The sequence below is a fragment of the Bubalus kerabau genome, chromosome 5 (assembly GCF_029407905.1).
Source record: "Bubalus kerabau isolate K-KA32 ecotype Philippines breed swamp buffalo chromosome 5, PCC_UOA_SB_1v2, whole genome shotgun sequence".
NCBI classification, from domain to species: domain Eukaryota; kingdom Metazoa; phylum Chordata; class Mammalia; order Artiodactyla; family Bovidae; genus Bubalus; species Bubalus kerabau.
The window spans coordinates 99049301-99171877 of NC_073628.1; the positions used below are offsets into that span (position 1 = coordinate 99049301).

General features: G+C 47.4%; 2 protein-coding genes and 1 non-coding gene across 8 annotated transcripts; all 3 read left to right on the top strand.

Annotated features, from left to right (window-relative positions):
* Window positions 1-7281: 7281 nt before the first annotated feature.
* Window positions 7282-7444, top strand: LOC129654417 (U1 spliceosomal RNA). The gene has a single exon (XR_008715489.1). It is a non-coding gene; the product is annotated as a U1 spliceosomal RNA (small nuclear RNA).
* Window positions 7445-15099: 7655 nt separating this feature from the next.
* Window positions 15100-41483, top strand: GPR157 (G protein-coupled receptor 157). Its single transcript, XM_055582390.1, has 4 exons — window positions 15100-15605; window positions 32887-33100; window positions 36692-36886; window positions 37327-41483. The coding sequence occupies exons 1-4, from the start codon at window positions 15223-15225 to the stop codon at window positions 37543-37545; spliced, it is 1011 nt and encodes a 336-aa protein (XP_055438365.1). The 5' UTR covers window positions 15100-15222; the 3' UTR covers window positions 37546-41483.
* Window positions 41484-46935: 5452 nt separating this feature from the next.
* Window positions 46936-92310, top strand: LOC129653088 (solute carrier family 2, facilitated glucose transporter member 5). Of its 6 annotated transcripts, XM_055582393.1 has the most exons (15): window positions 46939-47332; window positions 49911-50034; window positions 57545-57687; window positions 64581-64671; window positions 73081-73179; window positions 73813-73973; window positions 81296-81420; window positions 85820-85972; window positions 89112-89237; window positions 89350-89537; window positions 89654-89764; window positions 90402-90503; window positions 90790-90865; window positions 91326-91453; window positions 91545-92310. In XM_055582393.1, the coding sequence occupies exons 3-15, from the start codon at window positions 57599-57601 to the stop codon at window positions 91746-91748; spliced, it is 1653 nt and encodes a 550-aa protein (XP_055438368.1). In that variant the 5' UTR covers window positions 46939-47332; window positions 49911-50034; window positions 57545-57598; the 3' UTR covers window positions 91749-92310. The 6 variants fall into 6 exon arrangements, with proteins under 6 accessions (XP_055438371.1, XP_055438367.1, XP_055438368.1 ...); XM_055582391.1 differs by lacking the exon at window positions 64581-64671; XM_055582396.1 differs by lacking the exons at window positions 49911-50034; window positions 57545-57687; window positions 64581-64671 and adding an exon at window positions 72030-72574 and having other exon boundaries at window positions 46936-47332.
* Window positions 92311-122577: the final 30267 nt, after the last annotated feature.

Genomic DNA, 122577 nt, shown 5'->3' on the forward strand with positions numbered 1-122577 from the left:
TGTGATTTCTGTTGTTGGCACTGCTCAAACAAACAAAACACCGAACTCCTGGGCCTTGTCTTCCACGTTGGTAAGTAAAGGATTTGCTCAATTTCTGTGGGAAGTTGATGAAAACAGACTCACCTGGTCCCCTTCCAGGTTACTGCCCAGAGGTAAGATCCTTGCCCCTTGCCAAGGGGCCCCTGTGTGTCCCTTGCGACTCCAGCAACTGTCATCTGGCTGCTCCTTTGTCCCACAGACATTGACTGAGGACCTGTTGTGTGACAGACACCACGCACAAGGCCAGCCAGGTCCCTCTTTAAATGTGTGTTCTGTGGAGAAACAGGTGTTGAGCAAGACATAGCATAGCTTGTACGTGCTCCACATTTAGGTCCCATGTTCCTATTGAGTATATGTGTAATATATTTCCTGTCTAATTGAGATTTAATGCGTATGGATAATTTTCTTTTAATCCCATTTGTTTTAAAGCTGTTTTCAATCAGTTTAGCCCATAGTCCTCTTTTATAGAGCCAAATAAAACCCCTGGAAGACTGTGAAGAGCTTCTGGGAAGGAGACATGCTCATAGCTTTTATTTCCTCCCCAAGCCCACATTAAGAGTCACTGCTTATTCACAGCAGCATTATTCACAGTAGCCAAGGGGCAGAAACAACCCAGGTGTTCATCAACAAGTGAATGGATAAGCATCATGCATCCAATGGGATACTACTTGGCATAAAAGGAAATAAAGTGCCATTATGTGATACAACATGAGTAAACCTTGAAGACATTATAGTAAATGAAAGAAGCATATAGAAATGACCACATGTTGTCTGAGCCCATTGATGTGAAAGGTCCAGAAATGGGAACTCCTTAGAGACAGAAAGTAGATATTGCCAGGGCTGGAGGGAAGAGACAATGGGGAGTTATTACTTAAGGGGTACAAAGTTTCTGTTTGGGGTGATGAAAAAGTTTTGGAAATAGTGGTGATGGTTACAGAGTCCTGTGAAGGTCATCAATGCCACTGAATCACATACTTCAACATAGTGAAAATGATAATTTTTATGACATATCAAAAAAATTTTAATTTTGCCACAATAAAACAATCACTGCTGAAAGACATCTTTCTGGTTCCACTGACTCATCCTCCCACTTCTAGTTTGTAGTGCCCAGAGCTCCCTCTGCAGATGTTGGTCTCATGGCTTAAACACCGTCTTTATGCTGACCGCCTCCAGATTTCTGTCTCCAAGTAAGACCTTCCCCAAGTAGGGCTGCTTGGCTTGTCCAGTAGGAATCAAAGGCATCCAGAACTGAGCTCCTTCTGTTGCCTCCCCATACCTGCCCCTCTAGGCAAGAGCAACTCTGCCCTTTCATCTTGGAACTCTAGAATCTTCCTTGACTCCTCATTTGCTCACACTCACACCCGACCCCTCCACATATCCTATCATCTCTGCATCTGGAACTACACATCCTTGATTTCTGCCTCCATCACCCCTCACCTCAATGACACAGTAGCCCCTAAGCCAGGCTTTACTCTGTACATGGAGTTCAGAGCACCCCACTGCTCAGCTCTCCAATTGCTCCTCCTGTTCTTAGTCTAGACTTAGTCTTTCCCAGCATCAGGATCTTTTCCAATGAGTTGCTTCTTTTCATCAGGTGGCCAAAGTATTGCAGCTTCAGCATCAGTCCTTCCAGGGAATATTCAAGGTTGATTTCCTTTATGATTGAGTGGTTTGATCTCCTTGCAGTCCAAGGGACTCTCAGTATGCAAAAGCTGAATTCCTCATGTTGACTGTGGGGCCCTCATGATCTATCTGCCCTCTGATCCCCTCTCCAAAGGCTCCTTGCTGTTCCCTGAACACATAGGCTGTGCTCCTCCTCAGGGCATTTGCATGGACTGTTTCCCCTGCCTAGAATGTTCTTCCCCTGGGTGTCCCAGGACACTCCCTCACTACCGGGTCTTGTTCATGTGCTGTGGCATCAGGGAGATCTTCTCTGGATACCTGTATAACACATTCCCATCACCCTCACTGGCATGCCTCCACCCTTTTATTTACTCTTCTCTCCCATACTAATCACCATTGAACATTATGTATTTGTTGGTTGTTTATCACTTCCCTCCTGCCTAGCAGGAAAACTCCTTGAAAGTGGGTATTTTGTTTTGTTCAGTGTTTTATCTTCAGGCAATTAATAGGGACTCAGTAGATAATCTGTGGAATGAATAAATCACCACAATCTCTTGATTCACTGAACTTCTAGAATATTCTTGAAGTAATACTTATTGAGGAGGATTAAAAAATCACTTGATATTTTAATAATTGCTCCATTTTACAAAACAAAATCCTAGGTGAAAGGGAGGCTCTGGGCTAATTAATGCTTACATGACATCCCTGATTCTTCTTTGCCATCCTTGGACCTGTTTTCCCTATACTAGTTGCTTGAATTAGTCAAGGCCGAGACCAGGCTGCTGTAACAAGAGCACCCCGCCCCGCCCGCCCCCCCCCCCCCCAATAGCCAAGGGCTCCAAGGAAACATGTTTATTTCTCTCTCACATGCCAAGCCAGTGGGTGACTCGGCAACCCCCTCAGTCAGGGACCTGGGTTCATACCATCTTTCTTCTCCACCATCTTGGAAGTCATGTTCTTTGTCTGCTTGTTGAAGCTGTGTGGCTGGCACCTCAGTGTTCCAGTCATAGGAGGGGGCAGGAGCTGGAGGGCATGTGCCATGTTTTAAAGTCCACCCTAGAAGCAGCCCACATGCCTCATTCTCATTTCATTGGTGAGGCCTTGGGCAGGTGACCATACCTCTTTTGCAAGCGATTCTGGGAAATGTAGTCTTTGGCTGGGTGGCCGTGAGCCCAACTGCCACTCAGTTATTAAGAAAATAGCTGCCATTGGCTGCATTTTAGAAGTGTGGAAACTGGAACTAGAAGAAGTTAAATAACTTGCTAAAAGTGACACAACTTGTGACTTTTGGCCTTCTGCCCCCAAGCTCAGGGATCTGTCTACAAGCCCCAGTGTCCCTTATTCACAACCCTTTGGATTTTCTGTCCTTATTTTCTGAATGAGACATGGGGACTTAGAAAGATTAAGTAGCCCCTTTGGGTCATGTGGAATATTTGTTTTCTCTTTCTTTGTAACAGATTACACTAAATTTGTTGCTGTTGTTCAGTCCCTAAGTTGTGTTCCGGACTCTTTGCAACCCCAAGGACTGCAGCCAGGAGGCTCCTCTGTCCTCCACTATTGCCCAGAGTTTGCTCAAAGTCATGTCCATTGAGTTGGTAATGCTATTTAACCATCTCATCCTCTGTCCACCCCCTTCTCCTCCTGCCCTCAATCCTTCCCAGCATCAGGGCCTTCTCCAATGAATCAGCTCTTTGCATCAGGTGGCCAAAGTATTGGAGCTGCAGCTTCAGCATCAGTCCTTCCAGTGAACATTCAAGGTTGATTTCCTTTATGATTGAGTGATTTGATCTCCTTGCAGTCCAAGAGACTCTCAGAGTCTTCTCCAGCATCAATTTGGTGGCTTATAAAACAGCCAGTTATTATCTCATAGACCTTTCAGGTCAGAAGTCTGTCATGGCTCAACTGGGTCTTCCATTCAGGGTCCTACAGTCCAGCGTTAATGACTGTGTTCTCAGCTTGTTCAAGGATTGGCTGAGTTCAGGTCTCTTTCATCCCTAGTAGCATTTCACAGGCCCTCTCATAAGAGAAGACTCTTGAGAGTCCCTTGGACAGCAAGGAGATTCAACCAGTCAATCCTAAAGGAAATCAACCCTGAATATGCATTGGAAGGACTGATGCTTAAGCTCCAATACTTTGGCCACCTGATGGGAAGAGCTGACTCATTGGAAAAGACTGTGATGCTGGGAAAGATTGAAGGCAGGAGGAGAAGGGGGTGACAGAGAATGAGATGGTTGAATGGCATTATCCACTCAATGGACATGAGTTTGAGCAAGCACTGGGAGATAGTGAAGGACAGAGCCTGGCGTGCTGCAGTCCATGGGGTCACAAAGAGTTGGACACGACTGAGGGACTGAATGACAACTCACACCATCACTGCTGGCAGCTGGGTCCTCACGCCAAATCTCCCTCTGATGGAATCTCCCTCACTCTTCAATGCTCTCTGACTTCCTCCTCTACTCCTGGCCAAAGAAAACTTTCTGCTTGTAAAGGGTTCAGGCCAACCTGGATCATCTTTGTATCTTAAGAGGCCACCTGACTTAGCTCGGGCAGCTGTAACAAGATAACTGCAGACTGAGTGGCTTAAACAGTAGACATTTGTTTTTCAGGGTTCTAGAGGCTAGGAGTCCAAGATCAAGCTGCCGACAGATTTGGTTCCTGGGGAAAACCTGCTTCTTGGCTTGTAGACAGCTGCCTTCTTGCTATATCCCCACACAGCGGACAGAGGAAGCTCTGGTGTTTCTTCCTCTTCTTCCAGAGACACCAGTCCCATCATAGGGGCTCCATCCTCACGTTACATCTAAAACTAATCACCTCCCAAAGGCCCCACCTTCTAATATCACAGTCAGGGTTAGGGTTTCAGTATATGAATTTGGTGAGGCGTGGTAGTGCAAGGGAGTGTAAACACTCAGATCATAACAAACCTTTAATTCCATCTTCAAAATCCCCTCAGAGGAATACCTAGATCGGTGTTTTATGAGATGACCAGGGCTCAGGAATCAAGTGGGAGCATTTTTAGAATTCTGCCCACCAACATGGCCAGGACGAGCAGCAGGACTAGAACCTGGGTGTTCCACTAGGAGAGAGAGACCTCACTCCTGGTGCCAGCAATGTACTTTCAGCCACTCCCACCTGCAAAGTGAGTCCCCAGGCAGAGGTATAAAGGAAAGTGGGCTTTCCCTTTAGTGATTTCTCTATTTTTTTAAGGTTTTTTTTTTTTTTTTGTAGACCATTTTAAAAGTCTTAACTGAATTTATTACACTATTGTTTCTGCTTTATGTTCTGGCTTTTTGACTGCAAGGCATGTGGGATCTTAGCTTCCCGACCAGGGATTGAACCTGCAGCCCCTGCAATGGAAGGCGAAGTCTTAACCACTGGGCCGCCAGAGAAGTGCCCCCACTATTCTTTAATTTGGCCCAGGCAGCTGGGAACCACAGTAGTGGTCACCCTGGGAGCTGCTGCGGTATACGAGCTTGGCAGAGGCAGGGTCTTCAGGGCTTCCACAGGCAGGAGGGCCTGGTGCACGGCAAGCTGGCAGCAACAGCTTTTAGACTTTGGGGTAAGGAGAGGAAGGTTCAAGGTAATGGGGATGGAGGGGTGAGGGTTTACACACATCTTCCTGAACCCTGAGGGTCTCTCTGGTAGGAAAATACACCCACCAGCCATGCTCCTTGAAGAAGAGGCCCCTGACTGTGAGACAGGCTGGGACCTGGGAGCCTTTGCTGCAGTGTTTTCACCTGGACAAACTTTTCCTCCAACAACAAAATACAAAGAAACTATAAGGGACTAAAAATAACTATGCATCCAGTTATAAACAAGAAGATATAAAAACTCAACTGCCAAGTCTGAAGAGCCAGGGAGCAAAAGCAGGCTGGTGTACATGCCCCCTGCATGTAACACCACCAAAGGGGTGGGCAAACCACCTAAGCCACCTCTTTGGCCTCCATCACCCCATATAAGGAATACACCTTCCCCTCACCCCATATAAGGAACCCTCCCTTCACCTCATATAAGGAACCAGCTTGCCTCTTCTCCTGTACCCCGCACAGAGAGTGAGCAAGCAAGGGAAACTGTTGTTTGTTATCCATCCCTCCTGCTACACCAGACACTCCAATAAAGTTTTGCCTGAATTTCTTGTCTGGCCTCTTAACAACTTCTATTGATCAAGGAGGCCAAGAACCCTGGTCAGTTACAACTGCACAACTGTGGCTGGTCAGCTTGCCCTGGTTTTCCATCTGTGTGGTTCAATGCTCATGTGAGCATGTCAGGGTTTGCACCACCTCCTTTGAGGATGCTGGGAGGGGAGAGTAGGGAGAGGGACCCACGTGAACCAGGTTCCTCTTCCACAACTGTTGCTCACCATGATACCTACATAGAAAAGGGCAAAATGAGCCATATTCACCTTCAAAGAGGGAAATGAGAAAGCTAGCCAGCCCACATTTCTACCAACAGCATGAGGAAAAGTCCCTCTTCTGTTCTAGTGTTAAAAATCAAATACATAGATTACTGCTTAGGTTGAAGCTGAGCTCAGAAAATCATTTAGGGTTCCTTCGTTTGAGAGACTTCAGATTGCCATCCCCTTTGCGGTTGACAGGGGAGAAGAACCTTGTGCCATTTCTGGGGTGGGAGGACAAGGGAGAAGCAAACCCAAGCCAATCTGTTCCTGGGCTGCTGGCCATGACTGTGGGGCCTCTTGGGGTCTGGGCCCCTAGTTCTGTAGCCAGACAACTGCAGGGCAAGGAGGGCTGTCATGATGTGCCAGGACCTTTAGACATGACCCCTTTGGACAAGGGCGCAGCAGACGACTGCCAGCTGGCTTGGCGGAGATGCTAGAGAGATGACGCAGGGTCACATGAAGATTCCATCTGGATTTTTACCAATTCCTCTAAGGAGGGAGAGGGAGGGGAGGACTGAGAGGACAGGCCTCTTAAAACATGGCTGATGGGACCCTGCATTCCATGTGGGTAGGAACTGTCAGTGGAAGCTTGGAGCCAGGAGTTTCTCTGGGTTTGCTGTCTGGGTCACGCCTCCTTGGAGGACCACCATTTCCTGGGATGGAGATGGGAGAAGCAGAACCCAGCACCTGTGTTGAGAGGCAAGGTGTCCAGAGTCCTTGGCTCCTTTTCGCAGAGACCACATTAGGCAGCTTAAGATCACCCACCAACTTGGGAGTCATGATTCCCACACTTCTGCTTAGTCCCCAGACCCATCTGGGCAATATCAGTGCCATCAGACTGGAAAATTGGCCTCAAGCTTAAATCTAAGTGATTTGAAGCTATTTCATTACATGTCTTTCCCATTTTTTTCCCCCTGTAATGAGAAGTATGAATGTTGTTTGAATGTTTTCCAGTGCAGAGAATGCCAAGGGTTCTCTTGCTCAAAATTGCATGTAAAATAACCAACCGCTATACTTACCTGAAGGGCTTCCCAGGTGGCGCAGTGGTAAAGAATCCGCCTGCAATACAGGAGACACAGGAGACCTGGGTTCCATCTGGCCTGGGAAGATCCCGTGGAAAAGGGGATGGCAACCCACTCCAGTCTTCTTGCCTGGAAAATCCATGGACAGAGAAACCTGGCAGGCTATAGTCCATGGTGTTGCAAAGACTTGGACAGACTGAGCACATGCTTACCTGGCTGGAGAAATACCATGATCTCAAAAATGGTTTTCCCAGGACAAGGTTTATCCATTGCACTTCAGATGTGCTGACCCCTGCAATTTCCCCAAATGTAGGAAACTTTATTGCAAATTGTGGTAGTGGGGGAGGGGCACTTGTGCTTTTCCCTAAAAACATGAAGTATAATAAAAGCCTGGGGAGGTGGGTGAAGGGTTTTCATGTCAATAAATAGGGAAAGATCTAGTCGACTTGATCTGTGACAGAGATGCTCGCCAGAAGATGTCTTCTGTCCTTCTGTCCTCCCTTGTCCTTCAAAGACCTTCTGAAGGATTAAATGACTATGATCCAGGGAGAGTCCATTCCAGGCTCTTGCGTGGCCATGTGCCAAAGCCAAGGCTGGTTGCACAATCCAAGCTTAGAACTATTCACACCAGTAAAAAGCCGAGCAGCTTCATTGACAGCCCAGGGTTGTTCATGATCTTGGGTCCTCTCAGGAGGAGGTCAAGGGCTTCCTAAGTGACTCAGAAGGAAAGCAGCTGCTCTTTGACCTCTGCAGAGCAAAGTTCATGAATATGCTGTTCCAGCTGCTGAGAATTGTTCTTAGTAACTTTTTTCCTGATTAAAAAAAGAATGTATGCTTATTCCAGCATTGTTTATCCAACAATCCAACATGTCCCAAAACAGTAGATGGGATAGATATTTTATTTATACGATGGAATACTGTATGGCAGGCAATGAAATTGAAAGAATTGCAGCTTCACTGAGAACATAGATGAATCTCACAGGAATAAATTGAGCAAAAAAAAAACAAGAGACAAAATGACACAAATGAACTTATTTACAAAACAGAAATAGACTCACAGACATAGAAAACAAATTTATGGTTACCAAAGGGGATTGGGGTGGGAGGGATAAGATAAGTATTTGGGATTAAAATATATACACTCCTATATATAAAATAATCATGATGGTGTGATCACTGACCTAGAGCCAGACATCCTGGAATGTGAAGTCAAGTGGGCCTTAGAAAGCATCACTACGAACAAAGTTAGTGGAGGTGATGGAATTCCAGTTGAGCTATTTCAAATCCTGAAAGATGATGCTGTGAAAGTGCTACACTCAATATGCCAGCAAATTTGGAAAACTCAGCAGTGGCCACAGGACTGGAAAAGGTCAGTTTTCATTCCAATCCAAAAGAAAGGCAATGTCAAAGAATGCTCAAACTACCGCACAATTACACCCACCTCACATGCTAGTAAAGTAATGCTCAAAATTCTCCAAGCCAGGCTTCAGCAATACATGAACCGCGAACTTCCAGATGGTCAAGCTGGTTTTAGAAAAGGCAGAGGAACCAGAGATCACATTGCCAACATCTGCTGGATCATGGGAAAAGCAAGAGAGTTCCAGAAAAAACATCTATTTCTGCTTTATTGACTATGCCAAAGCCTTTGGCTATGTGGATCACAATCAACTGGAAAATTCTTCAAGAGATGGGAATACCAGACCACCTGCCCTGCCTCTTGAGAAACCTATATGCAGGTCAGGAAGCAACAGTTAGAAATGGACATGGAACAACAGACTGGTTCCAAATAGGAAAAGGAGTACGTCAAGGCTGTATATTGTTACCCTACGTATTTAACTTATATGCAGAGTACATCATGAGAAACGCTGGGCTGGAAGAAGCACAAGCTGGAATCAAGATTGCTGGGAGAAATATAAAAAACCTCAGCTATGCAGATGACACCACCCTTATGGCAGAAAGTGAAGAGGAACTAAAAAGCCTCTTGATGAAAGTGAAAGAGGAGAGTGAAAAAGTTGGCTTAAAGCTCAACATTCAGAAAACTAAGATCATGGCATCTGGTCCCATCACTTCATGGGAAATAGATGGGGAAACAGTGGAAACAGTGGCTGACTTTATTTTGGGGGGCTCCAAAATCACTGCAGATGGTGATTGCAGCCATGAAATTAAAAGACGCTTACTTCTTGGAAGGAAAGTTATGACTAACCTAGATAGCATATTCAAAAGCAGAGACATTACTTTGCCAACAAATGTCCATCTAGTCAAAGCTATGGTTTTTCCAGTGGTTATGTATGGATGTGAGAGTTGGACTGTGAGGAAAGCTGAGCACCAAAGAATTGATGCTTTTGAACTGTGGTGTTGGAGAAGCCTCTTGAGAGTCCCTTGGACTGCAAGGAGATCCAACCAGTCCATCCTAAAGAAGATCAGTCCTGGGTGTTCAATGGAAGGGCTGATGCTGAAGCTGAAACTCCAGTACTTTGGTCACCTCATGTGAAGAGTTGACTCATTGGAAAACCCTGATGCTGGGAGGGATTGGGGGCAGGAGGAGAAGGGGACGACAGAGGATGAGATGGCTGGATGGCATCACTGACTTGATGGACATGAGTTTGAGTGAACTCCGGGAGTTGGTGATGGACAGGGAGGCCTGGTGTGCTGTGATTCATGGGGTCACAAAGAGTCGGACACGACTGAGCGATTGAACTGAACTGAACTGATATATAAAATAGATAACTAACAAGGACCTACTGTATAGCACAGAAAGTGAAAGTGAAAGTCATAGTCGCTCAGTCATGTCCGACACTGCGACCTCATGGACTGCAGCCCACCAGGCTCCTCTGTCCATGGGATTTTCCAGGCAAGAATATTGGAGTGGGTTGCCCTTCCCTTCTCCAGGGGATCTTCCTGACCCAGGGATCAAACCTGAGTCTCCTGTACTGCAGGCAGATTCTTTACCAGCTGAGCCTATTCTCGATATCTTAACAATAAACTGTAATGGAAGAGAATGTAAATAAAGAATATATATGTGTATGTGAATCACTTTGCAGTACACCTTAAACTAACACAGCATTGTAAATCAACTCTATTTCAATTAAAATTTTAAAAACACGTTAAAAAATAGAAGACACAAAAAGGATCATAGGGTGTGATTCCACTTACATAAAGTTCAGGGAGGTCCCTGAAGGTCCAACACTTTCACTGCTGAGGGCCTGTGTTCAACCCCTGGACAGAGAACTGAGATTCCACAAGCCACATGGTGTGGCCAAAACAAAAAAAATTAGATGACAGGCAAACTATACTACTATGTTTAGGGATGTATACGTGAACAGTTTTTAAAAAGCAAGAAAATGACCAAGGAGGAAGAAATAGGCCTGGGAGGAAGTTTCTGGTGTGCTGATAATGTATTTCTTGGTGGGTATTTGCTTTATAATTATTTATCAGATTGTATATCTGTGTTGTAACTACTTGTCAGTATGCATAGTTCATAACACAATGTTTTTAAAAGTTAGATGCAAAAAAGATAATCTATCCAGATGATAATCTCCTTTTATGAGTTACTTGCAAAATCAAATCTAATGTAAACTGAAAACTATAAAACATCATTGACTGAAATTAAAGATGACCTAAATAAAAGGAAAGACATCCCCTGGTCATAGATAAGAACATTTAATATTATTAAGACGGCATTATTCCCCCCAAATTTCCATACAGATTCAATGCAATCCCTATTTTTTTTTCAGAAATGGAAAAGCTAATTCTCAAATTGATACTGAATTGCAAGGGACACCAAACAGCTAAAATAATAGTGAAAAGGAAAACACTGTGGCAGGACTCACACTTCCTCATTTCAAAGCTTACTGCAAAGCTACAGTAACCAATGCTGTGTTACACTGGGAAGAAGAGAGCATAGGTGTAAATCTTTCTGAACTTGGATTAGGCACTGGCTTCTTAAATATGACACCAAAGATGGTAAACCAAAAGCATAACAGCCAGAGGGAGAAAAAAGAGGTAAACTGGACATTGTCAAAATAAAAACTTTTGTACTTCCTTGTATACTATCAAGAGATTGAAAAGACAACCCACAGAATGGGAGAAAATTTTTGTAAATCATGTATCTGATAGGTCTAATATCCAGAATATATATAGAACTCTTACCACTCAATAACAAAAATACAACTTATTTAAAAAATAGGCAAGGGATTTGAACAGATATTTCCCCAAAGAGGAAATGCAGGTGGTCAATAAGCATAGGAAAAGATGCTCCATATAATCATTAATTAGAGAAATGTAAATCAAAACTCCGGGAGATGGTGAGGGACAGGAAGGCCTGGCGTGCTGCAGTCCATGTTGAACACTGAGCAACAACAAATCAAAACCACAATGAAACACCAGCCATTCTAGGATGGCTAGAATCAAAGAGTTAGGAGATTGTGGAGAAATTAGAGCCTTCATACATTGCTACTTCTGCTGCTAAGTCACTTCAGTCGTATCCAACTCTGTGCGACCCCATAGATGGAAGCCCACCAGGCTCCCCCATCCCTGGGATTCTCCAGGCAAGAACACTGGAGTGGGTTGCCATTTCCTTCTCCAATGCATGAAAGTGAAAAGTGATAGTGAAGTCGCTCAGTCGTGTCCGACTCTTCGAGACCCCATGGACTGCAGCCTACCAGGCTCCTCTGTCCATGGGATTTTTCCAGGCAGGAGTACTGGCGTGGGGTGCCATTGCCTTCTCTTCATACATTGCTGCAGGAATATAAAATGGTGCCACTTTGGGGAAAAGTCTAACAATTCCTCAAAAAGTTAAAAATATAGTAACCATATGACCGAGAGAAGACAGAGGAACCAGAGATCAAATTGTCAACATCTGTTGGATCATAGAAAAAGCAAAAGAATTCCAGAAAAATATCTACTTTTGCTTCATTGACTACACTGAAGCCTTTGACTATGTGGATCACAGCAAACTGTGCAAAATTCTTCAAGAGATGAGACTTTACCTTAGGAAATACCAGCTTACCTGCCTCCTGAGAAATCTGTATGCAGGTCAAGAAGCAACAGTTAGAACCGGACATGGAACAACAGACTGGTTTCAAATTGGGAGAGGAGTATGTCAAGGCTGTATATTGTCACCCTGCTTATTTAACTTATATGCAGAGTACATCATATGAAATGCCAGACTGGATGAAGCACAAGCTGGAATCAAGATTGCAGGGAGAAATATCAATAACCTCAGATATGCAGATGACACCACCCTTATGGCAGAAAGCGAAGAGGAACTGAAGAGCCTCTTGATGAAAGTGAAATAGGAGAGTAAAAAAGCTGGCTTAAAACTTAGCATTCAAAAAACAAAGATCATGGCATCTGGTCCCATCACTTCATGGCAAATAGATGGAGAAACAATGGAAACAATGAGAGACTTATTGTCTTGGGCTCCAAAATCACTGCAGATGGTGACTGCAGCCATGAAATTAAAATACGCTTGCTCCTGGGAAGAAAAGCTATGACCAACCTAGGCAGCATATTAAAAAGAAGAGGCATTACTGTGCCAACAAAGGTCTATCTAGTCAAAGCTATGGTTTTTCCAGTAGTCATGTATGAATGGAAGAGTTGGACTAGGATGCTTTTGAACTGTGGTGTTGGACTCTTGAAATTTCCTTGGACTGCAAGGAGATCAAATCAGTCAATCCTAAAGGAAATCAACCCTGAATATGCATTGGAAGGACTGATGCTGAAGCTGAAGCTCCAATACCTTGGCCACCTGATTCAAAGAACTGACTCATTGGAAAAGACCCTGATGCTGGGAAAGATTGAAGGCAGGAGAAGGGGATGACAGAGGATGAGACGGTTGGATGGCATCACCGACTCGATGGACATAAGTTTGAGCAAGCTCCGGGAGTTGGTGATGGACAGGGAAGCCTGGCGTGCTGAAGTCCATGGGGTCACAAAGAGTCGGATGCAACTGATCTGCACTGAATTGAACTGAAATGACCCAGGAATTCCACTCCTGGGTATATACCCAAAAGAACTGAAAATAAACGTTCACACACAAACTTGTATACAAATGTTGACAGCAGCATTGTTTATAATAGCCGATTGATAAAATGGAAAAACAAATATGGGACATCCATACAATGGAATATTATTCAGCCATAAATGAAGTACTGATGTATGACAATGTGGATGAACCTTGAAAATAAGCTAAGTGAAAGAAGCCAGTCACAAAAACCACCTATTATTTGATTCCATCTCTGTGAAATGTCCAGAAGAGGCAAACCCATAGACACAGAAGGTGGATTAATAGTTGCCAGGAGCTGGGGAGAGCAAGAAAATGGGGAGCGACTACTGTTATAAAACACAGTTCCATTGAGTAAGTGGTAAAGATCTTCCTGGCTTTATTCACTCATCATGAATCATGCAGCAGCCCATCTAGCAAACAGAAAGCAGCTCTGAAGAACCGGACAAAATAGAAGACTTTTACAGGCAGAAAGAGGTGGGACAAGGAAATTAGTCAGCAAAGAGCTGATTATGTCAGCTGAGGTGGCCTTCCTTTGGGGGATTGCAGGGGTCTATCAATGAATTACTTCACTACTGCAGAGCAGGAAATTCCAGACTGACTGATTAAGACTGCATTCCTAAAAGAGGTTGAAACCACAGTTAGGTTAGGTATGAAGTCCTGGTTTTGTCCCTTGAGCTTAGCATGTGATCCCATTTGGGACTTCTTACTTCTCTTTTGACCCTGTGGGATATGCTCAGTCGTGTCTGACTCTCTGCAGCCCTATGGACTGCAGCCGGCCAGGCTCCCCGTCCATCAAATTTCTCAGGCAGGAGTACTGGAGTGGGTTGCCATTTCCTTCTCCAGGGATCTTCCCTACCCAGGGATCAAACCTGCATCTCCTGTATCTCCCGCACTGCAGGCGGATTCTTTACCTGCTGAACCATCGGTGTTTCTTTTTGAGGTGATGAAAATGTTGTGGAATTTGACAGGGAGGATGCTTGCACAAACTTGTGTATACACTATAAATCACTGTACATGTGTTTAGTTGTCAAGTTGTGTCCGACTCCTTCCGGACCGCGTGGACTATAGTCCGCCAGGCTGCTCTGTCCATGGTATTCTCCAGGCAAGAATACTGGAGTGGTTGCCATTTCCTTCTCCAGGGGCTTCTTCCAGCCCACGGATTGAACCTGCCTCTCCTGCATTGGCAAGTGGGTACTTTTAACACTGAGCTACCAGGCAAGCCAACTGCACGCGTACAAGGGCCAATTTTATGGTACACGAATGGTACCCCAATTTTTTAATGGAATTTTCAGGGGAAAAAAACCTAATAAATTAGAAATCGTTTCCTTTCTGTAAGATTTCACCCACTAAACTTAATTTTAAAAAAGAAAAAACCAAATCAGTCATCGTGCTCATTGTAAGAAAAATTGGAAGCATCCCCCTCGGGAACCACCACCCCCTTCCAAACTCCCACCTCTGTTATCATTGCTTAAAGAACGAATCACTTTGAGTGTTGCTTTTGTTACCAGTGGAAAGAATGCCTCCACCCCTCCCTCCAGCATACCACTGCCCCCTCACCAGCCCCCCTCCCCCGTACACAGGCTGGCAGTAAAAAAAGGAAGGAAATATTAGCCCTAAAAAAATTGCCGATACATCCCTTCCCAGGACGTCCCGCAGACCTGCGGCCTGCAGGACGGATCATGCAAGGTACCATGGGTGTGGTGTGAGCAGAGCGGCGGGGACTTGGGGAGCGTGCCGCGGAGCTGTTGGGCAGCCTTAGGGGCACGCGCGCCGGGGCCAGGGTGGGGCTCGTGGGACAGTCTAGGGGCCGACGCGGGTCCGCAGTCCGGACTTGGGGGCCATGGGGCGGGGCTTGAGGACGAAGGGGTGTGGCGTCAGGACGGGGGCGGGGCGCACCCGCTGTCTGGACGTGGGGGCTAAGGGGCGGAGCGTGGAGGGCGCGGGGGCGTGGTGGGGGCGTGGCCTGGGGCAGGGGCGGGGCGTGGGCCGCGGGCCCCGAGGGCTCTGGAGGGCTGGACGCGGGCGGGGCGGGTGCTGGGACGCTAGCAGCTCGCGGGTCGGTGCCCAGACAGCTGCGGCGGCGGCGGCGGCGGCGGCCACACGCGGATCCCCGATCCCAACCCTCTCCGCGCTGGGCCATGCCACTTCCCGTGCCGCCCACCGAGCTGGTGCCGTCGGAGCGCGCCGTGGTGCTTCTGTCGTGCGTGCTTTCCGCGCTGGGTTCGGGCCTGCTGATGGCCACGCACGCCCTGTGGCCAGACCTGCGCAGCCAGGCGCGGCGCCTGCTGCTCTTCCTGTCTCTGGCCGACCTGCTCTCGGCCGCCTCTTACTTCTACGGGGTCCTACAGGACTTCAAGGACTCCTCGTGGGACTGCGTGCTGCAGGGCGCGCTCTCCACTTTCGCCAACACCAGCTCCTTCTTCTGGACGGTGGCCATCGCCCTCTACCTGTATCTCAGCATCGTGCGCACGGCGCACGGGTCCGAGACTGGCCGCCTGCTCTGGGCTTTCCATGTCATCAGGTGGGTGACGGCGACGCCGCTTTCCTTCAGGTTGGTTCCCTGATCCCTGCCCGGATCCTGTGTGCTGTCCCTGTGGCCCTCGCCACTCTCAGGGCCACGCGTCTTGGTCGGACCTCTGGCCGGTCACTCAGCCGGCAGTGTCTGCTCATGTCCCGGGATAGCCCTGGGCCAGCGGAATGATGGTCTTGATGAATTAGTTCTGTATATTGCCGCAGGGGTCGTCCCTTTGAGGTGGCCCCAGCTCGAGCCTCCCAGGGAGGTGGGCACCTCAGCGAAGGCCCTGGAGCGTGGGGGACTAGAGCTAACCCTCAGAGCCAGACCCTAGTAACTTGGAAGCACCTGGAGAACTGGTGAGGCCACTCTGGACCTTTGGCCACCTGTTTCACTGCCTTCTGGCCATTCTGCTGCCCCTGGGCATGGGGACAGGCACCTGAGAGATGAGTTAGGTGCCCCAGGATGGAAAAGTACATGTAATTCATCTGGCCACTCTCAGGCTGCCCTTCACCCAACCCTCTGCCTCAGTGCTAAAATTTAGGAAGGACAGTCTTCTTTACTTTATCTTTACTCATCTCTAAACCTCAGGCACCAATCTCTTGTTATCTATGTTCTAAATAATCTTTCTTTCCAAAGTTCAGCAGCTCTGAAATTGAGGTCAGAGGCAGAGGCTGGTCTGGAAGACAGCTGCCAGCTGCCTGGAGTCTCTGGGTAGCGAGAATCAAGGCCTTGTCCTGCCCTGGCATTGTAGAGTCTCATCCAGGTAACTCACCTGTGAACCAAGGTTGGCCCCTTCCCAGTGTAATCTCAGGATGCAAACATCTGGTGAGGTCCTGTGCTGAACCCAAGGCAGGAATTTTACAGAGCTTCTTTCCTCTTCTCTCTCCTCCAAATAAGAGCACCAAATGCTGCCCTAATTATAGGTCCTCTCTGTTAAATACTTGAGTTCTTTCCAAGGGACAGAGGATGGTCAGCACTTTTGTAGAGACAAGTCACCTGGGTGTCACAACAGTGAGGTCACAAGCCTGCAAGAGTCACTTGACCTCCAGGTCTCACAGCTGTTGGAGGGAGGCCAGCTGGTCCCTGGGAAATTAAATGGTCCACTTCTCAGCTGTTCAAGTCAAAATGTTTGCAGTGAGCCATTCAGACAGGGTCAGGTGCTACAGAGACCCACAGAGAAGGGGCAGCCTTTCCTTTCTCTCTGTCCCACCGGATCTCTGCATCCATTTCTGGGACCCTGTTCTTGGGAGCCTGGTTGGGTGTGGGCAGCATAAAGCTCATGTGTACCTGGGAAGGAGCCCAAGACTTCCTTTGCAAGGTTCTCTTCTCTTTTCCCCCCTCTTTTGAAAAAGTACTGAATGCAATGTATTTTTTAAGTGATAAAGAGAACCTGTGCAGCTTCTATAGAAAAGACACATTCCCTAAGAACCTTTCTTTTCACTTCTAGGGACGTTTTCTGTGATGCTTAGGGAAAGCCTCCTAAGAAAGCCCGTGTGTCCTTCTCTGGCTGTAAGGAACCAGATTGTTCCTCTTGTCTGTTGTATGTGATCCACCTACTTTATATATATATGGCTACATTGGGTCTAAAGTTGCAGCACACAGGCTCAATAGTTGTGGTAGCTTAGTTACCTCACCAGGGTTTGAACCCAAGTCTCCTGCATTGGAAGACAGATTCTTAACTACTGGACCACCAGAGATGTCCCTATCCACTTGCTTCTTAAAAGAAAAAAGACATTTTTCCTGTCAAAGGGACTTTGACAATTTTTTCTCTTCCAGAAATTAGCACTCCCTTTGCTAGTCTAAAACTTGGTAAAAACCTGTCCAGCAGGTTCATATATTGACCTGGATCCTCCCAGACGATATTGCTAAGGATTCTTCATTGTCTTTCTTTGAAGGATTAGTTTATGGCTGCTGAATGACCTCTTCAGTTCAGTTCAGTTCAGTCACTCAGTCATGTCCGACTCTTTGCAACCTATGGACTGCAGCATGCCAGGCTTCTTTGTCCATCACCAACTCCCGGAGCTCACTCAAACTCATGTCCATTGAGTCAGTGATGCCATCCAACCATCTCATCCTCTGTCGTCCCCTCTCCTCCTGCCTTCAATCTTTCCCAGCATCAGGGTATTTTCCAGTGAGTTAGTTCTTAGCCTCAGGTGGCCAAAGTATTGTAATTTCAGCTTCAGCATCAGTCCTTCCAGTGAATATTCAGGACTGATTTCCTTTAGGATGGACTGGTTTGATCTCCTTGCTGTCCAAGGGACTCTTTAGAGTCTTCTCCAGTACCACACTTCAAAAGCATCAATTCTTTGGCTCTCAGCTTTCTTTATAGTCCAACTCTCCCATCCAAACATGACTACTTGAAAAACCATATCTTTGATTATATGGACCTTTGTAGGCAAAGTAATGTCTCTGCTTTTTAATATGCTGCCTAGGTTAGTCATAGCTTTTTTTCCCAGGAGCAAATGTCTTTTAATTTTATGGCTGCAGTCACCATCTGCCGTGATTTTGGAACCCAATAAAATAAAGTCTGTCACTGTTTCCATTGTTTCTCCATCTATTTGCCATGAAGTGATGGGACCGGATGCCATGATCTTTGTTTTTTGAATGCTGAGTTTTAAGCCAGCTTTTTTACTCTCCTATTTCACTTTCATCAAGAGGCTCTTCAGTTCCTCTTCGCTTTCTGCCATAAGGGTGGTGTCATCTGCATATCTGAGGTTATTGATATTTCTCCCTGCAATCTTGATTCCAGCTTGTGCTTCATCCAGTCTGGCATTTCGTATGATGTACTCTGCATATAAGTTAAATAAGCAGGGTGACAATATACAGCCTTGACATACTCCTCTCCCAATTTGAAACCAGTCTGTTGTTCCATGTCCGGTTCTAACTGTTGCTTCTTGACCTGCACACAGATTTCTCAGGAGGCAGGTAAGGTGGTCTGGTATTCCCATCTCTTGAAGAATTTTGCACAGTTTGTTGTGATCCACATAGTCAAAGGCTTCAGTGTAGTCAGTGAAGCAGAAGTAGATATTTTTCTGGAATTCTCTTGCTTTTACGATGATCCAGTGTATGTTGGCAATTTGATTTCTGGTTCTTCTGTGTTTTCTAAATCCAGCTTGAACATCTGGAAGTTCTTGGTTCACATACTGTTGAAGCCTTGCTTGGAGAATTTTGAGCATTACTTTGCTAGTGTGTGAGATGAGTACAATTGTGTGGTAGTTTAAAGAGTCTTTGGCGTTGCCTTTCTTTGGGATTGGAATGAACACTGACCTTTTCCAGTTCTGTTGCCACTGCTGAGTTTTCCAAATTTGCTGGCATATTGAGTGCAGCACTTTCACAGCATCATCTTTAGGATTTGAAATAGCTCAACAGGAATTCCATTACCTCCACTAGCAAGGACCTCTTGGCAGTGGGAAGTCTCATCTTCAGACTCAGGCTACACAGTGACCCAGTCATTAACCATGTCAAATGACTGGAAATTAGTACTCTTCTTCAGACCTTCCAGTCTCCAAAAATATTTTAAAATATGAATACACAAAAGGTCAATCTCTATTCTCTAAAGAGTTCTTATGAGTTGATTTTTTTTTAAAGAAAACTGACAAATATCTTCAGAAATGGACAGAGGACATTCTGACAAAGAAGTAAAAGCATGAATACTCAATACAAGCAATAGCAAAGAAGTACCATTTTCTCCTTAAATTAGAAGGAAAAAAGTAGTAAGGCAGGATATTAATGTGATATGCAGATGAAACTGGTGTTTTCCTAATTATTTTTGGCCATGTAAATTGGAATAATCCATGTAGAAAGTATTTGGTTCATACCCCTTGATCCCAGAAATCCTATTATAGGGATCTAGTCTAAGGAGATCAACCAAATGACATGCAAAGCTGGATGTACAAAGGAGTTTGCATGGCACTGTTAGCCAGTGATGACAATTTGAATGTCCAAAAAATAGGGGATCAGTAAGTTATAGACTATAACCTACCTGGAAGTGTTATGCTGCCATTAAATACTGGCCATGAAGTCTACAAGTAATATATATTTTTTAAGTGGTAGGACATGATAAGTAGGAAAAGCCATCTATAGAGCTGAATGCAGCCATACACCGCAGGAGGCTGGAGAGACTAGTACCCATGAAGTCCCTGCATGCCCCCTGGGGCTCTATCATAATGCCTGACATAGTTTCCTTTACTGAAAGACTTAAAAAAAAATCTCATTGGGGAAGGAGGGCAGCTTAGACTTTATCCTCAGAGGTCAGGCTCCTGAGGTCTTGCAAAGTGCTGTCTTGATTCCTTAGCGTCTTGATCCTCCGTAACCCAGGGGACTCACCCAGGGTTGATCACCCTCCAGCCACAGCTGATGAGACTTGCCTGAGCCACAGAGCTGTGAGCGAGAGACTCCGAGTTAGAACTTCAAGGTCAGTGCCCCTTTAGGATTCCGTCTCGTCTCTTGGCCTTGACAATAATTTTTTAAACTGAGAGGTAATTCGGCAGTCATTTATTTTTAGCATTCTGGATTTCCCCCACTATTAATGTGTAATTAAATACATTAGCTTTATTTATCTTTTCCATTAATTTTTTCCTGGAATCATTTAAGAATAAGTTGCAGACCTGATGCCCCCTACTCCTAATCCTTCAGGGTGTATTTCCAAAAGGCAAGGGCAGTCTCTTGCATGACCATGTTGTTAGTGTTGTTCAGTTGCTAAGTCATGTCCGACTCTTTGCAACCCCATGGACTGTAGCCCACCAGGCTCCTCTGTCCATGGAGTTTCCCAAGCAAGAATAATGGAGCGGGATGCCATTTCCTTCTCCAGGGAACCTTCCCAACCCAGGGATTGAATCCACATCTCCTGCATTGGCAGGCAGATTCTTTACCACTGAGACACCTGGGAATAGTACAGGCACCCTATTTTGTAGGATATCTCTCTCATCCAGGTTACCTGATGCTTCCTTGTGAGTGGAATTGTTGCAGAAAGGGGGACCCCCTTTAGGGGCCAAGAGTGGATGCTTGTCTAACATCTGGAAATGAATTGTCCAAAGAGGCACACGTGCTGACAAAGCAAGAGACTTTGTTGGGAAGGGGTGTCCACAGGGAAAGCAGTAGGTAAAGGAACCCAGGAGGACTGCTCTGCCACGTGGCTCGCAGCCTTGGGTTTTATGATGAGGTAATTCATTTCCAGGTAGTCTCTGGCCAATTGCTGTGACTCAAGGCCCTTCCTGGTGGTGTGAGTATCGCTCGGCCAAGATGGATTCCAGTGAGGAGGATTCTGGGAGGACATATGGACTGGAGTCTCCTGTCTCCTTTTGACCTTTCCCAAATTCTTTTGGTTGGTGGTGGCTTGTTAGTTCTGTGTCCCTTACCAGAATCGCCGGGTGAAAAATGACTCATGCAGATGGTTACCGGGGTGGGCGGGTTCAGTCAGTGTGGCCCCGAACAGATTCAGAATCGGCACTTTGGGCTGAAATCTCACAGAAACCGGTTCTCGCTTGCTACCTGGGGGTGGCTGGCAACTGTGACTTGTACGTTTCCTGGTGATGTTCACTTTGATCACTTGGTCGAGGTGTTATCTACCAGTCTCCACTGCAGTTACTCTTTTTCCTTTTGTACTTAATAAGGATTTTGTCTAGATAAACCTCCTGGAAGTCTCAAGCTCTCCCTCAAGGGTTTCATATCCATTGATTCCTATAGCATTCCAAGGTGAATCTTCTGGTTGTTACTTCATTTTTAAGTGAAGTGAAAGTGAAAGTTGTTCAGTTGTGTCCAACTCTTTGCGACCCCATGGACTGTACAGTCCATGGAATTCTCTAGGCCAGAATACTGAAGTGGGTAACCTATCCCTTCTCTGGTGGATCTTCCCAACCCAGGAATCGAACTGGGGTCTCCTGCATTGCAGGTGGATTCTTTACCAACTGAACTATCAGGGAAGCCAAGGTGTGAGAATGTTCCACGTTCAAGGGCAAGTCCTGCATCAGGTCCCTTTGTACTGTGTCTTAGCAGTGTCGGCGGCATGATACCGACACCACATGACTGATCGATTGATTGAAACATAGTTGACTGACAATGTTGTGTTAGTTTCAGATTCAGTTATATATTTATATTCTTTTCTAGGTTCATTTTCCTTATAGATTATTAGAAAATACTGAGTAGAGTTTCCTGTACTTTGTAGGAGGTCCTTGTTGTTTATCTATTTTATATATAATTGTGTGTATATGTTAATCCCAAACACGTAGGATCTTAAATTATCCACCCCCTCTCTCCCTTTGGTAACCATTAAGTTTGTTTGTGGTCATGTTGTACATGCATGTGGATAAGCATCTGTGACCATCTGTTTGCAGTTCTTACCTATGAAAGTGCTGGGCAGCTCAGTGGCCACGGGTGGGGTCATTTCCCTTTTGATAACATAAGCCTGAAACCATCTCTCTCACCCTGCAGAAAGCAATTTGCCTTTCAAAACAGCCCCTCTTCCCCTCCAAGGTGGTGGGCTCCTTCTGAACCAAGATGGTAGGGTCCTTAACTGTCTCCAACCTGTGTAGCCCAGGGCCACCTGTTCCAGGCATCCACTGGTGTGTCCTGTGATTGTGGGGGGAGGTTGGGCCAGGGGTGCCACATCTCACCACGGGCCCGGGCCAAGCTGGCCACCTGCAGCAGCCTTAGGATTTCTTTGGGCTCCACTGAAGTGGGAATAGATGTGGGCATGACCCCTGGCCCACGTGCCCACCCACCCTCTGGCAGTGGCTGGGAGTTCTGGAGGAAGAGAGAAATCTAGGGCACGGCAGGGTCACCATAAAACCCCCTGCTGTGGGGAGGGAGAAGTTCCCGTGCAGAGAAAAGGTGAACCGTGGGCCCTGAAGGGGAGAGCCTGTGAGCTCTCTAAGCAGACACTGGCTCGCTCACTGAGGGCCCAGTGACAAGGCCCCAGGCGGCCGTGCCTGAATGGGGATAGATGCAATGGCCGCGTGAACAGCACCCCACGCCAGGTGGTGCTCCCCAAAATGACAAGAGCTGAACTGACTTTGTTTTCTGAGAGCCCTGCTACAGTGAGGTCTCTGCACTGCGTTTGCATGTTCGTGGGGGCACCAGGGGCTGCCCCTCGACCCTGCTGGGGCACATGCTGATGCCGCAGGCCTTACCTGGGCCCAGGTGGGCAGAAAAGCATCCCTGTGTGCTACAGAGTGCTCCTTGACCCCCCAGAACCAGGATTGCAGAGCCCGGCTCTGGCAGGGAGTGTTTCGCCTCTGCAGCCAGGGCCACAGAGCGACCTCGTGGTGGCCTGGCCAGTGGCTGACGCCCTGAACTCCCACGTCCTGCCTCTCTGCCCAGCGCTTCACACTAAGAGCCCATTGTCCGGGCAGAAACCTCCAGGCCTCCTCAGGCCTGGATTCCTTTCCCCAGGCCCTGCTCCCTGCAGCTGCCTCCCTCTGGGCCGGCTCTGTCTTTCCCCCAAGATCTTTCTAAATCGGCACATTGTTGCCTGGTGGTTTCGTCCTCAGAGCGTCTCAGGGTCACGTCCACAGTCACGGCTTTCCGTTGGGCACAGGCACAGGGACCAGGCTCTGCTGTTTGGGGAGAAGACCCTCCTGTGGCCTCCCAGCAAGGGCCACCCATGTAGCAGAGATCTGTAGGAAGGGTAAGGTCTGGTGAGGGGCGAGTGCAGGAATCCACAGTGGACTGAGGAGATCTGGAGCCCATGGGGCAGTGGGGGAAGGGTCTTCCCAACCCTGAGTCACCCCAGGAATTCCCCACCCTGACTGGTGGGACAGGTTTTAAAAGATCCCCAACTGGGCAAACTGGAGACTCTGAGGGAAACCCAGAGCATTGCTCTTGTGGGCACCAGCTGCCTCTCGTGGGATTCTGACAAATGCCAGGGAATTCAGGTGTGGGGTGTAGCCTGCTCACTGCCCAGCTGATCCTGCATTGGTTCAGCTTCTCATTGGGCAACCGAAGAACAAAGTGAATGCCGAGTTCCACAAGCCAAGCTCGTGTCCAGTCTGCAGGACTTTTGTCAGTTTACACCTCCCCTAAGCTTACTGAGGGCCCCCAGCTCTGCTGGTCTGGGTGTGATGAGAGGGGAGGTCCCCAGGGCTGGGCTGCGGTCCCCTGCCCCTGCATGTCTCTCCCCTAGAGTTGGTAAGACAGCCTCTGCCTTAGTCTGCTCCAGCTGCCCTAACAAAGCCCGCAGACTGGGTGGGGCACTTAAACCACAGACATCCTTCCCTCCAGGTTCCAGAGGCTAGAAGTCTGTGATCCAAGTGTGGGCAGGGACTCCCCTCCTGGCTTGCAGAGAGCCGTCTGCACCCAGTGTGCTCACATGGTCGTCCCTCAGTGAGTGTTTGCATCCAGATCTCTTCTTACAAGGCCATTCCTTGTTCAGTCTCTTAGTAGTGTCTGACTCTTTGTGACCCCCAGGAGTGCAGCATATCAGGCTTCCCTGTCCATCACCATCTCCCGGAACTTCCTCAAACTCATGTCCATTGTGTCGGGGATGCCCTCATCTCCTCCTGTCTTCAATCTTGCCCACCGTCAGGGTCTTTTCCAGTGAGTTGGCTCTTCCCATCAGGTGGCCAAAGTATTGGAGCTTCAGCCCCCATCTCCTTCTGCCCTCAATCTTGCCCTGCATCAGGGTCTTTTCAGTGAGAGGGCTCTTCATATCAGGTGGCCAAAGTATTGGAGCTTCAACATCAGTCCTTCCAAAGAATATTCAGGGTTGATTTCCTTTAGGATTGACTGGTTTGATCTCCTTGCAGTCCAAGGGACTCTCGAGTCTTCTTGCATGGACACCTGTCCTATTGGATTAGGACCCACCCAATGACTTCATTTTGACCTCATCACCTCTTTAAAGACCTTAACCCCAGATACAGTCCTATCCCAAGGTTCTAGGGGTTCAGACTTAAACACAGGAATCTGGGGGAGATGGGGAGACATACTCACCCCATAACTGCCTCTGAAGGGGGAGGTAGCCAGCTTGGAGTCTGGCCTTGGTTTCCAGGCAAACACAGGTGAGAGCTGGGGCTGGATGCCTATGGGAGAAGCCCTTGGTGCCCTTCCAAGTAGGGGATTCTGCTCACAGATGGGCTTCTGTTGTTGTTCAGTTGCTCAGTCCTGTCTTTGCAACCCCATGGACTGCAGCATACCAGGTTTCCCTGTCCTTCACCATCTCCTGGAGTTTGCTCAAACTCATATCCATTGAGTCAGTGATGCCATCCAACCATCTCATCCTCTGCCGTCCCTTTTTTTGGTGTGGTCTTCAGGCGCCTTCCATCTAAGTGACCCCAGCCCTGCTTCTCCTCGGCCTATATCACAGGTTTGGAGAGAGGGGGTCACCTGCGCTAACCATGTTTCTCCTCAGGCCTTTCACAGCATCCCCTGCATGTGGTCACATGACTTCCTTCCCTTGGTGGGAGCAGGGAGGGGAGAAAGCTGCCAGTTTAGCCCCCTGCTTTGGGACTTGAGCAGCATGCCTGCCTTTTCTTTCCTCTGTCCGCCTGATGGCTATTGCACTCACCAGACCTCCTCAGAAGTCTTTCAGCACTCAAGGCCCAGTACCTCCTCACATGCCCGCTCTGGTGCCAGCATCACAGGCTCAAGTTTAGAATATGGATCCCAGGTGTCCACATGGAGGCAGGACAGTTTGCTGGCCGCTCTCCATCACCCACATCTGAGCATCAGGGAGACCTCTCCGACCACGCGACCTTCTGGGCCACGGTCAACTGCAACCCTTGGTCTGTTCCACGTGTGCTGTTGTTAAGCCATATCTTACTTCTTCTGGTTTTGTTTACTTTTTGATTGATGGTGGTTTTTTTTTACAGGGATAAAAAAGAAGCCTGTTACGTGGTATTGGGTAGGCCAAAGACTTCATTTGCATTTTTCTGTACCGTCTTACAGAAAAACCCAACTGAACTTTTTGGCCAGCCCTATGCTTGTCAGAAATTAGCAGTAGACATTTCTGGAAAGTGGCAATTAGGTCACACATGTCTTTACAGAGTCCCTTCCAGGGTCACATACCACCAACAGCTCAGGGTGATCGCTTGGCCAGAGAGCAACTTGGCTTATCTGAGGTTGCCAGCCTTTCACCTCACTCTGTAGGTGAGAACCCAGGGCAGTTTCAGCCCCCGATCCCTTTCTTCCCTTGTCTAGTGGTGACCTGGAGCCAGTTTGTGGGACCCAACTGTTAAATTTCAGGGTATTTTTTGGGCTGGTTGTTAGCTAGAACTATCATTAAAAATTAAACTATTTAAATGTACAATTAAATAAATTATATGAAAAACAAGAGTACTACTCAGAACCCCTTTGGTCCTAATTATAGTTTTGTTGATTTGTAAGCAGATGTCAGCAAACTTTTCCTGTAGAGGACCGGATAGTGATTATTTTCAGCTCTGCAGGCCATGTGACGTCCCATGCAATTGCTCAGCTCAGCTCTGGTAACTTGCAAGCAGCCATAGGTGACATGTAACCAGTGAGTGTGGCTGTCTGCCAATAAAACTTTATTTTAAAGAACATACAACAAATTGGGAGATTGGGACTGACATATATACCACTATATATAAATATATATATTTATATATATATTTTAGTTGCTAAGTCGTGTCTCACTCTTGCAACCCCATGGACTGTAGCCCACCAGGCTCCTCTGTCCATGGGATTTCCCAGGCAAGAATATTGGAGTGGGTTGCTACTTCCTCCTCCAGGCGATCTTCCTGACCCAGGGATCAAACCCAGGTCTCCTGCACTGCAGGCAGATTCTTTACCGACTGAGCCACCAGGGAGGAGATTGCTAATAAGGACCTACTGTGTAGCACAGGGAACTCTACTCAATGCTCTGTAGTGACCTACATGGGAAAAGAATCTAAAAAAAGAGTGGAAAATACTGTATATTAACACATATATGGAATCTAGAAAGATGGTACTGACGAACCTATTTACAGGGCAGCAGTGGAGATGCAGAAATAAACAGACTTGTGGACACAGTGGGGGAGAGAGAAGGTGGATGATTTGAGATAGTGGCACTGAAACATACACATTACCATGTGTAAAGCAGGTAACCAGTGGGAATTTGCTGTGTGATGCAGGGAACACAAAGCCGGTGCTCTGTGACAGCCTAGAGGGGTGGGCTGGGGAGAGAAGTAGGGGGAGGTTTAAGAGAGAGGGACATATTTATACCTATGGCTGATTCATGTTGCTATATGGCAGAAACCATCACAATATCGTAAATTACCTATTCTCCAATCAAAAGACTATAAGAATAAAAAGAGTGGCTATATGTATATGTATAACTGATTCACTTTGCTGTACAGCAGGAATGAACACATTTTAAATCAACTATACTCCAATTTAAAATAAATAAAATGGAAAAATAAATTTAAAAATCAGACTTTGGGCTGGATTTGGCCTGAGAGCCCTAGTATGTTGGACCCCTGATCTAAAGTTAAGAAAGTGATTAGGAAATGTCATGTCCAACTCTTTAAGATCCTATGGATTGTAGCCCGCCAGGCTCCTCTGTCCTCGGGATTCTCCAGGCAAGAATATTGGAGTGGGTTTCCAGGCCCTCTTCCCGGGGATCTTCCCGACCCAGGGATAAAACGCATATCCTTATGTCTCCAGCAATGACAGGTGGATTCTTTACCACTAGTGCCACCTGGGAAGCCCAGGAAATGTTAGTAGTAAAGATAAAATGTAAAAGTGTTTCTTGTCTCTGAACCTAAGTCCAGGTAGCCGCTACATCAGGGCAGGTGGGAAGCTGGACATTCAGAGGGAGGTGATGAGAATGGGCCAGGTCCCAGAGCAGGAAAAAAGAAGAAATATCTTCTGGTGTTGGAAAAGTGTTACCTGAGTCACAGAGAGGTTGGTCATGTCAAACGTCATATCAACTTCATATCAAGCCAGTAAAGTTCCCAGCACTCGTCTGGTGACCCAGATCTTCCTCATTTCACTTCCATCTTACTCGTTAAGGAAAATGAAAATAGCATCCACCTTCACGTCAGGGAACTACTCTCATTGGCTAACTGCAACCACAGGTTGGCTGCGGATACCAGAGTTTGGAAAAAGTCAACAAGAGCATCCTGTGAGAATCGATTGGCTGTATGGAGTGCACAATGAGTATTGTGTATTTTATTATTATTTACAGATTGTGTGCCTCGCCTCACATCGTTTTGTTTTTTTTTTTAAATAGTGACGTATGGTTGCTTTACTGCAAGAAATAAAGAACTTTATTAAAGTGGTCCATTTTCAAGAATAGCTAGTTTTGAGTGACAGCTTGCTGATGCAATAGTTACAAAACTAGAAAGTCCAGGCAAACAGAGAGAGGGCGGGATGCCTAGGATTTTCATGCTGGCTCATTCCATTGGTGAATTCAAAACATAAGAACGGAAATAGGTGCGCAGGAAAGGAGGAAACAAGATGTCAGTGAGGGGCCAGCCCATAAAGAGAGAGGAAGTAAACCGAAGTGACACCCAGGAAGATTGTTTGCTCCACAGTGTTCAGCCAGTGAGGAACTGGAGGAGGGGCTTGCCTGCTAGGGATAGCTTGAGGATAACGTGATCCATGTAGCGACCCTGGGTGAGCCTGCCCACCAGACACCCGATCTTGCAAGACCATCATTAAAGCCCCGCTTCCCGCTGCACCTTGTTTCTCCAAGACCATTCGTTTGAGTTTGGGCTGCTGAGCGTGTTTCTCACATTACAATTGATGTGTTAGTTTCTGCTGTACAGCAACATGAATCAGCTCTAAATATACATGTATTCCTTCTTTTTTGGATTTTCTTCCCATAGGTCATCCCAGAGCACTGAGTAGAGTTCCCTGAGCTATGCAGTAGGCTCTCCTTAGTTATCTATTTAATGTGTTGTTGTTTATTTACTAAGTCCTGTCTGACTCTTGCAACCCCATGGACTGTATGTTAGCCTGCCAGGCTCCTCTGTCCACGGGATTTCCCAAGCAAGACTACAGGAGCAGGTTGCCATTTTGCTCCAGGGGTTCAACCCAGGGATCAAACCCCTGTCTCTGGTGTCTCTTGCATTGGTAGGTGGATCCTTTACTGACTGGGCCACCTGGGAAACCTATCTATTTTATACATAGCATCAATTGTGTATATATGTAAATCCCAATCTCTCAATTCATTCCACTCTCCCTTGCCCCCCTAGGTTTCCATACGTTTTACTTTATATTAGTAAAACTCATAATCAGTTTGTGTGTGTGTGTGTGTGTCTGTATGTAGACGTCTTTCTGATGTTAAAACATCACCAACATGCCAGTGTCTTTATCTATAAATTACGCATCTGTTGGAGCCTGCTTGGTGGGGTTATTAGACCATCCCGCCCATTCTGTTCCCACGCTCCCTGAGGTTACTCCTCTTCCCACCTCCACTCAGGTACCTCCCAGGCAGCTTCTGGCTCCAGTAAAGCTGCTGTCTGTGCTCAAGTTCAAACAGCGACTCTGACTGATCAACCCACAGTCTCAGCCCTTTCAAAACCTTTTGTCTATTTGGTCTTCCCTCTGGCTGTTTTCCAGCACAGACTCAGCTCCAGGCACACCCATCACACAGAGGAGAGACATCGCGTTGTAGCTTTTGTCCATCAGACCAAAAGTTGTAAAACCTGGACCACGGTTGTCACCCTGTGGTCCCTGGGTTTCCTTTGGGGGCCCTGGGGATGCTGAGGAGGGAAGGAGGCAGCTTCCTCCTGCCAAGCCTGGGCTCTGCCTTCCCCCCAGGATGGGAATCCCTGGCTCCCATCTTGCCAGCTGATGGTCTCTACTCACTGCTCTCCAACTCTAACTTCAGGATTTCTGGTTCAGCCCTTTAACAGGGGTCCCCAACCTCTGGTTCTAATGCTTAATGATCTGAGGTGGAGCTGCTGTAACCATAATAGAAATAAAGGTGCACATTGCATCTAATGTGTTTTGTTGTTCAGTCGCTAAGTTGTGTCTTGACTCTTTGCGACCTCCCATGAGCTGCAGCACTCCAGGCTTCTCCATCTTTCACTGTCTTCTGGAGCTTGCTCAAACTCATGTCCATTGAGTCAGTGTTGCCATCCCACCATCTCATCCTCTGTCATCCCCTTCTCCTCCTGCCTTCAATCTTTCCCAGCATCAGGGTCCTTTCCGGTGAGTCAGTTCTTCGCATCAGGTGGCCAAAGTATTGGAGCTTCAGCATCAGTCCTTCCAATGCATATTCAGGGTTGACTCCCTGTAGGATTGACTGGTTTAATCTCCGTGCTGTCCAAGGGACTCTCAACAGTCTTATCCAACACCACATCCCCAAACCATCCTCCCCCACCCCTCATTCTGTGGAAAAATTGTCTTCCATGAAACCAGTGCCTGGTGCCAAAAAGGTTGGAGACTGCTGCTTTAAAAGCCTTTCACCTCCTTTCAGGAATGTCCTTGGAGAAGGCAACAGCACCCCACTCCAGTACTCTTGCCTGGAAAATCCCATGGACGGAGGAGCCTGGAGGGCTGCAGTCCATGAGGTCGCTAGGAGTCGGACACGACCAAGCGACTTCACTTTCACTTTTCCCTTTCATGCATTGGAGAAGGAAATGGCAACCCACTCCAGTGTTCTTGCCTGGAGAATCCCAGGGACGGGGGAGCCTGGTGGGCTGCCGTCTATGGGGTCGCACAGAGTTGGACACGACTGAAGCAACTTGGCAGCAGCAGCAGGAATGTCCTTGCAGTGAACATTTAATTGGGAAAAGCTGTCTTGGCCGCTGGGCTCATGCTTCATTCATTCAGTAGGTCCTAGTTTTGCCCCGCCACACGCCAGGCACTGATGTGGATGCTGAGGTGAGCAGTGAGCCCACATGGCCATCGCCTTCTGGAACTCATAGTAGACACATGTTGTCCTTTACTAGGATGGTGTGCGGTTGTTTTTTAAAATTGGAGGATAATTGCTTTACAATGTTGTGTTGGTTTCTGCCATACACCAGCATTCATTGCAGCACCATTTACAATGGCTTGAGTTTTAAAGGGGGAAACTTTTATAAAGACAAAATAGTTTGACAATAATATATATTAACTTAATAGATCAATAAGTCTTCACAGGACAAGCATTTGGCTTCCCTGGTGGTCCAGTGATTAAGAATCCTCCTGCCAATGCAGGAGACACGGTTTGATCCCTGGTCCAGGAAGATCCCACATGCCACGGAGCAACTAAGCCCGTGCGCCACAACCACTGAGTCTGCACTCTGGAGTCTGCACTCTGGAGTCTGTACTCTGGAGCCCTTCTCCACAACAAGAGAAGCCACTGCAATGAGAAGCCTGTGCACCACAACTAGAGAGTAGCCCCCGCTAATCACAACTGAGAAATACCTCTCCCGGCAACCAAGACCCAGTGCAGCCACAAATAAAGTTGAAAAAAAATAGCACACTCCATTGTAAGTGTAACATAATAATCCCATAGTCCTTTGATTTGGGTGGAGTTTTGGCCCCTCCTGTGCCTCTGTGCCTTCAAGGGGGACGTGTCGTTTCGGCCTCCGGACAGCCAGAGCTGCAGGGCTGTGGGGCCCTCCTGCAGCGGTCAGTGGAGGATGGACACCAAGCCTTCCCCAGGCCCAGGGAGCTGACTTTCTCCTTTGCATCACCATCCCTACCCTGCCTCCTCCCCCATCCTGCAGTCTTTGGAGACCCTGATAGAAACACCGCTCTTCTAGCCTCCTTTTGGTAACAGACCAAGTGCAACTGGGATCACATGTTCTATGACTTTCAGAAAGAGCTGGCATCCCTTACACAGAGCCTTTGAGGTAGAACCGCTTTCTGCACTAAGTGTTTTCCTAATGACACTGTCCTGGTCACTTACTACTTGTTCTCTGGGCAGCTGACCTGGGACATAGGCTCGTGTGTCCTCCTGGGGTCACAGGCCTCACACCTCCCTGGAGCCTGCACCGCAGGCCTGGATCCTGGATCCTGGGACCTAGGGATGAGCCTGCCTGACATAAACACGGACACACCCTGTCCTGTGTGCGAACCTCACACTGATCAGTTCATTCTGGTAATGACTGACTGCAGTGCTCTGCTCCAGGCATCGTGATCATCCCCATTTTGTGCAGAAAAACACTGATGTGTTGCAGCCACGCGGGGCAGGCCCGAGACTTGGACCCAGCCTGTTGCATCGCCATCCAAGCTCTTAACCACCCTGAGGGCCTCCACATTAGCTTGTTTGTGTCCCTCTCACCGACTTGAAAGGTTTTGGGGGGAGACTGGTGTGGGGACTACCAGGGAGGGGCCCTGGGGCTCGGCCCTAATCTTGGCTGTGTTGCCATTGTGCTAAACTCTAGAAAAGTCCATCCAGCACTGCCTTGAGAGGGGGCTCTGCCCCGGCTCTATGCTTTAAAGTGTCTCCTTGGGTTCTCTGGTGGCTTAGATGGTAAAGAATCTGCTTGCAATGCAGGAGACTTGGGTTCAACCCCCAGGTTAGGAAGATTCCCTGGAGAAGGGAATGGCTACCCACTCCAGTATTCTTACCTGGAGAATTCCATGGACAAAGTAGCATGGGGTCGCAAAGAGTCAGACAGGACTGAGCGACTAACACATTTGGATCCTTGCCAGGGCCCAAGAAGACATGTCTGCCTAGAGCCTATCCCCTCTTCTAGTTCCTGCTGCAGCTGCACGGGACCCTGACAGCTGCCAGTGTATGTATGCACTCCCGGACCCAGGCTGGTCACGGGGGCCTGTCTGCTAGTGGGGTGTCTGGATGATGTTTGGCCATGTGGGCCGATGTTTGCAGGTTGGTGCCCAGGCCTCCCGATGCAGGAAGGAGTTGGCTGTTCCGGTGCTATGGTGTGTGATTTTAGTCACTCAGTCGTGTCTGACTCTTTGAGACCCCATGGACTGTAGACTACCAGGCTCCTCCATCCACGGGATTCTCCAGGCAAGAGTACAAGAATGGGTTACCATTCCCTTCTCCAAAGGATCTTCCCAACCCAGGGATCGAACCCGGGTCTCCCACATTGTAGGCAGATGCTTTACGTCTGAGCCACCAGGGAAGTGAGAATGCTATGGCATCCTAGTCTCCGAGGAGCCTGGCAATTCTGAGTTAGAACCTAGCCTCTGAGCGCTTGGGAGGATGTGTGTGTCCAGGTGGGAGGCCAGGACAGCCCCTGTGTCCCCTTTCCTGGGCTTAGGCAGAGCAGAGCTGGGTTGGGGGCTTTGAGGACTCCAGCCCCCCTGTTCTCCAGGGACACTGTCTGCTGTGGGCTTGGGAGAGCACTGACCTTGTCTGCACAGCATCCCGGTCGCTTCGCCCTTGCTGGCTTCGCTGGGAGCTGGGTCTGTCCTCACCGCGGCCTGTTTGCTCCTTACTCCTCAGCTGGGGGGTTCCGCTGGCCATCACCGTGGCGGCTGTGGCTCTGAAGAAGATCGGCTACGACGCCTCGGACGTGTCGGTGGGCTGGTGCTGGATCAACCTGGAGGCGGAGGACCGGGTGCTGTGGATGCTGCTGACCGGGAAGCTGTGGGAGCTGCTGGCCTACGTCACTCTGCCCGTGCTCTACCTCCTCATCCGGAAGCACATCCACCGGGCGGTAGGTGTCCCCGGCGCCCGCCCAGAGCTCTGTGTGCCCAGTGTGTCCCCGCGACAGGGTCGGCCATCTCAGGGGAAGGACGAGCGACCGGCGAGAGTGAGGGATGCCTTGCTCTGCGTCACTCACCATGATGCATGCCGAATTTTATAAGCTCTGTGGGTTGTCTGGTTTGATAATTACACAGCCCCGTCGGGGCGGGTCCTTTTATTCTTTCGTTTGTGGATGAGGAAACAAGGCTCACCAAGGTTAAGGGGCTCCGCAGACTCCCAGTGAGTGGAATCAAGGAGGCTTACGAGCTCAGCCTGCGGTCTGGGCCACAGCTCTCTACTGCCCCCTCCTGGACAGATCCATGCAGTTGTTTAACCTTGAAAGTAACCTGGATGAAAGATGCTTACGTGCCGATCAGCACTAGCCAAATAAGAATTGACCTGGCAGCCCCACCCCCGCCCCCCCGAGTGGGGGAGGGGAGGCCACAGACTTGCCTAATCAGTGGTACAAATAATTCACTTCTTATTTTGGTGATTAAAATATCCTAAGTGGTAGGTTTTTCGGGCTGTCAGGAATTCAATAGACTGGGCTGATCAGAAGTCTGCTAGACTTCTGGCCAGAAATTCTCAGAAAGAATGCTTTTCCTCTGATAATCTGACCGAATTGTTCCTTGTGCTGGACTACCGGTTCGTTTCTGCAGATGTAAATTACAGGCTTTCTCCTAGCCATGTACAAGTCGTTGTTGTGATTGTTTAGTCACTAAGTTGTGTCTGACTCTTTGGCAACTGTAGCCCGCCAGGCTCCTCTGTCCATGGGATTTCCCAGGCAAGAATCTTGGAGTGGGTTGCCATTCCTTTCTCCAGGGGATCTCCCCAACCCAGGGATCAAAACCACATCTGCATTGGCAGATGGATTCTTTATTGTTGACCCATCAAGGAAGCCAGCCATGTGCAAAAGGCTACCCCAGAAATGCTCAGATTAGCCCATCCATTGATCTGCTCAAGCATTCGTTCAGTGCATTTTTATTGAGCATCTACTATACATGAAAGTTCTGAGTGGCAGTGGGAGTTTCTAATGAGAATTCAAGCATGGTTCCTGCACTCCTAGGAGGAGGCAGAGGTGCAATTCCGATGGAAGGTAAAATATGGCACCTGGCTGGAGTGGTAACAAAGTGAAAGCTCTGGGGACAGGCTTCCTAGCTTATCCTGCTGATGTGGTGCGTGTCCTTCTGCTCTGCGTTTTCAAGGCTGAAATTGTAGGAGAGAATGCCCCCATCTTTCGAGTGTGCTGCAGGCTCAGCAGCCACTTCCAAGTGTGTAAAGTGCTCCTCGCAGCTGTCTGAGACCTGATCCCCACCCTGTACTCCTGTCTGTCTTCTGAAACACACACTTCGGGTTTTCTTTTTACTTGGAAGTCTACCTGATTCTCACTCCTCCCTGCCGCCCTCTTGTGGCTTAACTTTGAGTCACTGACGGAGATGCTGGCAGGAGTACCAATGGGTCTGAGATCCTCTCTGTCTTTGAAGGGCTTTTTAGTTGGTCTTCTGTCTGGGCTGGGGGTGCCCTTCTCACCTCCTCTTTCCTCCTGCCCTAGGAAGATTCCAGGGCTCCCAGATGGAAGTTCCCAAGGGCCCCACCAGGCTCTGCCCAGGACTACCCCTGTCCCCCCGCCCCGCCGCCCAGCTGCAGCTCTTGCCTGTGTCTTTTATTTATTTATTTATTTATTTTTGGCTGTTTGTCCGCCTGATGCAAAGAGCTGACTCATTTGAAAAGACTGATGTTGGGAAAGATTGAAGGCAGGAGGAGAAGGGGACAACAGAGGATGAGATGGTTAGATAGCATCACCGACTCAATGGACATGAGTCTGGGTAAACTCCAGGAGTTGGTGATGGACAGGGAGGCCTGGTGTGCTGTGGTTTATGGGATCACAAAGAGTCGGACCTGACTGAGCGACTGAACTGAATTGAACTGATGGGGCATGTATGCAGGAGGGAGCTTGTGCAGAGACCCGGGCGTGGGGTGTGCCTGGCATGTTTGGAGGATTAGGAGGTCTGTGTGGCTGGAGCAGAATAAGCATGAGGAATGTGGCAGGAATGAAGTCAGAGAGAGCTAGAGTTGGGGACTTTTTAAGGAACGGATGAAACGAGGAGTCACCAAGAGCTTGGAGTGGAAGACTGGCTTGATCTGACTTAGGTTTGTTGTTCTTGTTGTTTTAATTTTTACAATGTTGTGTTGGTTTCTGCCATACAACAATGTGAGTTGGACATAATTGTACATACATCCCCTCCCTCCATGGCCTCCATCCCTGCCCTCCCGTCCCCCTCCCACCCACCCCCACCCTCTGCCCATCCCTCCAGGTCATCACAGAGCACCACACTGGGCTCCCTGTGATACAGCAACTGCTCAGCAGCCATCCGTCTTATGGAGGTTTCCCTGGAGGCTCAAATGGTAAAGAATCTGCCTGCCATGCAGGAGACCTGGATCCCTGGGTCAGGAAGATCCCCTGGAGAAGAGAATGGCTACCCACTCCAGTATTTTTGCCTTAGGAAATCCCATGGACAGAGGAGCCTGGTGGACTACAGTCCATGGGGTCCCAAAGAGTCAGATATGACTAGCGCTTTTATCTGTCTTATGCGTGATAGTGTATATATGCTGATGCTACTTTCTCCATTTGTCCCACTTTCTCCTTCCCTCACTGTGACCACAAGCCTGTTCTCTGTATCTTCGTCTCCATTGCTGCCCTGCAAATAGGCTCATCAGTACCATTTTTCTAGATTCCATATATATGTGTTAATATATGATATTTGTTTTTCTCTTTCTGACTTACTTCAGTCATATAACAGGCTATAGGTTCATCCACCTCAGTAGAACTGACTCAGATGTTTTTTATGGCTGAGTAATATTCCACTGTGTATATGTACCACGTCTTCTTTATCCATTCGTCTTTCAGTGGACATTTAGGTTGCTTCCGTGTCCTGGCTGTTGTAAATAGTGCTGTAACGAACATTGGTTTTCAAGGAACCATACTGCATTTGTGTTGAGAGTGACATTGCAGTGGAGTGGGGGTTGGGGTGGTCAGGGCGATGGAGGGAGACCAGTGAAGAGGCGGTGGCAACCATCCAGCAAAGTGCTGGTGGTGCTTGGACCTGGCTGGTGGCAGTGACTGTGGACAGAACTTCCAGATCTGGGTCCATTTTGAAGGCAGAACCTGCGGAGCTTGCCTATGGGGCAGATATGAGCTGTCGCACGGAGACAGGAACCAAAGACCACTCCCAAGCTTGGGGCCCGGGCAGCTGGAAGGACAGGGCTGAGATGGGGAAGCAGGCAGTAGGCTTGGGGGTGAAGTCAGGCATTTGTTTTGAACATGAAAAGCTTCTGACATGCTTTAGACATCCACATGAGGATGTGGAATGGCTAGTGGATGGATAAGACGGGCCAGAGATGGAATCTGGGCTGCCTGCACGCCTCACATCCTCCCACTCCAGCCAGTCTATCCCCAGGAGGAGTGGGGAGACAGCAGCCCAAGGGCAAGGGAGGGAGTGGGGAGGAGGGCCCCCATCTCATGTCGCTCATCTTACGTCTGCTCTCTGCCTTCCCCGCACAGCACGAGGAGCTCTCGGAGTACCGGCCCATCCTCTCCGAGGCACACCAGCTCCGGCGCCGCACCTCCGTGGCCGATAAGAAGCTGGTCCTCATCCCGCTCATCTTCATCTGCCTGCGGGTCTGGAGCACTGTGCGCTTCGTCCTGACCCTCTGTGGCTCCCCGGCGGTGCGGATGCCAGTGCTGGTGGTTCTGCACGTAGGTCTGCCCTCCCCTGCCTGGCCGGCTGCAGGGTCAGTGGGGCGGGCAGGCCCCAATGCTCCGGCCAGCGTGGGCATGTGGGGGACCTGCTCCCCTGCGCCCTCCTCCATGCCCTGCCTGACAGGGAGCCTTGAGGAGAAAAGGTTGAAAGTCAGCGTGGCTCCAGGGCAGCCCGTGGGTGTTGAGTTGCTGTCCCATGGCCTAGGAGTAACCCCAGGAAAGTGGACCGACCCTTAGCCCTTCCCAACCCAGAAGACTCGAGGCATGCCTTCAAGTTCAGGCCTGCCCGGTGCTGTCAGGGGTCCTGGTGGCCAGGGTCCCCACGGACCAGCCCCCAGGGGTGGAGGAAAAGGTCCTGGGTCCCCCGCTCTTCCCTGCATGTGTTGTTCAGGCCCACTCAGCCCTGGCACTCACGCCTCTTCCTTTCTCCCCACCAGGGCATCGGGAACACCTTCCAGGGAGGTGCCAACGGCATCATGTTCGTCTTCTGCACACGCGCGGTCAGGACCCGGCTCCTCTCCCTCTGCTGCTGCTGCTGCTCCCCTCAGCCTCCCGAGGCCGAGAGCCCAGCTGGCCCCCCCAAGGCCCCTGCGCCCTCCAAGAGGGGCGAGTCTCAGAGGCCCAGGCGGACCCCAAACGAACTTCCCAGCACCTGAGCTGCTCCCCTCCGGTTCCAGGCGTGGTGCGGCCGACCTGGGGCAGGCGGCTCTGAGTCCTCAGCGGGGATGCCAGGTGCCCTGTCAGCCTCCTGCCGTTGCAGCTCCTGACCCCCGTGGGGAGCAGCGCAAACTCAGCTTGTCTACCTCCTTGACCCTCAGGCACATCCCCCTCACGCCGTGTCCTTCTGCACTGGGGGGGATTCTGTCAGCACGAGGGCTGCACTGAGATTCAGGGAAACCAGTGGTTCATGAGCACTGCCAGGTCACCTTGGGGTCCAGGAGTCTGGGGCTCCTGACCACACAGCACTGTTTACAGTCAGAGGGACCCACGTGGGTGGGCAAGGCACCAAGAGATACATGTACAACCGTGCACCCATCCTCAATAAACTGCCGGGGTGCCAAAGATGGGGCCCCCACCAAGATACACACAACAGATTCCTGGTTTGTCAGGGTGTCGGGATTCCCCTGAGAGCCTGGCTTTTCCTAGATGGCTTTGCTGGCCAATGCAAGGGTCAGTTACCTTGAACCAGGAGGTTCCCTAGTGACCAGCATGGGCACAGCTGCACACAGCTGCTCAGGATGGCTGGTCTCCAGGGACCTCCTGAATTGTGTCTATGGGCTCCCTGCCCTTGATGGAGATGGTGTGGCCAGGATCCAGACTCCTGCCTCTATGAGACACTTAACGTTGGGAAAGGATTGGGCTTCCCTGGTGGCTCAGATGATAAAGAATCTGCCTGCTTTTATGCAGGAGATCCAGGGATGGAGCCCTGGAGAATGGAATGGCTACCCACTCCAGTAATCCTTGCCTGGAGATTGCTGATTTATTCACTTCCTAGGTTAATTTTTTACAGGAAAGGCAACCAAAGAGTTAGGAAATCACCCAAATATTGATTCCTCCCTGAAAGGGAAAGTTAGGGGGATTGATTGGGAGGCATGACACTTGCATCCTGGGGTGATATGAAAGAAAAAGGATTTAAGAGAAGCATCCATATCTCTATCGTCTATGACTCTTCCACCAACCCTTTCCTCTATAGGTCAGAAAACAGTTTCTCTGTTAAGTCACAGAAGCCACTGGCTAAGAAGGGAGGTGTACCTGTCACTGGGATGGGGGGGTCTTGAGGAGGAGGAGTCGAACTCAACAGGTGCTGCCCCTCATGTGGGTCCCACGAGCACTCTGTAACTGCAGTGATGTTCTGAACCCGTAAAATGGTTCTGGATTAAAACCAAAGCCACAGCTACTGTTGATCCCTCTTTTACTCTCAAAAGCAAAATCTGTAACAGGAAGAGACTGAAAGGAAGAGTCCTCTACAGAACTAGGTCGAAAACGCTCTTGTTGGGTTTCCTTTTTAAAAAAGATTTTATGAAAATCAGCAAGGGGATGAACATCCCTTTAGGAGTCAGAGAAAGTTCTGGGCTGCTTGGCAGGAGGGCAGTCTGCCCTCCTAGGACAGAAATGGCCTATGTCGGGGGAGTTGGGGTTCCCTGAAGTATGTTACAGCACACCTTGGGCGCACAGATGGTAACGAGCCTCACATTAGCTTCTAGAATGGAGCAGAAATTCAGGAAGTTGCTGCTGCAAAGGAGAAAATCAGTCACGGCTGAGTATGGGCCCCAGGGAGAATGATGCTAGACTACATCTGTTCTCAAGGGGGCCCCAGAGGCCTTGGATCAGATGGTGCAACACTGCTGCCTGACCTGGGTTTCCCCAGACCAGATGCAGCCGGGAAACACCTGCAGAGGGAGTCAGGGCACAGAGAAGAGCACCTCTGCTGTGCTGTCTGCTCTTCTGAAAACCACCCCAAAGATGCACCTATTTCCATTCTCTCCCTCTGCTCCCCACCCCATCTCTGTAGATGGGTGAAAATGTTCCTGTGAGTGGGGAACAGGTGTGGGCAGGGGAGGGACTCATCCTTGTACTGGCAAACAGCAGCATCTCCTCTTTCTCACTCAGGTCAGTCTAGCTGGGCGGGTGGAGTTCAGAGCAGTAGAACGAGTGGAATAAAGCCCCTTTCTGAACTCTAGGAGGGGTTCCTGCCTCATATCAAAGCAAGACAGAAGTGGTTCCTCCTGTGGGTTCTCTCTGTGTGTCAGGGTACTCAAAGATTATCCACCCTCATTCCCTGGGCACTGCTGTATGACCTCAGCCTGCACAGGGGCTATGGGCTCAGCCCCGACCCCCTCTCTTCTCAGGCACTTTTTGAACCTTGGTCTTTTTCTCAGGTTTACTAAGCACTTTCTGCCTCTCTGTACTTCCGAGCTTCTGAATTGTGTCTGTTTTTGTTTTGTGTGTGTGTGTATGTGTTTGTTTTTTAATAAAGATTATGACTTTAGTCTCGGTTGAGGGTGCAGACAGAGCTCTGCATGCATCCATGACAAGAGAAAGAACATTTTTGCAGACTTCCTGTAGTGGAATAATGACATTGAGAGAGGTTTTTTGGCATGTGCAAAGTTGTCATGAAAACCCTGACTGGGTCAAGGCCAAAGTGGCTATTTTAAATAAAATATTTTTCTTTTGTGTGTTTGGTAAACTGATTGTCGTTGATGTGGGTGGAGCTGGGCAGGGTGGATCAGACTGATCTGTGCTGTGGGGGCATGTTCAGCACCTTCCACACTGTTGGGCCCTGGAAACAGCGTCTGGGTCCTGCTATGGGCAAAAGCAGTCAAGTGGGAGGCCACTCGGTTGGCACAGCCAGCTGCTCCTGAGTTTGCCTGATAGAGACACTGGTGTCGGTGGTGGTTGGGGGACAGGGGTAGTGGTGTTTAGAATACAGATTCCCAGGCCCCATCCCATCTGAGGGTCAACAGATCCAAGTTTCAAGGGCTCACAGCTTGAGGCTAAACTCTCCTGAGTGAGACACTGCAGACACTGAGCCACCAACCCTGTCTCCCTGCATGATTTTATCATGACGCCCAGTGACCCACTGCGGTGGCTGCTAAGGTTCCCTGGGGGCTGGGGACTGCTGGAGCACAAGGGCTCTCAGCCTTCCAAAAGCAACCATCAGAGCCCACTGTCTTGCTCTGTGCAGACCCTCACAGCCCATGCAGCCCTGCCTTCAAGTCTCTTTTTTTTTAACTGCTGTATCTTGGGGAATTTTGCTTCCCAAAGTGCTGCTTGTCTATTTGTTCAATTTTCTGGATTTTGTCAGGCTAAAAATACATTAACTATCAAGAGGATGAAAAGACAAGCCGCAGACTTAAAGAAAATGTATGCAAAAGACACGATGGATGTTAGCTTATTGAGATCATTTCACAATACTGGTGAATCACCATCACACTATACACTTTGATACAACTTAGGGATATGTGTCAACTATTTCTCAGTGAAACTGGGAGGAGGGGGAGTCATGTCTGTACCTTACCAACATGCACAGTGGGCTGTCTAACACTCAGGAAGAAGAAAACAACCTGATTAAGAAATGGGCCAAAGACCTTAACAGGTGCCGGCCAAATATCAATAAGATACATGGGTGGCAAATATGCACTTGAAAAGATGCTCCACATCTAGTGTCACCAGGTAACACACATTAGAACAAGGAGACACTACTACACGCCTAGGAGAATGGCCAAGATCCGGAACACCGACACCACCAAATGCTGGCAAGTACGTGGAGCAGCAGGAGCTCTCATTCACTGCTTGTGGGAATGCAGCATGGTGCAGCCACGTTGGGAGAGAGTTGTGTGGTTTCTTAATGAAACTAAACATGCTGTTACCATACAATCCAGCCATTGTGCTCCTTGCTATTTACCCAAGCAATTGGGAAACTTATTTCCTCACAAAAACCTACATATGAATGTTTGTAGCAGCTTTATCCATAACTCCCCCAAACTTGGAAGCAATCAAGATACCCTTCAGTAGGTGAATGGATAAATAAACTGTGTGGCACCCACAGTGGGGCTTCCCTGGTGGCTCAGTGGTAAAGAATCTGAATGCCAATGCAGGAGATGAAGGTTCGATCCCTGGGTCAGGAAGATTCCCTTGAGCAGGAAATGGCAACCCACTTCAGTGTTCTTGCCTGGGAAATCCCATGGACAGAGGAACCTGGCAGGCTACAGTCCATGGGGTCACAAAAGTGTCAGACACGACATAGCAACTAAACAACAATCCAGACAGTGGAACATTACTCAGCACTAAATGGAAAAGAGCTATCAAGTCATAAAAAGACATAGGAAACGTAAATGCATTCCTAAGTGAAAGAAGCCAGTCTGCAAATGCTATATCCTGTATGGTTCCAACATAAGACATCCTGGAAAAGGCAAGAACTATGGAAACAGTAAAGACTAGTGGTTGCCAGGGGCTGAGGAAGAGAGGTGGAACACAGGGAGTTTTTAGGGCAGTGAAACCACTCTGTATGACCCTGGTTCAGGAAGATCCCCCGGAGGAGGAGGGCACAGCAACCCACTCCAGTATTCTTACCTGGAGCATCCCATGGACAGAGGAGCCTAGTGGACTATAGCCTATAAGGGTTGCAAAGAGTCAGACACAACTGAAGCGACTTGCCACAACATGGACCCTATGATGATGGATACTTGTCAACCCAGATTTATCTAAACACACAGAATGTCCAACACCAAGAGTAAGCCCTGATGTAAACTGTGGACTCTGGGTGATAATGACATGTTCGTGCATTTTCATCCCAAGTAACAAGTGAACCATTGGTGGGAGGTGTTGATGATGGACAGGGTTGTGCAAGAGTGGGAGCAAGGGTCACATTGAAAATCTGTATCTTTCCTTCGATTTTGCTATAAACCTAAAACTGCTCTAAAAATAAAGTCTTAATATAATTATATAATTGAAAAATACATAGACTAGCCCCTAGAAATGGCTTGCATCTTTTTTATATTAGTTTTGCTATTAAGATGCAACATAGAGGGAAGGATAGATTGGGAGTTTGGGAAGATAACAAGGACCTATGGTATAGCACAGGGACTCTGGTGAATATTCTGTTAATAACCTAAAATGGGAAAGAATTTGAAAAAGAATAGATCCATGTATATGTATTACTGAATCACTTTACCGTAGACTTGAAACTAACAACATTGTTAATCAGCTATGCTCCAATATAAAATAAAAAAATTTTTAATTAAAAAAAATAAAATTGTTAGGGGAAGCACACTGATTGAAACCACCCACCCTGACCAGGCACCATAGTAACCATTTGCATGAGCTGTTTTATGACAGGAGATCCTGATAAGGAATACGGAACTAATAAGCCACCACCAACCCGAAGAGTTCGGGAAAGGAGACACCACGTGTCCGTCCACTTCCCAGAATCCCTCTCGCTAGCATCTATCGTGGCTGAGTGATGCCTGCACCACCAGGGAAGACTCTGAATTAGAATGCTTGGACAAAGACCACCCGGAAACTAATCCCATCACCATAAAACCCGAGACTGTGAGCCATGTGGCAGAGCAGTTCTCCTGGGTTCTCTTACCCTACTGCTCTCCACCCGGGTGCCCTTTCCCAATAAAATCTCTTGCTTTGTCAGCAGATGTGTCTCCTCGGACAATTCATTTCCGAGTGTTAGACAAGAGCCCAGTTTCGGGCCCTGGAAGGGGTCCCCCTTCCTGCAACAAAATTATCAAAAACAGATGCAACACACACAAACTTCAACAATACAAAATTAGCAATGTCCTGCTTCTTCCAGGCAACCACTTGGGAGAGTTTTTTAGCTACTCTCTCTTGCCTTGGTCCCCACATCTTGAACCAGACACTATGCGCTTACCTGCGAGAAAATGGAAAAGCCTTTCCCAACTGGTGCTGAGAAACCTTTCAGAGACCCTCTGCTCCTTATTAAGTGCTGTGTGCCTCTCTCTGTCCATCCCGCCTCCTCTTGATGACCCTTCATTGCCCTTCTCTGATCTTCCCACCAGCCCCCTCATCTGGCTCAGGGAGGCTCTGAGCACCACCTGAGGCACAGTCTGGCCAGGCAGCCCGGCCCGAAGCACTCCAGTGGCTGGGAACAGTCCAAACTCTCAGGCCTCCTCCAAGCTGCACCTGTCGCCTCTTCAGGTTTCCCTCCATTCTTCTCACCCCAGCGACAGCACACCCTTTCATGCTAGTGATGCGTGCAGTTTTTCCCAACTCCAACAAGCAATTCTCTGACCCTAGCTGTAGGACCAGCTGGGTGTTCCACCATTCAGCTCTACCTGGAGAGCATCACATCCACAGGTGAAGGGCTCAGTCCCAAAGATTGCCTCCCTGCTTCAGACACCAGCTCAAAGTCCAGGTTATCAGCTATGCTTCTGATCAACCATCTGTAGATGGGAGGTTCCAAGACCCCTTCTTTGGGTCTGATTGATTTGCTCGATTAACTCACAAAAGTCAGAGAAACATTTTACTTATTAGATCACTGCTTATTACCAAGGATACAATTCAGGAACAGCCCGAAGGCAGGTGTGCACAAGGCCAGGTGTGAAAGGACACAGGTCTTTCTTGCCTCTAGTCCTACTTTCCCCAAACCTCTGTGTTCTCCTGTCCTTTGTGTTTTAAATGGAGGCATCATGCGTGATTGATTAAATCATTGCCTACTGGTGGTCGATTCAACCTCCCGCCCCTTCCTCCTCCAGGAGATTGAGGAGGTGGGCCTGAAAGTTCCAACCCCCTAATCAGGGAGCTGGTTCCCTTGGCAACCAGCCCCATACTTTGTTTACACAGTGTTTTTTCAAAAGTCACCTCATTGACATAACAAAGACACCCTCAATGCTGAGGAAATTCCAAGTATCTTAGCATCTCCAGGAACAGATGAAGGTGAAATACAGATTTCTGATTATAAATCATGATATCATAATGCTGTTCCCTCTCCCTGGAAAGCCCTCCTTTTCCCTCTTGACTCCCTACTTCTGGCAAGTATTCTTGCCCTCAAGCAGCAGACACCCTGAAGAGCACCTCTCTCTGCTCCATAGCCTCTAAGCAGACCTCTGAGATGCCATGGTGTCCGTAGAGACCAGAAGTTCCATGGACCACTTTGTTGGGCCTGTTCCCCCAAAACCAGTGGGGTTCTGGGCACAGAGTGAGACCCTGGCACCAGCCCAGCATGTACATGGGGCCTAAAGCTTTCACATCTGAAAAGTTAGAAGTTTGGGGGGAAGAGACGAATGACTTTCTGAATGAAGTATGTGGGTTCCCCCACCCCTGCCCCACACACACAAAAAAAACAACAAAACCCCTCAAACTCAGAATCACTTATTAGAACGGAATCCAGGTTCCATGAAGAAAAAGTTTTCCTGGTGTTATGGGGTCAGGACATTGATAGGAGTTAATAGCTAGTGTTCAGTGAAAGTGAAGTGAAGTCGCTCAGTCGTGTCTGACTCTTTGCGACCCCATGGACTGTAGCCTACCAGGCTGCCATTTCCTTCTCCAGGGTATCTTCCCGACTCAGGGATCGAACCCGGGTCTCCCGCATCCCAGGCAGATACTTTAACCTCTGAGCCACCAGGGAAGCTAGTGTTTACTGAGATCTTATTACAATAGGGCCAAATGAGGTTGCCCTTCTCACAGAGTCGCTAGTGACTGCATGGGTTGCAGGTCTGCCATTCAGCCAGCCCTGCCTATTGATAAGACAAAGCCATGCATTGCTGGCAGGATAAGGAAAAGCATTCTCAACAGGGCCTTAGTAGGTCTCAGCTGGTAAAGAATCCGCCTGCAATGCGGGAGACTTGGCCTCGATCCCTGGGTTGGGAAGATCCCTGGAGAAGGGAACGGCTACCCACTCAAGTATTATGGCCTGGAAAATTCCATGGACTGTATAGTCCATGGGGTCGCCAAGGGTTGGACATAACTGAGTGACTTTCACCTCACTTTACAGAGTGGGAGGGACATTTAGTGGAATATTTAGGGACATTTTTGTTTTTGGCTGCACAGCCCAGCTTATGAGATCTTAGTTCCCTCACCAGGAATCAAACCTATGCCCCCTGACCTGGAAGCATGGAACCTTAACCACTGGACAACCAGTGGCATTTTTAAAAAATTCTGGTTGGATGCAGGGGCATTTGAGACCTTAGTTCCCTGACCAGGAATCAAACCCACCATCCCTGCATTGAAAGGCGGAGTCTTAACCTCTGGACTGTCTTAACCTCTGGAAGTTGCACATATTTGAAGTGTGATTTGAAGCGGGTCTTTTAATATGCTTGGGATTGGGCAAGGATTATGATATCACAGTTTGGGATTAGAGGGTATAGTGAGGTAAGGCTCTGAAGGTAGAGAATTCTCTGGGTGTAAACTGTCACGATGCTTTCTGTTAAAGAATGTTTAGTGTTTCTTGAAAGTTCTTGGAGGGAACTAGATGTTACTTGTGGAAATGAAAAAATGTTGCCCTTTCTTCCAGTTCTACAAGTCATTAGCCCCTGACTGACAGCACACCCTGAAAGGAATTCAGGATGAAGCATCCTGTGTTCTGGGTACATGGGCCTCTAGACAGCTAAGATGCATATCTAAGGAAGAATTTCGATGACTCCAGATTCTCTGCACTTCCCATGTAGAACAAAGCACTAAAATCATTAACTGGAGATATCTGGTTTTTGTGATTGGCAGTCATGTTTTACCAAGACGTAGGCTTCCCTGGTGGCTCAGTGCTAAAAGAATTTTCCTGCCAATATGGGAGATGTGGGTTCAGTCCCTGGGTTGGGAAGATCCCCTGGAGAAGGAAATAGCCACCCACTCAACTATTCTTGCCTGGGGAATCCCATGGACACAGGAGCCTGGCAGGCTACAGTTCAAGGGGTTGCAAAAGAGTCAGGCCTGATTTAGCAACTAAACAACAACAGCAAGGCTTGACTACGTGTATTTCCCAGTCAAAAAATTTCATATACATTCTCCTCCAACCCCCAACTCTGGTAGTTTCTCAGAGCTAGCTGAGAGACTGTCTCCCAGGCTATAGTCCTCAGTATGATAACTGAGTAAAATTCAACTTACAGCTCTTATGTTGAGCTTTTTTTTCCCCCTGTTGACTCTTGCAACTTATGTCTTTCTGGGCCAGTCTCCTGGGCGTAGTAAAGCAATACTGATGAGGTCAGTCAAGTCTTCACCCAGCCACATCTTGGCAGGCAAGCCTTGGTCCAAGGAAAGTGGTCAGGAGAGAGACAGGTGTGAAAAATGAAGAACCGAAAGGAGAGAAACTGTGTCAAACAAGACTCTGCCATTCCTAATCATGTGACTCTAGGCAAATAATCATTACCTCTCTGCATCTCAGTTAATAAAAAAGGAGAGAATCATGAAATTAACGTGAGACCCAGTGCTTAGTACAATGACTGAGCCCAAGGAATGCTCTGCAAGCCCCCTCCCTCCCATCACTGTGATCAGTTAGCTTGTCTGTGCTCCTTAAGTCCCTAAGTGCCACAGAAGATCCTACTATTTCCTGCCCCACCCCCACAGCTGGATCCTCCCCTCCTTCCAGTGCCTCAGGCCCAGCTAGCTCCAGATGCAACAATCTCACACTCACTCCTGCTGAACAGTCCCTATTTAACAAGTGGGGAATTTCTCATGACCATTATGTGGGAGATGAGAGCAGACTCTCCCTTCTAATCTTTCTGCAGCTTTTCTTCTCCCTGGAACACAGCAAATCCCTGGATTTGCCTGGACCTGTTGCACCCGGGAGAGCTCCTTAAATACCAGCGGGCAGCCTTTGTCTTGTCCCTGTCTTCAGCCCCACCACCCCGGCAGGAAAAGCAGGCTGAAAGCATCGTGGAGAGTCGGAGGGCAGGTGCCATCTGAAGTGAACCAACCATCACTGAGATGAGAGACATGAGTGACGACGAGAGCACTGGGGATACTGTGTCAGCCCTGGGGGTAAGCCTGCCCTGGCCGGGCACAGAGCCTGGAGAACTCGGGGCTGGGTGTCTGGGGAGAGTTGCTGATGCCACATTTGCTTTCAGGCAAAGCACGGAGGGGTGCTTCTGACTTTCCTGAGAGCCAGGACCACCTGGGCTTCTGGTTTAAAATGCAGGTTCTGATTTGAGCAGGTCTGGGAACTTCTCACAAGCTCTCAGGTGAGATGGCTGCTGCCAGTCCACAGACCTGGGAGACCTAGAGGAACTCTGGTTGCAGGGTCTTCAAGAGAATGGTCAGATGCTTGCAGAGTTTGGCTTCCAGAGGGACTTAAGTGGCTAGGCAGCACCTATTGGGCTGCTGGCTTCCATAATATTCTCAAGATCCTAGTTGTGTTGCTGGACAAAATCTTGGCTTTCTCTGCCCCCTGAAGCCGAATAAAAAACATGGAGACAGAGTCTGGAGGAAATAGAAAGGTGGCTTTAATTCTCAGCCAGCAGAGAGCAGAACACAGTAGGTTCATGCCTCAAAAACTGTGCCCCCTGCTTGAGAAGTCTAGAGGTTTATATAAGATGAGGGCTTGCAGTCAGGAGTCTGTGATGAGGAACAAAGGTGTTAGGATCTTGATTTCTTTCTCTTGCATTGTTTCCAAGACAGTCGTAGGCTGGCGCCAGTAACCCAGTAATTGAGTCTGGCAGTTTGGTGGCTCTGCGGCCTTCTTTTTGATGTGTAACTACCAGGGGAAGGGTGTTTTAAGGGTAAACATCAGGATTTAAGGATAAATACAGGATGTATTTAGCATAGAGTAAAAGGATAATAGGTGCGAAATGTAACTCCTGCAGAGTTAGGGAGCAGAAAAGCAAACTTAGTTACAGACATGCAGAGTTAAGAGCAGTTAAAGTAAAAAAACTAGGAATGTTCAGGCCTGCTTACCATTGTCTTGACCTTCTTTGTTCTCAGGAATGGGAAAGAAAAAAACTCATTCCTCTTTTTTTCTTTTCACTGCAACAGTTAGAAATGTAAAATGTGTTATCTTGTCCTGGGACATCAGGTGGCACCAGATTCTGGGGGATGCAGTAACTGCCCAGCCACAGACCAACTGGAGGCGAGGGTGGCACTGGTTTAGAGACTTTGCTGATGTCGAGTAAAAACTACACCCACAGCCTGAAAGTAGAGTTATTTTATTTGGTGAAAACGTTTAGGACTCCGAGCCTGGGAGACAGCATCTCAGTAGCTCTGAGAAAACTGCTCCAAGGAGGCAGGAGGGGAAGTCAGGCTACAAACAAGTTTGTAACGAAGGGAGCAGACAATCTGAACATCGAAGATCAGATATTAAGTTAAGGAGTTTAGCGTTCTATACATGGGAAGCTGCAAGCCTCTGGACTCACTGAATTCATTCCTTTCGTATGCACCTCAGCTATCTGGGGCCAAATCCTATTTCCTTGTTCACCTTAAGGAGTGAGGATGTGGCAGATGGCTGCTTCTTGCATTCCCCCAGCTCCTCAGCAATCACCGTGGGGGGTGCGGGGCAGCATCCATGGAGCCCTCATTCACGTTTGGAGGCCAGAAATCGCTGATGGCTGGGACATTTCTTGTTTATTGATATGGCAGGAGATATCTTCACTTCACACTGTTATCTGTGATGCTCCCACCAAGGATGATTTCAAACAACTGTAGGAAAAACCACGTGCTTCAGTGTAAAGTCGTGCGTTGCTCAGAGTGTACTTCCTGTTGGCACAAGGCTCTACCCCTGTACTACCTTTGAGCTTACAGTTCTGCGAGTTGTAGGTACCTGATGCTGGAACTCACACAATTCAACATCAAAAAAAAAAAAAAATTCCAATACCAAATTTTCAAATGGGCAGAGGATCTGAATAGACATTTTATTTCCAAGACATACAGATGGCCAACAGACACATGAAAAGATACTCAAGGTTGCTAATCATCAAGGAAATCCAAGTCAAAGCCACCATGAGATACCACCTTATACCTCTCAGAGCAGCTATTAGCAAAAAGACAACAAAGCAGTGTTGATGTGCATGTAGGGAGATGGGAACACTTGCACTGTTGGTGGGAATGTAAATTGGTACAACAGTTATTGTTGCTGGCTGAAATCTTGGCTTTCTCTGCTGATTGAAGCTGAATAAAAAAAATACAGAGTGTGGGGGAAATAAAAAGGTGATTTTCATTCTCAGCTGGCAGAGAGGGGAACACAGTGCGCTCATGCCTCAAGAACTGTGCCCCCCACCATGAGGCACCTAGGGGCTTATATCAGATGAGGGCTCACAGTCAGGGGTCGGTGATGAAGAACAAAGGTTTTAAGATCTTGTCTCCTTCCTCTTCCATTGTTTAAAAAGCAGTCTTACGCTGTCAGTAACCCAGTAATTAAGTCTGGCAGTTTGGTGGCTCTGGAGCCTTCTTTATGGTATGTAGAAAAGAACTACAAAGGGAGGAGATAATAGCTGTGAAATGTAGCTCCTACAGAGGGGGCAGAAAAAGCAAACTCAGTTACAGACATGCAGAGCTTGGAGCAGTTAAAGTAAAAAAACTAGGAATGTTCAGGCCTGCTCACTGTTCTCTTTATCTTCTTTGTTCTCAGGGAAGGGAAAGAAAAAACTCATCCCTCTTTTTCCTTTTCACGGCAACGTTATGGAAAACAGTATGGAGGTTCCTTGAAAAATTAAAAACAGCACTACTGTATGATCCAGCAGTTCTACTCCTGGGTATTTATCCAACAAAAATGAAAACACTAATTTGAAAAGATGTATGAATCTTTTCATATGTGTATATGTGTATATATGTGTTCATTGTGGGATTTCCTGGTGGCTTGGTGGTAAGGAATCTGCCTGCCAATACAGGAGACGGGAGTTCAATCTCTGGTCCAGGAAGATCCCCTGGAGATGGAAATGGCCACCCACTCCAGTACTCTTGCCTTGGGAAATCGCATGGACAGAGAGGAGCCTAGCAGGCTACGGTACATGGGGTCACAAAAGAGTCAGACACAACTTAGCAACTAAACAGCAACAACATGTTCACTGCAGCATTATTTACAATAGCCAATATACGGAAGCAACCCAAGTGTCCACTGATAAATGAATAGATGAAGAAGCGGTAGGAATTCGCTGGTGTTGCAGTGGTTAAGACTCCGCACTTTTACTGCCAAGGGTTTGGGTTCAATTCTTGACCAGGAAACTAAGATCCTGCAAGCCTTACAGCATGGCCAAAAAGAAGAATTGGTATACACACACACACACACACACACAATGGAATACTTCTTAGCCATAAAAAAGAATGGAATCTTGGAACTAGACAATAATACTGTAAAATTAAATTTCACTTAATGCTAGGTGAAACAAGTCAGACAGAGAAAGACAAATCCTCTTATGATTTCACTTACATGTGGAATCTAAAAGGTGAAACAAATGAAGAAACATAAGAAAAGAGAATCAGAGTCATAGATACAGAGAACAAACAGGCGGTTGCCAGAGGAGGTAAAAGGTGGGAGGAAGAGAGGAACAGGTGAGGGAGAGTAAGAGTTAAAAAATGAATGACTCACTGGCATGGAAGGTACAATGTGGAGAGCAGAGTCTATAACTATGTAATTTCTTTGTAGGGTGACATACTGTAAGTAGATCATTTTGAAAAGTATAGAAATAGTCCCTGGGTTGTGTACCAGGAACAAACACAATGCCGTAGTTCAATTATGCTTCAAAAACAAACAAACTCGTGGGGAAAGAGATGAGATGAGTGGCTGCCAGAGGCTGGAGAAAGAGGAATTGGATGAAAGTGACCAAAAGGTACAAACTTCCAGTTTCAAGAGAAATAAGTGCTAGGGGTGTAAAGTACAGCAAGGTAAATAAAATTAGCAACACTGTATGTTACACATGAGGGTTGTTAACTGAGTAAATCCTAAGCGTTCTTATCATAAGGAAAATATTTTTTTCTTTTTCTTTCATTTTGCATCTGTATGAGATGATGGATGCTCACTAAACTTATTGTGATAATTGTTTCATGATGTATGTAAGCCAACTCGTTACGCTGTACACCTTAAGCAGTGCTGTCTGTATGTCAACTCCATCTCAATAAAACTGGAAGGAAAAAAGTCATAATTTTCACTTTTTTTGAAAAGTTTATTTATTTATTTTTTTGGCTGCACAGCATGCAGGATCTTTGTTCCCCACCGAGGAATCAAACCCTTGCCCCCTGCAGTGAAAGCACAGAATCTTAACCACTGTACTGCCAGGGAAGTCCCTGAAAATTATCCTTTAACACTATTAATATGAGGTCAAAACCACAGAGTCAGAGATGGGCAGTGGCATACCAAGGAATTTCAGCATTTACTCCCTTGCTTTTCATTTTATTTTTAAATTTTGTATATTTACTCACTTTTGTCTGTGCTGGGTCTTTGTCACTTCGAGGGCTTTTCTCTAGTTGTGGTGAGCAGGGGTTACTCTCCAGCTGTGACGTGCAGGATTCTCCTTGTGGTGGTTTCTCTTGTTGCAGAGCATGGGCTGTAGGGTGTCCGGGCTTCAGTAGCTGTGGCTTCTGGGCTCTAGAGCACAGGCTCAATAGTTGTGGCACGTGGGCTCAGTTGCCCCGAAGCATGTGGGATCTTCTCGGATCAGGGAAAGAACCCTTGTCTCCTGCACTGGCAAGTGGATTCTTTACCACTGAACCACCAGGGAAGTCCTATTCCCTTTTTTTTTTTTTTTTTTAAGGAGAAATTCACATAAAATTAACCTTTTTAAAGTGTACAATTTAGTTGCGTTTAGTACCTTCACAATGTTGTATAATCACCACTCTATCTGGTCCCAAAGCATTTTCATCACCCTCAAAGGAAAATTCACACCCATTAAGCAGTCATTCCCCCTTCTTCTCTTCCCTCAGCCCCTGGCAACCACCCATCTGCTCTCTGTCTCTACGGATTTACCTTTTCTGAATTTCCAGTATAAGTAGAATCCTACAACATGTGACATTTTTGTGCCTGGCTTCTTTCACGTAGCATAATGTTTTCAAGGCTAATGTGGCTTGTGTCAGTACTTCATTTCTTTTTATAGCTGCATAATCCATTGTGTGTATATATCACAATCTGTTTATTCATTCATCCATTGTTGGAAGTGTGGGCTGTTTCCACCTTCTGGTTATAGTAAATAGGGTTATTATGAATATGCATATTCATATCTCTGCTTGAATGCCAGTTTTTTTTATTCTTTTGGAATTAAAATATATTTAGGAGTCGAATTCCTGAGTCATAAGGTAATTCTATTTTTAACTTCTTCAGAAACCACCAAACTGTTTTCCAACAGCAGTTGCCCCATTTTACATTCCCGCGGGCAGCCTACAATGGTTCCAATTTCTCTGCATCCTTGCCCACACGCAGATGAACCTTGAAGACATTATGCTAAGTGAAATAAGACAGTCCAAAAGACAAATCCTCCAAGATTCCACTTATATGAAACAACTAAAGCAGTCAGGTTCACAGAAACAAAAAGTAGAATGGAGGTTGCCAGAGCTGGGGAATGTTAGTGTTTGTTGGATGTAGAGCTTTAGCTTGCAAGATGAGAAAGTGCTGGAAGTTGGTTGTACAACAGTGAATATACTTAGCACTACTGAACCATACACCTAAAAATGGTCAATTTTATTATATGTTTGCTGTTTTGTTTTTATTTTTAACACGATGCGGGAAAAAAAGAGTTGTTTACCCAGGGTAATGTGTAACCAACAGAAGCCACTCATGTCCCTGAGAAGCCTCGTGATCCCCTGGCTTTCATGCATCTTCTCCTTGATTCCCAAGGGTCACACCCTTTAGAGCATGGGCACCCTAATAGGTGAGGTCAAATTCTGTTCTTGGAAAGAAAACTTAGGAATCTTGTAATGTCTCTGAAGCTTACTCACCAGGTGAGTCAGCATGACTGGCAGCCTTTCTGCCTTGCAGGCATCTGATAAAATCTTGGGCCTGATTCAATGAGGGCAGAATCTGGCCTGCGGAGTGAGAAAGCTTGGAGTGAGAGAAAGCTTGGATTGGGCATGTTCTCTCCCTCCTCCTTCCACCCACGTTGCAGAGTTGGGTTCCAGTGGCCAGAACCCAGCAGGCCTGGGCAAGGTATAGTTGACCCCACTGCGCACCAGGCTTGGGAAGTCTTGTGTCAACCTCTCAGACCCCTGCACCAGGAGTGCTGCCTGTGTGGAGGGCTGGGTGCAAGCTGGGACCTGTTAATTACTCCTTCCTTATCTAATCCTGGAATGGGGATGACCCAGAGCTGTCTCCTGCCTTCCTGCCCCTCCTTCCAATCAAACAGTGCACACACCCCTTGGTAGCAGCCTCGCTTTGTGTCCTCTGAGACATGTGCAGGTACTCTAATGCGATACACATGTTCCTAAGGAAACCCACCTTCTATAACATAGCATATAAATAAAGTACGGAGCTTAAGAGGAAAACAGGGTTGAGGCGGACCACCAGGCAATTTTAACATCTGAACACAAAAGCAAATGCAGTCTAAAAGACAACGGCCTGAGTAAATCTCCACTGTTGTTTGTACCCAGCAGGCCACAGGGTTCTTGCTCGCTCCTTTAAAATGAGGGTCCTTAGGTGGTTTGCTTCTAGTAGAGAGCTGTTTCATCACAATTTAAAATCTGATTGAGAATCCACGGTGGTCCAGTGGTTAGGACTCGATGCTTTCACTACCTGGGGCCTGTGTTCAACCCCCTAGTTGGAGAACTAAAATCCCACAAGCTGCACAGCTCAGTCAAAAAATCAAACAAACCTGATTTTGACTGTAATCAATTAAAGCAAACAAATATATCAGTTCAGTTCAGTCACTCAGTCGTGTCTGACTCTGTAACCCCATGGACTCCAGCAAGCCAGGCTTCCCTGTCCATCACCAACTCCCGGAGCTTGCTCAAACTCATGTCCATCAAATTGGTGATGCCATCCAACCATCTCATCCTCTGTCATCCCCTTCTCCTCCTGCCTTCTATCTTTCCCAGCATTAGGGTCTTTTCCAGTGAGTCAGTCCTTCATATCAGGTGGCCAAAGTATTGGAGTTTCAGCTTTAGCATCAGTTCTTCCAATGAATGTTTAGGACTGATTTCCTTTAAGATTGACTGGTTTGATCTCCTTGCAGTCCCAGGGACTCTCAAGAGTCTTCTCCAACACCACAGTTCAAAAGCATCAATTCTTTGGCACTCAGCTTTCTTTATAGTCCAACTCACATCCATACATGACAATTGGAAAAATGATAGCTTTGACTATATGGACCTTTGTTGGCAGAGTAATGTCTCTGCTTTTTAATACGCTGTCTAGGTTGGTCATAGCTTTTCTTCCAAGGAGTAAGCGTCTTTTAGGTTCATGGCTGCAGTCACCATCTGCAGGGATTTTGGAGCCCCCCAAAATAAAGTCTCTCACTGTTTCCATTGTTTCCTCATCTATTTGCCATGAAGTGATGGGACTGGATGCCATGATTTTCATTTTTGAATGTTGAGTTTTAAACCAGCTTTTTCACTCTCCTCTTTCACTTTCATCAGGAGTCTTTTTAGTTCCTCTTCACTTTCTGCCATAAGGGTGCTGTCATCTGCATATCTGAAGTTATTGATATTTCTCCCAGCCATCTTGATTCCAGCCTGTGTTTCATCCAGCCAGTACATCCATTTTGCATGATGTACTCTGCATATAAGTTAAATAAGCAGGGTGACAATATATAGCCTTGATGTACTTTTTTCCCAATTTGGAACCAGTCTGTTGTTTGGAACCATGTTTGGAACTATGTCCAATTCTAATTGTTCCTTTTTGACCTGCATACAGATTTCTCAGGAGGCAGGTCAGGTGGTCTGGTATTCCCATCTCTTGAAGAATTTTCCAGTTTGTTGTGATCCACACAGTCAAAGGCTTTGGTGTAGTCATTGAAGAAGAAGTAGATGCTTTTCTGGAAATTGTTTATGTTTTCTTTTTCTATGATCCAATGGATGTTGGCAGTTTGATCTCTGGTTTCTCTGCCTGTTCTAAATCCAGCATGAACATCTGGAAGTTCATGGTTCATTTACTGTTGAAGCCTGGCTTGGAGAATTTTGAGCATTACTTTGCTAGTGTGTTAGATGAGTGCAATTGTGCAGTAGTTTGAACATTCTTTGGTATTGCCTTTCTTTGGGATTGGAATGAACACTGACCTTTTCCAGTCCTATTGCCACTGCTGAGTTTTCCAAATTTGCTGGCATATTGAGTGCAACACTTTAACAGCATCATCCTTTAGGGTTTGCAATAGCTCAACTGGAATTCCATCACCTCCTCTAGCTTTGTATGTAGTGATGCTTCCTAAGACCCACTTGACTTCAGGATATCTGGCTCTAGGTCATTGATCACACACCATAGTGGTTATCTGGGTCATGAAGATATTTTTTCTATAGTTCTTCTGTGTATTTTTGCCACCTCTTCTTAATATCTTCTGCTGCTGTTAGGTCTATACCATTTCTGTCCTTTATTGTGCCCATCTTTGCATGAAATGTTCCCTTGGTATCTATAATTTTCTTGAAGAGATCTCTAGTCTTTCCCATTCTACTGTTTTCCTCTATTTCTTTGCATTGATCACTAAGGAAGGCTTTCTTATCTCTCCTTGCTATTCTTTGGAACTCTGCATTCAAATGGGTATATCTCCTTTTCTCCTTTGCCTTTAGCTTCTCTTCTTTCTCAGCTATTTTTAAGGCCTCTGCAGACAACCATTTTACCTTTTTGCATTTCTTTTTCTTGGGGATGGTCTTGATCACTGCCTCCTGTACAATGTCACAAACCTCTGTCCATAGTTCTTCAGACACTCTATCAGATCTAATCCTTTGAATATATTTGTCACTTCCACTGTATAATCGTGAGGGATTTGATTTAGGTCATACCTGAATGGTCTAGTAGTTTTCCCTAGTTTCTTCAATTTAAGTCTGAATTTTGCAATAAGGGGTTCATGATCTGAGCCACAGTCTGCTCCCAGTCTTATTTTTGCTGACTGTATAGAGCTTCTCCATCTTTAGCTGCAAAGAATATATTCAATCTGATTTTGGTGTTAACCAACTGGTGATGTCCATGTGTAGATTAGTCTCTTGTGTTGTTGGAAAAGAATGTTTGCTATGACCAATGAGTTCTCTTTGCAAAACTCTGTTAGCCTTTGCCCTGCTTCATTTTGTACTCCAAGGCCAAACTTGCCTGTTACTCCAGGTGTCTCTTGACTTCCTACTTTTGCATTCCAGTCCCCTTATAATGAAAAGGACATCTTTTTGGGTGTTAGTTCTAGAAGGTCTTGTAGGTCTGCATAGAACTGTTCAGCTTCTTCAGCATTACTAGTTGGGGCATAGACTTGGATTACTGTGATATTGGGTGGTTTGCCTTGGAAAAAACAGAGATCATTCTGTCGTTTTTGAGATTGCACCCAAGTACTGCACTTCAGACTCTTTTGTTGACTATGAGGGCTACTCCATTTCTTCTAAGGGATTCTTGCCCACAGTATATTCAGATATAATGAATAATTATAATTCAGATATAATGGTTATCTGAATCAAATTCACCCTTTCCAGTCCATTTTAGTTCACTGATTCCTAAAATGTCGATGTTTACTCTTGCCATTTCCTGTTTGACCACTTCCAATTTGCCTTGATTCATGAACATAACATTCCAGGTTCCTATGCAATATTGTTCTTTATAGCATCGGACTTTATTTCCATCACCAGTCACATACACAACCGAGAGTTGTTTATGCTTTGGCTCTGTTTCTTCATTCTTTCTGGAGTTATTTCTTCACTCTTCTCCAGTAACATATTGGGCACCTACCGACCTGAGAAGTTCATCTTTCAGTGCATATCTTTTGCCTTTTCATACTGTTCATAGGGGTTCTCAAGGCAAGAATACTAAAGTGGTTTTCCATTCCCTTCTCCAGTCGACCAAGTTTTGTCAGAACTCTCCACCTTGACCCATCAGTCTTGGGTGGGCCTACGAGGCATGGCTCATAGTTTCAATGAGTTAGACAAGGTTGTGATCCATGTGATCGGTTTGATTAGTTTTCTGTTATTGTGGTTTACATTCTCTCTGCCCTCTGACAGATAAGGATAAGAGGCTTATGGAAGCTTCCTGATAGGAGAGACTTGACTGTGGGGGAAACTGGGTTTTGTTCTGATGGGCGAGGCTGTGCTCAGTAAATCTTTAATTCAACTTTCTGTTGGTGGATGGGGCTGTGTTCCCTCCCTGTTGTTTGATCTGAGACCAAACTATGGTGGAGATGATGAAGATAACGGTGACCTCAGTCAAAAGGTCCCATGCACGCACTGCTACACTCAGAGCCCCTGATCCTGCAGCAGGCCACCGCCAACCCATGGCTTTGTCGAAGACTCCTGGACACTCACAGGCAAGTCTGGGTTGGTCTTTTGTGGGATCACTGCTCCTTTCTCCTGGGTCCTGGTGTGCACGAGACACAAGAGTCTGTTTCCCTGCTGCTGCTAAGTCACGTCAGTTATGTCCAACTCTGTGCGACCCCACAGACGGCAGCCCACCAGGCTCCTCTGTCCGTCCCTGGGATTCTCCAGGCAAGAACACTGGAGTGGGTTGCCATTTCCTTCTCCAGGACTTTCACAGGACTGTTTCCTTAGTCCTGTGTAAGTTCGTCTGCTCAGCGGCTCTATGGTGGGGTTAATGGCAACCTCCTCCAAGAGGACTTATGCCACACTGAGCTCTGCTGCACCCAGAGCCCCTGCCCCTGTGGCAGGCCACTGCAGACCCATACTTCCACAGGAGACCCTCAAACACTCAAAGGCAGGTCTGGCTCAGTCCCGGTGGGGTCTCTGGGTCCTGGTGCACACAAGGTTTTGTTTGAGCCCTCCTAGCATCTGAGCTTCCCTCATAGCTCAGTTGGTAAAGAATCCACCTGCAATGCAGGAGACATCGTTTCGATTTCTGGGTTGGGAAGATCCACTGGAGAAGGGATAGGCTACCCACTCCAGTATTCTTGAGCTTCCCTGGTGGCTCAGCTGGTAATGAATCTGCCTGCAACGTGGGAGACCTGGGTTCGATTCCAGAGTTGGAATCCCCTGGAGAAGGGAAAGGCTACCCACTCCAGTATTCTGACCTGGAGCATTCCATGGACCATATAGACCATGGGGTCGCAAAGAGTCAGACACGAATGAACAACTTTCACTTTCAGAGTATCTCTGGGGGGTATGGAATTTGATTCTAAATGTGATTTCACCCCTCCTACTGTCTTGCTGGGGCTTCTCCTTTGCCTTGGACATGGGGTATCTTTTTGGTGGGATCCAACATTCTCCTGTTGATGATTGTTCAGTAGCAAGTTGTAGTTTTGGAGTTCTCACAGGAGAAGATGAGTGTATGTCCTTCTACTTTGCCATCTTGAAAGCAAAACCCCTTTGTTTATACACACACACACATATATATACATGCTGCTGCTGCTAAGTCGCTTCAGTTGTGTCCGACTCTGTGCGACCCCATAGACAGCAGCCCACAAGGCTCCTCTGTCCCTGTGCGACCCCATAGACAGCAGCCCACAAGGCTCCTCTGTCCCTGGGATTCTCCAGGCAAGAATACTGGAGTAGGTTGCCATTTCCTTCTCCAATGCATGAAAGTGAAGAGTGAAAGTGAAATTGCTCAGTCGTGCCCGACTCTTAGCGACCCCATGGACTGGAGCCTACCAGGCTCCTCTGTCCATGGGATTTTCTAAGCAAGAGTACTGGAGTGGGGTGCCATTGCCTTCTCTGATATATATACATAGGCTTATATATATATATATGTATACATAGGCATATATATATATATACACACACACAGATATATATATATATATGGGCTTATATATGTGGCAACCCACTACAGTACTCTTGCCTGGAGAATCCCTTGGACAGAGGAGCCTGGTGGGCTACAGTCCATAGGGTTGCAGTCAGTCACGACTGAGCAATTGACACATACCCACACACACATATATAGGCTTCCCAGGTGGCACTAGTAGTAAAGAATCCACTTGCCAATGCAGGAAACCTAAGAGACACAGGCTCGATTTCTGGATCGGGAAGATCCCTTGGAGGAAGGTGTTGCAACCTACTCAAATATTCTTGCCTGAAGAATCCTATGGACAGAGGAGCCTGTCAGGCTACAGTCCATACCTCGCAAAGAGTCAGACACGACTGAGTGTTCTCTTTTCACTAGGGCACCTACAGCAGTCTCTGCAATAAAGGCCCACAACAAAACTTTAAACATTCCAGAACATTCCTAGTAGAGATGACATCAGCACTGTTCTGAAGCCCTGGTATCATTGTCTGATCTCAGAATGATGCCTAAAACTCGGCCTCTGCACTAGTGCTGAATCTCAGAGACAGAGTTTTGAGTCAAGTAGAAAACAATAGCTTTATTGCTTTGCCAGGCAAAGAGGGACAGAGAGGACTCGTGCCCTTCACAAACTGTGTCCCAACCCAGGAGCATTAGATGATGAGTTTTACAGCAATAGTTCAAGGAGGGGATTGCTGATAAGATTAGAGTGTGTGCCTAAACTCCTTTAAACTAGTCTCTGGTAATCTGATGGGTTTCTGTGGTTCCTTTAATCTAGAGAGTTTCTCTGGAATGAAGAATGCTGACATTTGTTGTGGAGTTTTGGTTCTACAAAGAGTTTAAAGATATTATTATGTGTATCCCTTGAGGCAGAACCAGGACCCTACCCCAAGGCTGCATTGTTATTTGTTGGCTGTTTCTTAAGGACTTTCTTTAAATCCCTCGTGGCTCAGAGGTTAAAGCGTCTGCCTGCAATGTGGGAGACCTGGGTTTGATCCTTGGGTCAGGAAGATCCCCGGAGAAGAAAATGGCAACCCACTCCAGTATTCTTGCCTGGAGAATCCCATGGATGGAGGAGTCTAGTGGGCTACAGTCCATGGGGTTGCAAAGAGTCAGACACAACTGAGCGACTTAACTTTCACTAACTAACTTTCTCTTGTCTCTACTTTCCCTCCCTTCCCAGATTAGTAACAACCCAATTCTACCCTTTGGGACTCAGGGAAAGTCATGGAGGTTGGAGTCTGTTCCCTACAAACAAGAAATGGGGTACACAGAAAGGCTTTTGTGCCTAGGAGCTGCACAGGGTCCTGTTCAGTTTCAAGAACAGCCCAGGGATTTGCCACTCTGCTGCATGATGCTAATTCAACATCTCACATCTTGGTTACATTTTCCCATATAAACTTTTTCTTTTCAATTTCTGAAAATCTTCATTTTCAGAAAGACCATTTTTATTTTTTGTTTGTATTACAACAGTAATACAAAGATCCTCTTAATTCCCTTTGGTGTCAATCATCAAGTTTTGTCAATTTCCATCCTAAATATCTCTCAAATGCATGTATTTCTCTAACCTCTGCCACCATACAGTTCAAGCAACTGGCATCTTTGCCTGTGTCTGTGCTCAGTCACTTCAGTCATGTCTGACTCTTTGCAGATCTATGGACTGTAGCCTGCCAGACTTCTCTGTCCATGGAATTCTCCAGGCAAGAACACCAGAATGGGTTGCCATTTCCTCCTCCAGGGGATCTTCCTGACCTAGGGATTGAAGCTGAGTCTCTTGTGTCTCCTGCATTGGCAGGTGGATTCTTGATCACTGGTGCCACCCAGGAAGCCCATCTTTTGCCTGTTCAACAGCAAAAAATGAATCTCTCTTCTCTTCCCCAAATCCACTGGTCTCTTGTCTCCGCATCACTTCTCTTCTAGGCGGCCAGAGTGAACTTTTTTTTTTTTTTCCCCACAGTGAACTTTTAAAAACACAGCTCTGGTCACCCTCCATCCTCTAATGCCTTGTCTCTTCTCCTAGAACAAAAATCAAGCTCTCTCACCCGGGCTATAAGTCTGGCCCTACCCACTTCCCCAGCCTCCTTCTTCATTTACTCTTCCTGTCTGGTGCTCTTCAGCTATACTGACCTTGCAATTTCTCTTCTGCCACAGGCCTTGGCATTTACTGTTCCTTATCTGGAAGGATCTCTCCACCACCCCATCGCCATCTCATCCCCCTTTGCTTTGCTGTCGTTCAGCCGCTAAGTTGTGTCCGACTCTTTGTGACCTCATGGACTGCAGCACACCAGGCTTTCCTGTCCTCCATTATTTCCCAGAGCCTGCTCAAACTCACATCCATTGAGTCGGTGATGCCATCCAACCATCTCATCCTCTGTCACCCCTTCTTTTCCTGCTCTCAATCTTTCCCAGCATCAGGCTCTTTTCCAATGTGTCAGCTCTTCACATCAGGTGGCCAAATATTGGTGCTTCAGCTTCAGCACTGGTCTATTCATCTTTCTTTCCCATTTCAGCTCAAGGTCACTTTTTTAGGGAAGACTTCCCTGACCAGCTCCCCAACCCTTCTTTAGAGTTCTTTTATAGTTACAAATTCATCAAGTGTTTTACCAGATGAAATTCTGCCTTCCCCGCTAGATTCTTAGCCACATGATATAGTTACACTTTATATTAATGACGCTTAATAATAATAATATGTGGTAATGATTTGGGAATGAGATCTGGGACCCAAATTCTCTTGTCAGAATTCTTGGCAAACAAGTATTCTTAGCAAACACTTTCTCCATTGTGAGAGATTAGAGAGTACCTAATCTAGAGAAAAGGACTAATTTTGGGGTCCTTTTCTGGATAAAATCCTAATATAATTTCCCTGTAATGAATCAAACTGTATGGAAGGTGGAGAAGAGAAAATCAGGAAAGTCCTGGCAGAACCTGAGTCTGGCCACTTTTCCCTTTTACTTTATTTATTTTTTTAAATTAATTTTTTTGGAGTGTGATTGATTTACAATGTTGTCTTAGTTTCTGCTGAAAAGCAAAGTGAATCACTTATACATATACATATATCCATCTTTTTTAGATTCTTTTCCCATATAGGTCATTACAGAGTGCTGCAAGTTTCCTGTGCTATACGATGGGTTCTTTTAGTTATCTCCTCTTTGCTTTAAAAATGATTCTTTGGCTCTCATCAGAGGTAGTTTCAAGCACAGGTCAGTTTCTTGGAAACGTTAGTACGCGTTCCCAGGACACGCCTTGGTCTGCTATGTGCTATTGGGCAAAATGTCCTTGGGTTAATCAGTGGTGTTTATTATTGTCATTTTAAACCCCAAGACAAAATCGGATTTCAATCGGTAGTTTCCCTCCCTAGTTCAGAAGGAGAGGAGAGCAGGGCGGGAGAGCAAGGGCCAGAGATGTAAAGAAGACACTCCCCTCCTCCCAGCTCCCCGGCACCCACACTCTCCCCCACCCCCCTACCCTGCGCCTCCATCTCCTCCTCCCAATCCCCGTTTTCAGCTCTCGCGGGTAATAAATAAACATGGAAAGTTCAGTAAACCACAGACACTTGTAGAGGGCCATCCCAGGCCACACAGCAGGGACAGTCCCCGCTTCGGACCAGGGGGCCAGTCCGCGTTCTGATTCCCCATTATCCGTGGACGCCCAAAAGACCGCTCTCCTCCCACGGGCCTAAAAGGTCCCGAGGACCCCAGGCTGCTGGGCCCGGGGCGGGGGGTGGGAAGGACCAGACAGGGGACAGACACAGACGACCTGAGCGGGGACAATTCTGTTCCAGGCCCTCCGGGGTCCTCAGGTGCCCTCGAGGGTCCTGGGCTGAAGAGGCTTCAGACAGGGGTGGGGGAATCCCTGGGCAAGGGTAAGGAGGCGTTCTGCGCGCAGCATACCCTCGGCCTCCCCTCCGCGGCCTCCCAGCGCGTTCTCCCTGCTCGCGCTGCGCTCCCGCCGCTGAGGCGTTGGTGACGCCGCGGCGGTGCCTGCCTGAGGCCTACGGAGCAGGTACTACCGCACCCCCAACCCCACCCCATCCTGGGCCTGTACTGCCGTCTCCTTCCCCACCCCCACTCCAGGTGGGAGGTGAAGGCTGCAGGAAGAGGAGAGGTCTGTGTCCCCCTCTCTCAGTTGTCAGCTCCCCGCGGGCCCGCAGGGGGCCAAGTGGAAGCTTTGGGCCAAGAAGTGGTTCTCTTGATTTCCTCTGGGCCTGGCAATGACCCATGATGGCAGACTTCTGACACTGCTTTTGTTTTCCCCAACCTGTCCCCTTTCTTCACTCTCCCCTCCCCCTCCCCCCCAACTAAAGTGCATTTTCTTTGGAGAATTTTTCAAAACTCTTGAAATAATTGGAAACCTCTGGTCTTGCCAAACCTTAGTTGGAAATCATTGTATTAGGGCTGTGACCCAGAAGGGAAAAAACAATAAGTGAGATTAGAGAGAGAAAATGGTCAATGCCCACCTCCCCACTGCCCCCCAGTACACCCCAGACACATGTTAATGGGGAAGCAGGGACCACATACACACACACACACACACACACACACACACACACACGGTCACCTTCCTCTGCAACCTCCCACACAGAGGCATCTGAGCACAATTCCCCAGCTTGCCACTGATGCCAAGAACAGTGCCTGACACACAGTGGGCCCCCAATTAACTGTTACTTGAAAGTAAACCAGGTCATGTGCCTATATTAACTGTGGGGTTTGTGCCACAGCAAATAAAACAGGGACTATGCCCTGTAAGGGTGAAAACCTTGTGAGGCTTTGCTCTGGATTTTGGCTGCTTGACCTGGTGTGCCCCCATGACGGCTGAACACGTGCTGAGCGCAGGGGGCCAGCAATGGCCTGGCCATGAGTGAGGACCCAGACGAGCAGCTGTGACTCACTTTCCCTGCCCTGCAGATAAAGGGATTTGAAATATTTACTGCTTTTGCAATAGTGATGATTACCCAGAAAATCGCATCCCTTGGCCACTCTGAGTTCCTTAAAAAGAAAAATAAGAAACTTTCCGAGAAAAGTGTTGCATGGTAATTTGGGCAAAAGCCGAGTCTCCAGCAGAGAGACTTGGCTGCAGGATTTCTGCCAGGGATCTCTTCTGAGAAGCCACTAATGACCCCATCTCTTGCCCCTCTGTTACCTGGAGTATTATAGGGTCAGAGGCACCTGTTGCTTTCCATGTGTTTGTGACAGAAATAACCCTTCCAGTCACCCATCATGAGTCTGACTTTCGCAGTAAGAAAATACCGCAGACTGTCCCAATCAGGAAGGCACGGTGCCTACAGTCCCTGGGGGGTGCCCACTTGCTGAGCTAGACCCCAGACAGCTCCTTTCAAAAGAAGAAGTGAAAACAAGGGAAACGTCTGGGTTCCCGAAAGGGTTATTCTGCCTTAGACTGCCCATAAAAATGCTATTGGCTGTTACCTGGCTCGGCCAAAGTACATCCAGAATGTCTTCTCTCGCCATTCAGTGCATTTGGTATTTTGGCTGAAAGGAAACAAGCAGAACTCTGCACTTCCAGAGCAAAGATGGAGCCGCAGGATCCAGACAAGAGGGAAGGGGTAAGTGTACTGTCAGGGAGGCAGTGAGGAGCAGCCCCGTCACAGGACCTGTTCAGCATTGCTAGGGGATGCTCTTCAAAGCCGTGTGCACTGGGGGCCTCCCCCCTCAGAGTTCACCCGGCAGCTGGACTTTACAAGGACTAGAGAGAGGAGAGATTTAGAGACTTTTAGGTTTAAAGGTTCTTTGGGAAGCATTCTTCTGGAACAGCTTTTCAAAGTAGTTAGAACAGAATTGATGGGACTCAAAAGGATTGACTTATCACAACTTCCTTAAGAACTTTAGGTGAAGGGCTTCTGAAATCAGCAACAATATCCTTACCCATGGCCCTTGAGAGATATTTTTGATTTTATTTGATTTTGGCTTCTGGACATTTTCATTAACCTTTTCAGCAGGTAAATCAGCTAAGCCAGTAGGCAAAGAAGATAGAAAGGATGTTGCAGGATTTGAATGTAACTCAGCTTGGTAGGAGAGATTTCCTACCTTTTAGATAATGAGACTCCTTTTTTTTTAGAGACAAAAGATTTTTCTTGACTTCTCTCGAAGTGTGCTGCTGTATAATTGCTATTGTTAATTTTGATTGTCTCTTGCTGTACTTTTGATTATCTTTTGATTGAGGAAAATGCATAGGGACAGAAAGGTAACATAAAATTACTGGCACTTTTAAGAAGTTTGCATTTTATTCATTGCAACAGCATCTGCTTATATTGATGGGAGTAGATACATATCTGTGCAAATTACTATTTATTCATAGATATGAGACCCTTGCCATGAGCAGGTTGGACACATGTTCTGGAGTTAATAGATTAAAGTGGGTTTGGAAGGTAGAAATGCCTGGGATTCATTTCTGCTCCAGCCTATTCTAGCTGTGGGAACTTGCGCAAGTTATTTAACTACTCTGTGCCTCCGTTTTCTCATCTATAAAATGGGAATGATAGCCTTGCCATTCACAGAGGGCTGCTGGAACAACTAAATGAGATAATGCATGTAAATTACCTAGCACAGAGTAGATCCGCCATACATATTATTCTTTAAATTAATTTATTTTTGGCTGTACTGGGTCTTCATTGAGGTGCACGGGCTTCTCCTTGAAGCGGCTTCTCTTGTGAAGCACGGGTTCTAGGCACACAGGCTTTAGGAACTGTGGTCCGTGGGCTCAGTAGTTGCATCACATAGGCTTAGCTGCTCCTCTGGCATGGGGCATCTTCCCAGACCAGGGATTGAATCCGTGTCCTCTGCATTGACAGGCCGTTTCCCACCCACTGTCCCACCAGGGAGGTCCCCATATTATTATTTTTTGATCATCCTTTAGATCAGGGCGCTACTGACATTCGGAGCTGTGGGGCCAGGGAGGGGGATGGTGGTGGCTGGCCTGGCTGCTGTAGGTTGTTTGGCATCATCTCTGGTGTCTGCTCACCAGATGCCAGTCTCACCCTCGCCCATGAGATTTCCTGCTTTGGAATCAGTGTGTCATGCCACAGGGCTTGTCTTGTGGACCTCATGGTAACAAGACCGTGCTAGGTCAAATGTTATCTCTCTATTTTACAGAGAAGAGACTGTGAGATAACAAGAGCTTGGGGATTAGGGGATCAGGGGAAGCCCTGGTCCTTTCTGTGCCGCCTCTTCAGAGAGTAATGCGCAGCCCAACTGTGTCCCCAAGTGCGGCTGCAAAATAACAGAAATGCCCCATGTGGTGGTCCCTGAAAATGACCGATGCATTTTGAAAGGAGGTGATTAAATGGTTATATACAAAACATAATCATAGTCACTTGCTTCTGTGATCCCCCCAGGAGGGAGGCTAATCATAGTCACCTGCTCCTGTGATCCCCACAGGAAAGAGGCCTCCTCCAGGGATCCATCCCTGCAGGGGATGCATGCTGCCCCTCTTCCAGGCTCCTGAGGGCAGACCTAGTCCTTTGGTAAATACGTGCTGGGGGAAATCAAAACAGAACTATGCCAGTGGTGGCTGTGAAAAAGAACCTGCAAGTCACACAGCAAAGCTGAGGGGGCATTTAGGAGCTGAGGAGAAGTGGGGGGCAGTGAGTGAGGCCATAGAGTCTGGGCTACCACCGGGGGTGGGGTGGGGGCGCTGCTCAGGCTGGTGGGAAGGGCCCAGCTCTCTTTCTCCCTGGTGACTGTGTGTGGGACCGCAACCTCACTGGCCTTTGGGTTCCTCATCTGTAAAGAGAAAAGACACAAATTTGGTGTGCCTCAAGACTTCCCACGGGGAAAAAAAAGATTCTTGGGCTGAAAGACAAAATAAAATGGATTATAAAAAGAAAATGCCAGAATGCTTTGGAAGATGAAAGCAGAGTTTTTTTTGTGGCATGCCGCCACCAACTAGTTGAGTGTCATTGAGCAAGTAACTTCCCTCTGATTTGCATTGTTAATAATTAATATTGATAACAAACCTCTGATGTAATGTGTAACGCTTGTAGTGTGTACCACAAGTCAGCTGCGGGTCTGAGCGTTTCACATGTATGAACTCATTTATTCCCCACATCCATCCTGTGAGGAAAGCAGTATCACCATCCCCATTTTACAGATGAAGGAACAGAGAAGTTTAGGAGCTGGCCCAAGGCCATACAGCCAGCAGCAAGAAAGGCAGCTGTGGACTCCCACAGAGACAGGGCACTTCCAGTTTGTCTGTCTTTCCTCCCCTCAGCACTCAGACCTCAAGAACGTTTGTGAAACTTTGGGTTCATTCCATAGTGTGATAAAGTGACTTACTGTGTTAATAATTCATAGGAACTCTTATTTTCCCGGGATATTTTTGTTCTGACTGGAGATGCCTGACAGGCAAAAGTCTTAGGCTGAGAGTGTCTCTCTGATGGTAGAAAAGAAATTGGAGCCAAATTCCTGAGAGATGGTTTGGGTGGGGCCTTCTTCCCAGAGACCTGGAATCACACCCTGTCAGAAATGTTCTCACCGTCTTGAAAAACAGGAAGCCAGTTTACTGTGGGCATGAGGGAAGTGACCCCTAGCTTGTCTCCAAAGCACAAATCACAGCTTTCTCTGGCTTCAGACAACAGCCCTGTCTTGCATCTCGAGGCCGCTGAGCCACTTGTCATTTTTTTTTGGCTGTGCTGGGTCTTCACGGCTGTGTGGAGCTTTTCTTTAGTTGCAGCGAGTGAGGCTGCTCTTTGCTGCAATGCACAGGCTTCTCTTTGTAGGGGCTTCTCGTTGCAGAGCACAGTCTCTAGGGCACACGGGCTCAGTAGTTGCAGCTCCCAGGCTCTAGAGCACAGGCTTAATAGTTGCGGTGCATGGGCTTAGTTGCTTCGTAGCATGTGGGATATTCCTGACCAAGGATCGAACCCGTGTCTCCTGTACTGGCAGGCAGATTCTTTACCTCTGAGCCACCAAGGAAGCCCCTCTTGTCATTTTTAACAAGCTTGTGGGAGACCTGCACATCCTGTCTGGCCCCTTCCTCTCTCTCTCATGCCCTAATCCAACCCAGTACCAAATTCTTCCTTTTGTCCTCCTCACAAGTATTAAAAAAAAGAGGAGAAGAGAGACAAAAAGGAAAGCTTAAACTCTGAATTTCTCTTACACCCCTCTTTTATATAGTGTAATAACTTTATTGGGAATATAACTCCCAGACCATTTCACCCCTTTAAATTTATACAATTCAATATATATTCACAGAATTGAATAACTATCACCATAATCAGTTAAAATTTTTTAAATATATTTTTTGAATTTATTTTTGGCTGCACTGGGTTTCTGTTGCTGTGCATAGGCTTTCTCTAGGTGTAGTGAGCCAGAACTGCTCTAGTTGCGGGACACAGGGCTTCTCACATGCGGTGGCTTTTCTTGTTGCAGAGCATGAGCTCTAGGGCACACAGGCTTGAGCAGCTGTGGCACATGGGTTCAGTTGCTCTAGGGCACGCAGCCTTCAGCAGTTGTGGCACATGGGTTCAGTTGCCCTGCAGCATGTGAAATCTTCCTGGACCAGGGATTGAACCTGCATCCCCTGCATTGACAGGCAGATTCTTAACCACTGGACAACCAGGGAAGTCCACCACAATCAATTTTACAAGATTTTCATCACCTTTAAAAGAAACTCTGTACCTATGGACAGTCACTCTGCATTTCTCCCATCTCCTCCTCTTCTCCCCCAACCCTGGGCAGTTACTGATTGATCTCTGTCTCCGTGGATCTGTCTATTCTGGACATTTCACACAGATGGGACCAGGTGATCTGTGACTGGCTTCTTTCATGGAGCCCGTTTTCAAGGCAGTAACAGTGCTCCATTGTAGGAGCTTTTTAGGCAGTAACGGTGCTCCATTCTTTTTCATGGCCATGTAATATTTCACCGAATGACTGTTCCACGTTTTGCTTATCACTTTATCAGTTCATGAACATTTGGGTTGTTTCCACTTTTGAGTATGGTAAAAATGCTGCTATGAACATTTGTGATCAAGTTTGTGTAAACTCAAGTTTATGTTTTCATTCTCTTGGGTATAAACCTAGGAGTGGATTTGCTGGGTCGTATACTTACTCTACATTTAACTTTTTGAAGAACTGTTGGACTGTTTTCCAAAGTGGCTGCACGATTTTACATTCCCCCAGCAATGGGAGAGGGTTCTCAACGTCCTTATCAACACGTATTATGTTTTGTTGGCTTTAATCATCCTAATGAGTGAGCAGTAGTATCACATTGTGGTTTTGATTTTCATTTTTCTGACAGAGTACCAGTTCCTTTGATTTTGCTTCCTAAAATAATCCTCAAAGCTGGCACCTCTTGCCCCTGCCTTAGTCACTCTGCTACCCAAGCCCCCACCCTCTCTCAGTCACTTTCCTGACTTCCCTTTTTAACCACTTTTGTGGATTTTCTTCATAAAACTTGCTACAGTTCTAGTTTAATTATTAAATACTTTAAAAAAAAATGTCTTCCCCATTGGACCACAGTCTTCTTGGGGGCAGGCATTTTGCTCAACAGACTGTAGGGTGGTACCTGGCTCATAGGTGGCTGTCAGTAGATATTTGCTTAATGCATTGTCCATGAAAAATTAACCAACATTTAATCTAAGAAAGACATGGAAATTTTTATTCATGCCAGCTTGAGGATTATAACCTGGGAAACAGCCTTTCAGAGAGCTCTGGGGACTGTTCTTCCTGTTAGAAGTCAAAGCACAATTATGTAATTTCTGAGACAGAGGGTTATATACATCAAGGTAACATATTGATGGTTTACATAGTCTAGCAAAGCAAGTAGAGAGCTATTGTGACCTCTTATAGGATTGAAGAAGGAATGTTGTCTCCTGAGGTTTTATCTTGCTGGGGCCAGTAGGAAATTGCTTTTTTTTATTATTTATTTATCTGTTTAGGAGAGGCATTCCTGTGTTTTCTAAGGGGACCTAGTTAATGTGTAACACAGATGCACGATGCACCCTAAAGGGGAGGAGATAATGCTCCAAGCAGCGAAGAAAATTTTACCTTAAATTTTTCTTTTCCTGCCTTAAGAATAATTCTGTTTCATCCAAAGGAAGGAATTTGGACAAGCAAGGTCAGTGAGGACTTACCAAAATGTCCTTGCTTTTTCCACAAAGGGTGAGCTCTGATTCCCAAGGGTCCCTAGAATGTGCCTGTGGCTTGAATTCAAGGAAGAAGCCAGGGACTAGAAGTTGAATCATTTGCTCTAGGCTTAAAGAATTGACAGCCTGAGATCCTTCTGATAAGTTTTGCTAGGATCCTGTAAAAGCAGTCAGGGAGCTGTCTAGTCATGTGCCTGGCAAGATCCTCCCAGTTTAAGGTATGAGCTCAGGGCATCACTCAGCTCCCTGGCTGACCTTTGCTAAGGACTTTAAATCCTAGGACTCATCAAAGCAGAATGCCGGAGTTGCCCCTGAGGAATGAATGAAACTGGGTGCATTTATAGTTTATCACTTACAAGAGGAGAATTGGAAGAGGAGACATTTTAATCATTTTTTCTTCCTTCATTTCTTCCTTCCTTCCTTCCTTCCTCCCTTCCATCAAGTCAGGCAATAGGACAGCTATGAAGTGAAGTGAAATTCACTCAGTTGTGTCCAACTCTTTGTGACCCCATGGACTATACAGTCCGTGGAATTCTCCAGGCCAGAATACTGGAGTGGGTAGCCTTTCCCTTCTCCAGGGGATCTTCCCAACCCAGGGATCAAACCCAGGTCTCCCACATTGCAGGCAGATTCTTTACCAGCTGAGCCACCAGGGAAGCCCAAGAATACTGGAGTGGGTAGCCTATCCCTTCTCCAGCTACAGGGGAGGGATCTTTGCTTTGTTCTCTACTATCTCCCTATAACATAGGACCAGAACCATGCCTGACTCACAGTGGGTGCTCAATCTGTTGAATGAATGAATGAGTGGATGATTACCCGGAGCACTTTGAGAGATGAGCTCAGTTGGCCCTACGCTACCTACTGGGTGGGGTTTTGGGGGTGGTGGTAGGTGTGCTTACCTGTGTACCCCCATCTTTAGAAAATACCATGCAGCAACTGCCCTGGAACCCTTCTTCTCTCCTGGGCTCCATTGCCTGCTCCCCGACTTCCATTACCCACTGCCTCTACTGGCCCCAGGGAGTGGTGGGGCCTGAGCCCACTGCTCCTTGTCGGTGGCTCTTCTCATCCTCACCAGAAACTTCCTGTGAACAAAGTGTTTGTTAATTCATTTGGTGGAGGGAGGGTTCGGCTCTTAACCAGGGCCCTTGCGGGTCCTACACTTGCTCTGTGGGGTGGGGGAGGGGTGTCACTAGCTTGCATGTCCCCTTCCGGGCACAAGGCAAGGCCCGGGTGACCACTGTTTCTCAGCCTGTCCTGTTCCTACTTGCCTCTCTCAAAAGGTCCTCCTTAGATCAGCAGGGATGTTGTTCAAGGAGATGTGAGGACCTCAGCTCTGCACAGGAGGTACTGAGTCCCATGTGCCAGGGACCTCAGTAGGAACACCGGATGAAGTGCATCAACAGTGGGTTCTGAGAGCCATACCCAGACTCACCCCCAGTCAGTGGATTCACCTTCAGGACTAGACGCTTCCATAAAATTAATCCTCGCAATAACTCCAAGGGTTGTCATTATCCTAATGCTAAAGATGAGGAAATTGAAGATCAAAGAAATTAAGCCAGAAAGTGGCAATGAGCAAATTCAAACTGAGATCCATAGAGTCTAACAGCAAAGCTCCTTCCAGTTAATGAGTGTTCAAAGTTTCCCAAGGGTCAAAGGGGATATCACGGAATGTGTGTGTTTAAAGAGTCCCCCGAAATCTATATTTAAATTTTTTTCACTGTGCCTTCTGCTTCTTACAGCAAAGTCTAGAGGTTAAAGGAAATGAATCAGTGACCCTAAATAATTAAAAATTTTCACATTTCTTCTCTTTGATTTTTAAGGGAGTTTGTGTCGGAGGCAACCCTTTGAACTACAGCCCACCAGGCTCCTCTGTCCTTGGGATTTTTCAGACAAGAATACTGGAGCAGGTTGTCATTTCCTCCTCCAGGGGATCTTCCTGAACCAAGGATCAAACCCGCATCTCGTGCATCTCTTGCATTGCAGGAGAATTCTTAACTTGCTGAGCCATCAGGGAAGCCCTGGTGGCATAGTGGTAAAGAAACCACCTGCCAATGCAGGAGACATAAGAGATGTGGGTTCAGTCCCGGAGTCAGGAAGATCTCTTAGAAGAGGAAATGGCAACCCCTTCCAGTATTCTTGCTTGGAGAATCTCATGGACAGAGGAGCCTGACAGGCTACAGTCCTTGGGATGGCAAAGAGTCGGACACGACTGAGCGACTAAACACACAAACACACGACTGAGCGACTAAACACACAAGCGCTGCTGGAGGCGGTGCTTGAGTGCATTTGCTGCAGTAGGCCAAGGCAGCTCCACAGCAGAAATGTCATAGAAGCAACTCAGACATTGGATGGAGTGCTGGAACAGGTGACCCTTCAGTTTTGTTCTGACCCAGTGATTCTCAACCAGGGGCGAGTCCCCACCTGCTCTGGGGACATTTAGCTATGTCTGGAGACATTTAGGTTGTCACAGATGGGGGGAGGGCTGTCCCTACCGTGCACATAGGACAGCCCAGGACAACACAGGATTGTCCAAGCCTAAGCGCTACTGTTTTGGAGAAGGAAATGGCAACCTACTCCAGTGTTCTTGCCTGGAGAATCCCAGGGACAGGGGAGCCTGGTGGGCTGCCGTCTATGGGATCACACAGAGTTGGACATGACTGAAGTGACTTAGCAACAGCAAGCGCTACTGTTAAGGAAACCTGCTCCACACAGGTGAGTGGAGGGTAGGTTGCCAGACACGGAGTGGTTGAAAGACCGTGGGTTTTCAGGTCCCATTACGTCCATCTTTCTACAAGACTCTGAGTAAATCCTGAGTTCCCTGGAAGCCCGGGGCTGCGTCCTGACCTGCAGCTGTGATCTCGTCTCCCGCAGAGGCTGACACCTGTGATTGTCCTGGCGACACTGATAGCTGCCTTTGGGTCGTCCTTCCAGTATGGGTACAACGTGGCTGCTATAAACTCCCCTTCAGAGGTAGGTTGCTGTGGTGGGCAAGGCGCAGCCCCCCAGGGAACAGGGAGGTGGGTTTGGAGCAGCTGATGTCTGGGTGGCTGCTAGGGTGGACCACATACGTGTTGGGGGCACACGGTGGGGCCTCGAGTGAAGGGAGGGGTCACACCCAGGAGACAACAGCACAGACTCAAGGAACCTGCAGGCACAGGGCCGTGGGGCTGCACCAGGTGCCGGGGCCTCAGATCTTGTGGAGAGCCAGGCCTGGCTGGACACAAGGTGGGCTGGCCTCAGGGGTGGTCAGGGGGAGGTTTGAGAGGGCTCTGATCTTCTACAGACAGGTAATCCACGGCAGGGTCTGGATGGGGAAGGGATCATCCGACATTGATTCTGTGATTGGAAGGGTGGAGTCATTCCTTTCTGGGGTTAGAAACATCCTGAGTGGTTTGCCTATCAGAGGCCTCGCAGCCCCCTACCTCCTGCCCCCGGCCTGTGGGTGCCCCCTGCTGGTTGCTTTTAATCCTCACTCCCTCTCCTGCACGTCATCATGTTGATGTCCACATGCCCAGCTCATCCCATCGGGTGGCCCGACAGCTTCCATTCTTTCTGCAAACCAGCTCGAATGACTCTGGTGTTCTGCTTTGCTCTGCTCTCCAGTTCATGAAAGACTTCTACAACTATACCTACTACGACAGAGTCGGTGAATACATGAACGAGTTCTACTTGACCTTGCTGTGGTCGGTTACCGTGTCCATGTTTCCCTTCGGAGGCTTCCTCGGCTCTCTCATGGTTGGCCCCTTGGTAAATAACTTAGGCAGGTAAGAGACAGCGAAACTCATAGACTCCATCACAGTTTAAAACCCAGACCAAAAAAAAAAAGTCTCACAGATGAATAAACTTATGGTTTCCAGCGGGGAAGGATCCGGGCAAGGGATAGTTAGGGAGTCTGGGATGGATATGTACACACTGCTGTATTTAAAAGGGACGCACGGTGTAGCACAGTGAGCTTTGCTCAGAGCTTTGCTCTGCCACATAGCATGGCAGCCTGGATAGGCGGGGAGTTTGGGAGAGAATGGATACATGGATATGTATGGCTCAGTCTCTTTGCTGTCCACCTGAAACTGTCATAGCATTGTTAATCGGCTATACTCCAATATAAAAGAAAAAGTTTCAGAAAAAGAAAAAAAAAATTTTTAAAGCCAAGCTTAAAGCAGAAATCATTATTGTAAAACTAGGTAATGACCACTGTGATGATTTTTGTTTCTTAATGGAGTTAAGAAGAAGACGAAACCTTGACTAAGTGTCTGGGGACTTAGGCAATGAAGGTCTCAAGGGTGGAGGTGGGTGGGGGTGATGGTTCTCGGGCTCTGGGGTGGGCTTGGACAGAACACAGAGTGCTTCAGAGATCAGGACTCACTCCCACTCTTGCCCTCTCTTGTCTTGAAATCTTACCACAACTTCTTTCTGGCCTTTGGAAGAGTCAAGGGTAGGACAGCATGGCCAAGACATGGGGCACAGTGTAGACTGTAGCCTAATGCTCCTACACTCTGCCTCCTAAGTGAACGTAAGCTAACCTGCTCTGTTCTTTTACACTGGGGTCCAGTAATATGCAAAGTGTAGCCCAAGTTAAATTCCTGCAAAACTCTGAAATGGCTAAGATCAGTGTCGAGCCCTTCCGGGTGAAACCATGATCCCAGGGCGACCTTCATTGTGAGGGTCATGAACGCCAAGAGCAGAGCTTAAATCTTGCCTCTAACTCCAGACACATGAGAGGTTCTGTATTTGATTCTCCCACTCCCCGGGTAAAAATCCACAGGCATGAGATAGCAGCCTTGTTATGAACAACATTTAAGAGTTCCTCCCCTCCAACCTCCTCCCTTTGAGGATGGGCACACAGAGGCAGGTTGAGGTCAGGGCTCCGTTCTCGGCCACAGATCTAGTGAGCTCAAGACTCAAGGCCCGACTTTACAACTTGATTCCTTCCCCAGTCTTTTTCAAAAAGAATCTAAGGACTTCGCTGGTGGCTCAGAGGTAAAGAATCTGCCTGCCACTTCAGGAGACACAGGCTCAACCCCTGATCTGAGAAGATCTCATAGGCTGAGGAACAACTCAGCCCATGTGACACAGCTATTGAGCCTGTGCTCCCCAACAAAAGAAGCCTCTGCAATGAGAAGCCACAACCGCAGAGTAGTCCCCTCGCTGCAACTACAGAAAAAGGCTCGCAGCAATGAAGACTCAGCACAGCCAAAACTAAACAAATAAGCCAAATTAGATATATATATATATTAAAAACACACACACACACATAGAATCTGAGAATAGACACATACAAGCTGTGAATCGGGATCTAAGATCCTGAAGTCTGATAGTCTGGTGTTGGATGCACAGTTCTCCTTGTGGACCACCAGGGGGCAGGACATCAATCAAGTCACAGGTCTGCAGGGTGCTTCTCGAGTGAAGGACTAGCCGTCTGGTCTGCAGATGGAGCTGACAGTTACAAGTCCAACTGAAGAGTTGATAAATACTGTTCAGTTGTTTGTGGTTTTCTTAAAGATTTGTCAGCATTCCTTAAATGTCAGTAGCAAGCTAACAATTTATTGATTTGTTCGTCTGTGCCAGGCTCTATCCCAAGTGCTTTTAGGGGATATTCAGTTCACTTCAGTTCAGTCGCTCAGTCGTATCCGACTCTGCAATCCCATGGGGTGCTGCATGCCAGGCTTCCCTGTCCATAACCAACCCTGAGACTTTACTCAAACTCATGTCCATAGAGTCGGTGATGCCGTCCAATCATCTCATCCTCTGTCTTCCCCTTCTCCTGCCTTCCCAGCAACAAGGTCTTTTACAGTGAGTCAGTTCTTCACATCAGTTGGTCAAAGTATTGGAGTTTCAGCTTCAGCATCAGTCCTTCCAATAAAAATTCAGGGCTGATTTCCTTTAGGATTGATTGGTTTGATCTCCTTGCAGTCCAAGGGACTCTCAAAGAGTCTTCTCCAAATACCACAGTTCAAGAGTATCAGTTCTTTGGCTTAGGGGATATTAACTCCACCAATTCTTACAAAAGCCCCTTCCTCTTTTCACACTTGGGAAAAACAGGCAAAGAGGTGTGCTGTAACTTACCCAGAATTACACAGCTGGGAGGAAATTGCATCTCTAAGCATGTGCAAGTAATATCCACACTGGACTCTGTTATTTCAGCCACAGATATCTTCTCAATTTGTTGCTTTATTTTTAATTGTACATATAGTATTTTTAAAGCCTACTTTTGTTATGTATTTAATGAATTAATTTATTCATTTGCCTGTTCTGGGTCTTAGTTGCAGCTTGGGGGATCTTCAGTCTCTGTTGTGGCATGCAGGATCTTTAGTTGTAGCATATGGGATCTAGTTCCCTGACTAGGGATCGAACCTGGGCCCCTGAATTGGGAGCTTGGAGCCTTAGCCACTGGACCACCAGGGAAGTCCCCATATATAGTAAAAATTCAAAATCTTTAAATGTGCAAGTGGTCACATTTAACTCACTCATGATTTTTGCTTTTTGTGTCTTAAATAGTCTTTCTTACCAGATGTCTAGGAGGGCATGGCAACTCCCATGGACAGAGGAGCCTGGTGGGCTACCGTCCATAGGGTTGGAAAGGGTTGGACACACTGAAGCAACTTAGCACGCATGCACGCAACAGATGTCATACGGATGGTCTTCTATAATTTAAAAAATAATTTTATAACTTTGTCTTTCCCATATAGATCTGGAATTTTGTTTTGTATTTAATGGATGAGTAGTGAGGGAATCCCATGGACAGAGGAGCCTAGTAGGCTGCAGTCCATGGGGTTGTGAAGAGTCGGACACGACTGAGCGACTTCACTTTCACTTTTCACTTTCATGCATTGGAGAAGGAAATGGCAACCCACTCCAGTGTTCTTGCCTGGAGAATCCCAGGGACAGGGGAGCCTGCTGGGCTGCAGTCTATGGGGTCGCACAGAGTCGGACACGACTGAAGCGACTTAGCAGCAGCAGCAGTGAGGGAAAGCGGGTTTTATTTTTTTCATGTAAAAAAATCAATTGCTTTAAAAAATATGTTAATTATTCATATTCCTTTACTCTTCTGTGTTAATTTTAAAATCAGTTGATCGAAATCCCTGAAAAAGGATTCTACTTGGAATTACCTTGGATTTATCATTTAATTGGAGGAAAACTGATATCCTTACACTATTGAATCTTCTCTTTCACGAGCAATCTATGGCTCATTTATTTATCCCAGAAGTTGCTCCAGTTGCTTGTCTGAGGTTTCATGTCTTCTGTTCTGGAATGTTTTCAGCCGTCATTTCTGTGAATATTTTTTCTCCTCCATTTTCTATATTCTTTCTTTGGGAAACTCCTCAGTGTCTTTGTTGTTGTTGTTGCCTTTTTGACTTCTTTAAAAAATTATTTTAAAAAAGTTACAGTAGGAATTCTCGGTGGTTCAGTGGTTAGGACTGGGCGTTTTCACTGCTAGGGTCTGGGTTTGATCCTTGGTCAGGAAACTAAGATCCTGCAGGAAAAAAAAAAAGTGGTAAAATGTATGTATAACATTTTAATCAAATTTTAATTGTGTAGGTTATCAGCATTAAGTGCATTCACATTGTTGTGTAACCATGGCCACCATCCATCGCTATAACTTCTCATCTTGCAAAAATGGACACCGTGTGCCCATTAAACAATAACTCCCTTTTCCCCTCTTCCCCTGAGTCACCAATGGACTTTCTATCTTTGTGCATTTGACTGCTCTAGGGACCTCATATGAATGGAGTCATGTAAGATTTGTCCTTGTGTGACTGGGTCATCTCACTTTAGCCTAATGCCCTCAAAAGTACAATATTATTGTAGCACATGTTGGGATTTCTTTCATTTTAAGGCTGAATAATACTCTGTTGTATGAACATACCACATTTAGTTTATTCTTTCATTCACTGATGGATCTCTGGGTTGCTTCCACGCTCTGGCTACTGTGACTAATGATATTATGAAAGTGAAAGTGTTAGTCGCTCAGTCATGTCCAACTCTTTATGACCCCACGGACTGTAGCCTGCCAGACTCCTCTGTCTGTGGAATTCTCCAGGCAAGAATACTGGAGTGGATAGCCATTCCTTTCTGCAGGGGATCTTCTGGACCCATGGATTGAACCTAGGTCTCCTGCATTGCAGGTGAATTCTTTACTGTTTGAGCCACCAGGGAAGCCCAATGATATTATAATTCTCCCTACCTTAATCTGTCATACTTCTCTCCTCTTCCTCCTGCTCCTTCTCTCTCTCTCTTTCTTGCTTTCTATGTAACTTCCCCAGATTTGCCTTTCTATTCATTAATTCTCTCCTCCGCTGCAGTTATCCTCTGCGTTTTTGTTTCAATGACTATATTTTTCATTTCTATAATTTTTATTCATTTGTGTTTAAAATCTATCTTTTTTTTTTTGCTATTATTTTGGATAGTTTTTTTTCATTATGACTGAGTTTTATTTTTTATTTTTTATTATTTTTTTATTTTTTAACTTTACAATATTGTATTAGTGATAGTTTTGTTTTACATACTTTCTTGTTCTTTGTATACTACGCTTTGACTCCTTATTTTTTTCAATTAATTTATGTTTAATTGAAGGATAATTGCTTTATAGAATCTTGTTGTTTTCTGTCAAACCTCAACATGAATCAGCCAAAGGTGTACATGTATGCCCTATGACACAACTCATTTAATACATATTTTGTAACTTTTATCTAATCCTGTTGTCTGAAGATGTCCTGTCTATGTGTGATGTGGTGGATCATTCTGTGTGTCCAGTAACGGCACTGCTCCTTCCTGGGGGTAATGGGAGTGGTGGCTGGGGGACTCCTGGGAGCCTGATGCGAGGAGACGCCCAAGAGAAGCTTTCACTTTGCTGTTGGCTCTCCAGGGCCCAAGTCCATGTCCAGTCTTGACTTAAATGGGAATGCTTTGTAAGTTTCACTAAGTTGGGTTTGTTTTTTTCTTATAGGTTTTTAAGGGATGGGCTTCCCTCATAGCTCAGTTGGTAAAGAATCTGCCTGACATGCAGGAGACCCCGGTTCGATTCCTGGGTTGGGAAGATCCGCTGGAGAAGGGATAGGCTACCCACTCCAATATTCTGGCCTGGAGATTCCATGGACTGTAAGGTCCATGGGGTCAAAAAGAGTCGGACACGAGAGAGCAACTTTCACTCACTCACTCACTCTTTTAGGGGATACCCTTTATCAGTGCACATAAGTTCCTTCATTTTTATGTAGGTGAAAGTATTAATCACTCAGTCGTGTCCAACTCTATAAGACCCCATGGACTGTAGCCTACCAGGCTCTTCTGTCCATGGTTTTCTCCAGGCAAGAATACTGGAGTGGGGTGCCATTGCCTTCTCCAGAGGATCTTCCCCACCCAGGGATCTAACCCAGGTCTCCTGCATTACAAGCAGATTCTTTACCATCTGAACCATCAGGGAACCCCAGCCCTTATTTTTATGCAAGGCTTTTAAAAAAATCATAATGGGTATCAAATTTTGTTGACTTCTTTTACTACTTCACTTGATAATCCTTTATTTTCCCCAGTATAATGTTTAAAATGGTGTTTTTAACCTTGGAAAGGGAAAATGAAAGTCACTCTGTCATGTATGACTTTTTGCGACCCCATGGACTATACAGTCCATGGAATTCTCCAGGCCAGAATACTGGAGTGGGTAGCCATTCCCTTCTCCAGGGGATCTTCCCAACCCAGGGATCAAACCCAGGCCTCCTGCATTGCAGGCAGATTCTTTACCAGCTGAGCCACAAGGGAAAATATTCCTTTTATTTATTTATTTTTGGTCACACTGGATCTTTGTTGTTTTTGCCTAGGCTTTCTCTAGTTGCAGTGAGCAGGCACTGTTCTTCATTGTGGTGCGAGGGTTTCTCATTGCGGTGGTTTCTCTGTTGCAGAGCATGGGCTCTGGGCACTTGGGCTTCAGTAGCTGCAGCATGCAGGCTCAGCAGTTGTGGCACATGGGCTTAGTTGCGCCTCAGCATTGGAATGTGTCTGGACCAAGGATCAAGTCCCTTGCACTGGCAGGCAGGCTCTTATCCATTGCGCCAAGGAAGTCTTGAAAGATTCTTAACTGTACTGTTGAATTCGATCAGCTAATAATTCACTTAGGATTTTCACATCTATGTTGGTAAGTGAGGTTGGCCTAAACTTTTCCTCTAAGGTCCTTATCCAGTTTGGATTTCAAGATTACTCTAAAAGCACAGTAGTTTATGGTTTCAAAACGCTTTGTTGTTGTTCAGTCACCCAGTCGTGTCCGACTCTTTGTGACCCCATGGACTGCAGCACACCAGGCCTCCCTGTCCCTTACCATCTCCCAGAGTTTGCCCAAGTTCATGTTCATTGCATCAGTGATGCTGTCCAGCCATCTCATCCTCTGAGGCCCTCTTTTCCTTCTGCCCTCAATCTTGAGCAGCATCAGTGACTTTTCCAATGAGTCAGCTATTTGCATCAGATGACAAAGATACTGGACCTTCAGCTTCAGCATCAGTCCTTCCAACAAGTATTTGGGGTTGATTTCTCTTAAGATTGACTGGTTTGCTCTCCTTGCTGTCCAAGGGGCTTTCAGGAATCTTCTCCAGCACCACAGTTTGAAGGCATCAATTCTTTGGTATTCTGCCTTCTTTATGGTCCAGCTCTCACAACCAAACATGACTGCTGAGAAGACCATAGCCTTGGCTATATGGACCTTTGTCAGCAGAGTAACGTCTGTTTTTCAACACACGGTCTAGGTTTGTCATAGCTTTCCTGCCGAGAAGCAATCGTCTTCTGATTTCATGGCTGCAGTCACCATCTGCAGTGGTTTTAGAGCCCAAGAAGAGGAAACTTGTCAGTACTTCCACCTTTTCCCCTTTATGTATTGTAATATTCAAGTCTTTGCCTTTGTGCCCCACTGATGTCCTCCCCCTAGGAGTCATTTACATTTCCTCCCACTGAGAAGCAGGCCATCCACTTGACCTGCATCTGTCTTAGGTCAACAACAAAGTGTATAACACAACAGCAACTGCTGTAATGGAGTAGAGGCCCAGCAAACACTTGTCAAAGGAGTGAGCGAAACCTTAAACCAAACTAACTGGTATTTTGTCCTCTGCAGAAAAGGAACCTTGCTGTTCAACAACATCTTCTCCATCGTGCCTGCGCTCTTAATGGGATTCAGTGAGCTCGCCAAGTCATTTGAGATGATAATTGTGGCCAGGGTTTTGGTGGGAATATGTGCAGGTAAACCTTTCTGTGACTTGGGATAGTCAAGGGGAGGGAGAACAGACCTCTGGGACCTGAACCTATCTGGGGTCTCCAAAGCATGTAGGTTCAAGCTGTTCCTACATCTCTGCTGTGGCTAGACATATAAGCCCCTGTGTTATGGGGATGTGTGTTACATGCAGGAAAGGTAAGGACTGTCTTTTGAAACTTTGTTTCAATTCTTTATATATATGTGAGAACCAAGTTGGACGTAACATGTATTTCTATATTGTGCACTATGGGTTATGGTCAAAAAACTTGAGAAACAATCTAATGTAGAATCCCTCTATCAGAAAAGAGTCGATGACTGTAAATGCTTCAAGGTCATTCTGCGCAGGCCAGGCTGCCCTGGTTACAGGAAAGTCCCTCATCCATGATGCCTCAGACTGAAGACACATGGTTTTGGCCATGCCATGGCCCCCCTTCACATTGGCATCTTCTGTAGGCAGAAGGGTCAGGGTCATCAAAAAGAGAGAGGTGCCCACTCTCAGAGCCATACACTGCAAAGTGGGAACCCAAGGGTGGTGATTGTTGTTCAGTCGCTAAGTCATGGGCAACTCTTTGCGACCCCATGGACTGCACCACTCCAGGCTTCCCTGTCCATCACCAACTCCGGGATCTTGCTCAAACTCATGTCCATTGAGTCAGTGATACCATCCAATCATCTCATCCTGTATCCCCCACCTTCTCCTGCCCTCAATCTTTCCCAGCATCATGGTCTTTTCCAATGAGTTGGCTCTTCACATCAGGTGGCCAAAGTATTGGAGCTTCAGTTTCAGTCCTTCCAATGAATATTCAGGGTTGATTTCCTTTTCTGATCTCCTTGCTGTCCAAAGGACTCTCAGCAGGTGGGCACCCCTGGAAATGCTGCACTCTGGGCACTCACCGCTGCCCTCTCCCCACCACCCCAGGTTCTGGCATCATCAAGTGACTCATTCTCCTTCCAAACACGGGGATTGGGATGAAGGGATAAATTGCCCAGACATTAGCAAACCCGTTCCCTGGAGTTTACTGACAGTAGAGGACATGAGGAGGAGCTTAGTATTGAAGGAAGTGGCAAGGGATTGCAGACCTGGGGGAATAAAGAGGAAAACAAGGTTCCCAAAAAGAGAACAAGTCACTTCAAAGAGGGGATAATGGGTCCCCTGGCAAACTGCCCTCATTCTGTCTATGCCTGAGAGTGCCTGGACATTTATCTGCCATCTGGGCTGGAGCCTCAAGACACCCAGCCCCGCTCCTGTGGGTTTTTCCTGCAGCCGGGCTCAGCTTTATGAAACACAGACGATTCCTAGAAGTCGTTGGCAGTGGGTAGGTGCTGTTAACATTACTATTGACAGCCAACAATTCAGAGTTAATTAAAAAAAAAAAATTAGGCTCTACAAATCACAGTTTGATATTTCAACCTTTGCTTTTATTTTTGGCTGCCACTGCATGACATATGAGAGCTAGTTTCCCAAACCAGCGATTGAACCCTGGCCCTTGGTGGTGAAAGCCCAGAGTCCTAGCCACTGGACCTCCAGGGAATTCCCAACCAACCTTTGCTTTTAAATGAGTATGACTTCAAGTTGGCAGTTCTGAAACTTTTTGGCCTCAGTATCTCTCTACACTCATAAAATTATTGAGGGTTCTAAGGAGTTTTTGCTGACATGTGTTATTTTGATCAATATTTACCACATTAGAAATTGCAACTAAGAATTTACATTAATTCATTTTAAAATAGCAATAATTAAGGCCATTACATGTCTTTATGAAAATAATTCTATTTTCTAAGGCCAAAAAAATTTAGTGGTATTGCTTTACATTTTTACAAATCTCTTCAATGTCTGGCTAAATAGAAGATAGCCAGTCTCTCAAACCTACTTCTGTGTTCTCTTGGTGTGATGTCAGCAGGTGTGTGATTGCTGAAAAACTTATCAGAGAAGGAGAGTGAAAAGGACATATAATATCTTAGGATGGTTCTGAAGATAGTTTTGATCTCACAGAACCCCAGGTGTCAGGAACTCCCTGTGTCCTTAGGTCATACTTGGAGAACTCTAGTGGAAGCCTAATCCATTTGCCATTCATTTCTTCACGTTTTTCCTGAAAAGTCCAGAAAGGGTGTTATCAAACTCTGTGGTACTTTGACACCCCTAAAAATGAAGTAAGTACAGGGTTAGTGCAGCTCAGACTCCCAGATGCTCAGTTAGCTGGTTTGCTGTTAGTCAAGGTCTTTGGTAAAAACACTGCAGACTTTCACTAATGGAATTTAAACTTTAAAAGTCACTTCTCTATCGACATTCGGGGAACCCGATCTCTTCACAGCCTCCAGTGTCTGTCTGTCCAGTGTTGTCTTAATTAAGTTCCGAAGCGCTTGGCCTTCAGATGCAGTCACTAGGGCCTGAATGATGAGCGGGCATTTCCAGGGCCTCACTTCCTCCACAGCCCTTTGAGCACTGGGCCTGCAGAGTCCCTCCCCACCCACCCACAAGACATCTAAGAGCTGCTCTAAAGACTGTCCCTCTTTGCTCTGAAAATCAGAAAGAATTGGTATTAATTAATGAAAGATGATGTCCTTTTAAAATACTGAGCAGAGATATCCTTGGGCAGAATGCAAAGCTTGAAACTTGGCCATCAGTGTCCTATCTCAGGGCTCTCAGACACCCTCCTGTCACCAGCAGCTCCAGCCTCCCCTCGCCCCACATGGTTTCCCTTGGTCTCCCTGTGGTCAGAGCCTCCCTCCCAGACCCCAGGTCTTGCTGAGCATCAGCTTGTCTCTGGCTCTGTGTGCGGTACTTGGAACAGTGACAACCCATCAAGGAGATCAAACCAGTCAATCCTAAAGGAAATCAACCTTGAATTATCATTGGAAGGACTGATGCTCAAGCTGAAGCTCCAATACTTTGACCACCTGATGTGAAGAGCTGACTCTTTGGAAAAGACCCAGGTACTGGGAAAGATTGAGGGCAGGAGGAGAAGAGGGCAACAGAGGATGAGATGGTTGGATGGCATCACCAACTCAATGGACATGAGCTTGAGTAGACTCTGGGAGATAGGGAAGGACCAGGAAGCCTGGACTGCTGCAGGACTCAGACATGACTTAGTGACTGAACAACAACAACCCATCTGATCTTCCCAGATCCTCAACCTCTCACCGGGCTTCTCAGAATTAAATGAGATAATACATGTGAAAATACTCTGGAGTCTATAGAATTAAATTCCACCTATTCATAAGGGGATCAGACTGTAGTAAGACAGGAAAACTGACAAGTTCATATACTGAGGATTCAAAAACAGTTCAGACCTTACACAAATCCCAGAATACAGTTGGTATTGGGTATTAGTCACTCTCAGGTCCAGCTCTTTGCAACCTCATGGACTGTAGCCCACCAGGCTCCTCCGTCCATGGGATTTTCCAGGCAAGAATACTGGAGTGAGTTGCCATTGCCTTCTCCAGGGGATCTTCCCCACCCAGGGATCAAACTCGGGTCTCCTGCATTGCAGGCAGATTCTTTACGTTGAACCACCAAGAAAGCCACAATAAATACTGGTCCACAATAAATATTGAAGTTTTTTTTTTTTTTTAATGCTTAATGGAATATTATGCTCAAGTCATGTCTGACTCTTTGTGACCCCATGGAGTGGTTTGCTATTCCCTTCTCCAGGGATCTTCCCAACCCAGGGATCAAACCTAGGTCTCCTGCATTGACAGGAAGATTCTTTACCACTATCACCCCTTATTGAAAAATAAAGCTTGTGCTTCAATGTCTATGCATCAGCTTATTGTATAAATAAGAAAGCAAAGCTGGTGGGCAGGCCTTTTATTAACAGGTTTTCCCCCACAAGGAGCAAGAGAGAAGAGAGTGCCCAGAACACACCTGGGCTTTTCCTCTCTGAAACCACACCAGTAGGGAGGGAATTCCTGAGGTCCTGCTGGCCTGTATCCCCAGGTGACACCAGTCTGGAAGCAACAACACTGAACTTCTTCTATCAGGCCATTTTCTCCTAATGTCTAAAGGACTAAGAATTGCGAAAGGTGATGTTTGCTTACTTTTGTAGTTTTGAGAAAGTTGCAGCCCAACTAATATGATTGCTAAGGGCTTCCCAGTGGCACAGTGGTAAAGAATCCACCTGCAATGTAGGAGACATGGGTTTGATCCCTGGGTGGGGAAGGTCCCCTGGAAGAGGAAATGGCAACCCACTCCAGTATTCTTGAAAATCCCATGGACAGAGATGCTTGGCCAGCTACAGTCCATGGGGTTGCAAAGAGTCGGATGTGACTTAGCGACTGAGCACAACAACAATGTGATTGCTAAGGAAAATAAATGTATTTGAAGACACAGCTTGTCCCTGCCAGACTACTGTTTCCAGATTGTGTCTTTACTTCCACCCCCTCTCCCAGGTCTGTCTTCCAATGTCGTCCCCATGTACTTAGGGGAGCTGGCCCCTAAGAACTGGAGGGGGGCCCTGGGGGTGGTGCCCCAGCTCTTCATCACCATCGGGATCCTTGTGGCCCAGATCTTTGGTCTTCGGGGTCTCCTGGCAAATGAAGAAGGTGAGTTCCGGATGCCTCCAGACCATTAGCCCGCTCCTATGAGCTGGTCTTTTCTGCAGAGCCCTGACCCCACAGTGCGGAGGTGGTGGTTGTACTGAGCAGGCCTGAACACGTTGGTGGGGACGCATAGACCGATGTTCTCTAGTCCCTCTTTGGACACGTAGGAGGGGGCTTCGAGGGAGCAGGATAAACTGCTGTCTGAGTGGCTGCTAGACCCGGGGCTAGGTAGTGAAAGCAGCCAGGGGGCCAGACTCTATGTTTAAGGCTTCCAGCACCCCTGCACTGGGGCCTCCCAGCAACTCAGCTGCCCAGGGACTTGTGGTCATCCCACTGCAGACCAGGAAAGAGGGTCACAAGACCCAGCCCCCGTGGAGGTGGTGGTGAGTCTCAGGGCCAGCATCCACCCCAGACCTGGACTCCAGAGCCACACCCCCTGCCCCACGAGCCTGGCGCCTGGCACATAGTAGGTGCACAGTAACTCATAACTGTCAGTGTTTGCATGACTTCCCCTTTCTTTGTCTTAGGTCTCAAAACTCTGAAGGGAAATCACCACTAATAAAGCACCAGTCAAAACATATGAAGTACTCGTCATGGGCCAGACACAAAGCCTTTTATATTAATTCATTTAATCTTCCAAACAACCTATGAGCATGTACTGTTTACTGTACCCATTTTACAGTTGTAGACCCTGAGGTCGGGAGAGGTTGTATTACATGTCCAAGGTGTCGTTAGGACACAAATGCAGATAGTGCAGGCCTGGGCCGGAGTTTTAAGTATCCTCTTTCCCACCTTACAATCACCCTTGTAAGCATCTGGGACCAGGAGTGAAGCAGCTAGGTTCCTGTCTCCCAGTGATGGCACATAACCAGCCAGCAGGACCCAGAAAACCCCTGGCACCTTTCAAGTACTCTGTGGTATGTGGGGAAAGAGCCATAGGTCCACCCAGGGAGAGGGGCTCAGAGAGGGCCTGGGCTGGGAGAAGCAGGACCAGCATTCCAGTGTGAGCAGAGAGGCCAGGAGTGTGAAGCTCTTTGTGAGACCAGGGAGCTGCAGACATCCTACTGACCTCGCACTTTGTCCCTCCATCCTTCACGGTGACTGTTCAGCCACTGGCACCTCCCCTAGGCAGAGGTGGAGGGCAGAGCCTGGCCTGACTCATCTTAGAATCTCCAGCACAATTCATGGCACATAATAGGTGCTCAGTGAAGAAGGAAGGAAGGAGGGAAGGCCAGAAGAGAAGAGTGTCAGAGTTTATGGAAGCGAGGGGCATAGGAGGTGAGCAGCCATAGCACAAAGGCTGCAAAGAAGTCCAGGGCAGGTCAAGAACCAGGTGTCTGGATGTGGCAGGGACACTGAGACCTTGTGAGAAGACTTTCACATAGTGGGTGGGAGGGGGGCCAGAGGGCAGACAGCAGCAGCCCAAATGGCAGGCGCTTCCACGCTTGCTGTAGTCTATGCAAGGGTGATGGAAGCAGAACTCAGATCATCTAGGCCCTGGATTCGGAGCCAAGAGGTGGGAGGAGCTTGGGAGGATGGTGATTCAGGTTTCAACGTGCCTGAGTTCCTATCTCAGCTTTTCTCCCAAATAACTGACCTCGGGGTGAGGGAGCTGCACCCTCCACAGTGTCAGCAGGTGTAAAATGGGGTTGACTCTGGTACCTGCCTCCTGACGTCGCTGTGACAGGGAGTGGGCTACAGGTGAAAAGCCATCAGAATAGTGCCTGGCACACAGATGTCCAAGGTTACACCTTCTGCAAATCCTAGGAGAAGAGGGAGTGAGTCAGGCATTCATAGCTCCTAGAAGGAGCCTGAACCACTCATTCACTTACTTTAAACAGTTTTATTTATATATTTATTTTTAGCTGTGCTGGGTCTTCATTGCAGCCCGGGCTTTTCTCTAGTTGCAGTGAGCAGAGATTCCTCTCTTGTTGCGAGGTACTGGCTTCTCATTGCGGTGGCTTCTGTTGTTGCGGAGCACGGGCTATAGGGTGCGTGGGCTTCGGTAGTTGCAGCTCCTGGGCTCTAGAGCACAGGCTCAGCGGTTGTGACCCATGGGCTTAGTTGCTGCACAGCATGTGGAATCCTCCCACCCAGGGAGGAAACCCGTGTCTTCTGCATTGTCAGGCAGACTCTCCACCACTAAGCCACCAGGGAAGCCCTGAGAGTGAAGTCGCTCAGTCATGTCTGACTCTTTACGACCCCATGGACTGTAGCCCACCAGGCTCCTCAGTCCATGGAATTTTCCAGGCAAGAATACTGGAGTGGTTTGCCGTTTCCTTCTCCAGGGGATCTTCCTGACCCAGGGATCGAACCCATGTCTCCCGCGTTGCAGGCAGACGCTTTACCATCTTGAGCCACCAGGGATGCCCTATTTAACCATTTTTATTGTGAGATATAATATATATGTGGATCCAGAACTACAGTGGAACCACATGGTGTGGAACCATGCTGCACCAAACACCGTGTTGGTGTGACAGGCTCCTGTCCTGACCTGCTTCATTTTCAGCACCGTATAAAATTCCACCTGATGAGGAACCATCGTTTATGGATGAAGGTTTGCCTCGTTTCTGGGTTTCCCTTCTATAATCAGTGCTGCTTGGCCCATTCTCCTTCCACCCCAGGCACACTCCTGAGCACGACTGCTGGGTTAGAGCCTGTGTGGTGTCCAGCATCACTAGCTCCTTTTAGACCATTTCCTAAAGATGCCACATGTCCACACAGCATGTGGAGACTTCCCATCTGCCCACATTCTCACCAGCACTTGGTATCATCTGAATTTTTCACTTTGTTCAGCTGGTAGGTGTGCTCTGTGCTCATTTGCTCAGGTCGTGTCTGACTCTTTGCAGCCCCAGGGTAGATGGGCAGTAGTTATTCATCATTATCCATTCTCTAAGTGTTTAGAGTGCCCACTCGTCATTAGGTACCAAGGGTTGGCAGACACAGGGATGAAAAGACAAAGATCTTGTCCCCATCCCCACCCCCACTGCCCCCTGTGTTCCAGACCCAAAGATAACCAATCAGGATAAAAGGCCAGAGCGGCCAATAGGGCTCCACCTGGCTGGAGGCAGAGGCAAGCTGGAACCAAGGCTGAGTCTGGGGCACTGGGATCAGCTCTCTGGTCACACTGGTTTCCTTGCAGGCTGGCCCATCCTCCTCGGATTGACTGGGATCCCCGCTGTGCTGCAGCTCCTCTTCCTGCCCTTCTTCCCTGAGAGTCCCAGGTACCTGCTGATTCAGAAGAAAGATGAAGCAGCTGCCAAAAGCGGTGAGGCTTTCCCTTGAGACGAAAAGAAGGGATTGAGATTCCGGCATCTTTTCAGGAGTGGGGGGGTGCACTGTGGTCCAGCCCGCAACTCGCCCTCTGCTCGCTCCCCCAGCTCTGAGGAGGCTGCGTGGCTGGCATGATGTGGATGCGGAGATAGAGGAGATCCTGGAGGAGGACAGGGCTGAGAAGGCTGCGGGCTTCATCTCCGTGCTGAAACTGTTCAAGATGAGGTCCCTGCGGTGGCAGGTCATCTCCATCATCGTCCTCATGGCGGGCCAGCAGCTCTCCGGAGTGAATGCGGTAGGGAGCAGGTGTTGGGGGTGGGCGTGGAGCTCGGCCTGGACAACGGTGGGTGCAGGGACACCCCGAGAGGTCCAGGTGGTGGCCTGGCAGGCCTCACCTTGGTTTCCTTCTAGATCTACTACTACGCAGACCAGATTTACCTGAGCGCTGGAGTGAATGAGGACGATGTCCAATATGTGACGGCGGGCACAGGTGCTGTCAATGTGCTGATAACTGTCTGTGCCGTGAGTATCCTGGGAGCCAAGTCCCCGTCTGACACCAGGGATGGAGGGCACCTTGGAGGGGCAGGTGGTCTCAGCCCAGGAAGGAGCTGAGATCTAGGTGGCAATGTGCCCCTTGGTCCCTTCATCTCTAACTTCTGGGCTATCCCCAGATGACAGCCTGTCTCTCCTGATGGGCAGCCTATGACTCCCAAAGATGGAGACCCCACCCACTACTTTGGAAGCTGCCACCATGAGAGATGGCTCTTCTCCAATCTTATACATTGGGGGTCACAACCTGTGCCAGGGCTGCTGTGTGATAAACAGGGCCCCTGGACTGGCCATTCAAGGACACACACACACACACACACACACACATACTTGAGAAGGTGGGTGCATAGCTCACCCAGCTCTCATTGTGCTGTGCTCGCTCATTCAGTCATGTCTGGCTCTTCATGACCCCATGAACTGTAGCCCACCAGGCTCTTCTGTCCATGGGATTCTCCAGGCAAGAATACTGGAGTGTAGCTGCCCCTTTAGAAAGGTGTTGTGTGGAACATGGAAGTGGGGCTGCCCAGGAAGGCGGATCTGGGCAGGGATGTGGCGGGGGGTGGGGCACGGCCTGCTGAGCCTCCCACTCTTCCTTGCCCTTTCCCTCCAGATTTTCGTGGTGGAACTAATGGGAAGGAGATTCCTGCTCCTCCTGGGCTTCTCTGTCTGTTTCACTGCCTGCTGCGTGCTGACGGGTGCCTTGGCTCTGCAGGTGAGGAAGGCGGAGCCTGGGGTGCAGCCATCCACCTGGGCCCTCCTGTGCATGCTTATCATCATGATGAGTCAGCTGCTTGGGTCAGCCCTCCACCTGCCCCAGCAACCCACTGTTCATTTACAGTGGATATTCCAGGGGTAGGCAGGTGGTGCTGCCTGTTGAAAAAGGCCCTCCTTCCCAACTCAGGCAGAGCAACTGGCCCTCTGGGAGACAAGAGTCCTGATGGTCCCAACCCAGGTTGTCTCTGCTTTGGGTGTGATTCAACTCTGTTTCCTTTCCACAGGACATGATATCCTGGATGCCCTACGTCAGCATCGCCTGTGTCATCTCCTACGTCATAGGGCATGCCCTTGGGCCCAGTATGTACCCCAGAGCTGACTCAATGGTTTCACTGCCCCTCTTCTTCCAGCCTAGAAAATTCTGGTCTGAGCTCCTTAGAGAGGCTCCAGGGAGGGCTAGATTCAGCCCTGAATGGCTTCTGTGCTACGCTCTTTTGGCTGAGGTGTTTGGGCAGAGCATGACAAGAGGGAGGACAGTAAAGCAGCCTGTGTAGGCTGGACACAGTGCCCATGTGGTGGGCAGAGATCTTTATAGATGGTCATGGACCCCTTTTGGGGACATCACAGGATGTCACCTGTTGTGCCTGACTTTTGGTAGATGCCTTCTCACGCTGCTTCTCCACACAATCAGGAGGTCCTGGAGACATACTTGCTCTGCCTTGAGCCAGATGCCTCTGGAACCTTACATGCGCAGGGCTCCAGGACCTGTGGTGGGCTTGTTTGGCCAACAGAGAAGTCAGCTATCCCTGTTCCTCCCCAGGTCCCATCCCCGCACTGCTCGTCACCGAGATCTTCCTGCAGTCCTCCCGGCCAGCTGCCTACATGGTGGCGGGTACTGTTCACTGGCTCTCCAACTTCACTGTGGGCTTGGTCTTCCCATTCATCCAAGTAAGTGTGACCCAGGGCCCCAGAGGTACAAGCTACTCAAGCAGTAAATTGAGAACCTTTTCAAAAATGTGGACCCTCTCCCCTCCCACAGGTGGGCCTCGGAGCTTACAGCTTTGTCATTTTTGCCGTGATATGTCTTCTCACCACCGTCTACATCTTCCTGATCATCCCTGAAACCAAGTCCAAGACCTTCATAGAAATCAATCGGATCTTCATCAAGATGAACAAAGTGCCAGGGGTGCACCCAGAAAAGGAGGAGCTAAAGGAGTTTCCACCGTCAACTGCAAGGCAGTAACTTGAGAGGAGGAGCCCATCAATAGGATCTGTGTAGAACTTCTCTCCTACGCTATGAATCCAGAATAAGGACAAGTTCGGCGTGGAATGCAGGCACAGCTGGGACTATCCAGAGGGCTTCTGTGCAGTTCTTAAAGCCAGGCTGTCTCTTTCCAGATTGACCTACCACCAACCTTGAAGCATGGTGGGCAGCTGTCTCTCAACCGTGCTGGTTCAGCCATTGTGTGGCTCCTGGTAAGACCAGCTCCTATCACAAAAATCATTACCATGATGTCAAGACAGAAGGAATCAAATGTGGCCAAAAAAGCTATCTCTCCTCCAATCCCATTGTCTTCTGGGAGCCACAGGCATGTGTTCAGAGTGGAATCCGTCCTCTCGTCAGATCCATCTCCAGAAACACTAGTCTTGGAAAGTGTGATGTCACAAATAATGTCTAGGAATCTGGGAAGCAGGTCCCCATGGAGACTTTGACCAAGTCAGAGATTACTGATCCCAAATTATATTATTACAGGACCATGGCATTGCTTCTGTATACTCAATAAAACAAATATAATCACTTTTCACCAAGATGTTCTGTGTTTCTGTGAGCAGGTAGAAGGTGGGGGCATTCCCTGCTCCTCCAAGTAGCTTGGTTGCACTGGAATGTCAGCCCCTTGAGGGCAGGGGTTTGACCAGTTTTGTTTATCCTGGAATCCCCACTGCCTTGAAGAGCCTGGCATGGAAGAGGCCCTCGAACCATACTTGCTGAAAGAAGGGGAGAAGTGAGAGATGAGGTGGTTACAAAGTTGTGATTTTTAAAATTTAAGATTGAGGAAACTTCTGCATGTCTTCAGGTGCATAGCGAGCACTGAGAGGTCCTGAAGATGAGATGAGAAGAGTGTAGGGAGAAGGAGGAAGTGCCCCCAAACACACGGCAGAGCTGAAGGCTTTTCTTAGAGGTGCGCGTGTGTGAAGAGGGTGTGTACAAAAAGGTGGATAAAACCAAGGCATAGGAAAGGAAAGTGGAGGGGCCACCTATTGAAAGGCCTCTGGCAGGATGTGAAATCTCCTGGGAGTTGGGAGGTAGAGACCAGGGGTAGGGTGGGACAGAGGTGGAGTTGAGAGCAACCTTCTTGGGGGTGAAATGGGGATTCCCCAGGTGGTGCATTCCATGACTTACAAAAGTAGTGAGGGCCCAAATAAATTAAAAAGCACAATGCTGTGATTGAACCATCCTTCCCTTCTGCTGCAGGGACCTACAGTGTGAGGGGGCACAGAAAACAACCGTAGATAGCGGTTCTCAACACTGAGGAGCAGTAAGGCTGGAATGTCAGAAGCTAAGGAGCTATGACATTATTAACTCAGCTCATGCTACCTGGAGGACTCCTAACCCAGGAGAGGCTCTGGAGTTCATGATTCTGTGGATCTATTCTCTGGAGTCAACCTTGGTTCTGCCATTTAGTAATCGTGCATATTGGGCGACCACCTTGGATTTTCTGTACCTCGATTTTCTCTTCTGTTGCATGCTAAGTCACTTCAGTCGTGTCCAACACTCTGTGACCCTATGGATTGTAGTCTGCCAGTCTCCTCTGTCCATGAGATGCTCTAGGCAAGAATACTGGAGTGGGTTGCCATTTCCTTCTCCAGGGAGCTTCCCAACCCAGGGATTGAACCGGAGTCTCTTGTGTCTCCTGCACTGGCAGGTGGGTTCATTACCAATAGTGCCACCTGGGAAATCCTGGTGGCTCAGACGGTAAGGAATCTGTCTAATGCAGGAAACCTGGGTTTGATCCCTGGGTCTGGAAGATCCACTGGAGAAGGAAATGGTTACCTATTCCAGTATTCTTTCTGGAGAATCCCGTGGACAGAGGAGCCTGGTGAGCTACAATCCATGGGGTCTCAAAGAGTGAGACACGACTGAGCAACTAACACTTTCTTCTGTTGAGCTAATCATAAAAGTCTCATATGGTTGGTTGTGAGAAGTAAATAATATGCTTGTAGTGTTTAAATCAGTTGTAGTTTAGTCACTAAATCATGTCCAACTCTTTTGCAACCTCCTGGATCATAGCCCACCAGGCTCCTCTTCCATGGGATTTTCCAGGCAAGAGTACTGGAGTGTGTTGCCCTTTCCTTTTCCAGGGGATCTTCCCAACTCAGGGATTGAATACATGTCTCCTACCTTGCAGACATATTCTTTACTGCTGAGCCACTAGGGAAACCAGTGCCTGACTTATGCTAAGCATTTAGCTATTTTTCAGTGCTTGGGAATAAGCATTGATATGGAAGACAAATAAATCCATAGACAAAATACAGTGAGAGATCACTATACACATAAATGGATTTAACAAGTAAGTGGATGGCAGGTGCTGGGAACTATCTCACTGTTGCAGTGGGAAATGACAGATAAGCCAAGAGAGAGGGTTTAGGATGATCCACATGGTAATAGACTAGAGTTGGAGATGTGGTTTAGCTGAATATAGACACAGATGGCTACACATAGGAATATTTAGAGATCCATGGATTTCTATGGGTTAGTAAAATACAACAGAAGAAAGGTATGGGCCTGATGCTATGGCTGCACAGAAGGAAGATGGGGACTTAAAGACAAAAAGGATTTCTCCAGGTGGAGAAGATGCCATAGGAGAGAGGATGGTTGTGCCAGGTGAGGAAAGGCACAAAGAGATGCGGAGGGGTTGAAGGGAAGGCTGGATCACTTAGTGTGAAGGTGAAGGTAGAGAGCCTGAATGAGATTCTGTGGGTCCCAGTGAGCCACACTGAGTCTGAACCTTGTCCTCAAGATAAATCTGGCTTTAGATGACCACTGAGTTTCAGGGAGGTCCACGGCAGTAACAAGACTGGGTGGGACTTGGGGAGGGAGGCTTACTGGAGAAAAATAATGAGGGCTTTGCAAAGCCAGCAGAGCAGGGGGGTGGGGGTGGGGCAGACGTGAGTAAGAACTCAGCGGACTTGGTGGGATTCGCCACCGTAGGTCTGATGTCCTTGCCAGGTTTCTAACTGGGGACTATAGGGAGTGGCTTGGGGAACTGAGTGGCAGCCTTGGGGAGAAGACAGTTAACATTCTTGGACCTGTTGAGATGGGGAGCTCATCTCACACAAAAGATGCCTAGAAGGAAGACCTCCCTTCTCCTGATATTTTCAATGTAATGACTCTTTAAATTGCAAATTAGCCCTGGACAGTCTGACTCAAGTCAGCCAATGACTTCCAGTTAAGTTCAGAATAAAATCCCCAGTCCTCTCAGCCTGCTCAGTATCTATGTGCCTGCTACCTCCTTCCTCTCCCTTTCTGCTCCAACTCCACCAACCTCTCGTCACTCCCCAAACCATGGCCAGCCCTCTCTCACTTCAGGATGTTTGCATCAGGCTGGTGCTTGTGCAGGCTCATGGCTGGCCACCTCCATCAATCAAGGAGTCCTTCTACCTCCCCGGATGTGCACACACATCCCCACCCAAGATGTGAGGTGTACAGGTACTCCTCAGCCAAGATGTATCTTAAACTGAAGGCTTCTGGGAGGAGCAAGACTCATCATGGCCTGGCATTATCAGCTGACTTTTTGACCCCTAAGGAGCCTTTCTGCACATGTGTAGTGTCCCCAGAAAGTAGGGGGTGGGGGAGTGGGAGCGAGGGAGTGAAGATCACTTAATCCTTTACCCAAACAGGATTTTTCCCCTCTTTGTTCCTGCCATGGCTGTTATCTTAAGGTGTTTACAAGAGATAAAGCCTGGCTGCTTACCCTGTTTCTATTTCAGAAGGCAAACAGGAGGCTGATTGTAAATGCCTTACCTGGAGCCCACCCATCTCCTGTCTCAGGTAATGCAAACAGGAGGCTAATTGTTAAGTAACCACCCTGAAGCCCACTTCTTCCTACACCATGAAATGCAACAGGAGGCCAGTTGTGAATGCCTAATCTGGAACCCATCTATCTCCTGCCTTAAGCTGAGCCTCCAAGAATGGGTGAGATTTTTCCTAGATTCCACATGTGTGTGTTAATATAAAATATATATATTTTTTCTCTTTCTGACTTCTTTTTCTCTGTATAACAGGTTCTGGTTTCACTCACCTCAGTTCAGCCTGACTCAAATTCATTCCTTTTTATGGCTGAGAAATACTGCATTGTATAAATGTACCATGGGGGGAGAAAGGGTGGGGCAAATTGAGAGAGCAGCATTGACTTATGTACACCGCCATGTGTGAAATAGATAGCTAGTGGGAAGCTGCTGCATAACACAGGGTGCTCAGCCTGGTTCTCTGTGATGATCTAGAGGGGTGGAATGGGGGGTGGGGGTGGGAGGGAGGCTCAAGAGGGAAGGGATATACATATAGTTATGGCTGATTCACATTGCTGTATGGCAGAAACTAACACAAAACTATAAAGCAACTATCCTCCAATTAGAAATAAAAAAAAAAATGCTTGATTGATACAGCCGTTATTGAGAATGCTTTGGAGATTCCTTTAAAAACTAGGAATAAAGCTACCATATGACCCAACAATCCCACTACTGGGTATATACCCTGAAGAAACCAAAATGGAAAAAGACACATGTACCCCGATGTTCGTCACAGCACTGTTTACAATAGCTAGGACATGGAGGCAACCTAGATGTCCATCAATGGATGAATGGAGAAAGAAGTTGTAGTACATATACACATTGGAATATTACTCAGCTATAAAAAGGAGCACATTTGACTCAGTTCTAATGAGGTGGATAAATCTAGAGTCTATTAGACAGAGTGAAGTAAGTCAGAAAGAGAAAGACAAATATCATATACTAACACACGTATAGGGAATCTAGAGGGCTTCCCAGGTGGTGCTAGTAGCAAAGAGCATGCCTGCCAATGCAGGAGATGCAAGAGACACAGGTCCAGTGCCTAAGCTGGGAAGATGCCCTGGAGGAGGGCATGGCAACCCACTCCAGTATTCTTGCCTGGAGAATCCCATGGACAAAAGAGCCTGGCGGGCTACACACAGTATATGGGATCACACAAAGTCAGATATGACTGAAGCAACTTAGCACACACGCATGGACTCTAGAAAGATGGTACTAGGCTTGGCCCAAGAGTTAACACTCTGTTAGGGAGGCCTGAGAACAGATGAAGGGCACAGCAGACAAAACATTTAGATTTAATAGCACTTGGGAGAATACCTCAACTGTCACGAGGAGACATTTAAGAGAAATAAGGACCCCACATTCCCCTCTCCTATGGCCATCACGCTACTGTCCACGTGCCAACATGTTCTTACCCAGGCATACGAGTGTATTTTGCTTTAGTCACCTAACATGACTTTCATAACATGTCTCCATGTCCCTACGTAATTTTCAAATTATCCCTTGAAACGGCAGCCTGGCATTCCAATCAGCCTATTTGTCATAAGTTATTCAGTTATTCCCTAATTATTTTGCTAATAGAGATATTTCTGAATTGAGCAACTTTGTTCAATATTTTAGTGACTTATTTAGTACTAATAAGTATGCATGCTAAGTCGCTTCTGTCCTGTCCAACTCTTTGCAACCATAGGGACTATAGTCCTCCAGGCTCTTCTGTCCATGGGATTCTCCAGGCAAGAATACTAGAGTGGGTTGCCATGCCCTCCTCCAGGGGATCTTCCTGACCCAGGGATTGAACTTGAGTCTCTTACATCTCCTGCATTGGTAGGCAGGTTCTTTACCACTAGTGCCACCTGGGAAGCCCCATCTGGGAAGCCCTAATACGTTTACGTAGAAATAATTAAATTGTATCTCTTTAAAAATATTTAGCGTCCTCCTTCCCCAAAATGAACAATTAGTCCAAATTCCTGAGAGAAAGCACATATGGAGAGATAACACAAGAGACACATAAAAGATCCAGACAATCGGGCCTGACTTGGTTTCCAAGATGCCTCATCTCATTTTAAGGGACTCAGGGCAGGTGGTGTTTTTCTTCTCCTTGTTGCAAGGGAGAGTTTCTAATTTGAGGCTTGGTGGAGGCAAAGACAAAATTCACACTGTGACCCTTTATCTTATCAACAAGTCCAAGGAAAATGTTCTCCTGGGGAAAGTCAGCAGAGTTCAGAGACCAAAGGAGTAATAAAACCTCACAGGCCCCAGGCGGTCAGCACAGAGCAGGACCCAGGTGTCGCTAAGGAGGCAGAGTGCACCTGTTTTTCTGCTGAACAAGCATGCAGAAAAAAAGAGGCAGGGTCTCCTCTGCCCACCCCACCCAGGGAAGGGGTTCGTGCCAAGTCTAGGAAACTGTCACTCGCTGTCCCTTTGCCACCAGGCGAGGGGACTGTGGAGGGAAGATGGGGACAGCACTGGCCGTGTCTTTCCTGGGGAGCCATCAGCCCTGGGGGAGCAGTGGGGAGACGCAGCTTCCTGACTCAGAAACAAGATGACGTGGGGTGGAGGGTGAGTCCAGCTGTTGGGAAGTGTGTCCTGATCCTGTCCCCCCAGCTTCTGAAGTTGCCCGAATTCTGTTTGCGGGCTGCCAGGGTTGAGGACTGTGGCAGTCAGGCAGCTGATGGTGGGGGTGAAGGGTCAGAGGCAACAGGCAAGCAGCAGCATGGGGGGATGGTCTGGGGAGGTGACTCGCGCCAGCTGGCTGCTCGGAGCCCTGGGCAGTGCTGATTCAGGGAGCCACAGACCCTGCCCCGTCTCTGCCACCTGCTGAGACTTTGGCCCTGGGGCCAGGTCCCAAAAGCTGCCCTGGGTGTTGGGGAAGCCATGGAAATGTGACTGCCTTGGCTTTCCCGACAAGCCATGTGCCTCCTTTAGGGGCTCTGTTTGCTGAATACCCTTTCCCCAGATGCTCACAGGCCCGTATCATTCATTCAGGTCTCAGTTCAATGGCACCTTCTCAGAGAGCTGTCCCTCTCCCCCCAGCCCTGTCCCCTGTTTTATTGTCTTCACAGCATTATGGTTATTTGGAAGTCTCCTATTTGTTTGTGGTTTGAGGGCCGGGGGGAGGGGGGGTTGGGGTGAAGGTTAGTCTTTTGTGTTTTTTTTGCGCCCCCCTCTCCGGGCCCCCCCTCTCGAATGTAAGCTCCACATGGGCAGAGCACGGTGAACCTTTTTTCTGAAGCTTCCCCCTGTCCACTTCCAGAAGTTCCCAGGACTAACCCCAGAGTCCCTGACCATAAACCTCCTCTCTGGCAGCGCTGCAACCCATGCTGGTGCTGGACACACTGGAAGCAGGCTTTGGTTCTGCCTTGCGGTACAGCTACAACGTTGAGTGGTCAACAAGCCACACAAGGTGGGCAGGAGAAAACGGCCATCTTGTTCTGTGGAAGCTGCCATCTTCCTTCCAGAAATCACCCTCTTCTTTCCAGAAGCTGCTGTCTTCCTCCGATACTCCCTGGAGGCTGGCCTCTGAAGACCAGGGGATGATTAGAGTTGTCCCACTCAACCCACATCCACTTTGCCCTCTGACCCCCCACCACAGGAATGTCATCCTTTACAGACACATTAGGAAGGGGGTGGGAGGGGATGGGCATGGATTCCCCGCCCAGTCGCTTTGGGCCTTAGTCCCCCTGCTCTTCCTCCTGGGAAGGCCACTTGCAGATGACAAAGAGAATGGAGTAAAAGACTAAACCCTTAGGGGTTGGGATTGTGGTGAGAAGCAGAGAAAAGTGTCTCCAAGGCCTGGTAAAGCATGTGAGTCAGGAGAGAGGGACGGGGGCCTGATAAGCCGTCAAGGTAAGGACCAAGAGTTGACCACTGGCTTTGACCTCATGGAGGGCATGGCTGACTTTGACAAGAGCAGCTAAGGGGAGACCTGGAGACAAAAGCTTGACTGGAGTGGATTCAGGAAGAATGAGCGGGGTGAAGGATACACAGCTTTTTGAAAGTGTTTTGCTGTACAAGGGAGCAAAAAATGAAGCTTAGTGAAGAGAGGAGTGGGTTATGTTGGCTTTGTATAGGGCAAGAGTCATGTATGTATTGTGATATGTGTGTGTGTGTGTGTGCGCACGCTCAGTTGCTAAGTCATGGCCAACTCTTTGGACTGTAGACCTCCAGGCTCCTCTGTCCTTGGAATTTTCCAGGCCAGAATCCTGGATTGGGTTGCCATTTCCTCCTCCAGGGGAGCTTCTCAATCCAGGGATCACAGACACATTTCCTGAGTGTCTTGCATTGGCAGGCAGCTTCTTTACCACTGAGTCACCTGGGACGCCCTTATTGTGATGAGGAGGATGCAGTAAAGATGGACCAGTGATGCAGGACAGACAGGGAACATGTCCCTGAAAGGGCAAGAACAGGAACCAGTGTCTGTTCCCATTCATTTGGGTATGTGAGTCCTGCAGTACTTTAAACATCACTGTCATTACAGGAACTCCTTGGTGGTCCAGTGGTTAGGACCCTGTCCTTCCACTGCAGGAGGCATGAGTTCTATCCCTTGTTGGGGAACTAGGATCTCATAAGCCACTCATATGGCAAAAAAAAAAAAAAAAAAAAAATTCACTGTTATTCATTTTTAGCTACACTTTATTCTGCTTTATAGGAGCTACTGCAATCGTTGCTCATGGATTATATATATTATATTACTATAATTATTACCATTGAAGGAACACTTTTTCTCAGTCAAGCAATGTACCACCACTGTATATATCACAGTGATTGCTCACAAATTCTATATTAAATACATATTATTTCTATAATTGATGAGGAAACTAAGGCTTATAAAGATAGAGCTCACACAGTCATACTATTAGTAACAATATTTCTTATGTTGCCCCTTGTACAGTAAAGCTCTATGAAGTGAAGTTAAACAGTAAATTTGTTTAAAAAAAAACTCTACACCGAGACATATCATTGTATTTTTTTTTTATGACCATACTGTACAGCTTGCAGGATCTTAGTTCCCCAAGCAGGGATTGAATCCAGGTCCCCTGCAGTGGAAGAGTGGAGTCCTAACCACTGGACCACCAGGGAAGTTGCAATAGTGAATTTTTAACAGCATTTTGTGCAGTCTGGTTCCTCATCTCACTCCATTGTACAGTTCAGTTCAGTCACTCAGTCGTGTCCGACTCTTTGCGACCCCATGAATCGCAGCACGCCAGGCCTCCTGTCCATCACCAACTCCCGGAGTTCACCCAGATTCACGTCCATTGAGTCAGTGATGCCATCCAGCCATCTCATCCCCTGTTGTCCCTTCTCCTCCTGCCCCCAATCCCTCCCAGCATCAGAGTCTTTTCCAATGAGTCAACACTTTGCATGAGGTGGCCAAAGTACTAGAGTTTCAGCTTTAGCATCATTCCTTCCAAAGAAACCCCAGGGCTGATCTCCTTCAGAATGGACTGGTTGGATCTCCTTGCAGTCCAAGGGACTCTCAAAAGTCTTCTCCAACACCACAGTTCAAAAGCATCAATTCTTTGGCACTCAGCTTTCTTCACAGTCCAACTCTCACATCCATACATGACCACTGGAAAAACCATAGCCTTGACTAGACGGACCTTTGTTGGTAAACTAATGTCTCTGCTTTTGAATATGCTATCTAGGTTGGTCATAACTTTCCTTCCAAGGAGTAAGCGTCTTTTAATTTCAGGGTATTTTAATCTCCAGCAAACAACAGAGAATCAACTGTGTCCTAAAAGTACTGGCAGAAACATTCTTTAGTACAATGACTGGAGGCAATTAAGAATATTACCTCTTGGTCTCTCATGAGTTGCCCAGTATTCTTGGCTGTGGATGGGGCAATGTTTCCAGGTCTTCAAGTCCTTTTATAATGAAACCTAGTTCAAGCAACATGGAGCCTCCATGGACAGGAAAGTCATGCCACTGGAGGGCTTCTGCACCGTGTCTGTTTTCTCTGGGAGGCTTGGTGGGGTCAGCACTAGTTTTTGGCCTGCTGGTTGACAAATGTGGTAGGTTGCAGGGGAGGGGCTGCTCTCACTCAAAATTCACATCAGTAAACCGTGATGTTCTGGTGATCCTGCATGTGGTGGGGAGCTGTGTGACCTTGAAAATCAGGAAGCCTGAAGTCCAGCCCCTACTTTGCCATAGATATCATAACCTTAAGGGAAGTCCTTGAATTTCTTGGGATTTCTCCCCCTTGTCAGCTGCACAGGAACAGCAGCCCCTCTGTCGTCCACCTCGTGGAGGTGGTTCAGCCTTTAAGAGCAAAGTCTGGATGGTACTCAGCGGAGGAGCCTCATCAGCGCTTCTAGCAGGTGTTCAATAAATGCTTGTTGATTGGGTTTAATTCGAGGTCAGCTGACCCATGGCTCCAAATTGTAATAGCTGCAGCTCTCCCTGTGCAGCCTCAATCATGCTGTTCTCTGAGGTGTGGGGTTCAGATTGGGTCACTCTGCATGCCCCTGACTCATGTCTTGTTTGAGGATGAAGCCTAGTTCTTATACTTGGCTTGGTTTACAGGGACTCACTGATCTTTACGCCTAAGCCCAGTTGCTGCAAAGACGTGACTCTGCAGATAAGGAGGGATGCCTGGGTCAAGGTTCCCAGGAAGGAAGTGAGCCAAGGTCTCAGGGTTAGGTCCCAATGGTCCCCTGGTCCATTTGACCAGGTCTCACTCTTTGGAATTCACAGTTACACTTGGAGTTGACATGTTGGCATTTTGAAGGGAAGGGCGGGAAGTCCTCTAAAGAAAACTAGATTTTAAAGAACCATACCAATTCAGTTTTCATGCGTGAAAGAAAATATTGGGCAATTCCCTCGCAGTCCAGTGGTTAGGACTCCTTCCTCTCACTGCCGGGTGACCAGGGTTCAATCCCTGGTTGGGGAACTAAGATCCCACAAGTGACAAGGCGTGGCCAAAAACAAAAAAGAGAAATTACTAGCAATTGAAAGTCATTTATTGAAACAGGACTCATATCACCTCTTCTTATAGTTACTTGATTAACAATTAATTTTCAGGACTTCCCTAATGGTCCAGTGGTTAAGACTCCTCACTTCCATTGCAGGGGGGATGGGTTCAATCCCTGGAAGGGGAATGAAGATCCCACATGCCACGTGATACAGCCAAAACAACAAACAAAATGGCAAAAAACCAAAATAAAACCTGACCAATTTGCCATTTGTTGTATACTGGAATGCAGGAAACATTCACTGTATTGCAATTATGCCATAATCCAGACTTTTTGGAATTCAGAATGTGCTGTTCTCAGCTATACCAGGAGTGACTGGATTGTTCTAGAAGCTTGGCCCCCTCCTCCTTGTCTGAACCCAGTGTCACAGAACTTGGGACTTCAGAGATGGCTTTATCATTGCCCTCGTTCTGCAAATGACAACCCTGAGACCAGCCGGTGTGATGGAGCTGGCCTTGTCCTAGCAGGGTGTGGACAAGCCCCGAGCTAAGCTAAGCCTTCCTGTCATCAGGAAGGGGCTCAAGTGGGCTCTTTTTTTTCTCTCTGGGCCCCAAGTCTCTGGGCCAGCTGATCCTCTGCTCTGAATTAGAGCTCAAGTGGCAGCTGTCTCAGGGGTACAGCCGCCCCAAGATGAGAAAAGTGGCCTGAGAAAACCAGTCTGTGTATCTGATGAATCATCAGTGTTGCCTGGTAGGGGACTTTGGTAGAACTCTTAGGACTAACCCCACCACACCCCAGAAGGGGTGTCTGGGGCTCTGTTTAGAGATCTCTGCTTCCCTACTCCTGGCATCAGAGCCCCACCCCCCTGGGTGATACACCTGTGTCAGTCAGGGTCCTGACTCTAGAGCTTGGGAGCCACAGCTATTCAGCCCATGTGCCACAACCACTGAAGCCCACACCCTAGAGCCCATGCTCCAAAACAAGAGAAACCATCACAAGAAACCCAGCCACAGCAAATAGAGAGTAGCCCCTGCTCACCACAACTAGAGAAAAGCCCAAGCAAAGCAATGAAGACCCAGCACTGCCAAAAATAAAAAAAATAGATAGATAAATAAAAACTTAAAAACCTTCTTAAAAACTGTGCACAGATGGAGTGAGTTTGGTTTTTGTTTTTTAAAACTATATATAGTAACTCCTTGACTTACAATAGGGTTACATTCCCATAAACCCATCATTTGTTGATGTTCAGTTGCTAAGTCGCATCTGACTCTTTGGGATCCCATGGACTGCAGCACACCAGGCTTCCCTGTCCTTCACTATCTCCTAGAGTTTGCTCAAATTCATGTCCATTGAGTCGGTGATGCCATCCAACCATCTCATCCTCTGCTGCCCCCTTCTCCTCCGGCCCTCAATCTTCCCCAGCATCAGGGTCTTTTCCAATGAGTTGGCTCGTCACATCAGGTGGCCAAAGTATTGGAGAAACCCATCATAAGTTGATAATATTGTAAGTCAAAAGTACATTTAACACCCTGACCTACTAAACATCATTGCTTAGTCCAACCTACTTTTAATGTGGTCAGAAAACACATTCATCTACAGTTGGGCAAAATCACTTAACATAAAGCCTATTTTATACTGAAGTGTTGACTATCCCATGTAAGGTGTTGCATATTGTCTGTCAAGTGAAAAATAGAGTGATTGTCACTGACCCTGGTGAGCACGTGGCTGCCAGGAGCTGCCTAGTATCACAAGAGAGGATCGTACTGCTAGTCAATAGACCAGGGAAAAGATCAAAATTCAAAGTACAGTTTCTAGTGAATGTGTATCATTTCACACCATTGTAAAGTTGAAAAATTGTAAGTCGAACCTGCTCAAGTCAGGGGACTGTATTTGAAAACACAATCATATTGAGAGAGTCCATTCTTAGGTAGGTTGATAAGAAGTCTGGGGTCCCCCAGGAGGAGAAAGGGGTATGGAGCTCTTCAGGAGAAGAAAAGGACAAACTTTTTTTCTACATTCCTTCATTTTAGTCACATAAAATGTTTTTTTCTTTAAGCCCTGAGCTAAACAAGTCATCTTGCTCAAGGATATGTTTTTCCTTAAGCTCTGTATCAATAACCATATAACAACATATCCTGCCTGAGGACATGTTTCTCCTTCTTAAGAATCTTCTGACTAATCTGGTCATCTTAAAGTGTATGTTGTGGGAGTGAGTCTGGTAAGACTTTTACAACCTTGAGACATTCTTTTGATTTACTGTAATATTCAATTACCTTGCTAAGACTAGTGAGTGGGAGCATGCTCTGTCCCCCTTCTGATGTCTATGTCAGAAGCTTTCACTGTCCCTTTTTATACTTTTTTTTTTTTTTGCCTTTCCACCATATTTTATTCTTTTTTTAAAATTTTAATTGGAGGCTAATTACTTTACAATATTGTAGTGGTTTTTGCCATACATTGACATGAATCTGCCATGGGTATACATGTGTTCCCCATCCTGAACCCCTCTCCCCACTCCCTCCCCATCCCATCCCTCGGGGTCATCCCAGTGCACCAGCCCTGAGCACCCTGTCTCATGCATCAAACCTGGACTGGCGATCTGTTTCACATATGATAATATACATGTTTCAATGCTATTCTCTCAAATCATCCCGCCCTCGCCTTCTCCCACAGAGTCCAAAAGTCTGTTCTATACATCTGTGTCTCTTTTGCTGTCTCGCGTATAGGGTCATCATTACCATCTTTCTAAATTCCATATATATGCATTGATATACTACATTGATGTTTTTCTTTCTGACTTACTTCACTCTGTATAATAAGCTCCAGTTTCATACACCTCATTAGAACTGATTCAAATGCATTCTTTTTAATACCTCAGTAATATTCCATTGTGTATATGTACCACAGCTTTCTTATCCATTCATCTGCTGATGGACATCTATGTTGCTTCCATGTCCTGGCTATTATAAACAGTGCTGAGATGAACATTGGGGTACACATGTCTCTTTCAATTCTGGTTTCCTCGGTGTGTATGCCCACCAGTGGGATTGCTGGGTCATATGGCAGTTCTATTTCCAGTTTTTTAAAGAATCTCCACACTGTTCTCCATAGTGGCTACTCTAGTGACCACATGTGTCGGATCCTTTTTATACTTTAATAAAACTCTGCTAGGCAAAAGCTCTTGAGTGATCAAGCCTGGTCCCTGGTCCCGAAGCTAAGTCTTTCTCTTCGGCGATCATGAATCTGACACCGTTCACCATAAACTATCAACGTGTGAGGATGAGAATGTGTCAAGAGATTATTCTTGTAATTCAGAGACAATGTCTTCACGCTTTGCCTTTTTTGCCAAGCCATCCTTCCATCATGATTTCCTCCTTGATTCCTGGGTGCGTGCAAAGACCTTCAGGTGGACGAAGCCTGGTTGTGTTCACTGAACAGCAGGGCCTGTGGAGGAACAGGTGAAGTGGAAGGTGATGATGAAGCTGGCAAAGAAAATGCTAGTTACAGTCCTGCTTTGGTTTAATCAGTGTTTCCCTCTTGTGGGGGGTGGGGCATATCACGCAGCATGTGGGATATACCCCCGCCAGGGACTGAACCTGTGTCCCCTGCACTGGAAGTTTGGAGTCCTCACCACTGGACCAGCAGGGAAGTCCCAAAGCATCCTTTTTAAAGACTTTATTTTCTCATTTTAAAACCAATCTATTCCTAGTAAAACATTAAGGGACTTTAGACAAGTGAAAAGAAGTAAATAAAACGGGACATTATCTAGGAGATAATTGCCAGCTGCTTTTGGAACCCTCAGTGGCATCCCCTGAGTCTTCTTTTCTCTCACTCTCTCCAACTCATCGTCCAGTCCTGTTGGCTCTGCCTGAAAACATATCCAGCAGCTGCCCAGATGGCACCAGACCCAGGATGGCCCCTCCAGTCTCAGCCAACTCCTCTTTTGCTTCAAGTCTTGAAATGGACGCCATCCTGCCCACCTGCTTTCTCCCGCTTCTGCCCAAGAGTTGTGTCTGTTGAATCAGAGCCTCTGCTCAGCAGCCCTGCTGGCTCTTCATCCCCAGGTCATCCATTCCAGGAGGCTGCCCCTCCCTCAGCTCATCCCCCACCTTGCAGCTCAGAGACAGCTTCACGGAAGGAGCTGTTCCCAGTCCACCTCCATTGCCAGCTCTGTGCCAACCCCACCCTTGCAGCCTTTTTCATAATTGTAGCGAAAGAGTTACCTGCTTGGTTAGTTGGGTTGCAGTCTATTCACCCTGAGTTAGTGTCATCTGTTGCCCTAGTAGTGGGGAGCTGGAAGAGATGGGGGTCTCTCTCCTGGTCCAATGGCTTCTAGAAGGATCCTGTCAGATAGGGCCGAGTCCCGGTCCCAGCTCCATGCCTGCTGATCGTCTGACTTGAGCCATTGCTTGACCCCCTGCGGGACCCAGTGCCCTCTTGGTCTGTGTTCAGGCTCTCTGTGCTCTGATTCCACGACTGCAGAATTGAAACAATAATGCCCTCACTCAGAGGGGGCCGAGAATATGTTGATGTTTGTGTGCTTAGTCACTCAGTCATGTCTGACTCTTTGCGACCATGTGAGGAGGTAGACCTGGACGGTGGCCCTTCAGGTCTTCTGTCCATGGGATTCCCCAGGCAAGAATACTGGAGCAGGTGCTACTTCCTGCTCCAGGGGATCTTCCCTGCCCAGGGATCGAACCCACGTCTCTTGCATCTCCTTCATTTGCAGGCAGATTCTTTACTACGAGTGCCACCTAGGCAGCCCCGATGTTTGTGAAGGGCAGAGAATAGATAAGTGGTTGGCATTCCTCCTGTTCTCTCAAACAGTATGGCTCATGGAGGTCCCTGTTGACTAGAATGCTAGGTATCACTCACAGTGTTGCCCTCAGAGCCCTGGAGGCCCACGCAGGTGCTCAGAAATCCAGGTGTGGCTCCTTCCTGCAGCAGGGAGGTGGGGCCCGCAAGTGAGCTCTTCTGAACATGGGGCTCTTAGCCTCAAGCTCTCAGAGGTCCCAGGCCTGCACCTCTCAGGCACAGACAGCCCTTCCTCTCCCCACAGGGCTGTCTTATCTTGGTGTCATCTGCATCTTCGCCTACACCTGGGCATTGCATCGGGCATCGGGCCCAGTGAAGACCTGCTGCCCCGCAGCCCTCCAGAGCCCCGCAGCCCTCCAGGGCCCCGCACAGAGGAGGTGTCTGGTATTTGCTGAGTGAATGAATGCTCATGACTGGCGATACTATCATATCCTCTCCACCTTGTCCCCTGTTCCTATGCGAGCCCCACCCTCACTGGAATTCTCAGTTCCGTTTACCTTTTTCTTGAAAGGACATTCCAGCTCACATTCACTCATTCAACAAACATTTCCTAAGTGTCAGCCAGTACCATGACCAGGCTGGGGCCGCCCCATCTCCTGTGACTCCCAGAGGTGCCCAGCTTCAGGTCCAGTGCCCAAGAAGGAGATGAACCTCTGCAAAGAGGGAGCTTGTGCCAGCCAGATGCCACTGGGGGACCCTCGGTTCACATCCAAACACTCTACGCGTTCTTATTAGCCTCTGCCCACACAAGGCTCAGTTGTCTTTGGCCCCCTGGCTTCCAGTTACAGTTCCTCATTGATTCAGCCCTGGGTCCATATGCTGGCAGCCTTGGGCCTTCACCTCCACCTACCTTGTGGGCAGACTCTAGAACCCCACTCCTCTCTGTGTGTCCTGCTGAGAATCAGATACAGTTCTCGCTGCCTGGGGAAAGACCCCTCTGATTCCTAAGACTAAAATATTCCCTGCAGAATCTTGGTTTTGAAAGAGCTGTCCATAAACCAAAATCAAGGTACTGATCCACAGAACGCTCAGATGGAACGCCTGCTTAGTCTGCACTGCGCCAGGCATCTGTGACCCAGACCGACACAGTTGAGTTCAAGGATATTTAAGTGGGATTCTGAGTTTCCCTAGTGGCTCAGAAGGTAAAGAATCTGCCTGCAATCCAGGAGATCTGGGTTCAATCTCTGGGTTGGGAAGATCCCCTGAAGAAGGGAATGGCAACCCACTACAGTGTTCTGGCCTGGAGAATTTCACGGACTCTATGGTCCATGGGGTTGCAGAGTCGGACACGACTATGAGACTTTGACTTTCACATTCCTGCTTCCATGTTGGCGAATTTCAAAATGATTCCAACATGGGAGAGAATGGCATTGGTGTGACCTTGATGCCCTCAGAGGCTCAGTTTGGAGCTCAGTGGTGAGTGTACTCAGAAGCTGGGGATGGTGGGGGGGGGGAGGGGAGAGCGGATAGAAGCAGGGGGCTGAGAGACAGGAGCTCCCTCCCTCGGCCATCCAGAACATTGTGCACCCCTTGAGGGCCCACTGCACCCCTCTGCTCCACTGGTCCAGCTCTCTGCCCTGAGGTCCTGCCCTCTCCGAGCTCTTCCTGTAGCCCTTGCCAGCCACCTACCTTCATGGTGGACAGTGGGGTGCACCTTTGTGTTCCAGTCCGTCCAGGTAAGTGGAGGCATCCTGTGGGGAGCACGGGGGTGGGGGGCACGACCCCTTGCCCTGACTCGCTGCTCCACCTGGCCCCTGCCTCTAGGCAGATGGGACTCCAGGAAATAGGCAGGGGTCCCCCTTCTACTAAGAACATCTGTTAATTTGACAAGAGAGGGGGTGGCTCTCCAAGGTCCATAAAAACAAAGGTGGTGCCATCTTAGTCAAACCTACTCCAGTTTCCCACCTACTGAAGGGAGCTCGGGCACTCAGACCATGAAGGGTTAAATATGTAGGGGCTCTGGTCTGCCAAGTTCAAGCAAGCTAGAACCAGGGGAGATCCCCCACCTCCCCACCCCCACCCCCGATTCTGAGGGTATGCGGTCAGATCTAGAGGGCATACTGTTCATACTGTCCCCGTTGTCATAAGGCTGAGTCCCTTCTGACATGAGGCAGGATCTAATTCTCTAGCTATTTCACTCCTGGGGAGTAAAGTGAAACCGGCCACCGAGAGACTCCTGTGTGACTCACATAGGCCTCACCTGGCGCTGGCCCTGGAATGTCTTCCTCCAGCCCCTCCTGTTTTCTTGTCTCTTGGCCCAGGAAGTCACTGGTGCCTACGGTCTCATTATCTCTACCGAAATCTGCCTCCTCACTGCTGTTTACATCTACGTGGTCATTCCTGAGACCAAGGGCCGAACATTTGTGGAGATAAACAGAATTTTTGCCAAGAGAAACGGAGCGGAGATTCCAGAGGAGAAAGAAGAAATCGCAGATGCTGAGCCTCATGTACTATCTCTGTCGGCCAAGGAGACTTCCTTTTGTGGCTGTACACATCCCCAGGTGCTAAGTTCAAGACTTCCTTCTTTGAGGAAGGGACTCCCTGCCCCAGGCCTTGAGGGAGGGGAACCACTGAGGAATTTCTGAGCCCCTAGTGGTGGCTAGAAGATTTTGGAAAATTTGGTCCCTGATTTAGTTGAGAAGCACTTAGCTTCCAATGCTCGCCTGGGGAGGAATGACCTGGAAGGACAGGCAGGTATGTGAATATTAATTAGCAAAAACAGACTCACTGATTCTACATCAGCATCAAAACTCAAATGATGGAGGCCTGGGTTCAAACCCTGGACAGGGAACTAGATCCCACATACCACAGCTAAGAGTTCGCATGCCTCACCTAAAGATCCCGAATGTTGAAACTAAGATCCAGTGCAGCCAAATAAATAAATATTAACAAAGAAATTAAGAAAAAACAAGTGATAGATGGATGAATTTTTTTTTTTTCCATTTTGGCTGCACTGGGTCTTCATCACTTTGTGCGTTTTTTGTGTGTGTGTGTGGTGGTAATGGTGAGTGGGGGCTACTCTACGTTACTGTGAGTGGGCTTCTCGTTGTGGTGGCTTCTCTTGTTTCAGAGCACAGGCTCTAGAGCTCGGGCTCTGTAATTGTGGTGCATGGTTTTAGTCATTCCTGCAACATGTGGAATCCTGCTGGACCAGGGATTGAACTCCTGTCCTCACTGGCAGGCAGATTCCCATCCACTGAGCCAACAAGGGAAGTCCTGGATGCACCTTTTTAAAGTATAACTTTTCAAGTTCAGTGTTTGATATGGAGGCCTAAATCCTGATCAAAGTTTTAAAAATTTTGAGAATTTAGAGAATTCAGTCAGAATTTAGGGAATTTCTCCGAATTCAGTCAGTTAGAGAATCAAGGAACCAGATGCAAGGCCCTGGATTCCATTGCCTTTCTTGGGTGGCTTCCTCTCTCTGGGTGGCTGTGGGTCATGCAGCTAACCCGGGTCAGCATTACATGCTGCAGGATTCGTTCACTTGCATTCCTGATGGTTGATGCTGGCTGAAACTGATGCATGATCTTGGGTTCCTCATATTTGGTAACCGGATTCCTGTGGGTGGGAGAAGAGGAGAAACAAAATTGCAGGTACACTCACACCCTTGGGTTCCGATGTAGATAGCATCAGTTCTGCCACATTCTGTTCTTTAGAAACTCATCACTAATTCCAGCCCATCTGAGGGTGAGTGGACTCAGACTGCAATTTTTGAACAGAGGCATGCCAAAAAATGTGCTGAAATAATTTAAAATCACCTTAGGACCTTTTGGGGGGGGGCCAACATTTTTACCTATTCTGGTCCTTAATCAGGTACATTAATCTTGTTTGGCTTCAGCCTGTGCAACTCTGAGTTAAGGCTGATCATTCTTGCCTCATATAAACCAGGTGGAAATGCTAGGTAAGTTAAGAAGCATTTTACCAATGTCAGGGGCTATTTTTTTTTTTAAGCATAAGTAATTAAAAAAATTTTTATTTATTTATTTATTGGCTGTGCTGGGTCTTCGTGGCTGCTCAAGGGCTTTCTCTAGTTGCTAAGAGCAGGAGCTACTCTCCAGTTGAGGTGTGCAGGCTTCTCACTGCGGTGGCTTCTCTTGTTGCAGAGCACCGGCTCTGGGTGAGCAAGCTCAGCAGCCGTGGCGCACGGGCCTAGGTGCTCTGAGGCATGTGGGATCTTCCCGGACCAGGGATCAAACCAGTGTGCCCTGAAATGGAAGGCAGACTCTCAACCACTGGACCACCAGGGAAGCCCAGAGGTTATATTTATGGTTACTATTATAGCCTATCTGCTAGCTGAGTCCCCCAGCATGCTCATCATAGAACCCCTCCCCCTCTACCTCCCCAGGCCTCATTCTCTTTACAAGGATGTGTTCAATGCCCTGTGGCAGTGATGGAATGTTCAGGAGGTTCAAGATGTGGCCCCAGCTGGTGCTATGGCTCGTCCAGCCCAAGTACTCCATGCAGGAATTCCAGGAGCTCACCAGGACTCCTCCCCACCCCAAATGATGATCCCTCCCTCCTAGATCACATACCCACATCTAGAGGTCTTCTCTATCAGCCTTTCCCAAGACCCACAGATAAGCCTGTCCTGAAAGGGAAGCCCAGGTCTTAGGGTGTTGGGCCCAGTTAGTGGTGCAAGAACAAAACCATAAAAGAGACACCTATCACGATGTTGGTGAACGATCCCAGGGTCATCCAACAAGGTAGCTGCCTCTGGAGTAAAACAGAAGACAGTCTGATGCAGTCGTCATTGGAGTGCGAATATAGTCTGAGCCTGAACAAAGCTGACTCACTGCTAGCCAATAGAATACAGCAAGGAGACAGGATAAGAAGGGAATATTATGGACAGTTCTGTGGCAGTAATTTGGTAACTGAGAAGAACTGTGGTGTTGGAGAAGACTCTTGAGAGTCCTTTGGACTGCAAGGAGATAAAACCAGTCAATCCTAAAGGAAATCAGTCCTGAATATTCATTGGAAGGACTAATGCTGAAGCTGAAACTCCAATACTTTGGCCACTTGATGCGAGGAACTGACTCATTGGAAAAGACCCTGATGCTGGGAAAAATTGAAGGCAGGAGAAGAGGACAACAGAGGATGAGATAGTTGGATAGCATCACTGACTTGATGGACAAGACTTTGAGCAAGCTCTGGGAGTTGGTGATGGAGAGGGAGGCCTGGTGTGTTGCAGTCCATGGGTTTGCAAAGAGTCGGATACAACTGAGTGGCTGAATTGAACTGAACTAGATGAAATAGGCACCTTAAAAGATACTAAGTACTAAAGTTTTCTCAATCTGAAATAGATTATCTGTATCTTCATCAACTAAAGAAATTGAACTTGTAGTTAAAATCCTTCCCTCAGGACATTTCTGGTGGTGTAGTGGATAAGAATCCACTTGCCAATGCACGTTGATTCGATCCCTGTTCCAGGGACATGGGTTCGATCCTTGGTCCCCGAAGATTCAACATGCTATGGAGCAACTAAATCTATGCACCACAACTGCTGAGCCCTCACTCTAGAGCCTGTGAGCCACAGTTACTGAGCCTGTGTGTTGCAACTACTGATGCCCGAGCATCCTAGAGCCTATGCTCCACAACAAGAGAAGCCCTCGCAATGTGAAGCCCAGGCTTCACAATGGAGAGTAGCTCCTGCTTGCTGCAACTAGAGAATAGCCCGCACAAAGTAGTGAAGACCCAGCACAGAAAAAAAAAAGTAAATAAGATAAAAAACCCAATACCTTCTCATAAAGGAAACTTAAGGCCCAAAAGGACTTACTGGTGAATTCTACCAAACATTTTAGGGAGAAATAATACCAATTTGACATGAATTTTTCCAGAAAATTAAGATAAAGGAATACATTACTCATTTTAGAAACCATCATTTCTCTGATACCAAAACCAAACTACAGACAGAAAACTACAGACTGATACCATCATAAACATAGATACAAAAATTATTTTTAAATTTTCACAAATAGAATACAATAATGTGTTATAATAATAATAATACATCCTGATATATACGGCTCAGATGGTAAACAATCATTCTGCAATGCAGGAGACCTGGATTCAGTCCCTGGGTTGGGAAGATCCCCTGGAGAAGGGAATGGCAAACCACTCCAGTATTCTGGCCTGGAGAATTCCATGCACAGAGAAGCCTGGCAGGCTACAGTCCATGGGGTCACAAGGAGTCAGACATGACTGAGCAACTAGCATTTTCAATTATTTTATAGGTGGTTTAATTTGAGGTCGGGTGACCCATGGCTCCAAGTTATAACAGCTGCAGCCTCTCCCTTTGCAGCCTCAATCATGTTGTTCTGAGGAGTGGGGCTCACACTGGGTAACTCTTCATGCCCTTGACTTGTGTCTTATTTGAGAATTAAGCATAATACTTGTACTTTGCTTAGTTTACAGGGACTCACTGATCTTTACTCCTCAGCCCAGTTGCTGCAAAGACATGACTCTGCAGATAAGGAGGGATGCCCAGCTCAAGGTCCCAGGAAGGGAGTGAGCCAAGGTCTTGGTGAGGCCCCGAGGAATTCCATTTGGCTGGGTCTCTCTTTGGAATTCACATTTACACTTGGACTTGATGTGCCATGGTTGTCAGTTCTTAGGGAAGAACGGAAAGTCCTCTAAAGAAAACTAGCTCTTAAAGAACCATTGTTGTTTAATTGTTGAATCATGTCCAACTGTTTGTGACCCCATGGACTGAAGCATGCCAGGCTTCCCTGTCCTCCACCATCTCCTTGAGTTTGCTCAAACTCATGTCCATTGAGTTGGTGATGCCATCCAACCATCACATCCTCTCCTCCTGCCTTCAATCTTTTCCAGCATCAGGGTCTTTTCCAGTGAGTTGGCTCACTGAATATTCAGTACTGATTTCCTTTAGGACTGACTGGTTTGATTTCCTTGCTGTCCCAGGGACTCTCGAGAATCTGCCTTCTCTAGCACCACAGTTTGAAAGCATCAGTTATTCGGAGCTCAGCCTTCTTTATGGTCCAACTCTCACACCTGTGCACGACTACTGGAAAACCATAGATTTGACTATATGGACCTTTGTCAGCAAAGTGATGTCTCTGCTTTTTAATACACTGTCTAGTTTTGTCACAACTTTCCTTCCAGGGAGCAAGTGTCTTTTAATTTCGTGGCTGCAGTCACCATCCATAGTGATTCTGGAGCCCAAGAAAACACAATCTACCACTGCTTCCACTTTAAAGAACCATTCTAGTTCAGTTTTCATGCATAAAAGAAAACACATTGGTAATTGAAAACTCTTTATTAAAGCAGGACTCATAGGACTTTTTTTTGTTGTAGCAGCGTGCAGCATGCAGGATCTTAGTTCCCCAACCAAGGGTCTAACCTGCACCCCCCATGTGGTGGAAGTCACTGGACCACCAGGGAATTCCCAGAACCTCTTCTTGTACATGCTTGATTAACAATTAATTCACCATTTGCCGTATGCTTGAATGAAGGAAACATTCACTATATTGCAGTTATGCCATTGTTGTTGTTCCGTTGCCCAGTTGTGTCCGACTCTGTGACCCCATGGCCTGCAGCATGCCAAGCTTCCCTGTCCTTCACTATTTCCTGGAGTTTGCTCAAACTCGTGTCCATTGAGTTGGTGGTGCCATAATACAATTATGCAATTATGCCATAATCCAGGGTTTTTTTTTTTGTAATTCAGACTATGCTGTTCTCAACTAAACCAGGATTGACTGAACTGTTTTGGAAGCTTGCCCTTCTCTTTCTTGTCTGAACTCAGAGTCATAGAACTTTGTTGGTGGAGGAAACAGATTGGTCCCATCTCCTCCATCATTTTCAGGTGAGAATCCCAAGCCCAGAAGAACAGGATGGAGTGAACCTCATTCCAGTGGGATCAGAGCTTACCTGGGGCAAACATGGCTCCTGGTCATCAGAAACTGCTGGCAGATTGCACGGCTAGCAAGGTTTGAGCTCTACTGAAACCCAGGGAGAGAAACTCAGTGGCCAGGTGGCCACTGGAAAACCCACTTACTTGGGCCATATGATGCGAAGAGCTGATTCACTGGAAAAGACTCTGATGCTGGGAAAGATTGAGGGTAGGAGGAGAAGGGGGCGACAAAGGATGAGATGGTTTGATGGTCACTAACTCAATGGACATGAACTTGGGCAAACTCCAGCAGGGTCAGGGAGGCCTGGCATGCTGAAATCCATGGGGTCACAAAGAGTCAGACATGACTTAGTGATTGAACAACAACAAAGAGAGCCCCAGGCTTTAGTCTTTATTCCCCTCACAGCCTGTTACAGTCCCTACACCTCATTCTTAGGTCCTGAAAGTCTCCAGTCTCCTCAAACTCTAAGACACATTCCAGTAATGATATTTTTATTTTTTTATTTTTTTTGTAATAAATTAATTTTTATTGAAGTATAGTTGATTCATAATATTTTAGGTGAACATCATAGTGATTCAGTATTTTTGCAGATTAAAATCCATTATAAATTACTACAAGATAATGACTATCACTTCCGGTGCTATATAGTATATCCTTGTTGCTTATTAATTGCCTACCATAATAGCCAGTAATGATATTTTTAAAATAAACTTGCCATATTTCCTCTCCTCCATTTTCTTTGTGGAAATATTTTAAATTACAGACATCATGCCATTTCATCCCTAAATATTTTTAAGGCTTTTTAGAAAAGCTATATTTTTATTAAATACTTTCTTATCTTTTTTTCATCTCTGACCATGCCTCATAACATGTGGGATCTTAGTTCCCCAACCAGGGATTGAACCTGCATCCTCTGCATTGGAAGAGCAGGGTCGTAATCACTGGACTGCTAGGGAGTCCCTTTATTAAATTCTTCTATTTTAAATACAAAAATTTTAAATAATTCCTTCATATCATCTAATATTTTTGCCATTTTCAAACATCTGCAGTGGCCCCCAAAATATTTCTGGGTTTGTTCTCATCAGGCAGCAGGAGTCATCATTGAGTTTTTAGTTTCTTTTTTGGTTTAGCTGTGGGTTTTTTTCCCTATTGTCTTCATTTATGTCTCCTTTTAACATATAGATAATGTGAATATGAACACTAAAGTCAGGGAAGGGCCAGCTGGTGCTTATGAATATTTGTTCAAGGCCCACCTTCTCACCCTCCACCTCTATCTGAGACCTGGACACCATTTCCCTTTATTGGGTGGACTTCATCCCTCTCTCCCTTTTGCTGAAGGTATTTTCCCCAGGGTCCCACTGTAGATACGGGGTCCCCATTCCAGTTCTCTGCCTTGGTTGCTAAGCCCAGAGGACCGAATCCTGGAGCTTCTGGTACCCACCATGAGGGACCACTTTGGCTGTGAGATCAAGGCCAAAGGGAGGATGAACTCAGTTCTGATGATACCATGTGAGCTGGGATCCCACTGAGCCTGAATTTCTTTTGTGCTTCACCTGAATGTCTTTTTTTGTGCTTCACCTGAATTTTTCAGTTCAGTGAGCCAATGGATTTCCTTTGTTGCTGAAACCTGCTTGATTTGGGTTTTCTGCCCCTGAAAACAAGTCTTGAGTGTAATAGGTTCTTTTGTTCTTAAGGAACAAAGCAAGTCAGAGAACCTCTTCACAGCTGGCTGGAGGTTTAGACCCATACCCCAGTGCAGACTTCTGGTAAACTGCGTAAGCAATGCCAGTGATTCTCGACTGCAGTGTTGGTCAGCATGACCGGGGAGCTTGTTGGAAATACAGATTCTACCCCGTCTACTCCCAGACCGGCTGAATCAGAAACTCTGGAGCAGAGCCCAGGAATCTGTGTTTCAACAAGGCTAACCTAACCCCAGGACTTCACTCAAATCTCACCCTAGGACCCAGTCAGAGTTCCATCTTAGAAAGGTTGTTCTGCAGCTGGATTGGAATCAAGCTATCAAGTGTGGAAGTAAGAAAACTAAAGAGGAGGCTAGGGAAGAGACTGGAAAAGGGAATGGCAACCCACTCCAGACCTCTTGCCTGGAAAATCCCATGAACAGAGGAGCCTGGTGGGCTGCAGTCCATGGGGTTGCAAAGAGTCGGACACGACTGAAGTGACTTAGCAGCAGCAGCAGCAGCAGCAGGAAAGAGACCATGGACTTGAGAGGTAATCAGAGAGAGTTAAGAGATATTTAGGAGATAAGATCAAAGGGATGGTGGGCAAAGAAGATGGAGACATTAAAATGTTTACTGTTTCTTTTTTTTACATCCTTCATTGCATGGCTGGTGGTACCATTTAGAGTTTGGGGTCACAAAAAGAATACTGGATTTTATGGAGGAAAATCATGAATTTAGTTTTGTCTGTGTTGGGCTTGAGTTCCCCCCAGATTCTGGGATTGGCTCTGAATGGGCTACTTGGAAGCAATTCTTATGGCCAGAAGGATGGATGGAGCATGCTTACTGACCACCCCATGGACTGAGCACTGGGGAGGAAGAATTGAGTTAACTGCTCTATTCTCATAAGACCTCTAAGGAAAGGGTGTCCGGCTCAGGATTCCTGGTGCCCACAGCCAGTGCTATTGAAGTACCAACTTGATCACACCTCAGCATCTCAATTATATATACAGCTACTGTTTCAACTTATTAATAGATTTAATACTTTTAGTCTTGAATTCTACATGAATATTGATATTGTCATCAAAACTTGCTTTTTTTTTTTGTATTTGCTTAGTATGTATCTGCTGCTGCTACTGCTAAGTCGCTTCAGTCATGTCCGACTCTGTGCGACCCCATAGACGGCAGCCCACCAGGCTCCCCTGTCCCTGGGATTCTCCAGGCAAGAACATTGGAGTGGGTTGCCATTTCCTTCTCCAATGCATGAAAGTGAAAAGTGAAAGTGAAGTCAAAAGCTCAGTTGTGTCCGACTCCTAGTGACCCCATGGACTGCAGCCCACCAGGCCCCTCCGTCCATGGGATTTTCCAGGCAAGAGTACTGGAGTGGGGTGCCATTGCCTTCTCCAGTATGTATCTACTCACCCCTATATTTTTAACCTCTCTGTGTCTTATGTTTTAGACATGCTCAGGATTTTTTTTTCCTTTGATCTGAGAGTCAGCCCTCAAACATCAGAGGTTATTCCATTTATACTTGTTGCAATCTTTGGCGTCTTATTTTATGGTTTGCTTCTTATATGTTCTTGCTATTTTTTTTTCAATTTCCAATCTCTCCCTATGCTGATTAACTTTGCTTCATTTCTTAATTCCTTTTTCTTTTTTCTTTTACTATTTTATTTTTTATTAGACTATAATTGCTTTACAATGTTGTGTTAGTTTCTACTGTACAAAAAGTTGAATCAGCTATATGAGTCCCTTGGACAGCAAGGAGATCAAACCAGTCACTGCTAAAGGAAATCAACCCTGAATATTCATTGGAAGGACTGATATGCACTTGAAGCTCCAATACTTTGGCCACCTGAAGAGCTGACTCATTGGAAAAGACCCTGATGCTGGGAAAGATTGAAGGCAGGAGAAGAAGGAGATGACAGATGATGAAATGGTTGGATGGTATCATTGACCCAATAGACATGAATGATCAAACTCTGAGAGACAGTGAAGGACTGGAAAGCCTGGCATGCTGCAGTCCATGGGATCACAGAGTCGGACATGACTGAGCGTCTGAACAACAATATGTATACAAATATCTCCTCCTCCTTTTTTTTGGCCACACCACAGGGCATGTGGGATCTTAGTTCCCTGACCAAGGATGGAAACTTCACACCTCGCAATGGAAGCTCAGAGTCATAACCACTAGACCGCCAAGGAAGTCCCTACTGTGCTTCATTTTTATATCCACAATTTGAAGCCTTACATCCTATTTTTATTTTACTAACAGTGCCCACAGAGCCCCTAAGGCCCAGGCAGCTGCTCAAAACCACTCTCAGGTGTGGTTCCTTCTCCCTGTGACAGAGGGTGGGACCCACAGGTTGATCCATGCACTCAGGGCACACAGAGGCCCCAGGCCAGGCCCCCTCAGCCTCAGACAGCCCTGCCTTGGCCCGGAGCCTGATCTCTGAGCTTCCTGACCTCGGCTGTGTCCTCACACCCATTTCACTTTGTGCCTCCCCTACCTGCCCCCCACTTCCAGGAACAGCCCTAGCAAACCTTCTCCTGTGTCCCAGAGGCTCCTGGAGTCAGATCCAGAGCCCAGTGAGGAGGTGAGACTCAGTATGATAGCCTCAAAGCCCACTAGCTGCATGTGGAGGTCCCTCCAGCTCAGTTCTGAAGTCCTCTGAACTCTTGGCTCAGCTGATAGACCATGGCCACCACAGAGGAAACAGTTTACAGCACTTTCTCACCTTCTAGACCTTCTTTCATCGCCATATCCATGAACCCTCAAGTCAATAACCTCAGGCTGTCATCCATCAATCCTAGCCCCCCTGGAGCAACCTGTGATAAACCAGATTACTCGTAAGTCCTCCTCATCAAAAGCACCATTCTAAACCCAAAGGAAAGGTATCACAGTCCTTCATCCTAAAAATATTTACTGGGCTTGAACTATGCATTTAATTCATACTGAGACTGAAATAACTGGTAACAGCCTAATCTATGAATTCTCCCCATAGTGTTTTCATTTTCAAAGAGAAGCTTGTTGACCATAAAGGATTTTAAATCTCTGATGATATAAACTTCTGACAGGAGCCCTAGGTTCTCCTCAAACGAGAAAGTGAAAATTAAGTTGTTCAGTCGCCTCCGATTCTTTGCGACCCCATGGATTGTAGCCTACCAGGCTCTTCCATCCATGGGATTCTCCAAGCAAGAGTACTGGAGTGGGTTGCCATTTCCTTCTCCAGGGGATCTTCCCCACCCAGGAATCGAACCCGGGTCTCCTGCACTGTGCTGCTGCTGCTGCTGCTGCGTTGCTTCAGTTGTGTCCGACTCTGTGTGACCCCATAGACAGCAGCCCACCAGGCTCCCCCGTCCCTGGGATTCTCCAGGCAAGAACACTGGAGTGGGTTGCCATTTCCTTCTCCAATGCATGAAAGTGAAAAGTGAAAGTGAAGTCTCTGTAGGCAGACGCTTTTACCTTCTGAGAAATTAGTAGAAAGATAACTAACCTAAGAAACAGGAGACCTGGTTCTATATCTTGCTCTCCCATTTGGTACCTGGAGCACCTGGAGCAAGTTGCTTAACCTCCTCATCTCTGGTCTTTCCTCTTAAATGTGTATCATTGTTGTTGTAGTTTAGTCCCTCAGTCGTGTCCAACTCTTTGCGACTCCATGACCTGAACACGCCAGGCTTCCCTGTCCTTCACTATCTCCCTGAGTTTGCTCAGACTCATGTCCATTGAGTCAGTGATGCCATCCACCCATCTCATCCTCTGTCACCCCTTTCTCCTCTTGTCCTCAACCTCTCCCAGCATCAGGGTCCCAGCATCATATCGGTGGGCAATCTTGTAGGCAAGAATACTGCACCCCGAAAGATGACATGAGCTCACCAGGTGGAGAGGGGGCGACAGAGCGAGCAGTGCCTCTAACACCCTCCTTGGATCCTTTCATCCTTGGCAAAGGCTAGTTGTCCCACGTGCTGGTATTTTGACCCTGGGCCTGGTGATGGCTCTGTTTGCCCACCATCTACCTCTAAGCAAGATGTACATCAGCAGGCCTTCCTGTGACTCCCCACAGAGGGACCAGTGTTTGAGCTTCCACCATGGAGCCATCGGGGGCCTCTCTCTCTCAGCTTCCACCCCCCAGCAGCCTGTTATGCTGTCAGGGGTGGGGTGGGGAGCTCTGGAGCAGGGGCCAATGAGGCATTTACCATGCATCTGGAAGATTCTGGGGTACTGACACCCTAAAACTCACCCCAGGGATCTTCCTTGGTGGAGCTGAGGCCACTGAATTGAAATCCTGAAAATAACCCCCTGCCTCTTCCTGACTTGTTCCCTAGGCCAATTCCAGTGTTCCAAAGGGTCAACAAAAACGTGGTTATAGCACAGGACTTGCAGTTGTGTTCCTTGATGTTGTTCAGTTGCTAAGTCCCATCCAACTCTCCCAGAGTTTGCTCAGATTCATGTCCATTAAGTCTGTGCTGCTATCTACCATCCTCTTCAAGCTCTGCTAACCCCTTCTCCTTTTGCCTTTGATTTTTCCCAGCATCAGGGTCTTTTCCAATGAGTTGGCTCTTTGCATCAGGTGGTCAAAGCATTGAGGCTTCAGCATCAGTCCTTCCAATGAATATTCAGGGTTGATTTCCTTTAGGATGGACTGGTTTGATCTCCTTGTTGTCCAAGGGACTCTCAAGAGTCTTCTCCAGCACCACAATTGGAAAGCATCAATTCTTTGGGGCTCAGCCTTCTTTGTGATCCAACTCTCACATCCATTGAGTTCCTGCTTCCCCACTAAGATGCTGTGTGTCAGAGCACACTATCTGGTCCCAGTTAATTGATTATCTCATCTGGAGATAATCAAACCAGGTCCTCCAGCTGTTTGCTTCTGAGGCTCCAACAAAATAAGAGATGTATTATGTCTTAGTTGGAGATTGTGTGTTTGTGGAGAGCAAAAATACAATCATAACTTGCTCAGTCGAGGCCTGTGGCCAGGGGACTTCCAATGGCAGGAAGTACATCCCAGTCCAGCATTCACCACCTGCCACTCTCAGCCACACTGAACCACCTCTCTGAGACCGGAGGTCCTTCTGTGCTTCTCTCCAGCAGCTTCTCTCTGGACAGCAGCTGTCCCTGGGAGGGCATGGCATCTGCTCCCCCTGTGTGAGGTTCAGGGTTGCCAGGTGCTGTCCTGGGCCCCTCTGCACGGCCTCGGTTGGACGTCAGCCGGGCCTCATGTCAGCTGGGTTCAAGTTGCCAGCTCAGGCCTGAGAAGGGGCATCTGAGTTGCCAGCCTGTCCATTCAGCAGGGGTCGGGGAGGCGGCCCCCAGGTGACAAGAGGGTGGTTGGGAAGGGCTGGGTATCTATCATCCAAGAGTGATGATGCTTTGAAATTCTAAAAGCAGGACATGGAAGTAAGAGGGACCAGAGCCCAGTGGGTGCAACTCCACGTCTTTCATTGTGTGAAAAAGGATGAAGTCCAGGGACTTGCACTGTAATGTTCGTTCCTGATACGCCTGTAACTTACAGAAGAATCCTTAGAGGTCTTTGGGCCCCAGGTTACCAACAGGAAAGATGGGAGGGGTGGAGGGGCTTGCCAAGGTCCCCTGGGCACAGGCCCCGCCAATCTCACAGTGGCCACTGGAGGGCAGCAGCTTCCCTTCAAACACAGCTGGCCCACTCACCTCTCTAATCGGTCCTTCACAAAAACCTTTGCTTTAGTTAGTCCTTCACAAAATGGCACCGGCACAGAAG

What these genes read in the sequence shown, in the direction of transcription:
- GPR157 (XM_055582390.1), top strand. Translation starts at nt 15,223, where the DNA reads ATGCCACTTCCCGTGCCGCCCACCGAGCTGGTGCCGTCGGAGCGCGCC. An exon ending in TGGGCTTTCCATGTCATCAG is followed by an intron (nt 15,606 to 32,886) that starts GTGGGTGACGGC and finishes CTTACTCCTCAG; the next exon opens with CTGGGGGGTTCCGCTGGCCA. An exon ending in GGAAGCACATCCACCGGGCG is followed by an intron (nt 33,101 to 36,691) that starts GTAGGTGTCCCC and finishes TTCCCCGCACAG; the next exon opens with CACGAGGAGCTCTCGGAGTA.
- LOC129653088 (XM_055582391.1), top strand. Translation starts at nt 47,279, where the DNA reads ATGAGAGACATGAGTGACGACGAGAGCACTGGGGATACTGTGTCAGCC. An exon ending in CTATAAACTCCCCTTCAGAG is followed by an intron (nt 73,180 to 73,812) that starts GTAGGTTGCTGT and finishes TCTGCTCTCCAG; the next exon opens with TTCATGAAAGACTTCTACAA. An exon ending in CGGGTGCCTTGGCTCTGCAG is followed by an intron (nt 90,504 to 90,789) that starts GTGAGGAAGGCG and finishes TCCTTTCCACAG; the next exon opens with GACATGATATCCTGGATGCC.